General features: G+C 40.8%; 1 protein-coding gene across 8 annotated transcripts; it reads left to right on the top strand.

Moving 5' to 3' along the window:
- Window positions 1-6,956: 6,956 nt before the first annotated feature.
- PRRC2C (proline rich coiled-coil 2C) lies at window positions 6,957-123,033 on the top strand. Of its 8 annotated transcripts, none has more exons than XM_039349012.1 (35): window positions 6,957-7,081; window positions 16,744-16,895; window positions 17,771-17,948; window positions 21,600-21,709; window positions 24,008-24,145; window positions 28,193-28,434; window positions 32,589-32,668; window positions 33,220-33,353; window positions 33,429-33,516; window positions 34,095-34,209; window positions 34,931-35,011; window positions 35,822-36,368; window positions 38,273-38,433; window positions 38,883-39,129; window positions 39,766-39,979; window positions 40,798-43,164; window positions 46,250-46,455; window positions 46,917-47,071; window positions 63,203-63,563; window positions 64,070-64,155; window positions 66,445-66,630; window positions 67,032-67,283; window positions 70,391-70,480; window positions 76,210-76,311; window positions 81,610-81,835; window positions 84,249-84,452; window positions 84,702-84,814; window positions 85,910-86,046; window positions 87,793-88,027; window positions 101,866-101,928; window positions 107,663-107,875; window positions 111,349-111,449; window positions 118,545-118,665; window positions 119,621-119,857; window positions 121,350-123,033. In XM_039349012.1, the coding sequence occupies exons 2-35, from the start codon at window positions 16,781-16,783 to the stop codon at window positions 121,602-121,604; spliced, it is 8,160 nt and encodes a 2,719-aa protein (XP_039204946.1). In that variant the 5' UTR covers window positions 6,957-7,081; window positions 16,744-16,780; the 3' UTR covers window positions 121,605-123,033. The 8 variants fall into 8 exon arrangements, with proteins under 8 accessions (XP_039204946.1, XP_039204945.1, XP_039204944.1 ...); XM_039349011.1 differs by having other exon boundaries at window positions 101,866-101,943; XM_039349010.1 differs by having other exon boundaries at window positions 101,821-101,928.
- Window positions 123,034-123,967: the final 934 nt, after the last annotated feature.

Genomic DNA, 123,967 nt, shown 5'->3' with positions numbered 1-123,967 from the left:
TGCCACTGGGCTGCTCTGCTGCTGCCACCGCTGCCAGCTGATGTGAGCTGCAGCACCAAGCCGGTCTCCACGCCTCCTGGTTGCCCGGCCGTGCTCCACCCCTGGCCGCCCTCCACGCCACACGGGAGCCTCCCCGCACTGCCTGGCCAGCCTCCCTCACCGTTGGAGGCTGCCTTGGCCCTCTGGCGCCTGGTGCGGCCGTGGGGCTGCCAGGCAGGAGCAGCTCCTTCCCGGCTCGCTGGGCTCTGGGCCTCGGAAGTGGCCAGGGGGTGGAGAAGAGGGTGAGGCGGCAGTGATACCCACATGTGCATCGGAGGCCAGCCGGCTGGGCCGGGAGGGGAGAAGCGGCGCCTTCCAAGCAGGAGCTGGCGCTCCAGCTGCACCCCTCTCACGTGTGATGGGCTGCGCGGCATGAAAAGGGGCTCCCACGACCCCGCCGCTGCGATGGTGCTCAGGAGGCTGGAGGGGTGGGCAGGTTCCAGGGGGGTGGCTGGGAGAGGGCAAGAGGTGCCGGGATGAGGATGGGGGGCTCCAGGTTGGCGGGTGTGAGAGGGTAGCTGGCGGCTCCGAGGCACGCGGATCCTCCGCGCAGCTTCCGAGACCCCGGACGTGCCACCGCTTGGCTCTCCACCAGGCTCTCTGCCAGAGCCTCCCCCTCCCCGGGCAATTGTGCGGAGGTGCTTGTGCATCCTTGGCAGCATCTCCCCCCTTCAATCTCCTTCCTTCTCCATCTCCTTCCTTTTCCCTTCAATCTTCCTTCCTTTCTTCCATCTCCAACTCCATCCCTTCCCCTTCAATCTCCCTCTCCTTCCTTCCTTCCTTCCTTCCTTCCCCCTTCAATCTCCTTCCTTCTCCATCTCCTTCCTTTCCCCTTCAATCTTCCTTCCTTCTCCATCTCCTTCCTTTCTCCTTCAATCTTCCTTCCTTCCTTCCATCTCCATCTCCATCCCTTTGTGGGTGTGAGAGGGCGGCCGGCAGCTCCAAGGCGCATGGATCCTCCACGCAGCTTCTGAGGCCCCGGATGTGCCACCGCTTGGCTCTCCACCAGGCTCTCCGTCAGAGCCTCCCCCCCTTCCCGGGCAATTGTGCGGAGCTGCTTGTGCGTCCTTGGCAGCACCTCCCCCCTTCAATCTCTCTCTTCTTCCTTCCTTCCTTCCCCCTTCAATTTCCTTCCTTGTCTCTCTTCTTCCTTTCCCCTTCAATCTCCTTCCTTTCCCCTTCAAACTTCCTTCCTTCCATCTCCATCTCCATCCCTTCCCCTTCAATCTCTCTCCTTCCTTCCTTCCTTCCTTCCTTCCTTCCTTCCTTCCTTCCTTCCTTCCTTCCTTCCTTTCCCCTTCAATCTCCTTCCTTCTCCATCTCCTTCCTTTCCCCTTCAATCTTCCTTCCTTCCTTCCATCTCCATCCCTTTCCCTTCAATCTCTCTCTCCTTCCTTCTTTCCTTCCTTCCTTCCTTCCTTCCTTCCTTCCTTCCTTCCTTCCTTCCCCCTTCAATCTCCTTCCTTCTCCATCTCCTTCCTTTCCCCTTCAATTTTCCTTCCTTCTCCATCTCCTTCCTTTCCCCTTCAATCTTCCTTCCTTCCTTCCTTTCCCCTTCAATCTTCCTTCCTTTCCCCTTCAATCTCCTTCCGTTCCCCTTCAATCTTCCTTCCTTCCTTCCTTCTCCATCTCCATGCCTTCCCTTTCAATCTCTTTCTCCTTCCTTCCTTCCTTTCCCCTTCAATCTCCTTCCTTCCTTCCCCTTCCCTCCCTCCCAACATTTTTGAGCAAGGAAGAGTAAGCTTCTCCAGCGAGCACTGCTATATTGTTTTTGTGATTAATCACTATACTTTAATTATGTTCAATTCGTAACAATGAAAATACACCCTGCATATCAGATATTTACATTACGATTCATAACAGTAGCAAAATTACAGTTATGAAGTAGCAACAAAAATAATTTTATGGTTGGGGGTCACTACAACATGAGGAACTGTATTAAAGGGTCACGACATTAGGAAGGTTGAGAACCACTGCCCTAGACAGTTTTTGCTGTTGACATGCTCTAGGAAGTTAAATGAAGTGAATAGCAATGCAGCCAGGGACTGGTATTTGCAAACTATGACTAATCCCCTCAGGCTGCTTGTGAGTACACAGCTCTTCCCCCTAGTTGCTGGGACCCACTTCCTATGACCATTTTGGCTGGATACCTGCATTCTATGAAAGCATATACTAGGTAATGCCTGACTGGGGCTTTCAAATCACTTTTCAGGGCCTGCATGGATGCTTGATATGCACGGGTTTAGTACATTTTTCAAGAAAAACTTTTTTTCTTGTGTGGCAGAAAAGGTTGATTTCAATAAGGAAAGTGCTGGATTTTCCCAGCTTTATTTAAATGGTTTGATCACTCATAAGTATATTATACACTTTACATTGCTTCTGTTCACAAGGGTTTCTTATGGAAGTCTGCTTTGCTCTGGTGATTTTGCCTCCTCCATAGGCTACTTTTAGCTGCTGCCAGCAATGGCCTCTTGTTGAAAGTACTACCATTTCTTTGAAGCACAACTCAAAGAGTTTATCCATTATTGATTACTCTTTCCTGCTTCACCACATGCTCTGCCTCTATGCCTGTTCGCCCAAATAATAGATGAAGCATAAGGAGCATCCTCAAAGCATTTTGGAACCTCACCTCCAAACTTGTGATCTGATATCCAGATTATTTCTAAACACTTGTCTAGCAATTTCTTTAAAGTGTGGTAAGCCTGCATCCAAAATTAGCCCAGCTGAGAGGGCTGGAGGAAGGCAGTACCTCCATCTGCTAGCTGGGTAACTTAACATGCATCAAAGTCACAATTCAAAGCATCTTCCTACATGTGCTCCACCCTGCCACACCACGTTAATGACAATTTAAAGCTAGCTGTTGGAAGGTGACAAGCAAACCTCCTAAAACCATACTGGTAGATTATCAAAACAAGCTTCAAGCCCATGCCACTATGAAGGCAAAAGAAAAGAATGTTTTTTCCAAGGTGGGTAGTAATAAAAATCTCCCTTTTAATATTTTAGAGTAGAATATTGACCATTTATCTGGTATCAGTTAAACAGTTTAGTATTCTTGCAAAACTGCATCCTTATTTTGAACTCTCAGAATCTGTAATTGGGAATATGCATACTTAAATACATTAAACTTAAGTGGGTCCTGCTTAGTATGATACTCCTAAATTAAAATCTCAATTTTACAAATAATTGTTCGTGAAAATTTTATTCGATTCCGGAATTAAGTACCTGTTCACCAAAATCCTTTAATGAGTCAGATGATCATGTGTTAAAAGTTCTAGCAAATGCCAAATAAATGTGTCATAAAGTGAAATCAAGTATAACTAATTTCTCCATGTCTGTATTGATTAAAATGATTGCAGGTTTTAAATAATATACTAATATGTAGTTAGGGAATCATAGATCTATATTCCAAAATATTGTTAATTGATTGATCTCTATCATTTTTACCACTTTCTTTGCATGCAGTCATTTTTATTAAGCTGAGTGTAACAGTTTTTTATTCAATAAATGTCTTTAAGGAAAATGTACACTGATATTTTAATACATGTACAGTAAAACCTGATACAGAATCAAAGATGCTTGTGTGTGTCTAGACAAAATATTCCTTGTTTATGTTAAATGAAGCAAAATTTCAAGATAAGAAACCTTACTTTTGTACGAGCATACATTTCCCTAAGCAATAATTATTGTGATGAGCCGAGGTGGCGCAGCAGTTAGAGTGCAGTACTGCAGGCCACTTTAGCTGACTATGTTCAGCAGGTCAGCGGTTCAAATCTCACCGGCTCAAGGTTGACTCAGCCTTCCATCTTTCCGAGGTAGGTAAAATGAGGACCCAGATTGTTGGGGGCAATGTAAATATATATATATACACATTGCTTACTGGTGTACACCGCTTAGAGAGTGCTTGCACTTAAAGCGGTATATAAATCTCATAAATAAATAAATAAATAAATAAAAGAGAACAAGAATGTGTACATCTATTTCAGTATGATTAGGGCCTGCATTTGATACATAGCAGATGTCATGGTTCCGATAGATGAGACCAATCAAAGCAGAACGCCGAGGCTTGAGTTTTCCTCTAAGAACATGTTTATTGACTACAAAGTATCGGCATGGTCAAAAGTGAAACCATGACTAAAGTTCCCTCCAAAAAGTAACAGTATTACAAAGTTAAACTACCCACTCCATAGCCTATGCAATCAACTATGTTTCCCAATAAAATAGTTTGGCGGGCTTTCTAACATTAGGTTCAACCCCGCCCCCAGCTGAGGGAACAGAAATGACCTTGGTTCCCACGGACAGAGAATTGTTTAGGCTAGCATAAAACCTCCCATTCCTCCCCTCCCCAATCTTGTGGCAACCAAAAACAAGCAAGATGGCTTCAGCCAGGTTTGTTGCAGAGTTGACAGCAGTCACTAAAATTGTTTTAAAATGGCTTTGTTATCTTTTCTTCACTAAATCTACATATTAAAAGTTCTCTTGTCCTTGAATGTCTGTGTCAGAACCCATATTTTAAAGGACCCATTTTCCCTCTCTAACCCCGAACTTTGTTCTCTTCTCTTCCTGGGTTCTGCCATACTCCTGGAGGGGAGGGGGAAGTGTTTGCGGGTTATTGCTTTGTTCCCTCTATTGCTACAATGTAACACTTTGCTGTTTCTGCATATTTCCTCTGTGAATTTTCTCTCCCTTTGTTGTCAGCTAGTAAAAGGGGGGAGGAGAATGGAATGTACCTCTGGCAACTGGAATGTACCTCCGGCAACTGGTTTATCTTTGTGTTCGTAAGAGAAGGTGTGAAAGGCTGACCAAACATCACTGCAGCCCGGAGACAGGCTGACATTATCTCCCTTTTTCCCACAATTAACTTAACACCTTGGGATTGGCCTGTTTGAACTGACCGGATGAACTACAGGGTGGGGTTTTGCTTGGGATACTGGATACTTTTTACCTATTGATCTGGCGGGAAACCCTTAGATCCTGTCTATTATGTCTGCTATCAACTTCTCCTACTAAAAGCTCCTTTTGGAAGAAACTGCTTCCACGAGTTCTACTTTCTTAGGATGAGGGTTTGAAGTGGGCCCTAACAGTCTGCTTATTTATTTCTAGTCTGGCTTGCCAAGAGAAGCCTGACAAACATGATTGGTAGTATAGTACTTCCTAGGAATAGGTGATGCTACACCAAAGGGGAAATTAAGCTGGGGAAATCCCCCAATTTCCTTCATTTGTCCCATATTAAAACTGTCAAGATTGGAGGACACTACTATTTATTGAGGCAACATGAGGTTGAGAGTGGGATAGGACAATTTATATCAGCAGAGGTAATGGAGGCAAATTAAAAAAAATCTATTGTAAAATTACCCACACTAACCAGGTGCTCCACTACCGAAGTCACAAGCCAACCTTCCACAAGAGAAGCCGTGTAAAACAAGCACAAATACACTCCAACAACCCTGAACTTTAGGAAAATGAAAACAAATAGTCTATACAACATCTTCCAACACAACTTTATCAAACACACCTGATCACTCAATCCACTACAATATAACCAACACAAGCTATGAAAATAAGGTTGCAGTTTATTGAAGAGAGCCAGATAGAAAGATAGCTCTGGAAGAAAAAAGAGAAAAATCATGTAGGGAGTGGGTTTTTATACCCCCTGGGGCTCTTGAGGTTGTTTCTTGTTCCTGTTTGAGGCTTTGTATTTCCTGTGTCATGTATTTTGACCTGAGTCTGAGTGTGCCCCTTTGGCATCTGTGGGTTAATCTTATTATGTCCTGTCCTAGAGTTTGGGTGGGGTATGTAGATTTTAGGTGTCTTTGTCTTTCTAAGCTTCTAGGTGGAGGGCTACACCTTCCTGAATGGATTATTACATCTGCATTTTTACAGAGCTGGTTTCTGCTTGGGAGAGGGAGACTTGGGGCTATTAAGAAAAACTGGGCATGCTTTTCTGCCTCTTTAAGATTTTTTGAGGAACTATTATATTCTGCCCTTTTAATATTTCCTTCTTTTGGGGGGCTGACTTCCCACAATTTGAAGACACTGGATTACAGCCAATCCGGAAATTAAGCGCCAGTATTTAGCTTTAAGTAAGAGTTTACCACCCGCTTTTGGTTGCATTCCCAAGCAACCCAATTCTGGCAGACCTGGTCCTCCACCATAGGCCTCACACCGTTTTCAAGCATGAGCATTAGCACTGGCCTCTTAACCCAATATTTGGTTCACCCCACACTATAAATTTTGCCTACCGAAGGTGACCCTCTAGGTATCTTGCATTCCACACTGGTCTCCACACTAGCAAGCCAGGCTTCTTGCCCATTTCAGCCCCGACGTCTAGGAATAGGGAATAGGAAATAAAGAATGCCTGCCGCTGGATGGTCCATAGTATAGGAACGTTTAAATGACTAGTTGTGCAAACAGTTCAAAGAAACTGCAAGAGACTAAAAAAGACAGATAATATTTGCTTTTAAGGTTATGCCTACCAGACTGAGGACACAAGGACAAAAACCTGTCAGTTAACTATCTGTTAATCTATTGCACAAAAATCATAACAATAAAGAGCCCTGTGATACAGAGTTTTAATAAATTTATCTTTGCTTTGATTTTGTGGCTCATGACGACTATGAGATGAATGGAGCAAAGTACTGGTTGTATAGGAGCGTGATAAAAAAGCATCGGAAATAGGCCGGATTGTTAGCCCGTTTAGGAGATAAATAGCTAGATAATAATCACAAATAAACTGCAGAGAATTTTGAATTTTCTCGGTGGATACGCCTGTAAAATTGAGCGTGGAGGAAAATTTACTCCCTCTTTGTAGATTAATGTGCCTTCGGAGGCGCAACAGGTATTAGAAGCGGCTCCTCTAGGGGGCGCAAACGCTCGGCTCGGAAGGGACTGGCGCCACCACCGGCACAGTAGCTCGGTCACGTGGCTTCGCAAGCGCTACGTGCGTGCTGAAGTCAGACGCTGTTAGGCGCCGCCGGTTTGGCTATTCGCCCGCCATTTTGGCCCGCTCTGCGTGAAAGCTGCTCAGGCGGTCGCTTCGGCCTCGGTAAGTGGGATTCCCGGGGTGGCGTTACCTGGAAAATAGCAGAGGCCGAGGGACCGAAGGAGAAGGGGGAGGGAAGTATGGTGCCGGCGATCCTTAAAAGGCTTCGGGCAGGGGAGAATCGCCCGCCGGAGAGAGTCGGGTGGCTCGCGGCGAGCCCCGACTGGAGCCGGGCGCCAGTGCAGAGAGAGAGCATCGCCCTTTCCCTTGCGCCTTGGGGGTCTAAAGGATGAGTGGAAGACCCGCGCCTTGAGTTTCCTATTTTACTCCTAACTCAGGACAAAAGGAAATTTGGAGGGGGGAGGGGGGCAGAGAAGACCGCCGGAATCGGAGATTCCTTTTTTTTAACATCCGGTTTTTTGTCTTCAAGGTTCCGGCGTCGTTTCCTAACTAATTTTTCCCAACCCCAATTCTCTAAACAGCCTCGATTATTCTGTTTATTCTCACCTTTCATTCCTCTTCCGGCATTTCTCTCCTTTCAGATTTGTTCCTTCTGGGGAACATGACTAACATGTGACTAAGCCTGGCCTAAGATTGCTCAAGGCTGCTGTTCCTGTACTTGTGCTAAATTTGAAAGTAATTTCTTTATGGTGAGGCGGAGGATAAAAAATTTAAGGACTTGAGCTACTAATACAGGGTTGTTGAGGGGAAAAAGGAGGAAGGAATATTATATATGTTCGCTGCCTTGAGCTACTTAGAAAGTAATAAAGGCGGGATAAAAATCTAATAAAACAACCCATTCAGATCAGGCGAATTTGCTCCTCAATGAACTGGCAGGAAGGACAATTGTGTGTTGAAGAGGATTCTGACAGTAATAGGTCAGTTAGCAATTAGTGTAGTACCGGTATGTGATTGACTGAAAAATAAGACACTCCTTGCTGGTCATCTGGATGTGGAGGTCTTTATCAGAATCTTTTCTGGAAAAGTACAGAGATATTCCAGTTGAAATACTCCTTCCAATATATTTCAAGTTTTATTTTTCCTGTGGTTTTCCCCAGCCCTTTGGTAGTTTTATGATATGAATCCTTGGAGCTGACATACTTTTCCTAGAAGAAATTACAGGTGACTGCCACAGAATAGATGAATTTGTAAAATTGGTTGTCAGCCCTTTAAGGTAGCCCAGAGCATAAACCATGTGTTTTAACATTATCTTAGCATTTCTCCCCTCCTTTTCTTTCACTTTCCAGAAAACCAGGGAGAGTTCTTTCTAGATCAGTGTTTCTAAACCTTGACAATTTTAAGGCATGTGGACTTCAACTCCCAGAATTCCACAGCCAGCATTCTGGGAGTTGAAGTCCACATGCCTTAAAATTGTCAAGGTTGAGAAACACTGTTCTAGATGCTTCCCACATCCTTTTTCCTTTTGTGCTCTGAGATACCTTTTGCATAACAATTGTCTAATTTGCAACTCTTCCTCTTATCCTCCAAGGTCATTCTTGCATACCATTTGGAAATTTAGGTCTCACTTTGTGTGATACCCAAAAAATATAGGAGGCAAAATGTAACTAAGTAGACAGTTTTCTCAAAGATGCTTTTTTCCCCTCCAAAAACAACTGGACTTCTTGGTGTTTTTTTTTTCTTTGAAAACATTTCACTTCTCATTCAAGAAGCTTCTTCAGAGCTAACTTTGAAAAAAAGCACTTTTGGTTCCTGGATGATTGAGAATAACCATAAGCATTCAAATGTAGACAGTTGCTGTTAAGGAAATAAGATCCCAGCTTTTTAAAACTATTGTCCTAATCACAGTCCTACTGGGTAAACTAGTTGAATTTTTCACCCTTGCCTTATCATTTGACTGGTTTAATCATTGAGAGCTGTTATATGAGGTTTGAGCTAGACACCATGTTTTTTCTGTGTAACCTACACTTAATGGAACATTCTCCATCACATTATATCGCACAGTCACTTTTTAATTAACGTTCCATAAACAAGCTAAGACTATTGTTTCAGCAAATCTTGGGTCCCTGGGTACCAGGATCCCTGGTATTCATCTGCCATATTTAACTTTTGGTATTATGTATTTTTATTTTGTGTACTGTAATATGCTATCTAGAGATCTCCAGGATTATAAACATTGCAAATAAATCTTAAGGCTGTATTTTTGGAACAATGAAAGGTTCAAGACAATCTCTTTGTGGTGATTTGGGGGGGGGGATGGGACTCAGTGCAGCAACCCATACTCCTTTTCTAGTTCAAAGGTAAAGAAAACAATGAGGAATCTTCATTCTAATAATAAAAATGACAGTATTAGAAAAGTTGAGTAGAAGATTCTCAGTATTTTTTAGCAAGGTTATATATCCTTTTCTCATTTCCTTTAATTAGTGGCTTTGTTGTATGAGTATTTTTGAATATCAGTTGTCTGAATGCTCTATATATCATGTTTCCCCAAAAATAAGACAGGGTCTTTTTTTTTCCCCAAAAGAGGCACCAGCTCTTATTTTTTGGGGGGGGGGTGTCTTTTATACTCATCTCTGGCATCAACAGCCCCGCCCAGTCAGTCCACTTCTTCTGACCAATGAAGGAGCTCCATTCTTCAGCTGCATTCCAGCCTGCATTTTGCAGTCAGGTCTTTCCGGAAGGCTTCTGCAGCCGAGTACCAAGCAATGGATTCAATCCATAGCTTGGTCCTCGCCTGCAGAAGTCTTGCAGAACTGAACTATGGATTCAGTCCATAGCTTGGTTCTGGCTGCACAGGCCTTCCAGAAAGGCCTGTGACTGAAAAATGCAGGCCTGACTGCAGAAGACACCCTAGAAGAAGTCGGCCGGCAAGCAGAGGCCTTGGCTGCAAGGTAAGTGGGTGCGTGACGCGTGGGGCAGTTCCACTCCCCCATCCCTGCCCTAGCTTGATTTTTAGGTGTGTGCCTCGCCCCAAAACTAGGGCTTATTTTTGGGGTAGGGCTTATATTAGGCTCACCCCAAAAATTCAAGCTATGGCTTATTTTCTGGGTAGGCCTTACTTTTGGGAAAACACAGTATAAGTGATCTCTTTTCTATATAGTTTGCTGCTAAAACAGTTAATCAAGTCTGTATGTTGGTTGAAGTCATGACTATGAACTAAATTTTATACTATATTAACAGGTCTTGTATCTGGTTGTTCTTTTGTCCTGAATACTTAGGTACCGTAAATGCCGGTGTATAAGACGACTTCCGTGAGCGCTAAAATCGGCGCCAAAGACGGGGGTCGTCTTATACGCCGGAAATACTGGTAGTTTCCGGCGTATAAGACGACGTTCTAGGAATGCGGCCCGGCTATAAAGACGGGGGTCGTCTTATACGCCGGGTCGCCTAATACGCCGGCATATACGGTAGTTCCTCTTTATTGCTAAATCTGAATCAGCCAGGTAAGATTGCAAATCATATTCTGATCTAGATTGAAAAAATCACATTCAGTTTAGATAAAGTTGATCAAAGTGAAGTAGAATGATATAAGGAATATTCCAAATGAAAGGCTCATTTATATAACAGTAAATTGGCAATCTTAATGCTAATAGATGGATGATCCCTGAGTAAAAATGATATGAATAAAAGGTAATTGTTGTCTTGATTACAGAGATACATGTTATTATGTTAAGACAATGTTCTCACAACTCAGTTAACCATAATCCTAGATTATAAAATCTTGATTCAAGAATGCTAAGTTGGTAGCTGTTCAAGCCTACATACGTAATTGTAAACCTCAAAGAGTTGAAAAGTTAAAAGGTAAATGTTTCTCTGAACTGTTCCAACATGATATAAGCAGCGAGGTTTTTCTCCTTATATACTTAACTCCTCCCCCTTTATGCCACTTAACCTTGCAGCATTTAGATTACTCCTGATATTGAATTATAATGTATCATTTTAATATGTTGACTTTCATTTTTCTTATTTTGTTCATGAAAAAGTATAGTTATTTTTCTTTCCCCACACCTCAGCAATTAATTTTCTTTTAAAAACAATTCCTGGTACTTCATGTCCCTCTCTAAAAGTGCAATGTCAAGTTACATTATGTGCATTAAAGTACCTTTATATATAGACTTGAAATGATTTTGAAACCATGACACCAACATCTATCCCTTGTAGATTCTTTTACATTAAAGTAGTGATGCCTGCATCAAAAAAGCGTGCTGTTTTTCCAAATTAAATTAATTTTAATCAAATTTTTACTGTATTAGTCAATTCTATGCTTTGTTTTCAATGTAATATTTCAATTCCTTGAAGAGTTTAGATTTTCATTATTTGGAAGCACAATGAGAAGGTAGTAAAAGTGATATTTTAACAGTGCAAACACTTGAACAGAGGAAAATAACTAGTCTGTTAATGAATAATGAAGATCATAGAAGATCCATATTATTAGGACCAGAATTTAAGATAGATTAGCAGACATCACTCACATATTCAAATATTTATGCAAATATAAAAACTTTAAAACAATGGCATATATTAAGTTTAGAATCCACAATGCATACTGCAATAGTCTAGCTTTCCTGGACTGTGCAGTACACTTATTAAGGAAGACAGAAGCTCAACATAGAAGTATAGAGAAAACCTATACACAGCTATCAGTATTTACATTTTGATTCTTACTGCCCACTAGAGCACAAAGTTATCAGAACCCTATACCATCATCATCAATGATACAGTTGATGACTCAGTCAGGGGTTATGATCTAGCCCAGTGGTTCTTTACCTGGGCGATATCGCCCCCAGGGGGCAATTTTGTTTTTCAGGGGGGTGATGGAACAAAAAGGGGCGACGGGGCAAAGGAACAAAAAGGGGGCGAAATGGGGGCGATGGAGTGAGAAGTTTTGGGGACACTTGAGACTTTTTCGTACAGTGAATGGCTGTATATCTGTCATACAAAAACATCAGATCTCTCGCTATTAGTGGATTTAATTGTGTTTTCAAATGTTCCTCCAGCTAGCTTCAGTACAGAACGCCGTACATATGTGAATACGCATTGTTTATCTTCATGTGTGTTATGCAGCAGCCTCCACCCTTTTTATATTTTTGCATCTTAAATTTCACTTGTAATTCAATCATTAAATGTTACTGATTTTTCTTTTCGGGCCTTTCACTTTCTTGCAATTGAATTTTGTTTTCAGTGGTCATTACATTTAAGTGTCTTGAATAAATAAGGTAATAATGAAATATATGTATCACGAAGTTTGGGAATAAAGTGACGGGTGGCATCAAAATTTTTCACACAGTTGAGATATGGGAAAAAGAGTGGAAATAAATTATTTGCATCGATATGTCCTGATGACCATTTTAAAGAAAACAAAACAAGTGTTTGCATAAATTGAAGAATTATTTCCTATGTTGTGATTGAGAAGTTATGTTGGGGGAGGGGGGCGATGACAACTTCCTTATTGGCTCAAGGGGGCAATTCATTCAAAAGGGTTAAGAACCACTGATCTAGCCAACTTCTGGCCATTTTATGCTGCTGCAATCTTGCCCATTCTTTCTCAGTCACTGGTTACAGGCCTTGATGGCCATTTTGCCTTGAACTGTGAAAGAGGCTGGATACCCTGATTTTTGAAGAGCCACAAGAGGGATTGGCAGAGAAGGCAGTGCACATATGCTGACATACTTTCCTGCTGTCTCAGCCTGAAGCAAAGTATTTGAATGTGTCTGTTTGGTTGTGCCCTCTGTCAGGTACTATTTTATATGTAAAATTACACACTCTAAAACTATTTATGTACAGAGAAAGCTGACATTGGTGAAATAATGATATCCATTTAACTTACAGCTAAGTTACAGAATGGTCTTTGCTTAAAGTTATAAATACGTATTTCCGTTTGGAGACAGATTCTTCCAAGAGTCCAATTGACAATGCTGCTGTAATATAAAGAATTTGTTCCTCTTTGAGGCCATCCATGTTCAACAGATAATGACTAATACGTTAGACAGGCAGTCCATTTTTTATGGACTTTTGATTTTCGTAGAAGTATTTTTAAGGTTTTTATGGTTTCACAGTGAGCAAGATTTAATGTTTAATCACAGTGTATGTATTTGCCTTGAGATATTCTTCTAGTAAGTATTCTGCTAGTACTACCATTTGTTTTTCTTAAGACTTTTGACTTTAAAATAGATTTTATACTATGCAAATCACTCAGTAATTACAGATGTTTCTTACATGATTGAGCTATAATTTCGTTTCCTTTTTTTGAAGAAAAATAGAACAATTCAGTGCAGAGATTGGCATAAAACAATATTGTTATTAAAAAAACAAAGGGATTTCTTCAACTGCATCCCTGATTAGATAGTTCTGTAATAGAGTATTTGTTGTTAACACACTATATTCAAGTTCCTGTAATCTTAATACTACAGAGTGTATTCCCTAAAAATTCAATTTGCAGTTTAGCATGCTATTTATACCTTACGAAAGCAGAGTAGATTTTATATATGCTGTTTTCAGTTTGTCATCCTAAGTTATAAGACAGTGAAATTTAAAAAGGGTTGTAGTTTTATATTTTTATGTGTTTGCATTCTATTTTAGCTAGAATCTTATATTCACTGTACAGATACAGTAATCTTCTGAGATGTTTTGCTTGCTGTTGCAACTAAAGTTTAAAAAAAAACTTAAAATCTTTTTTAAAACATATTTTTAAGTTTAATTTTTTGGGAAGAGCTCTGAATAAGTGATTCTTTGCAGACTGGAAGTACTAGGGTCTTCTTCCTTGAATGTGTTTACATATTTAATAGCTTACTCTATGAAATGCTCTTCTAAATCTGGCAGTGTTATGCTATGTCCTGATGCTTGTTTACTTGGTGCAGTACCTTACAAATTACCCCATTGTACTTTAATGCAAATCCAATCTTTCTACGTTAAATTTCATTTCTGAATTAAATGTTTTAAATTCTGTTCAGCAATGAAGAATAGGAATGAGTGCAGAAAGTTTAAAGATTTGCTTGGGGCTAGATTAATTCTGTGAAAGGGCACTCTGTGAGGGTTGGGTCAGGGCGGTGGGAGCAGGACGCTCCATGTGAAGGTTGGGGCGGCGCGGTGGGAGAAGGGCGCTCTGCGAGGGTTGGGGCGGGGTGGCAGGAGCAGGACGCTCCGTGTGAGGGTTGGGGTGGCATGATGGGAGCAAGACACTCCGTGCGAGGGGTGGGTCGGAGCGTTGGCATATTCCATGGCTGAATGGAATACGATGGCCTCCTTGAATTTACCATCTTACTGCACGTTAGTAACAACCCCACAAAACCCCACCCCAGTGGTGGGATTCATTCCATAGAATCGGTACCTAATTTATTTTGAGTTCGGAGAACCGGCCCAGAAATGGACAGACTAGCATGCATTCACGTACGTGCCTCCAATCCCTTCCTTCCTTGCTGCAATCTGGCTTTGCAGCAACCAAAGCAGTTGGATGCACGTGAATGCACGCTAGTCTGGCGTCTCGAAAAAACTGGTGTTTTTTTTCCCTGCTCCTGACAGTGAAAATCCTCCACTTTACCTGAGACCGGGGTTTTTTTCTCCACTGGATGTTCGCTGCCAGACTGTTCTACTTAATGCAGAATGGGAAGGATCCGCATTCTGCAGCAAGTAAACTTTAAAGAAAGTTTAAAAAGTATGGCAGAGAAAATCCTTCACCTTACATGGGATCAGGTTTTTTTTTTCTCAGCTCCCTTTGGCTGTTCTTTGCCAGACTGTCTGGCAGCAAAAAGCCAAGCAGAGAGGAGAAAATCCTCCTTACGTGGGATGGGAGGGTTTTTCTCTGCTCTCCAAGGCTTTTCGCTGCCAGACTGTTTTACTTGATGCAGCAGAATGAGAAGGATCCACATTCTGGAGCAGGTAAATTTTTAAAAAAGTTTTAAAAGTATGGCAGAGAAAATCCTCCACCTTACATGGGATCAGGCTTTTTTTCTCCGCTTCCTTTGGCTGTTCGCTGCCACAGTGGCAGCAAAAAGCCAAGAGAGGAGAAAATCTTCCCCTTGCATGGGATGGGGGAGGGTTTCTCTGCTCTCCAAGGCTTTTTGATGCCAGCAAGTAAACTTTAAAAACTTGATGACCAAAAAAAAAAAAAAAAAACCCCCCGAAAAAAGTGATAAAGTACAGGTAGTCCTCACCCCCCTTTAATATCATTTCTTCTCTCAGCCCCCTTTAATATCCTCTCTTCGCTCACCCCCTTTAATATCATCTCTCCCGTTCAGCAGGACCCAGGCAATGCATCACGCAGCTCCAGCTGAATCTCCGCCTGAAGACTGCATGAGGCTGCCTGCCACCCCCAAGGCCGCCGCCAATCAGCTGGAGCTGCACGCTTTGATCCTGGGCTCTCAGGACCCAGGCAATGTGCAGTTCCAGCTGACTTTCCCACAAGCCTGTGCAGCGCTGCTGCCACTTCACCTCATCCACTTTTACACTTTTTTTTTTTTACATTTTACGGTGCTGTTCAACCTGTTGTATGTGTACCACCTGCCAGGTGCCAACGTACCACTAGTGGTACGCGTACCACTGGTTGAAAAGCCCTGCATTGGGCCACCGCTCAAAGCTGCATACCCGCCCAGCACGAGGTGAAGCGGTCAGCTAGGAAGCCCCGCTTAGAGGTGGTAGAGCACGCCCAGGGCCAACAGGCAAAAGGCCACCCTGAGCGGGGAAAGCCGGATCCCCATCGGCGTCATGGTCTCCCAGGCCCAGCAGAGATGGGGGGAGGCACATAAACCTAGCATGCTCTACCACCTCTACTTGAGCTTGCTAGCCATCCGTTTCACCTCCTTTTATTTTGTGTACCTCTTTTGTGCTGGGCAAGCCAGATGCTCCAGGCAGCGATGGACCTGCATGAGCTGTTGGCGCCGGCAGCCCAAGTCAGGGCTAAGGTGTGTCGGGGATGTGAGGGGAACAGGTTCCACATGCGGGCCAAGGGCAAGATCTGCTAGGGGGCCAAGGAGATGACCAGCAGCAACCTGCTCTCCAACTGCAAGCAAAAACAGATGGGACGGTGTAGGCGCATCTGGTGATCTGCATCACACGCTTCCCCCTCCCCTACTCTGCCTGCTGCTGGAGGGCTGGCCTGGTATTGGCAGTGGGCTGCGGAGCCCCAGAGTGCAGCGGTCGAGGGGCGGGCAATCATTGGCTGCTGACGGACACTGTTGGCCCCCATGCGCTCGCTGTGTGCGGGGGCCGATGGTGCCAGGTAGCAGCCGGCCCCTGCCTCGCCTTGCAGCAATGGCACCCCTGCCCTGCCCCTTGCCTCGCCTCACCCGCAGGACGAGCCTCCTGTCCACCATCCCACCCGCCAGAGACCCCCTGGATCTCCCCCAACCCTGCCCGGCCCCCACAGGCATCCCTCCCCACGAGCAACATCAAGGTGGCCACGCCCACCCAGTCTGCTATGACCACTGCAACCATCCCCATCCAGTGGCCACACCCACCCACACTGCCATGACCACCCTGGCCACACCCACCCACACTGCCACGCCCACCGTAGCTGTGCCCACCGAGTGGGCCATGCCCACCCGGCACCCAGCGATACAAAGTGGGTTTTGGGTTGCAGTTTGGGTACTCGGTCTCTAAAAGGTTCGCCATCCCTGTGCTATTTCATATATTGGAAAGAACAACAGTTTTTAATAGAGCAGCTGCACTACATTCTGGATATCCCAATTCTCATGGTAATTACATCTGTGCATGATGTAACAAGTCTTCTTTTTTAGGTTGTTTTGACTAGTCAGTTTATTGTTCCTTTTCAGGGGGTGAGCAAGGAGATTCCAGACTCGATGAACTGAAATGTCTGAAAAGTCAAGCCAGAGCACAAAAGCAAAAGACGGGAAAACAAAGTATGCAACACTTAGTTTATTCAATACATATAAAGGAAAGACTCTGGAAACACAGAAAACTACAGGTATGTTTGTTAAAATTGACCATTTCCTACCCATTTATTAGGTCTTACTCGGATATAATTTTGTTTTGTGCAGAAATATCAAAGCTTAAGGCATTTTAACTTCAGATTTTCAATTTTGTAACCTAGTTACCTTTATTAATTTATGTGTTTGACAGTGTTATAGTCAATATTCAAATATTTTTAAATAATGTTACTAAAAGGACTGTTGCTAAAAAGGCTTCTGGCAAGATTGTATGTAAGTACCAGTGTGCTAAGTCTTTTGTTAATCTGGCATTCAGTCCATGAACTTCATCTTCCAGCTCTTAAATATATTTGTTGATTTGTATAAATTTTATTACATTGTTCATTGTTACGTATATTTTAATGAAAAACAGTTTGCATCCATAATAAATAATATATGTGTATTTGAACAACAAATTCACAGTGTATACAAGTTCCATAAGCAAAGAAGGAAGGAGGAGAATTTCATAATTCCTTTTCTAGTTGCTGCACTTTAAAAGAGAGCAATAAACAAAAATAGAACTAATTTATGCTTGATTTAGGAAACAAAGTTCCCTCTATAAATCTTACAGCTTAACATTAGGCTTTAATGATGTTTTGTATTATTTACTATTTGTTTAAATAAGACTACAGAAGAATAACCAGATATTTAACATGCTATATTCACTTGTCCCTATATTAATTTGGAAACCAAGAGTTATATTTTGCTCCTTCACCATTTGCAAGTAAGCAGTAATTTGTTCCTAATTTTTCAATGGCCAGAAATATAACTTTTAATAGTATTTTGTCAGGAATTATTCTTTTTGTTTCCAAGAAAAAAGGACGTGTAGAAACATGAATATATATTAACAGTTCACACTCTTTTTCTTGCATAGTTACAACTCGTCATGGATTACAAAGTCTTGGGAAAGTTGCCATTTCACGGAGAATGCCCCCTCCAGCTAACCTCCCTAGTCTTAAAGCAGAAAACAAAGGCAATGATCCCAATATAAACATTGTGCCTAAGGATGGCACAGGTTGGGCTTCTAAACAAGAACAGCATGAGGAAGAAAAGTAAGTTGCAGTACAAATCATCCTTCCTTTTACTAATGTAATGTTTTAGCATATACTACAGGAGTGTTAACAGAAGACAACAGGTAGTCCTTGCTTAACAACCATTCGTTCAGTGACCACATGAAGTTACAATATCAATAAACCAATAGTAATTATGGCTGGTCCTTGAAGTTGTGGCATCCCTGCAATCACATTGTAAGAATTTGGATGCTTGGCAGCCTGCCTAAATTTACAACTGCAACGCAAACTCAACTCCTCCATCTGCCTGACTCCCTCCCATATCCCACCTTTTGGCTATCCTGCCTCCATTGCTGCTGCCTATCTCTACTGCCCACCCCTCATCCCCCCAGCTGACCTTCACCACCTTCTTCCTCCTGCTGAGGAAGGGCAGCTGATGGCCCTTCACAAGGTTCATTATTAATTATTAGTAATAACATTAATTATACATTTTATAAGAATTTCGTGCAAATACTAGCGCTTTAGTTTTCTGATAATTTATTACTCATATTTCCTCTAAGTAAAATATCAAATCTCTCAATTTCATTCTCATCCCCACTTGGGAGATAGATATGATTATAATGTCTGTATATAAAAGAGCGGAACTATGCAGCCTGCTAATACAGGGCATGATGAGTGAAAACAGAGAAGCCCTGTCATGTCAAATAAGTATTTTTTTTAAACAGATTTTATTGGTTTTTCCAGTTTTACATTTGAGTGCTTGGAAAACAGCGTGATGACTGGGCAGTCAATAGTTCAATAACAAAGTTTGTAGTACATATCTCATATTGCATTATCAAAAATTCCTTCTCTATTTCCCGTAACATTCAATGTATCCTACTTAAATCGTGGCAAACTCAATTAACACATTTATCAATATATTTTGTGTTTATACACATCCATATCCTGTTTTTAGCTATTTTTTCATTTTTAATTACAGTATTCCAATGTACCTTTAACATCCATTGTATTTAAAATCCTGGTAACCCAAATTTCTTTTATTTCACTACACAAAAGTTATAATATCTAAAATACACATATTACTTACTTAAATATATTCACATTCTATTTGATACAGATTTTCTATTTCTTGTTCTAGTACATCACTACTTACAAATAGAGTAACCTTTATTATCTCAAATCCATCATCTATATTTTCTGGGCTAAAGAATAGTTCAAGGCTGATTCCTAATAGTTGTTTTCAATTTCCCTTATAAATCTGAGTCCTAAATATTAAGTCAGTTAGTCCTTTATTTTTTACCATTTTCCAGAATATTTAAAGCTAATAATCATTTCCCTTCATCTCAAAATCTCTCTTTAGCCTATTAAGACTTTAAAATCCTCTCTAATAAATCAGAAGACTCCATTTTTTAAACCTAACTCTAGCTTTAATTTTGTGCCAGCCAGGCTTCCATGCCAATACCTTTAAATCAGTGGTTCTCAACCTTTTTAATGCCCCGACCCCCAACTGGTCGTAAGTCGAGGACTACTCAACTGGTGCAGCACCGCTTGCAGAATGGGACTTTTGGCGGGCTCAGCAGGGCAGAGACAGCCTGGACAATTCCTATTGGCTTTTGAAAGCCACTAGAATTAGACTCTATTCAAGAGGAAAGGAAGAAAGGGGAAAAAATGGCGGACTGCATTGTTTGGCGACCCCCATGAAATGGTCGTTCGACCCCAAATGGGGTCCCGACCCACAGGTTGAGAACCACTGCTTTAAATCATCAGATAGATCTCCCTTCATTCCTGCACGTGTTGCTTGAATCAAAGGAGACCATCTAGTCATCAATTTTCCAGAGGAGCTAGCCCCTTTATAACCATTAAATTGTTGTCCTGGTGGGTCAGCTGTCCATATTTGCTCTAATATCTTTATCTTCAATTTGGTCTGGTCTTCTTCCTCAGGTTTCTTCTGGTTTAAGTAAAAGGGGATGTCCAGTTTTGTAGTTGTTGTTTGGTTATTTAAGTTTTCAATATGCTGTCCTTGTTGATCTTTAACACGCTTGGTACTGCTTTCTTCCGCTTCCATTACTTTTGGGGTTGTAGGTTCTTTATTACAGTCAGGGTTTGGTTGTGAGCATTTTCAATATATTGTAGTTGCTGTTCTTCAAGATCCTCTGTCTTGGGATTAATTTCTTCCGCTTCTATTGTTTTCTGAGTTGTAAGTTCTTTAGTTGGACTCTGGGTTTCAATTTGTAGATTCAAGCAAGCGCCTTTGTCTTTCAGTCTGGATTTAATTATCTCAGTAGCTTCAAGAATTTTTTCAAATATAAGTTTATAGTTAATCGAGGTTTGTTGCTGGTCCTCCATTTCGGAAATAGTTATAGGTATTCCTTTAGTGGAGGCTGTTTTAATCAAGAATCAGTAAATATTCACCTCCACAGTTCTTAAAAGCCAATTTCAGCTCCCAGCTGTTCTTTCAGCCTTTTATCTTTTTTTTTTTCAGATAATACCAAGGACAGGTCTCTTGTCAGGGATATTTAGTTGCTATACGAAGTTTCGCCACAAGATGTCCCCAGTAGCATTTAGAATCCTTTTCAGAACCCAGATTTTTAGAAATAGTTAGATAACAGGTCCCTGTGAAAGTAGGAACTTTTTGGGTCGCCAAATATCAGAAAGATGCAAGTCTAGTTACTTAGTTGGTCTCTTCAGGGCTTTATTTTCCCTGCGTAATCAGACGCCGCCATTTTAGAAGGTGGGGGAAAAAAACGTTCCCTTCCTTCTCTCCTCTCAAGGGGAAGAAGTTTCAAGAAGCTTTTTACAGGAAAGTACTTGGGATACAAAGAAGGTAGAATCTCATCCAGGTCCTCCGCGGTGCTTTCAAAATGCTTGATAGTGATTTTGGCTTCGGTTGGAAACGGCATAAGTGATGTGCCACGTGAATGGCCAATCTTTTCCCCATCAGAAGAGCTTCCCCAGATCAAACGGGAAGACTACCGCCCTTCTGCGATCAGTCGGGGGTCCTCTTCATGCTCATCACCCCTCCAGGGCGACTTTCGACCCTTTTCAGGGTTCCCCGACGGGAAAAAAATGGACGCCATTTTTTCTGCATGTCCGCCAGCGCCGCGATCGCAAACCAGAAGCCTGTCAAATAAGTATTATGAATGATGGTTCATCAGTAATTTTTATAAATGAATACTAAATTGCGCAGATATGAGAAAGATTGTGTCTTTTGAAGCATTGATATGAGTCCATTCTGGAGTATTTCATCCTTGATTAAACTTACTAGATTTTGTGGCAGCATCAGATCATTTTTTGTTTGCTTTATAGATTTGTTCACTTCCACCATGAAAAAATAAATGAATGAAAATTGATGTTAGATGTTATCTCTCTTTATGCTAAGAACAGTTTGTATCATATAGTTAAAATTATATGATGCAAACTATTTCATGCAAATCCTGATAAGCTTTCTTGAAGTTCATCTCTTTTATTTTGTATTAAAACTTTAGAAATAAGAGTGTTGGTAGAAATTCTACTAAGAGAAGTATTGGGAGCTGCATTCATAAATGTGTCTATGTATTCATATACTGTTGTTCTGCTGTTACCATAGAAGCTTTCTTTAATGATTTGAAGATTTGAATTCTTCGTTAAAATATGGTTTGCAGTCATTATGTGAGCCATTTTCTCTCAGACATTTTCAAATTTTTCTTTCTTTAGACAAGCGGAAGTACCACAGGTGCAGCCAAAACCAGCAGTTCCTCCTCCTCCTGAAGCTCCTCCTGCTGTCAAATCATGGGCTAATACCAAACAAGGTGGACAGGGTGATGGTAAGTGGAAGAAAGATGGACCAATCTAGCTGAGCCACTGCACTCTAAGACTCATTTATTTATTTCATTTTCTTGTTTATTTGGGTAGTATTAGAGATGTAGTAGGATCATTATTCTTTGTTGAAAGATGGAGCATATCATTGAAAGTTTCAAGTGTGTAGCAGTTAACTTCTGAAGAAAGACCTAGGGGAGACTATTTGAAATCAAAGGGTGAGAAGGTAGTATTTATACAGCACAATTTTACTAAAGTGAAAATTGTTTTATGGGGGAGAAGTACACCAAAATGCTTGTATGCACACAGATTAGCTGGGTTTTGGGAGGTCTATGCTTGATCAAAATATGTTCCTGAGAAAAGTAGTTTGGAGGTAGAAGCCAGAAAAAAAAAGAACCAAGGTTATTGATGACAGTAGTTGAGAAGAAGGAAAACACTTAGAATATTGGGGGCCAATTTGGCTGGGGAGTATGTTGCATGGGGGGAGAGAGGAAAGAAGCTTGGAAGCTCAGACCAGTGAGTTATACTGTGGAGAAGGAGGGAATTAAAAGATAGCTTCAATTTGCTTTATACTTGCTTTGTCCAGACTTTGATTACTCTCAAATACCAAAGAGGTGATATTGCCAAAGTGATGATCTAAAACTATTTGGAATAACTTTTAGAAAGGATTTTGCTCCAGATATAAACCAAAACATTTTTTTTTCTATTCCGTGCACTCTCCCCGGGCCAGAGCTATAAGGGATTCAATCCTCTTGTGTGTGTGATCTATGTCTAAAGAGTTGATGCAAAAATTGAAGGATGCTAAGGGAAAACTATTTTGGGCATTATGTCCTGTATATGTATTGTTTGTTTATAAGTATGGCTGCTGCTGCTGCTTCTGTGGCTTTGAGGGAGAGTAGAGAGAGAACAGTTCCTCTAGCTTACAGGGGAAGTATGAAGCTGGGGAGGGATTTGTCAAATAAGGAAATGTCAAGTTACATATATGAAAGTTATTTTTTATTTTGAGTCTTCCATCTTGCAAAATTTTAGACTTACTGGCCAGTCTACATTTTGGTCTTACAATGCTGATTTTAAATTCCAAGTTGGATTTCTAATAGCATGGTTGTGAATGAGACAGCTAATCCAATGAATGGGCTTAGTGTAATTGATCTCATCACCAGACCAAATCTCCTTGTGGGTAATTGATCCAACACAAATTATAGTGGGTCTTCAACTTTTGAACCCTTTTGAATTTTCAGTATTTTGGCATAAATATGACCTAAACATGATCTCTTCTCTACATATCTCTTAAAACTAATTAGAGAACCCAATTAAATAAGTCAGAAACATTTAATTGTTCATTTCTTATTGAGAAAAATGATCCAACGCTACACATTAAAGGCATAAAACTATATTTACAAATAGTATAAGAGTCACCTCTAGGCAAGATGGTCAGCATGCATACATACATCATACATACATACATACATACATACATACTGCAAGCAATTCTGGTTGCCATGATACCAAAAAGATACTGAGACCCTAAAAAGAGTGCAGAGAAGAACAACAAAAATGATAAGGGGTTTGGAGGTTAAATCATACAATGAACAACTAAGGCAGTGGTGACGAACCTATGACACGGGTGCCAGAGGCGGCACTCAAAGCCCTCTCTATGGGCACATGCGCTGTTGCCCCAGTCCTAGGTTCCTTCAGCTGGGTTTTATAAAACCTTTTCGCTTTAGGCCTCCGCTGTCAGGTGCAAAAAAAAAAAAAGGTTCAATCAGTCAATTTCAATTTCTCGCAGGAAAAAAAGATCTTGCAAAGTTGGAATTGATTGATTGAACTTTTTAGTCCCACCCAGTCTGCCGTTACCACTGCAGCCACGCCCACCCAATGGACCACACCCCCCAAATTGGCCACACCAACCAATGGGCCACATCCACCCGGCACCCGATGATGTATAAGTGGGTTTTGGGTTGCAATTTGGGCACTCGGTCTCTAAAGGGTTTGCCATCATTGAGCTAAGGCAACTAGGAATGTTTAGCTTAACAAGAGAAGGATTGGGGTGACCTAGCTGTCAGCTTGCATGCTGCAGATTTTGAAAAAAAGATTGAATAACATTTTGTCTAGGAGGAAATAAGGATTCACACCTTGGGCAGGGGGTTGGACTAGAAGATTTCCAAAGTTCCTTCTAGCCCTATTATTCTGTGTTTCTACATCTTCTGAAGTAATTTGAATTATTATAGAATATATTTGTTGTTTAAATATAAGAATAAAAGAACATTATGTGCAGTACTGATTTGGGTTTTTAATATAACTTTCAGGTCCTGGAGTTCAAATAAATAGTTATTTCCAGCAAGAGTTTCCTAGTTTGCAGGCAGCTGGAGATCAAGAAAAGGAAAATAAAGAAAAGGATGCACCAGAAGAACCTTATGGTCCTGGGCCAAGTTTGCGTCCACAAAGTAGGTGTGCATAAAATAGCCTAAGATTGATGTGGTTGTGGAGCTCCTGATTAACTTTTTATCTTGGGGAGTGCAGTTTCTGTTCAGGGTTATGTGATTTTTAGTCTGTTTTTTTATCGATGTACTAGACTTACCAAGTTGTCTTAGACTTGAGCAGCCTTAACAAATCTAATAACTAAATTTAAAAGTTCTTCATAGAATTCAGTGTTCATTCACATTTGATTCATGTCAAAATTAATTTGCAAATAATATCCTGGGATGATGTATCTATCTAGGATAAAGGAAATTAATCCATTTGCTGTCATTAGTTGAAACCTCATCTACAAATTAACATTGCCTCTTTTATTTTCAGTTACTTACTAAATTATTAAGAGATACTCAGTTGATCACATTCCTTGTTCTGAGTAGTAGGTTTGATTATCATTTTGGTTGCAGTGGTTGATGGGTTTTTTTAATACAAAATAAGCCAAATTGGCAAAGATGAACAAGGACAACTTACTACTGTGTTTCCCCGAAAGTAAGCCTCAGCTGATTTTCTGGGGGTGGGCCTAATGTAAGCCCTCCCCCGAAAGTAAGCCCTACTTAAGAGCCTGCACAGCCTGCCTGCATGTGAAGAGGCAAAGCTGATGGGGGAGGGGGGATTCTGACCCATGGTACCTGTATACCTTACGGCCACCCTGCTTGTTCCGCAGCCTCATGGCAGTGGCATTGGACAGGAGGTGGCAAACAGCTGGTTTCGTTGCGACATGGCTATTTGATGCTGGCCGCGGCCGTTTGACACCTTGGGCATCACACCCAATGCCACTACTATGAGGCCTGGTGGATCCTCCCCCCTTTTGACCCATGTTCCATTATACCGGTTTCCTACCGCCGCCCGGCTTGTTCCGTGGCCTCATGGCAGCGGCATTGAGCAGGGGGCGGCAAACGGCTGGTTTCGGCACAATGCAGCCATTTGCCATGTCGTGCCCAATGCCGCTGACAGGCCTACCGTACATTACTCTAACCCCCACTGCCGCGCCAACCCAACTGGGAGTTGGGAAACCTTGGGGAAAAAACAGAAAAATGTTTCTCCTTCGTGATCCACCGCCACCACATGCAGGGAAACAAAGGACTTTTTTTGAGAGGGAAAAAAAGATCGATCAATCAATTCCAACTTCGCGAGAGATTTTTTTTGTGAGCAGTTGGATTTGTTTGATTGACCTTTTTTTTCCCTCCAAAAAAACTTCCTTTTCCCTGCACGCAACAACGGCGGTTTGCGAAGGAGAAACGGCAGGGGGCTGGGAGTCAGGTAAGCAAGGAAAGGCAATTCCTGGGGGGACCAAGGATTTCTTTCCTTATCTGCCCCACTTGTTCTGAGGTTGCTTTCAGCCAAGCCGCGTTGCGCTCACCAATGGCCCACCCACCCTTCCTCCCTGAGCCTCCAGCGCTCCGTCTGCCGCTTTGGTCAGTCTGGTAGTCCCCATTTCAGCACCCTGCCCAGGGCTGCAGGGGCTGGCCTGGCACGGGAAAGGCACGCACCCCATTCTCCTACCACCGCTCAGGATAAGGTTGTCGCGCCCACCCCAACCAGATGCCCTCACCTCCCCCAAGCGTTTTTTTACTAATCTGCCTTTCAGCTACATTGCGTTTCTCTATTTGCTTCTCAGCCATCACCATATGTTTGTGGGACTGCCGGTAAAAAAAAAAAAAAAATTCAATCAGACTTTCTAACTTCTCACGAGGTCTCAAGAAGTTAGAAAGTCTGATTGAACTTTTTTTTTTTTTACTGGTAGTCCCACAAACATGCGGCGAAGGCTGAGAAGCGAACAGAGAAATGCAATGCAGCTGAAAGGCAGGTTAGTAAAAAAAACGCTTCGGGGAGGTGAGGGCATCTGGGCAGGGGTGGTAACCTTACCCTGCGCAGCTTCGGCAGGTGTCTGGCAGGCGGAGGGAAGCAACTTCACCATCACCCCACGGCAACCTTATCCTGCGCAGCTTCGGCAGGTGTCTGGCAGGCGGAGGGAAGCAACTGGTCCATCACCCCACGGCAACCTTATCCTGCGTGGCTTCAGCAGGTGTCTGGCAGGCGGAGGGAAGCAACTGGTCCATCACCCCACGGCAACCTTATCCTGCGTGGCTTCAGCAGGTGTCTGGCAGGCGGAGGGAAGCAACTGGTCCATCACCATGCTCTCACCGCCACGTTGCTTCTCCACCCCATGCACAGGCCCTGCCCCACCCCCCACGCACTCACGGCCTACTGGTGCATGTACTGGCAAAAAGTAAGCCCTCCCCGAAAGTAAAACCTAGTGCTCACTTCAGAGCCCCAAAAAAGTAAGACAGGGTCTTATTTTCGGGAAAACATGGTAATTATCTGAACTTTTACAACCTAAATATTGTAACCTATCTATGGCACAATTTGTTCAGACTTCATATCAAACAATAGTTTGTGTTCTTGTCTTCTTTTGACTGAAAAGATTTAAAAATGTAAAATGTTGTCTGGAATACATCTGTTTTCAAATTTTCAAATATGCAGGCTTAAAGGCCTCCAGATGTGGAACAATGCCTATAATGCTTGTCAGATAAAAGGAGTGAACAAAAGATGGCTCTAGAAGTACTGATAGATAAGTAGGGGTTAGTACTACAGGTGGCCGTTGACTTAACAATGGCAACTGGGACCAGAATTTCCATTATTAACTAATGTGGTCATAAAGTATAACTGCATGGCTTAGTAATGGCAGTCCCTGCAGTCCTAGTTGCTGAAGTTGACTGAATCCAATAGTTGTTAGGCAAAGTAGCGTCCTACCCGCTTCCCACAACCAAAGTCAATGGGGAAGTCGGCAGCATGTTGCAAGACCCAGGCCAGCAGGTAGGTAGGTGGCTAGTGCTTGATTGGAGAGGGAGTGAGGGGTGTGCATGGATTTGGGGGAAACATAGCAAGTGTGCAAGTTGGGGAGTGCAGGGGTTTGTGGATCAGGGAGGGAGCCCAAGGGTCCAGCATAGGTCTCTGGGAGTGCTTGAAGGATGCACTTCGGGAGTATGTAAGTGGCCAGTGCTGCCCGGGTGGGAGAGAATTACTTCAGCAACTTGTGACTTTCCCTGCTGATTTCCCTATTCACTTTCTGGACAAGCTGGCGGGGAAGGTTGCAAAGAGCAATCATGATCACAGGAGGCTGGAACTGGTCATTAATAAGCTGCAGATAACAGGCAAATCAGTTTAGTCTACTTGTTAAGGCACCGGGACACCGTGAGTTCTAGTCATGCTTTACAAATGAAAACCAGCCGGGTGACTTAGCCCAACTCACAGGGTTGTTGTTGTGGGAAAAATAGGAAGGAATATTAGGTATGTTCACTGTGTTGAATAAATTATAAAAATAATAAAGATGGGATATAAATAAATAATTGCAAACTGGTTGCCAAGCACCCACATTGCAGTCATGCGATCATGGAGATGCTGAGAAAGCTGGAACTCTGAGGACAGGTCATAATCATTGTAATTTTGAACAGTTACTGAACAAGTGGTCATAGATTGAGGACTACTATACATTAGCAAAGATTTCTGGTTTTCGGCTTTCTGAGGACTGACAATTTTTTTCTGCTGACGCAGAGTCATATTGGGAAAGTGCACTGCATAATACTAGGGATTTCCAAAACGGAGATGCTCCAAAAAATACCGATAGATGCCTAGTATGATGAGGCAACCCCTTTTTGTAAAGTCTGATCCTACCCTTTATAGTGGTCAAGCAGAACAAACAGTCACACAGATTCTTTCAGTTTTTCATTGAGCGATTGTCTAGGTCAGAAGTGTCAAACTCACAACGTCATGTGACGTGTTGTGACTTGTATCGCGATTTTTTTGCCGTCGCCGGCAAAGGGGTGGGTGCGATTTCGCTATGATGCATCTGGCCCGTGGGCCGCAGTTTGACACCCCTGGTCTAGGTTATATGGCTTCAGTTTGAGCTGCTTCAACTTTTCAGGCAGGCAGAAGGGTGGCTTGGAGAAGAGAAAAATAAAACTGGTTACTTTATTAGTACAGCACTTCAGATTTTGATGTTCCCTTTTCCAATGCAGATGTTGCTAGCTGGAGAGAAGGTGGAGGCAGAAGTTTAAACTCCCCAAACTCTCCAACTGATCAAGAAGCAAAACCTCTTATTCAGGAAGATGGTAATATGCCTGGACCAACAGAACAAAGAGATGTCCTTAAGGTACCAGAGAAGAAAGAGATACGGATAGCACCACCTCCCCCACCTAAGGTGAATGGCCAGCAACAGCCAGGGATCCTTCCTCAGTATAGAGGGATGGTACCACCACATGTAAGTCCAATGGATCAAATTCTTTCAAAATTTCTTTCCCTCTCAAGGGGTCATGTCATAAAGAGAGTGGAATGAATGTGAGGGACAAATTATTCCTACGCAGCAGGTAGCAGTATGGCCTGTTTGCTAGTAAGTCTCTTCCATTTCTGGTGTGGATTTAGATTACACTTAAGCAGTAGACAAGGTGAAACAATAATAATCCTCTTTAAGAATCTTAACAAAACATGAAATTTTGAGAAAGAGTTTTCATAGCCTGAGAATTCAAAAAGTATCTTTTGGTTTGTGACCAGATCAATTAAAGCAGGAGCACCACTTGGGGCATGCGTGAAACAAAGCACTACTCTCCCCCCCCCTCCCCCAGAACAGAGCATCTCCCTTTCCCCTGAATTTTCCAAACTAGCTCATTCCAAAGGGGGAAAAAACTCAAACAAAACTCAAATCTTTTCAAATTTCTGGTCATCAGAAATAATGGGAAATCAGAACAAGTTCCTTGCTCCCTATTTTTTACCCAAGACCACTAGTACAGATAGACGCTGATTTTTGCTACAATTTAACCAAGTAGAAGGGGAAAAAAGTAAAATAAACAAACAAAAAATATATATACCTTAAAGTCCCAAACAGCTTTGATAGAAGAGAAAACTCAACATTCTTACTGCAGATTAATTAATCTTCAGTTAGCAGTTATTCAGCTTCTAATAACAAATAACATTTAGCAGCTCCAAGACTGGACCCCCAACTAACGAAGCAAAACCGTAGCACTTCCATTGCTATGATACTACAGGATTTCTTTAAATGTTTATGAACATTTCATTGCAGGATGGGAAGAACTTGTGCTGGTTTCAAAACTGGACTGTTCCTGCTTAATTGCGTGGATAGTGTGGATTACCATTACACAACAAATAAAAAAGTGCCAGCACACTCCACTCCTACTGTTTTACGAGGCTCTGTTTTCAATAGTATCATTTATACCAGCGGTCCCAACCCTTTCTGGCACCAGGGACCAGTTTCAAAAGAAAAATTGTCTTCCACGGACTGGGGCGGGGGGATGGTTTTGCTCACAATCTAGATCAGGGGTTCTCAACCTTGGCAACTTTAAGACTTGTGGACTTCAACTCCCAGAATTCCTCAGCCAGCAAAGTTGAAGTCCACAAGTCTTAAAGTTGCCAAGGTTGAGAACCCCTGATCTAGATCCCACACATGTGCAGATGAAGCTTCACTCACATGCCCGTCACTTACCAGGCCAGTTCCTAACATACCGCACCGCAGTCTGGGGGATTGGGGAGCTCTGATTTGTACTATATGAGCAGAAAGTATTAATTCTATCCTTACAATCAGTAATCAAGCCAATGCATTTTTTTCATCTTTTCTAAAAGCTCCTTGAGGCTGACAACAGTATGATGTAAGAGGCATACACCAACAGACTTGGAACACAGAAGCTTGTCCCACTCGCCCCTCTAGACACTACACATTAAAAACTGAAGATTTTTTAACTCAGTATTAGAATTAAAAATCATTGAATCATTGGGGAGGAATAAGTTTTTCAGGGGGGGTGGGGCTGAAATTTTGGAAAAATTGAAATAAATACATAAATCTGCGAACTGCCTTCAAAATGACCATTGTTTTGAGACTTAGTATAGGACAGAATGGATTGTCCAGCTACTAGATCAGAAGCAAGCCAGTCCCATTTTTTTCCACATCTTTATATTTCTACTCAAGAACAAAGTCCTTTTATCTTTAAATTTTGTTTTTGTCTTAATTGCCATAGTTTGCTTTAAAAGTTTGTTAAGAAAATAGAGCATGCTGTTTTGGATAGATTGATTGCTTATTATGATTGTCTACATGAGATGTCAGAAATGTTCTTCAGGTGTATTAGTTGGAAGTTACAGAAACTAGCAAATTCAGACTACTGTACCTTAGCTTTATATTCTAATATGTGAATAATTATTTTGCTTATGCAGGCATTCTCCGTGTTCCTTTCCTGGTTGATTGAGCATTTATAGAAAGATTTCAATTAATCATACTTTTGCAAAGTACTTTACTGGACAAAACAAGTCAGGAAACTAATCCAACTTCAGAGCTGACAAAAATACAAAATCAGATTCATAGTGTGGTTTAATATTCTGACATCTTAAACCATTGATTTCATTCACATTGGGAACCTATGATATATCAATGTCTTCTGATTTAACTGGAAATGTGAAGGCTGACCAAAGGGACTGTATGTGCTAACAAATTGTTAATATTATCCCCTCTTACTGAGCTAATTTGCGGTTGTTTAAATATAGCCATACATTTTATGAAATATAAATAGATCTGAGTGAAATGTAAAATGCATGTTTATAAGAGCCATTAAATTTTAAGATCATATACTTCTGCATAATTTTGCTATGTAAATTAGTAAATTTACATTAAATTCCTTTTTAGTTTTTAAAAACTTACAGTAAGGGAAAAAAATTATTTGATCCCCTACTGATTTTGTACGTTTGCCCATTGACGAAAAAATGATCAGTCTATAATTTCAATGGTAGGTTTATTTTAACAGTGAGAGACAGAATAACAACAAAGACATACAGAAAAATGGATTTCAAAAAAGTTATAAATTGATTTGTATTTTAATGAGTTAAATAAGTATTTGCAAAACATGACTTACTACTTGGTGGCAAAACGCTTGTTGGCAATCACAGAGGCCAGGCATTTCTTGTAGTTGGCCACACATCTCAGGAGGGATTTTGTCCCACTCCTTTTTGCAGATCCTCTCCAAGTCATTAAGGTTTCGAGGCTGACGCTTGGCAGCTCAAACCTTTAGCTCCTTCCACAGATTTTCCATGGGATTAAAGTCTGGAGACTGGCTAGGCCACTCCAGGACCTTAATGTGCTTCTTCTTGACCCACTGTTGCCTTGACTGTGTGCTTTGGGTCATTGCCATGCTGGAATACCCATCCATGACCCATTTTCAATGCCCTGGCCAAGGGAAGGAGATTCTCGCCCAAGATTTGACGGTACATGGCCCCGTCCATCGTCCTTTTGAGGCGGTGAAGTTGTCCTGTCCCCTTAGAAGAAAAACACCCCCAAAGCATAATGTTTCCACCTCCATATTTGACGGTGGGGATGGTGTTCTTGGGGTCATAGGCAGCATTCCTCCTCCAAAGACAGCAAGAGTTCGATTTTGGTCTCATCGGACCACAACACTTTCACCCAGTTCTCCTCTGAATCATTCAGATGCTCATTGGCAATCTTCAGACGGGTCTGTACATGTGCTTTCTTGAGCAGGGGGACCTTGCAGGCACTGCAGGATTTCAGTCCTTCACTGCATAGTGTGTTACCAATTGTTTTCTTGGTGACTATGGTCTCAGCTGCCTTGAAATCATTGACAAGATCCTCCCGTGTAGTTCTGGGTTGATTCCTCACCTGTTCTCGTGATCATTGAAACTCCACGAGATGAGATCTTGCATGGAGCCCCAGACAGAGGGAGATTGACAGTTATTTTGTTTCTTCCATTTGCGAATAATTGCACCCACTGTTGTCACCTTCTCACCAAGCTGCTTGGTGATAGTCTTGTAGCCCATTCCAGCCTTGTGTAGGACTACAATCTTGTCCCTGATATCCTTGGACAGCTCTTTGGTCTCAGCCATGGCGGAGGGTTTGGAATCTGATTGATTGCTTTCTTCTGTGGACAGGTGTCTTTTATACAGGTAACAAGCTGAGATTAGGAGCACTCTCCTTAAGAGAGAGTTCCTAATTTCAGCTCGTTACTTGTATAAAAGACACCTGGAAGCCAGAAATCTTGCTGATTGATAGGGGATCAAATACTTATTTCACTCATTAAAATGCAAATCAATTTATAACTTTTTTGAAATGTGTTTTTCTAGATTTTTTGTTGTTATTCTGTCTCACTGTTAAAATAAACTTACCATTAAAGTTATAGACTGATCGTTTCTTTGTCAGTGGGCAAACGTACAAAATCAGTAGGAGATCAAATAATTTTTTCCTGCACTGTAAATAGTTCTTAGTTTAAATTTTCATACGGGAACCTATTTATCATTGCTTTGGTTACAGTTTGGCATTGTGCCTAGCATTTATGTATTCATATAACATATCTTTATGTATACCTCCATTAAATTTAGTTATTACAGATCTAGTCTTTTTTTCTTTAGATGCTTAATCAGTACCCTAAACTAGCATATCCACCAATGGCAGGTCCCAGCAGATTTCCTTCCCCATCTGAGAGCAGCAGGTGAGAAAGCCAATTGCTTTGCTTGCTTTTTTCCAAAATCAGTTTGCATTTGATACTAGAACTAGATTTGCTTAATAACTGTATAGTCATGTATCCACAAAGTTAGATATTGTGCATTTACAGTACATTATGTGACTGAAATTTGTAATCTCTTAGCAAACTACGAGAACATACTGGTATCGAGAATTTTAACTTATTCCTCGACCTGATTCCTAAACTTTGATTTTAGCTTCTAGTTAAAAATGTACTCCAGTATTTTTTCAGTATTGTGTTAAACCAATCATTTAATCATTAAGTTGGAAGAATCCATTTAGCTATTGAATATCTGATCCCCTGCTCCATGCAAGAATTCAGATTAAAACATTCCGTGGTAAATTGCTTTAGAGCTATATAAGATCTAAATCCATCTATTTAGATAGATCTAGTCTTTGCTTAAATGGGCTGTATGAAAATAATCCTGCCTAATATGATAATTTTCTCTCATTTGTTATAACTAAGTTGAGTACCATTTTCTGAGATTTAAATTGAAATGTTTGCTCTTTTTTTTCTAGAACCCCAAGAGGAAGGGGGGCTTCTTCATGGAACTCAGAAACTGTAGAACGTCCATCAATCCTAACTGCTAATGAACTCAAAGAACTTGATAAGTTTGATAATTTAGATGCTGAAGCCGATGAGGGCTGGGCTGGTAAGCAATGTAGATCTTGAACTAAAATTGCATGCAGAAAAAAGTATTCATGCTAATCTCCAATTTGTTATTTAGGAGCTCAAAGTGAAGTAGATTATACTGAACAGTTGAACTTCAGTGATGATGATGAGCAGGGAAGTAATCAGAAAGAACAGGAAAGCAGGTAACAAACATATTGGTACAGGAAATATAAAAATCATCTGCTAGTCTTTTATGTTCTGTGTATAATGTTTACAGTTGTTTTCCATTGTGTTATAGTGCACAGTTATCTAACAGGTATTAATATTTGCTTAACTATAGAACTTACATTTGCTTAATAATGTTGAGCATGTCATTGTTATCTAGCCTGTTTCACAATATTTGAGAACTAGCATTGTGTAGCGATTAAGAATTGTACTAGGAGCAGAGAGACCCCAGATTCTAGTTCCATCAGTCACCCATGCTCTTTTAGTTACTTTGGGAGAATCATTTCTCAGATGTTGTGGCGGAGAGAGCAATAGATATGCTATCTTAAGCTTCTGAATAAAAGCAGGATATGTATATTTGTAATCTCTGCATGTTTCTCATTATGTTAATTTTGTTTTTCTATAGTTGGTTGTTTCATGGTTCCATTTTCAGCTACCTTAAAAACTTGATAGGGTTGCACTAGTAATGCAATACTTACGAAATTAGTACAAAGATTTTAAAACTTTGTTTGGCATAAAAATTGCATGCAAAAAATGTTTCCATTTTTTTATGCAGTAATGAATCTACTACAGATTTGGACAAGAAGGATGTAGAAGAGCCTAAATCATCTGCTCCTTTGCCATCATTTGGATCGAAAGGAGCATATAACAAAAGCAGTCAGTTCGATCAGGTATGTGTTGTTACTGTCTCTTTAGAATCATATTGTTCCTGAAGAACATTTTTTTTCCCATATGCCAGATGTCTGAATGTGCAAATTCTTTTCATGCTACAAGTGGCATTTACTGTTCCAAACATAATTTCATTTATTAGTTTGAGAAAATTTGCAGTAAAAATATTTCTTCCTCTCTCTCCCAAGAGCAATTAAATCTGACCTTTTCTCATCGATCATTAAAGTTATCAGGCTCTTATGATTAGGGTTATGTGTAATATATATGTAATATAAATATGAGTTAAGTTTCATTGCTTTGGCAAAGAGTTGTCTTCCATAGATTTGAAATATATTTCCATTGCGCATTTTAGGCACAAGCAGAAGATGTTACATTTTGACATGATTTTTGATTAATGTTTGCTTGTTCTTGGTTTCTTTATTTAAAATCAGTTAGGTTTTATTGGTGTGTTAAATTCTGTTTGAAATGTATACTTTTATCATGTCCTGTATACCAGAATATCAGGTTGAAAGTGATAAATAATTTCATATGTTTAAAAACAAATAGTTTTACATGTTTAAATAGATAAATTGATATGTGTTGGGGGAAAGATTTCAGTTTTGCTGCTTTTACGCTCTTCCTCATAAGTAAAATTTAATTTGCCCCATTTGAAATGGTTAACTTTGTTCAGCATTTTAATTTCATACAAATATCCACAAAGGTTTCTAAATTAAAATCTAACAGGGACGTGGACTGTTACCAACACATTCTTCAGTACTTGAAAGAAGTAGTAGTTCTGGACTTCATGCAAAATCAAATCTTCAGGTATCATCAACATGTTTGTTTAACAGAAATCATGTCTGATTGACATACACATATTCCTTTACCTGTCCTTTTTTATATAAAATGCTGATAGTTTCTGTTGGAATAATTGTAAGAAGTTGAATTTGAACATTTTTCCTTTAAATGCTTTTGCTGAATTCATAGGCTGAACTCCAAAATGAATGTGTGGGATGTGTCCCTTTTTTTTCTAATTTCAGTCATTCTATATTAGATGCAGCAAGTAAGGCCGCAGATCTTAAGCAACTCTTGGAGGCAGGGTATTAATGGTTTTCCAGAAAAGTAGAATGGGGTCCTATTGCATTGCTGGCAGGAGAAGTTCCACAAGAAGGGACAGCCACAGAAAAGCATGCTTGTGAGGTCCCACTAGGTGGCAAGATTTCAGGGAGGGAGATTAAAATTTAAAATACAAGGTTGCTATTCCTTAAATTTTAGATTTCAGCAAGCCTAAGGAATTAAAAGTTAAAATTCAAAATAATAAAAGTCTTCCAAACAAATAATCTTTTAGAAGAGAGATTATTTTAAACATCTCTTAACACTGAAAATGTTAAATGTGTATACATGTTGATAATTCTTTGATGAAAATAAATCAAATTCCAGGATCTCCAACAATGTTTTTTCATTTATAATTGGCACTAATTTTTTATTAAACCTGGCCTGAGATATATGACAAATTATTTGGAGAACTCTCTTCCAGAGAGAATTGAATAACCATTTTTCTCGTGTATTTAGGCAAGGACATTTAATCGTTCATCTTTGGTTTAGATGTTTACCTTTTTAAAAAAATTATTTTAGCATCCACTTCCAGATCGCATGGCAGGACCAGGAAGGCAAGGTTCCTTTCCTCCTAGGCCAGTACCAGATGACGATGAAATTTGGAAGCAGAGGCGAAGGCAGCAAACAGAAATATCTGCATCAGTAGAACGAGCCCGTAAAAGGAGAGAAGAAGAGGAGCGAAGAATGGAGGAACAAAGAAAAGCTGCATGTGCTGAGAAATTAAAACGCTTAAATGAGAAATTTGGGTGTGTACCAAAGCCAACTCGAGAAGACCCATTGAAAGAAAAAGAAAAGATTGGGGAAAAAGACATTGATAAGGAAAAGGAAAAAACTATTGAAAAGGAGAAAGAAAAATTGATAGATGTGGAAATAAAAGAAAAAGAAAATCAAGAAAAGGGCAAAGAAATAGAAAAGGAGAAAGAAAGAGAGGAGAAAGAAGAAATGGAAGAAAAACCTAAAGTAGATGAGAAACCTAAAACTGAAATTTCTGAGCCTCAGGAGTCTGTCATTGCCCCAGTGATATTAGAGAAACAAGAAAAAGAAACCACCAGTGAGGAAGAGAGAGGTTTGTATCAATTCTTTTGTTAATGTAAAGCATAATTGTCATCCACATATTGTTGGGCTGCAGTTTTTAGCATTCCTTGTTTTTACTCGAGTTGACTAGAGCTTTGGCAGTATTTCAGGGGGTGGGCACAAGATCTACACCTCAGATTGGAAGCAAGCAGTATTTTATAAACATTAGAATCTCAGCCAGCTCTAGTCTTAAAAAATTTGGACATCCTGAAATAGGCATTGAGCTTATTCGTAAGGAGGAGCACATTTGTAAATATGTTTAAAATAGAAGTCTTGCCAAATAATGCCAGGAAAGTCAACTACAGTATAATTGTGTGTGTGTGTGTGTGTGTGTGTATACACGTACACACACACACACACACATACATATGCATATAATAATAACATCAACGTATAACATGTTTTTAATCAGCTTGTTTCCATTGTATTTATAAAAGTCATCTTATTAAATCATTATATGTCCTGTTTTCAAGATTCTTATTGAAGTTTAGTTTCCCCTCTGTATTCAGACCACTCTTTTCAGTCATAATTTTCTCAAAATTCATTACCTTTAAATATCCAAACTTTTCATTTAAATAGACCCTCTCAATGTTTTAACATTTCATATATTCTAAAAGTATTATACTACTTATATATCTTATTCCTCTTACTATAGGACCTTTTTTGTCTTTATTATAGTGAGGTTTTGCAGATTTTTTTTGTATTAACTTGTAGTTTTTTTCATGTGTAGCTTTTCTATTTAAGTCACTTTCATTTAATTTATATTCTGTTATCTGATTTGTTTGTTCATTCTTTGTTGTCATTTTTTCAGTTTTATTTAATTGTAGGTTTAAGTTAGAGATATGTTTGTTTATATTGTCAAACTTATTTCTAATGTCATCATGGTTTGAAACAATTATCATTTGAATCTGTTGCAGCATTATGTATATTTTCTCCTGGAATGTATTTGTTTTGTCTTGAGTCATTGTTTTTGCAGATCTTTGAAGCTCCAAACTGGGGTCTTCAGGAAAAGGTGCTGAGTATGGTTTTCTATCACTTTTAGATAGGTATATAATATCCGTTTTATCTCTCCCCTCTAAGTAGTTTTTCATCGGTGTCATAATCTTTTTAATTAGCTTTATCAAGCCAACCCATCTTAAAATCTAAACAGCCAAATCTTTTATAATTCAATACATTTCCAATTGTCAAGGCACCACTGAAAACAATATTTTGTGACAGTTCTTCTTTTCAAGGATCTTATAATTATCAACCAGTCAGGATTCAGTCCAAAGTATTTGACCATCTAAAAGTTTTCCAGTAATTTCTCCTTTAGAAGATTAGCCAGAGGCCAAGATTTTTCTTTTTCTGCAAACAGTTCTTAGGTTTAAGAATGCAGCTCAGTGTGTTTATAAGCCCAGAAGGTCAGCAGTTTCTATACATATGTAGTTTCACTCAGTAGTAGATAACTCAATGCTTTGTGCCCAGCTGTTTTTTGCTATTTCTAGGCATCTTGCCAAATTCTGGGTCAATGCTGCTATAGTTTTCTCTAATCCTCCACTAGATGTCAGTTCATTTTTCAACTTTTCAAAACAGAGTTATTTTTGTTCTTCTTTTTATATATATATAGTATGACCAGCCTTTCTCTGTAGAGTTAGAAGGCTTTCCCCAAATCGAGCGAAACAACTGCCGTCATTCCAGAATTGTTGGGGTACCCTTCTTTTCTTTGCCACCTCTCCAGGGCAATTTAGGCCGTGGGGTGCAGAGATCTGTGATCCCGCGACCGGGCACTACAGTGCAAAATCGGAAGTCCTGGTGAAACATCTTAAAAAACACTGAACTATATGTTTCGTTTTATTCACCATTTTATCAGTTAAATTATTTGTGGCACTAATCTTTTTTGTCTTTCCCCTTGGACAGACTGTCAACTTGTTTCCACCATACAAGAATCCAATCATAACGAAAAAGACAATTCACATGAAAATGAGCCTGATTCTGGTGCTCAGCCTCGTCCTGCTGTTTCTTCTGGCTATTCAAAGCAGTTTCAGAAATCGTTGCCACCACGATTTCAAAGGCAACAGGTAATGGATGTATCTTAAGCTTTATAGTACATATTTTATTCAATTTCATCTATGGAGACACATAAGTAACTAAAGATTACTTATAACTGTAGATTCCATGGAATAAGTAATAGCTTCCATGATCCAAAGTTAATCTAGCAATTTTATGTTAATTGCTCTTTCTACATCTGTAGAATATTTGTACACCTGTACCATTTTAGCCTAGAATTTACATATTTTATATGTAAATGTAGAAATTAACTATGTTATTTATCCATCCATTCATACATTGTCATAGTTAATGCTACCAAAGTTCCCATAGTGAGAGTTGGGAGTTTGGACATCAAGAACATTAAATATATACTATTCCAGAACACTTGTAGCTGAAAAGAATATAAATTAAATATATAACATGTTTCTAAGAAAGAAATTATATAGAGAAAAAGTTGATCCAATTTGTTTTTTTGTAGGAGCAAATGAAGCAGCAACAATGGCAACAGCAGCAGCAAGGAATTTTACCACAGTCTACAGCATCACAACCTTCTAGCAGTCCTGTTCCCCCTCCACCACATAGATCATTGTACCAACCTATGCAACCGCACCCCCCACATTTGGCTTCTATGGGCTTTGATCCAAGGTGGCTCATGATGCAGTCTTACGTGGATCCAAGAATGATGTCAGGAAGACCTACTATGGATATGCCACCTATGCATCCTGGTATAACTCTTATTATATGCTGTAGGCAGAACTTCATTTTCTCGTTTTTCCTAGATGTGCCTTTTCCTTTGTGCCTCAGATCATCATCAGATATTCTGAGATTAGGTATTTCAAAGGGATATTTATTTCAAAGCAAGTATGTTGAAAGCTACAGTACTACCCTTATTAGAAACATTCCTCTAATGACAATATTTGAGGATAAATGAATAGCTACCAGGAATATGATCTCTTCTGTGTTGTGCCCTAACTGCAAAAATATGTTCCTACAGCAAAATATATTTATAGGATGTGTTTGTTATACATTTTAAACAGTCTTTCAGTGTATGTAATGGGCTGTAATAGTAACCTTTAGGAATAGGAGGCAACCCAGTCAACAGTTGGACAATTTTAAGAAAGCCTTTCAGGCTTGTCCCTCCTTTGTGTCTTATAGATAAAAGAAGGGAGAAAGGAGGTGCATTCAGACTTGCAAGTTTCTGTTACTGTGATTTTATAATAAAAGTAGTGTTAACATTCATAACTCTGGGTTTTTTAGTCTGTTTGAAGGGCTAACAGTTTTACCCCTCTATGTTAAAAGTCAGAAGAATTGGATGCCAATCCTAGCACTTATTCTTCTTAATTTGAATATCTCCATTTCAGGAATTATACCTCCTAAACCACTTCTGAGGAGAGATCAAATAGAGGGGACAGGAGCTGGTTCAGATTCTTTTGATCATGTTACGCGATCAGCAAGGGAACACGCTATACCACTGACAGAATCACGTATGATATGGGGGTCAGAACCATATACTCACACAGATCCTCAACAGAGTAATACCTCCCCCAAAATCCTTGAAGAAACTATTGATATAAGGTAATCTTTGGGTTTTTGTGTATATTGTGGCTTTATTCCCTACAATGCTTACATTCAGACATACCTCTAACTTTCAAGAATATAAAAGGATCAACATATTTTTTTCTAATTAATGTTTTTTCTTATAAAATAACCATATTCTTCAATACTTGTCTCTCTTGAACAAGTAACAGAAAAATGTAAATGTAATTAACAGATGGATATTTGGCAATGAAAAAACAGAGAAATTGTCCATTTTTATTATGAACTATTTGACTGTTGTCCACTTTAAAAAAAAAAGATTGTCCACATATCTCCCTCATCATTAACTACTTTGACCCTGAATGTCAGCTATAAGATATAAAATATATCTATAAATAGCTATTAATATTGCTAAAATAATTCATAGTGAATTAAATTTGAAGCTTTTATCATATACAAGCGGCTCTCATTTAGTGACCACATTTGGTATTGGCAACTCAGTTATTAAGTGAATCTGCAACTATGCATATGATCTTCACCTTTCCTTTGCTTTACAGACCTGCAAATGTCATCAACGTGAGGATTGGTTGTAATGTTATTTTTAGCACTGTTGTAACTGAATAGTCACTAAATGAGGACTGTCTGTAAACATATTTAGATATATGTTTAGATATAACCATATTCTAAATGTTGAAAAGCCGTTCCAACCCCAGATAATATCTCCAGAACTAATTGAGTTACCAATAGATATCTTCCAGGATACAAGAAATAACTCATATTTTAAAAATGCTTCTATGTTTAATATTGTTTAGGAGATTGATAAGACTTCAGCTGAAAATGTGACTTGTTTCCTCTAGGTCTGAAGAACTTTTGGATCAAGATCAAATAACAATTCAAGCAGTATACTCAGGAGAAGAGGTTCTATTAGATCCCCATATAAAGACAGATTTCAAAGAATCTGAGGATGTGAACATACAGCAAACTTCAAGCAGGTCTTTAGAAAATGCACAGTCTCATCAATCTGATACATGTCCATCAGCAGTAAGTTTTGAAGTAACTGCAGGAAATATTTCAGAAAGCTCCAAAGAACAACAGATGCCTACAGAAGAGAGTAATTCGTCTCTGAAGAGGAGCATTTCTCATGGATCAACTCATTCTTTGAAATCAGAAGAACCAATGAGTGATACACAAGCAACTGTTCCCAAAATAAACAACAGACACGCTGAAACAAAAGAACCACTGCTGGAAAGACTAGACAGCAAGCAAAAAAAGGAGGGGTTTACAACTAGTAGGTTGTTAGAGGGATCAAAACCTGAAAAACCCTTTAAACCTAAATCTGAAACTAGATGGGGTCCAAGGCCAGCATATGGTAGAAGAGAGGAAGGTAGTGACAGGCCGATGAGAAGATCTGGTCCCATTAAAAAGCCTATTCTTCGTGATATGAAAGAAGAGCGTGAACAAAGAGAGGAACGAGAACAGAAGAAAGAACGGGACGGAGAAAGATTGACAAATGAGAGAGTCAACAAAATTGAGAAAAGGGATCAGCCTCAGGTGCCAGTCTCCAGGTTAGAACCGGAGAAAGCCACTACAGATGATAAGAAAACATTGCAAAACACATCACAAACTGCAGAGTGTACAGACAACCCCACAGAATCTATAATTACACCTACTGTTCAGCAGCCTCTCATTGTACAGCAGGCAGCAGTAGTACTTCCTGTATCTCATCAGCCAACTACAATCCAAACACTTCCACCTTCAGTTCCACAGCCAAATAATCCACAAACTACAATTGAGGCTCCACCACTTAGTGTACAAGAGTTATCAGTTCAACAACCTGCAAATGTGAAGGAAGAAAAACAGCCAGAAAAAATAATTAACAAAGAACGAACTGTAGAAAGACATGGTATTGAAACTAGACCAGTAAAAAGGGAGCCTGGAGTACCTCCCAGAACATACTGGAAAGAAACTAGGGACTGGTTTCCGGACCAAGGATACAGAGGAAGAGGACGTGGAGAATATTACTCTAGAGGACGCAGCTATAGAGGTTCTTATGGAGGCAGGGGTCGAGGTGGAAGAGGTCACAGTAGAGATTATCCACATTACCGAGATACTAAACCTAGATTAGAACATGTTGCTTCTGGTCCTCTTAGGCAGAGAGAGGAGAGTGAAACCCGTAGTGAGAGCTCTGATTTTGAAGTTGTTCCAAAACGGCGAAGACAAAGAGGCTCAGAAACTGACTCTGACAGTGAAGTACATGAAAGTGCAAGTGATACTCTTCTGTCAGACAAGGACAGCTTATGCAAAGGCAAACACCCAAAGAAAGAAGAAAGGGCAGATGTTAAAAAACCTTCAAAAGCCCCGCTGTCTTTCAAACCTGAAAATAACATTCGAGGGGACCATAGAATTGTTGATAAAACATATATAAGAGAAGATGAAAATAAGACCAAACCAGGTTTCCTTCCTAAAGGAGAACCTTCTAGACGTGGCAGAGGGGGGATGTTTAGACGTGGTGGAAGGGATCCAGTTGGTCGCCCACCTCGACCATCTATTCTTAGGAGACCAGGATACAGAGAGAATCAGTGGAATCCAAGACAAACAGAAATCTCCAAGGCTGAAGATGGAGAACCACAACGAAGGCATGAGCATTATGGCCCTATACAGTTGGAAAAAAGACCCCCTGCAAAGTTTGAGAGGAAATTTGATCCTGTAAGGGAGCGACCACGAAGGCAAAGGCCTGCACGACCTCCCAGACAAGACAAGCCACCACGCTTTAGGCGATTAAAAGAAAGAGAGGCGGCATCAAAAATAATTGAAGTTACAACTAGTTCATCATCAAGTGTGGCAGTGAGTAATGCTGTTAATGAGCAGCCAAGCACTACTTTGGAGATTTCAGGAAATAAGACACCTGACTTGTCCAATCAGAACTCTTCAGACCAGGCAAATGAAGAGTGGGAAACTGCTTCAGAAAGTAGTGATTTCAACGAGAGACGCGAGAGGGATGAAAAAAAATTAGCGGACCTCACAGCACAGGGAGCTGTTAAAACAGGAGAAAACACACTAATTCCTAAAAGAGAAATAGCTAAGAGAAGTTTTTCCAGTCAGAGACCTGGGATTGATCGGCAAAATCGCCGTGGCAATAATGGCCCATCCAAATCCGGACGAAACTTTTCAGGGCCACGAAATGAAAGGCGAAGTGGCCCTCCAATAAGATCTGGGAAAAGGGGGTAAGTATGAAAAACCTAATGTAGAAAGCTTCAAATAAAAGCCAATATCGTTATTTTGTTTTGCTGGAATTTTAAATTATTTTAATTTTAAATTATTTTTAAAAATAATGTGTTGATGCTTCAGATTTTGATTCACATGTTTCAGAGCATGTAGGAGCATGGATGCAACACTTGAGTGTAACTCATTTTGCAGCCACATCTGTTTTCCCAGGTTGTGCAGTTGCAAAGGAATTCTCAACACAGCAGCTGCACAATCTTGAGAACAGATATTGCTGGGTCTATTTAATGAGTTGTAGACATGCTGTGTTCACATTCCAAGGCTTTTAGCTCTCTCTTAAAACAACAACAACAACAAAAAAAAAACATGAATCCAAACTTGTGCAGCTCTGAAAGTTACTTCCATTTAAAAGATAGGAATAGGGAAACTGTTGTTATGGAGCATATTTCTAGGAGGGAATTGATGAGAGAAGAGATACATTTACATCAAAAGTGGTCAGAATAATTCCTTCTCTCTCAGTTTCTTTTCTTATGGTTTCTTGGAAGTTAACAACTGAGAATGCCTGATAATATTTGATCACTTGCATAGTTAGTCCTTAACTGATGACCATAATGGAGCCTGACTATTACAGTCAGATGTCATAATGGCCATTAAGTGAAGCAACCATGTGATCATCTCACTTAATGACCTTCCTTTCTGTTCTTCCTGCTATGATAGTTAAACAGAGCACAGGGTGCAAGGGCCCTGCCCTTGGCCTCCCAAGGCCTCCCTTGCTCCACTTTCTGCCACTTGGCCGGTTTCCATCCCACCAACAACTTCCTCTTCACCCCATGTCACTTATCTCATACTTCCCTTTCCAAGATCTCCAGAGCTCACGTTAAGGAAGCAGAAGAGACCACACAATTCCTGGGCCACATAGCATGATCTCAGAAGTGACTGCTATTTTCAGAGTACCCATAATTCAGTGCAGCTCTCCAGACAATGGTGGCTTCTTCCAGGATCCCACCAGGCAGCTCAGGAATAAAGAGGCCTGCTCTGTTTCGTTAACATGAGCTCTGGAAAGCTCTTGCTGACAAGATTCCTCTTTGGAACAGGTAGTGTTTAAATTTCATGCTATCGTCACTTGAATTGCAGCCATAAGAAAACCTTGACTCAGGATAAAAGAGGCAACCTGATATTTTAAATCAGACTGATTAAGTCTTCTCAGAATCATTAGACCAGGCATGTCAAACTGCCGGCCCATGGGCCGGATGCGTCATGCCAAAACCTCACCCACCCCGTTGCCGGCAATGGGGAAAAAGTCCTGAGACATCGCGTGACATCACAAGTTTGACATGTCTGCCTTAGACTTTCAGGCTGAGTAAAACCCTCATTTTTTTAAAAAAGAGAGTTCTATCTATGCACTTTTTGTGCACCTTCATTTAGTCACACTTGGAGGTAACTATCAAATAATGGAACCAAAGAATCCCTTGGCTAACTTTACCATACTTTCCACTTCAATAAGGACACAAAGAAATTACTTTTTCAAAATTAACAGTTTTAGAAAAAACCAAGATATTTTGATCTTGGAGACCCATTTCACCTAGAAGTATGTTGGAATAAATTAATAGAAATCTGCTTGGTTTTTGGTTTGTTTGTTTGTTTTTAAAAAAAGCACTGCCATTTATTTAATTTCTGCCATATATAATGTTAACAATTTTTTTCAATTTTGTGTAAAACTGGTTACATAAATTTTTTCTGCATTTTTATCAAAAGATAAATTTCCTATATGAAACTGCATTATTATTTCTATGAGGTAAATGTAATGATTTGTCATAAAGCACTGGCTTGAAATTTTTTTTTAAGTGAAAGATTGTGCTAACCAAATAAAGTATTTAATAATTGTTTTGTATATTTTAAGCTACAATCAGAAATAAGTTATGGGAAAAAAATAATTTAGTGGCTACAGCATATTTTAATGATGGTTATGTGTTGTAAACATGTATGAGTTTATACTATAGCTATAATTCTAAACAGAACTAATTCAATCCAAACCATATCAGACAGGAAAATAGATGTTTTCATCTACATGCTTTTTCCCCCTTTTTTATGTTGTTGCTACTCCTGTTTGGATTAATTGTACATAAAACATTTTTAATTCAAACAAATTGCACAGATCTTAATTTAAAAAAGTAAAATTCCTTGTCAAATGAGGACAGATATTCCTCTATAGTTGGAAGTCATTCCCATTTTCTTATCTCTCCACTCCAAAATCTTGGGCATGCTTTGAGAGAAACTTTCTGTATTTGTTAAGAAAGGACAAAATAGCTCTGCTGTAGTACAGGTAATTCACCACTTACAATGCAGTTGGACTTGGAATCTTGATCATTGAGCAAAGCAGTCATTAAGTGAGAGTCCATGTGACCACTTCATTGCAATCCCAGCTCTCCCATTGGTGGTCTTCAACTATAGTGTGGGTTGTTATTCAGAGCATTGGGTAGAGAGCCTTGACCTCCTGGACTTGGTGAGGTAGGGAGGAAAATCCCTCAGTATGCTGGAGGAACAGACCTCAAATATATTGAAAATGCTAGCGAATGCCATTGTTCTTGGAGGCTCAAAATCCTGGTGTTCGCTGGCATTTTCACCAGATTTGAAGCCTGTTCCTCCAGTGTTCAATAAGCTTTCTCATCCCTGTATGGAGGGGAGGGGCATGATGGGGAACATACCTCAAATCCAGCGTCTCCTGTGCTTACAACCTTCCCTGCCATCTTTCCATTGACTTTCTGGGAAAGTTGGCAGAAACGATTGCAAATGGCGGTCACGTGATCATAGGGCACTTGACAACTGGTCATAAATGTGAACAGATTACTAAGTGTCCAAAATGTGGTCATGGAACAGAGCAGGTGCAACATTTTACAGTGGCCCAAAGCACCCGTTGTGCTGCATTAAACAACCATAAGTTGAGGATTACCTGTATGTAAAATGAGGCATGTGGAATTAAAATATGGACAATGTTCCATAATGTGCTAAATATCACTATTTCTTCCATTGTTGTACTTTTACTAATTATTTATTATTACCAATTAATTGGTCCTGTTTCTTGTACAGACCATTTGAAGAACAGTTACCTGTTGTGATTAGCACTGAATCAGTAAGCAGCAGTTTGCATCAGGAGGAAAATGGTAACAGTGCTGCTGTGCCAAAAGGTTCCAAAGATAGCAACAACAAGAAGCGGGAAGAAACCAAGTCTGGCCCAAAGAAACCCAAAGAGAAAGTGGATGCAATCTCTCAGTTTGATCTTAATAACTATGCAAGTATGTACTTGGAGAATCTCTTTAAGACACTTAAGATTCATAAATGCTCCATTCCTGCAGATTTTCAGGAAAAGATTGGATATTTATTTATTTATGAGACTTATATACCGCTTTAAGTGCAAGCACTCTCTAAGCGGTGTACACCAGTAAGCAATGTATATATATATTTACATTGCCCCCAACAATCTGGGTCCTCATTTTACCTACCCCGGAAGGATGGAAGATAGCCATTTATCCACAATCGTATGAGGATTCTTGCACTGAGCAGGGGGTTGGGCTAGGAGACTTCCAAGGTACCTTCCAGCCCTATGATTGTATGTAATGGTTTCTTCATGAAACATTGATTGGAATAATGGGGGGGGGAATCCTTTCCCCTGAATAAACTAAACCCATAATAATGACCATTGCTTTTAACTGGTGTCTAGGTATAGGTCTAATTAAAATTTGGACTTTCTTTATAGGCGTTGTCATTATTGATGACCATCCTGAAGTGACAGTAGTTGAAGATTCCCAGTCCAACTTGAACAATGATGGTTTTACTGAAGTAGTGTCAAAAAAACAGCAAAAACGTTTGCAAGATGAAGAACGTAGAAAGAAAGAAGAACAAACAGTGCAGGTTTGAGATCGTGCATAGCATTACTTTTTTTTTTGTAGAAAGAAGTATTGATTTGAATTATATCTAGTTCCTCAGATAATTTCAATTACACTTTCTGCACATTCTTTAGTCCCTACAAAAAAGAATTCTGATTTACTCTATTTTGTGATGTCCTTTTCTGTTTGGAATCTTACACGATAAGTTGATCTCATGCTATAAGCTATTTACATAATTAATACATTTTATCACTTACTATCCCTCACCACATATTGAATATTCTGCGGCTCTTCAGATGTTGCTAAACTACAACTGCTTGCATATACCTTGCTATTATTCATATTCCTTGGATTGACCAGGAGTTGAAATTGAGAAACATCTGGAGTAAATGGTGTTCAGGCATCCTGATTCACCGAACATTCTACTTTAAATTAATGCCATCATTTCCCAGAACATTTTTCCTTGCAAGCAAGCAATAATGATGATGATGTTGGAAGGGATCTTCTCCAGTACAGGAGATGGAGAATCCACCAATGGGTTTTCTCTGTCTGCCTGCTCTTGAGACCAAGTAGCCAAACCTTGACATGCCCCCTCTTGCTAGGGGACCCATTCTTAACTTGGTCTCAGCTCTTGAAGACATCGTTTTGGCTTGGCTCTCAGCTATTTCAGGTTAGACAAAGCAATTCATTGGTGGATTCTCTCTAAATTATTGGCTATCTTAAAATTAGTTACTCTCCCTTACCAAATTCCCCACAGATACTGAGATCATTTATGATCTCAAATTAATTAAAAGGTGGGGTGTGGGGGGGGAATCCCTTCCAGCTTCCCATCCCATTCTCAGGGCTCTGGGTGGGGAGGGGGGAAGAAGGCACCAGCAGAGACTGCTTGCTGTGCCTTTCTCCCCAGCCTTCCCAGCTTTTCACCCCAATTTGGGGGAAAATAGCAAGCTCCAGACTTGGATTCAAAACTTGAATCGGGATCGTCGGAGCTTGTTCAAGCAGCCCAGGGCAACCGCGGGCGCCATTTTAGTTGCCGTTTAGACAGCGAATGCCCTTTTACTTTAATTGGGAACTCCGGACAGCAAAATAGAGCATTTCTGCAAAGAAACACTCCTTTCTCCAGTACAGGAGATGGATAATCCACGGATGGGTTTTCTCTGTCTGCCTGCTCTTGAGACCAAGTAGCCAAAGCTTGACACGCCCCCACTTCCTGTGGAGTCCATTCTTAACTTGGTCTCTGCTCGAGAAGACTCGTTTTGGCGTGGCTCTCAGCTTATCAGGTTAGACAAGAAATCCATTGATTGATTATCCCTTGATAATTGGCTTCCCCTTCCCCAAAAAAAAAAAAAAATTGCCACCTATAGGAATTTAACTACAAAATTTTCTGGGGATCAGTCCTGATCTCAAACCTAAAATTAAAAAGGGGATTGGTGGGGAGGGAAACTTCCCCACAGATACCAGCCAGCCCCAGGGCTCTGGTGGGTGGAAAGGGGGGGAAGAAGGCATCAGCAGAGACTACTTGCTGAACCTTTTCCCCAACCACTAAGTTTTCCTTGGGATCATCCCTGATCCTATATTAAAACTGAAAAAGGGGGTGTGTGGGGGGGGAAACTCCCCACGGATCCCAGCCAGCCCCAGGGCTCTGGAGGTGGAAAAGGGGGGGGGGAAGGCATCAGCAGAGACCACTTGCTGAGCTTTTCTCCCCAACCTTCCAAGGGATTTTTTCCTCAAATTGGGGGAAAAAATAACAATCTCCAGGTCCGGATTCAAACTTGAATTCGGATCATCAGAGATTCCCTAGCAGCCCAGGGCAACCGCGGGCGCCATTTTAGTTGCCGTTTTCAGGCAACAAAGGCAATCCCTGACTGGGATTCCCTTAAAACGTCACCAGCGCGCCAAATTTAAATCCCCGGGCACAAGCAGCTTCTGGGAGGCTGCGGAGCTTATTTTCAAAGGGAAACGAGCCGCGGCCACCCTCCTTTTTAAAAAGCTGAAGCACAGAAGGGAGTAAGCCCCAACCAAGAAACGGAGGCTAGAGAACCCTCCTGGGATCCGCAAAGCCCGTTTTCAGGGAGAAATGAGCTGCGGCTGCCATCTCTTGCCAGAGGAAGGCAAACCGAGCTTAAGGAAGCTCCACATCATATCTGGAAGCACTGATAGAGGCGGAATAGGAGCGCACAGCCAGCGCTCCACCCCCAATACACACATATAATAATAGGACAAAATATAATAATAATAAAAATAAATAAATAAATTTTAAAAATAATAATAATAATAATTTAAAAAAAATTTTTTTTAAAGCTAAAAATTAAGCGACTGCAGGGCCAACAGGCCTAAAGGCAGAACACACAATATTATCATCATCACCATTATTGTTGTTGTTGTTGTTGTTGTTGTTGTTGTTATTTTATTATTATTGTTGTTCCTATTATTAGTATAATAGTAATAATATTAATAAGAATAAATTCCGCTCTAGGTGACCGCCATTTGATACCTTGTTGTGTATTAAGTCAGGCCTACAGACCCTTTTGAGGTCGCCACTGATATTTTTTGCCTCCCTTTTCCTTTTTCTACTGGTGCACGTTGCCTGGTCACCTAAGGCCTCCGGGCGGAACCCAAAGAGTGGTTCCAAACGTGCCTTCGGTACCTCCCTCAGCTACCGTGACCTTAGCCCAGAGAGAATATTTTTGTTGTGGTCGGGTGATCAGGGGAACAGTCCTGGTACTTGTTCCAATTTCGCTCCCGCCAATACTTGCCTGCCTGAGCGTCTTCTCAGTTTTTCTGGGACTGCTCAAGCGGAATGGAGGGACCCTCGTTGCCTCAATCCATGAGCACGACCCCTCCATCTCCCAATTACGGCTGCAACACACCTTCTGACCAGAAGGCGGCAGGCAAGTGCAAAGCAAAGACAAAACACTCGCTCAAGAGGCCCTCCAAGTTGGCGGAAAAGCAAGCCAGCCGTAGGCACCAGGCCCTGGAGAAGGAGTTCTCCAGAGCGCAGAGGCAGGCCCAATTGGAATTGGTTCAAATAGCGGCCACCGAGATGGAATTACCATTGGGTCCATCCACATCAACCCAGAGCACGTGGTCCATTCCAGGAACACCTCAACCACTGGATCCGCCATCTACATCAGCCCAACAAACAACCACGGCGGCAGGCACAACCACTGAGTCCACCTCTCCACCTGCGGTCACCACACCCAAAGGTAATGACATAGGGGACATCTCGGCAGATGGACGGCTAGAAGCCCTATTAACCAAAGTGGTGGACCGAGCCCTAGCACAGCGCTCCGCCCACCACGACCAGGGGCCCTCCACCTCAGCCATGCCACACTCGGAACTCCCCTCAGAGTCCTCAGGCATTCAGGAACCCGTCTCCCCGGCCCAGTCCTCCATGAGTGGTTATTCTTCACCACAAGAGGAGGATCAACCTGGGATCTCACCTTGCCCTGCCATTTTCCTGAAAGGGATCAAGAAGCCATGGGACTCTCCCGCTTCCTTCCCATCAGTGAGTGGTACGGACAAAAAATTATACAGCACTGCCACAGACCTCAATGAGGCCTCAGAAATACCTAAAGTAGATGAAGCCTGGACCCCCTTGGTCTCCCAGACAGCCATGGCTGGGGACCTAGTGGAGGCCCTTAAGGCAGATGACAAAAAGTGGGAACAAGCCCTTCGCAAAACCCACCAGACAGCGGCATGGGCCATCAAAGCAGCCACCTCGGTCTCCTTTTTTGTCCGGGCCACCCTCATCTGGTTGCAACAACTACAAACCATAGTTCCTATGGAGGACATGCGAACACACCAGGACCTGGCTAAGATGGTAGCAGCCACGGAATATGCTGCAGACGTAACGCTCCAATCGGCCATTTTTTCATCCAGATCCATAGCATCCAACATAATTGCCAGGAGAATGCTATGGCTAAAACACTGGCAAGCTGACACCAAGGCTAAGTGGTGGCTAGCGACCGCCCCTTACTCAAGCAACGGTCTGTTTGGGGAGGCCTTGGACCCCTATCTTGTAGAGAACAAAGACAAGCGGAAGGTCATGGCACACTTGAACAAAAGGTCAGACAAACGTACCACACCTTACTTTCGTAGGCAGTCCTTTCGCCAACCGACAACCACGCCTATCAGTCAGGCACCCAAGCCATTCACTCCCAGGCAGAACAAACCGTACGGCCGCCCCTACGACAGACCGGGGTTCCAGCCCAGACAACAAAACCAGTCGAGACGACCCTTTCGTGGAACGGGTCGTCCGTACCGGAAGACAAAATGACTCCTACATAGACCTACCCATTGGAGGAAGACTAGCTCACTTCTTCCACCAGTGGGAGCAGACCTCCACGGACAACTGGGTACTACAAACCATCCAGTCCGGGCTGTCCCTGGAGTTCCTGGTCACACCCCCAGACCGACTCATCAACTGCTCGGTCTCCAGGAACCCCACCAAACGCAAACTCATGCAGGAGGCCATCCAACACCTGTTGGACATTCAAGCCATAGAACCGGTCCCAGCGGAATACAGAGGCAGAGGATTTTACTCCATCCTCTTCGTGGTTCCAAAGACTTCAGGAGGATGGAGGGCAATCCTGGACCTAAAAAACCTCAACCGCTACATCACATACAAAAAATTCAAGATGCAATCCCTTCAGTCCATCCTGGGAAGCATCAGAGAAGGAGACTTCCTGGCATCGATAGACCTCACGGAAGCCTACCTTCACATCCCCATCCACCCAAACCACCGCCGGTTCCTACGTTTCTGTTACGGGGGAAAACACTTCCAATACAGAGCTCTCCCCTTCGGTCTATCTTCGGCACCCAGGGTATTTACCAAGATACTAGCAGTGGTAGCCGCCAAACTGAGAAAAATCCCAATACGCGTCCAATGTTACCTAGACGACATACTAATCCAAGCAACATCCCTACAGACAGCTCAGGCGGACGTAAGGACCGTCATTCGCGTCCTCCAATTACACGGATTCTCAGTAAACTTTCAGAAGAGCCAGACAGTTCCCTCGTCCAGGCTGCTGCATCTGGGGGCCACGATAGACACAACCAACTGTATGGTCTATCTCTCCCAAGACCGGGTGGCCGGCATCAGGGAACTGGCTCGCTGGGTTCACAGGCAACGTTCAGTTCCGATACTAACACTTTCCCAATTATTGGGCAAGATGGTATCGGCCATAGCCATTGTACCCTGGGCCAGGCTCCACCTACGGGAACTACAGTGGTTTCTGCTCCTTTACCAACGGCAGAACACCAGCGCGTCCAACCACCTAGTCAGGGTCACGACACAAATCCACAGGGCGCTACGCTGATGGTGCTCTCGGGCCGTGACCAAGGGGTCACCCTTCAAGGAACCAGTCAGAGTTACCATCACTACAGACGCCAGTCTGTATGGTTGGGGAGCCCATCTGGACTCCCAGTTTGTACAGGGACGTTGGTCCGCCACGGATCTGAGAAACAACATCAACTGGCTAGAACTCAGGGCTATCCACCTAGCCTTGCAACAATTCAAAGACAGAATCAGAGGCCACCACGTTCTAGTCCTAACAGACAACGTAGCAGCCAAGGCGCACATCAATCGGCAGGGGGGGACCAGATCAAAAACCCTGATGACAGAGTCACGACTCCTATTCAGCTGGGTAGAGCCCAATCTGAAGTCACTAAAAGCGGAACACATATCGGGGGTCAACAACCAGCAAGCGGACTTCCTAAGCCGCACCACAGTGGACCCTTCGGAGTGGGGGCTACACCCGAACTTGTTCCTAGACATCTCCCGCAAGTTCGGGTACCCGATCCTCGATCTGTTCGCATCATCAGACAATGCCCAGCTCCCCAGATTTTACTCTCGTTACTTCAACCCGCGAGCAGAGGGGACGGACGCTCTGAGAACTCAGTGGCCTCAGGGTCTGCTTTATGCCTTTCCCCCACTACCACTCATACCGGCGGTCATCCGCAAGCTGATTCAGGAGCGGGCAGAAGTGATCCTAGTAGCACCATATTGGCCACAGAGACCGTGGTTCGCCGACCTGATGAACCTGTCTCAGTCGCCCCCATGGAATATTCCCCCTCATCAAGTGTCCGTACACCAGGGAACCATCAGTCACCCGGAACCCCAATGGTTACAACTGACCGCCTGGCATTTGAGCGCCAGATAATGGCACAGGAACTATTCTCTCCCGGGGCCATTACCATAATTCAAGCTTCACGCCGTCCGGCAACAAACCGCATTTATGACTCCACTTGGAAAAATTTTTGCCTTTGGTGCAGGGAACGGCAGTTTGACTTACACAAACTCTACATCCCTCAGATAGTAGATTACCTCTTGGAGGGACTAGACAGAGGCCTCGCCCCCGCGACCATCCGCAGGCAAGTGGCGGCCTTGTCCACCCTCCTCACCTGCACGGATTCGGTTCCCTTAGCTCACCACCCCAGGATCCGCGCCTTTATCAAGGGCGCCTATAACACCAGACCTCCAGTAATTCACAGGTACCCGTCCTGGGAACTACCGCGAGTCCTTCACGCACTCACTCGGTCACCATTTGAACCATTGGCGACCGTTTCCTTGCGACACCTGTCGCTAAAGGTGGCGTTCCTGATTGCCATCACATCGGCCAGACGAATTTCGGAACTGGCCGCACTGTCAGTCAGAAACGACCTATGCATTTTCCACAAGGACAGGGTGGTCCTTAGGTTAGATCCTGCCTTCATACCGAAGGTGAATTCACTCTTTCACAGGACACAGGAAGTAATTCTCCCAAACTTCTGTCCAAATCCAACACATGACCGGGAGCGGCAGTGGCATACATTGGACGTCCGCAGAGCCTTGCGGCGTTATATAAAGCGTACAGAACCCTTCCGCAAATCGGAGGCCCTATTTGTGTCCTTCCAAGCGGGCACCTTGGGGCGGAAAGTTTCCGCGGGCACCATTGGAAGGTGGATCCGAAGCTGTATCGCAGAAGCTTACAATGTATCATCCCTGCCGCCCCCAAGTCATCTCACAGCCCATTCCACCCGAAGCGCTGCAACTTCGGCGGCATGGGCTACCCAGGCGTCAATCGAGGAAGTTTGCAGGGCCGCGACATGGTCCTCGCCTTCCCCGTTTATACGACACTACAAGATAGACCGCTTTGCATCGGCGGACGCCTCCTTTGGTAGGAGGGTCCTCCAGCAAGTTGTCTCAGAGATCAATCTACCGGCCTTATCTGTTTCCCACCCCTTGGGACAGTGAGGCTTTGGTACGTCCCATCCGTGGATTATCCATCTCCTGTACTGGAGAAGGGGCGTTGGTCTTACCTGAACGCCTTTTCTCAGTACGGAGATGGATAATCCACACCCACCCCAAGGCCAGCAGGCCACTAGTAGGGAGCTGAGAGCCAATACCTCGTCAATCATCAGCCAATTCGCCCTCGTTAAGAATGGACTCCACAGGAAGTGGGGGCGTGTCAAGCTTTGGCTACTTGGTCTCAAGAGCAGGCAGACAGAGAAAACCCATCTGTGGATTATCCATCTCCGTACTGAGAAAAGGCGTTCAGGTAAGACCAACGCCCCTTTTTTCTCAAATTTCCTACCGAATAAAGCTCTTTAAACAGCACTGCCCACACAATTCCCCTGGGCATCGGATTGCTGCGGAGCCCGTTTTCGGAGGAAAAACGGGCCACAGCCACCATTTTAAGACTGCGACGATCACCGGGGCAGCATAAATCAAGTCCCTTGTCCCTGCCGGCAGTCGGGAAAACAATTTCTCAAGTTCTGCAGATTGGGGGGGGTAGCCTCCTGAGGGTAGCTGACCCCAATCTCGCACGGTCTGGCACAGCCGTTTTCGGCGACAGAGACTAGCGCCCAGATACCTTGTGAGGCCCTCTAGGCCTAATGAGGCCTGTTTTGCCTAACGAGGCCTGTTTGCAGGAGCCGCGACCACTAGAAGGCCACGTGGGCCCAGGGAGGCCCAGCAAGGCCCATTACAGGATTATTGCAGCAGAGCAGACAAGGAAACAAGGAGAGGGGAACCCTGGACATTCATTCTGCTTGGTAGCCGCCATTTTGAATTATTTTGTTGATCTCTTCAGGCCTCCAGTCCTCACTAAGGTAGCCTTAATTTTTTGGTCTTTTCCCTTACTGGTGCACACTGCCTGGTCATCTAAGGCCTCTGGGAGGAGCCCAGAGAGTGGTTCCAAACGTGCCTTCGGTATCTGTCTCAATTACCGTGACCGTAACCCAGAGAGAATTTTTTATTGGTCGGGTGATCAGGGGAGCAGTCTTGGTATTTGCTCCAATCTCGCTTCTGGCAACTACTTGCCTGCCAGAGCTTTTTCTCAGCCAGTTTTCCTGGGATTGCTCTAATGGGATGGAGGGATCCTCGTTGCCTCAATCCATGGGCACGACCTCTCCACCTCCCAATTACGGCTGCAACGCTCCTTCTGGCCAGAAGGTGGCAGGCAAGTGCAAAACTTAAGACCAAGCATATGCTCAAGAAGCCCTCCAAGTTGACGGAAAAGCAAGCCAGCCGTAGGCACCAGGCCCTGGAGAAGGAGTTCTCCAGAGCGCAGAGGCAGGCCCAATTGGATTTGGATCAAATGGCGGCCACCGAGATGGAATTACCATTGGGCCCATCGACATCAACACAGGGCATATGGTCCATTCCGGGAACACCGCCACCACTAGGCTCGCCCCACACATCGGCCCAACAAACAGCCACTGTTGCGGGTACTACCACTGAGTCCATTTTGTCACCCTCGACCACTGCACTCAGGGGTCAGGACATAGGGGACATTTTCTCAGACGGACGTCTGGAGGCTTTATTAACCAAAGTGGTGGATCGTGCTCTAGCGCAGCGCCCTGTCCAACACGATCAGGGGGCCTATACCTCGGCCACACCATCCCTTGAACTCCCCACAGAGATCCAGGTTATTCAGGAGCCCACATCTCCAGCCCAGTCCTCCATGAGCGGTTACTCCTCTCCTCAAGAGGAGGAGCCACCGGAAATTACCTTGTCAGAGGATGAGGAACTTCCCCCTGAGCCATCCCCCTCAGGGGGTCTATTTAACCCCAACCTATTCCTCACGATCCTCCGCAAGGCCACGTCCACTGCGAACATAGGGTCAGAACAGTTCCCTCAACCGCAGATGGCACCGGGCACCATGCCCAGGCCGATATTTTTTGAGAAAGTGACAACTGAACACCACGTGCCTTGTCCCTCCATTTTTCTGAAAGGGATCAAGAAACAATGGGTTTCCCCTTCTTCCCTCCCTTCAGTGAGTGGCACAGACAAGAGGATGTACAGTACATCCACAGATCTCAACGAGGCACTAGAGATTCCCAAGGTGGATGAGGCCTGGACCCCCTTGGTTTCCCAGACAGCCGTTGCGGGGGACCTATTAGAGGTTCTCAAAGCTGATGACAAAAGGTGGGAGCAAAGCTTCCGCAAAACTCATCAGTCAGCGGCATGGGCCATCAAAACGGCCACCTCGGCCTCCTTCTTCGTTCGGACTACCCTTCTGTGGTTACAACAACTACAGGCCAGAGTCCCGGCTGAGGACTTGCGGACTCACCAGGACCTGGCCAAGATGGTGGCAGCCACGGAATATGCTGCGGATGCAACACTCCAATCGGCCATCTTCTCTTCTAGATCCATAGCATCCAATATAATCGCCAGAAGGATGCTATGGCTAAAACACTGGCAGGCCGACAACCAGGTTAAGTGGCGCCTAGCGACAGCCTCTTATTTAGGCAGCAATTTGTTTGGGGAGGCCCTGGCCCCTTATCTCGTCGAGAATAAGGACAAACGTAAGGTCATGGCTCACTTAAACAAAAAATCTGACAGATGTCCTGCGCCTTATTTTCGAAGGCAGCCCTTTTGGCAAATGACAGCCGCGTCTCTCAATCAGAACGCCAAACCATATATTCCCAGACAGGACAGACCGTACGACCGTCCCTATGACAGACCAGGTTTCAGGTCCAGGCAACAGAATCAGACTAAGCGGCCATTTCATGGAACGGGCCGTCCCTACCAGAAGAAATAATGACCCTTATCCCGACCTGCCCATTGGAGGAAGACCAGCCCACTTTTTCCATCAGTAGGAACAAACCTCCACGGACAACTGGGTACTGCATACCATCCAGTCCGGATTGTCCCTGGAGTTTCTAGTCACACCTCCAGACCGACTCACCGTCTGCTCAGTCTCCAGGGACCCCATAAAACGCAGACTGATGCAGGAGGCCATCCAACACCTGTTGGATATTCAGGCCATAGAACCGGTTCAACCAGAATACAGAGGCAGGGGTTTTTACTCCATCCTCTTCGTAGTTCCCAAGACCTCAGGAGGATGGAGGGCAATCCTGGACCTCAAAAATCTCAACCAAAACATAACATACAAAAAATTCAAGATGCAATCCCTCCAATCCATTCTGGGAGGCATCAGACAGGGCAACTTCCTGGCATCGATAGATCTCACGGAAGCTACCTTCACATCCCCATTCATCCAACCCACCGTCGATTCCTACGCTTCTGTTATGGAGGCAAACACTTCCAGTACAGGGCCCTCCCTTTTGGTCTCTCCTCTGCACCCAGAGTGTTTACAAAAATACTGGCAGTAGTAGCCACCAAACTCAGAAAAATCCCAATACGCGTCCAATGCTATCTGGACGACATTTTGATCCAAGCAACATCCCTCCAGGTGACTCAGGCAGACGTAAGGACCGTCATTCATGCCCTTCAGCAACATGGGTTCTCAGTAAACTTCCAGAAGAGCCAGACAGTTCCTTCCTCCAGACTACTGCATCTGGGAGCCATCATCGATACATTCAACTGCATGGTCTATCTCTCCCAGGAGCGAGTGGTCAGCATCAAGGAAGTGGCTCGCCAGGTATACAAACAACACACAGTACCCCTGGTAACACTCTCCCAATTACTAGGCAAGATGGTCTCCTGCATAGCCATAGTCCCCTGGGCCAGGCTTCATCTGTGGGACCTACAGTGGTTTCTTCTTCCATTCCAACGTCAGAATACCAGCGCATCCAACCACCTAGTCAGGGTTCCGGCGCACATTCGCAGGGCGCTCCATTGGTGGTGTTCTCGGGCGGTGACCAAGGGGTCACCCTTCAAGGAACCAGACAGGGTTACCATCACGACAGACGCCAGTCTGTAAGGTTGGGGAGCCCAGCTATACTCTCATTTTGCGCAGGGACGATGGTCCACCGCGGAACTGAGAAACAACATCAACTGGCTAGAGCTCAGGGCGATCCATCTAGCCCTACAACATTTCAGACACAGAATCAAGGGCCGTCATGTTCTAGTCCTTACGGACAACGTGGCAGCCAAGGCACACATCAACCGTCGGGGGCACCAGGTTCATAGCCCTCATGACAGGCACGGCTCCTGTTCGCCTGGGTAGAGTCCAGCCTGGAGTCGCTAAAGGCGGAACGCATATCGGGGGTCAACAACCAACAAGCAGACTTCCTGAGCCGCACCACAGTGGACCCTTCGGAGTGGGGGCTACACCCAGACCTTTTCTTAAACATCTCCCGCAGGTTCGGTCAGCCGATCCTCGACCTTTTCGCATCGTCAGACAATGCTCAGCTCCCCAGATTTTACTCCCGCTATTTCAATCCAGGGGCGGAGGGGACGGACGCATTAAGAGTTCAGTGGCCACAAGGCCTACTTTACGCCTTTCCCCCACTTCCGCTCATACCGGCGGCCATCCGCAAGTTGATACACGAGCGGGCGGAGGTGATTTTCGTGGCACCATACTGGCCACAGAGACCGTGGTTCACAGACCTGATGAACCTGTCTCAATCACCCCCGTGGAAAATTCCCCCTCACCGAGTGTCCCTACACCAGGGAACCATTTGTCATCTGGAGCCCCAATGGTTGCAATTGACCGTCTGGCACTTAAGCGCCACATAATGGCGCAGGAATTATTCTCCCCTCGTGCCATTACCATGATTCAGGCTGCACGCCGTCCAGCGACCAATCGCATATATGATTCCACTTGGAAAAATTTTTGCCTTTGGTGTAGGAGGTGACAGTTTGACATTTCCAAACTGACCATTCCTCAAATAGTAGATTATCTTTTGGATGGACTGGACAGAGGCCTCGCCCCGGCGACCATTCGCAGGCAAGTGGCGGCTCTGTCCACTCTTCTCACTTGTGTGGATTTGGTTCCCTTAGCTCACCATCCAGGGTTTGCGCCTTTATCAAGGGTGCATGTAACACCAGACCCCCTGTGGTACACAGGTATCCATCTTGGGAATTGCCGCGAGTACTTCGCGCTCTCATACGATCGCCCTTTGAACCACTGGCGACCGTTTCCTTACGACACCTGTCACTAAAGGTGGCGTTCCTGATCGCCATCACATCGGCTAGGCGAATTTCTGAACTGGCTGCACTTTCGGTCAGGAATGACCTCTACATTTTCCACAGTGATAGGGTTGTCCTTAGGCTAGATCCTTCCTTCATCCCGAAGGTGAATTCTCTGTTTCACAGGACACAAGAAATTATTCTCCCAAACTTTTGTCCAAATCCGACACATGACTGGGAGCGGCAGTGACATACATTGGACGTCCGCAGGGCATTGTGGCGTTACATAAAACGCACGGAGCCTTTCCGCAAGTCAGAGGCCCTCTTTGTGTCCTTCCTACCGGACACTCTGTGGCAGAAAGTTTCCGCCGGTACCATTGGAAGGTGGATCCGGAACTGTATCGCCGAAGCGTACCAGGCCTCGTCTCTGCCGCCTCCAAGTCATCTCACTGCCCATTCCACTCGAAGTGCTGCAACCTCAGCGGCATGGGCCACTCAGGCGTCCATCGAGGAAATTTGTAGGGCTGCGACATGTTCCTCGCCTTCCCCGTTTGTACACCACTACAAGATCGACTGTTTTGCTTCAGCGGACGCTTCCTTTGGTAGGAGGGTCCTCCAGCAAGTGGTCTCCAAGGACACCTTTCCGGCCTTATCTGTCTCCCACCCATCGGGACAGTGAGGCTTTGGTATGTCCCATTGGTGGATTCTCCATCTCCTGTACTGGAGAAGGGGCGTTGGTCTTACCTGAACGCCTTTTCTCAGTACGGAGATGGAGAATCCATACCCACCCTAAGGTCCGTTAGGCCGTTATTAGGGAACTGAGAGCCAATACCTCGTCAACCTTCAGCCACTTCACCCTTGTTAAGAATGGATCCCCTGGCAAGAGGGGGCGTGTCAAGTTTTGGCTACTTGGTCTCAAGAGCAGGCAGACAGAGAAAACCCATTGGTGGATTCTCCATCTCCGTACTGAGAAAAGGCATTCAGGTAAGACCAACGTCCCTTCTAGTTTAACCCCCTGCTCAGGCAGGAAACTGTATACCAGTGGTGGCGAACCTATGGCAGGCGTGCCAGAGGTGGCACACAGAGCCCTCTCTGTGGGCACGCACCGTTGCCCCAGCACAGGTGGTCTCTAAAAGTTAGCCATCTCTGGCCTAAGGCCAGCCAGCCTGGAGCCGCCATTGGGGAGCCCACCATCCCACCCGTCAGAGACCTCCCAGGATCTCCCCCAACCCTGCCCGGCTGCCACAGGTGTCCCTCCCCATAAGAAACATCAAGATGGCCACGCCCACCCCGGCCATGTCCACCCAATCTGCCATGACTATTGCAGCCACAGATCCAGTGGCCACGCCCACCCAATCTGCCAAGTCCACTGTAGCTGCACCCGAGTGGGCTATACCCACTTGGCACCTGGCGATACATAAGTGGGTTTTGGGTTGCAGTTTGGGCACTCGGTCTCTAAAAAGTTTGCCATCACTGTCCTATACCATTTCAGACAAATGATTGTCCAGTCTCCTCTTAAAAACCTCCAGTGTTGGAGCATTCACAGTTTCTGGAAGCAGGTTGTTCCACTGATTAATTGTTCTATCTGTCAGGAAATTTCTCCTTAATTCTAGGTTGCTTCTCTCTTTGATTAGTTTCCATCTGTTGCTTTTGTCCTGCCTTCAGCTGCTTTGGAGAATAGCTTGATTCCCTCTTCTTTGTGGCAACCCCTTAGATATTGGAACACTGCTATCATGTCACCCCCTAGTCCTTCTCTTCATTAAACTTGACATACCCAATTCCAGCAACCATTCTTTATATGTTTTAGCCTCCAGTCTTTGTTGCTCTTCTCTGTATTCTTTCTAGAGTCTCAACATCTTTTTTAGATCATGGTGACCAAAACTGGATGCAGTATTCCAAGTATGGCCTTACCAAGGCATTATAAAGTAGTATTAACCCCTCATGTGGTCTTGATTCTATCCCTCTGTTAATGCAGCCTAGAACTGTGTTGGCTTTTTTGGCAGCTGCAGGATGCTGCTGGCTCATACTTAAGTGATTGTCCACTAGGACTCCAAGATCCCTCTCACAGTTACTACTATTGAGCGAGGTACCACTTACACCGTACCTGTGCATTTGGTTTTTCTTGCCTAAATATAGAACTTTATTTTTTTCACCATTATATTTCATTTTGTTAGATAGCACCCAATGTTCAGGTCTGTCAAGATCCTTCTGTATCTTCAGCTATCTTCTGGAGTGTTGGCAATTCCTGCCAGCTTGGTGTCATCTGCAAATTTGATGAGTTCCCTATCTATCCCCTCATCGAAATCATTGATGAAGATATTGAAGAGTATTGGACCTAAAACAGAGCCTTGGGTATCCCACTGCATATTTCCTCCATGTAGATGCCGTTCCATTGAGGACTACACGTTGAGTGCAGTTGGTCAGCCAGTTATGAATCCATCTGGTGATGCTGCTGTCTAACCCATATTTTTCTATCTTATCTAGTAGTAGATTGTGGTCTACTTTATCAAATGGTAGATACTTTATCTACTTACTGAAGTTCAAGTAAATTATATCCACAGCATTCCTCTGGTCCATTAATTTTGTCACCTTGTCAAAGAATGCAATAAGATTTGTCTGGCATGATCTCTTTTTGACAAACTCACGTTGGCTTTTGGTTATGACTTTGTTTGCCTCTAGGTATTCGCTGATTCGTTGCTTGATTATCTTTTCCAGAATCTTCCCAGGTATTGAGATCAGACTGATAGGTCTGTAGTTTCCTGGATCTATTTTTTTTTTTCCTTTTTTGAGGATGGGAACTACATCAGCTCTTTTCTAGTTCTCTGATAGTTCCCCAGTGCTCCAGGATCTTTGAAAGATATAGTTCAGTGGTTCTGAGATCACGTCTGCCAATTCCTTCGGAACCTTGGGGTGTAATCCATCTGGTCCTGGTGATTTGAACACCTCTATGGTGGACAGGTGCTTACTTATCATCTTCTTGCCTATCTTAACTTGTGTTTCTAGGCTGTTTTTTACAGTACTGTTTTTGATAGATTGGACTGTTTTTTCCCTTTGTGTAAAGACGGAAGCAAAAAATGAGTTAAATAGTTCTGCTTTCTCCCTGTTACCTGTCACCTTCTTGCCACTTTCTCCCACTAATGGACCAATCGTTTCCTTGACTTTTTTTTTGTTTTTTACATGTTGAAAGAAACTTCTTGGGGGTTTTTTTTGTTTTTGTTTTTTACTTTTGTTGCAAGCCTTAGTTCATTTGAGCCTTAGCTTTCCTCACTTCATCTTTGCTGGCTTGGGTTACTTGCTGATATTTTGCCTTAGTTATGTGCCTCTATTTCCACTTTTTATAGTTGTCCTTTTTGTCTTTCAACTATCAGAGAGTTCTTTATGCAGCCATGCTGGTTTCTTTTGAGAGCTGTTATTTTTCTTCTTCGTTGGTATTGTGCTAGACTGAGCTTTTATAATCTCACTTTTCAAAATTTCCCAAATTTCTTGAGTTGTTTTCCCCTTGAGGATTCTCTTCCATGGAATCGTTCCCAAGCTCTCTCTAAGTTTATTGAAATTAGCTTTCTTAAAGTCCAAGACTCTATTTTGACTATGTTTATTTATTTTGCATGCAGTTCCTCAGTCCAGATTATTTATCATTATCTGATTGGTAGTTGATAAAATGGTCATGGAAATATATCTTATAATTGTAGGAAGGAATATGTAATCAGTCTGGTTATGCTGTATAAATTCATCTAATTATTTTTTTAACCAGCAGTTAATTGGATATTTGGAAAAAGTACAGTGTTTTGCCATTTAAGCATTTCAGTTTCATCTTTCCCTAGTGAATCATCTCAACAATATTTTCTTTCTCAGGTCTGGACCAAAAAGAATTCAAATGAAAAAGGAAGATGTGCAAATTCTAAGCTACCGCCCAGGTTTGCCAAAAAGCAACAACAGGCAACTGCTGCTGCTGCTGCTGCTGCGGCTGCTGCTGCTGCTGCTCAACAAAGTCAGGCTCAACCACAAGTCCCATTGCAATGTGTGTCTCAGATTCCAAGTCCACAAACTTCAGTTCAGCCACAGACACCAACAACTTGTGCAGTGAACATCTGTACAGACTATGCAGGAACAAGCAAAACTCTGCAGAATTCACCTGCCCATAATGCTGTAGGAACTGAATTTTGGGATAATAAAGTACCCCCTACCACCGTCCTCAGTGACATCTCTAAAAAATGTAAGCAGAGACCTTTTTTACATCTAGTTACATACGCAAGAAAAGAAAAATTTATACTTTAAAATGTTGAATTAAATTCTCCCTCTGAACTTTTCAGTTTCTCTTGACATGAAATGTTCAGCCCTTCATATGATATTGTTATGTGTAAAAATTAAATCTTAAAGCTACAGAGTTCAGCCACACACACTTAAAATCTGTATCATTGTCGTTCCTTTTTTTCTCTGACTCTTCCAAAGATTGTAAGTTTCCCACCCACTACTTGAACTTTGAATATGTGAATATTGCCCAAAATATAATAGGAACTGCTTTAGAACTTTCACATGCTATGTTCCTCCACTTTTTTCTGGATCAATTCCAGAAATTTTTCTTCTTTAGTTATACATTGTAATAAGAAAATTGTTGTTTTCCAAATGTCCTGAGCTTAACTGTATGGGAAGTATCTTTAAACCACTTTCCAGAACTTTCCTTTCAAAAAGTCTGATTCACTTTATTTTTTGAACTTTTAGTGGGGCCTATTAGTCCTCCACAGCCACCTTCTGTCAGTGCATGGAATAAGCCTTTGACATCATTTGGATCAGCTACTTCACCAGAGGTATAATAATGAATAGCATGAATTTTGATTTAAAACTTGCCATGCGTAGATATTTAAATAGAAAAAAAGCCATATATTAGGAGCTGCATTGTTGGGCATGTTTCAGCTTTAAAAAGCATTGTGTTGGAGCCACTTTGTAATAGAATGGTTTGTTACAAATTTGCTATAATGGAGATATCTCCAGTTACAACAAATTGGACACCTACAGTTTTACTTTTTCTCTCTCTCTTAGATACAGCAAATCATTTGGAGAGAGATAGGCACAGACAGATCCAGGCAGATATAGCCATAAAGAAAGGGATAGATACACAAAGTAGAAAACAGAAGGCAGTGTTTTACCTCCTTTAAAAGCGACTAGCGAGCATAGTTCTGTAACATCCCCTTGCTGAAAAACAGCTGGAAGTGTGTGAAACCCCCCCCCCCAGGTCTTTAAAAACAATCTCGAGCAAAGGATCTTGCATTCAAATCAAAGGAATTGATACACTGAAAGAGTAAAAGCTTTCTCCCTGACAAAGAATCTGCAATCTCTGCTGAGAATGAGATGTCATTTCCCTCTTGCTTTTTTCATTAATTATGAAGAACAAAAGCATCCTAGAAAAAAAAAGCAAGAGGGAAATGACATCTCATTTACAGCAGAGAACTTCAAAATTTGGATGCTTGGCAGCTGGCATATATTTATGATGGTTGCAGTATCCCAAAGTCATGTGATCACCTTTTGCTACCTTCTGACAAGCAAAGTCAATGCTTGTCAGAAGTCAGATTCATTTAACAATTGTTAGTAACTTAACTGCAGGGATTCACTTAACTGTTGAAAGAAAGGTTGTACAATAAGACAAAATTCACTGACTTGCTTAGCAACAGAGATTTTGGGCTCAATAGTAGTTGTAAGTAGAATATTACCTGTAATTGATAGTGTCAACTAATATTATGCTCAGTGTTTCTTTTTAAATTGATAAAATATCCAGCAATAATTTATTGTATGTGTTGGGATTATATAAATTGGTAGCATCTTCCACAACAGGTAGTCCTTATAACCACAGTTGAGCCCGAAATTACGCTTGTAAGTTATTGTGAGGTGAGGAGCCTACATGACTGCCATGCTGAACAACTGTCATCCCAGCTCTCCCTGTTGCAGATATTAAGATATTAAGTGAATCCAGTATTTAAATGTACTTATTTTTATTTATTAAATTTATAGGTCTATTCTCTAACCTATTTTTAAATCTAGAATGCCCACAGATTCTTTAAGCATAATTTGATTAAATGCAGGTAGTCCTCGACTTATGACCACAATTGAGCCCTAACCCTAAGCAAGCAGTTGTTAAATAAGTTGTGTCCATTTTATGACCTTTTTGCTATGGTTGCTAAGTGAATCATACAGTTGTTAATTGAATCATGCAGTCATTAAACAAATCTGGCTTCTCCCATTGACTTTGCTTGTCAGAAGCTCCCTAGAATGGTTGCAAATGACAATCCCAGGACTGCAACCGTTGTAAATACATGCCAGTTGCAAGCACCCAAAGTTTGTGTGTGTGATTGTGGGCATGCTGCAACAGTCATAAGTGTAAGAACTGGTCATAAGTCATTTTTTTTTAGTACTGTTGTAACTTAGAGTAGTCATTAAATGAATAGTTGTAAGTTAAGGACTACCTGTATTAAAAACTCTATCCCCCATTTAATGCTTTTTTTTTTTTTTAAGAAGTGCTTCAAACCTACTGTTTACATCCTTGCTTTGGACAGATGACATTGCTGTAAAAATATGATATAATTGCATTCAAGAGAGTAAACACTGGCTTATTATTGGTTTTACCTATTCTTTTCCAGAATTATTTTACCTAACTTTTTGAATGAACAACTAGAAAACTAGATCTATTTTTAAACCTTAATTTCAAATTTAAGCCAATTTGAAAACTGTTCAAGGTTATATTAACAAACATATACTCAATAGTATTACACTGTAATAGCATTTGTAAATTTGGAATTCTTATTTCTTCCTTCTCTGAATTGCTATAAACAGGTTTAGTCCTAACCTATGTCATGATAGAACTGTTCAGTAATTCTACCATTCCTGCATAATTATTCAGAATGATACAGTGGGTTTGAAGTATTAAAGTAGTAAAATAGATATTTTAATTGTTGTTATTTTTCCCAACCAGGATATTTTTATTGATTTTCCCCCCATGATTTAACTTGCTTAAAAATGAATATGGTTTTCCAAATATTTAAATGCTGCAATACAGCACAAAAGTCTGCTTGGGTTATAAATAAAAATGTTGGTGCCTTTGCTAGGGAACACCTGCTGGACAGGAAAGTGGAATGGATTTGGGAATAGAAACTATTCAGTTTGGAGCTCCTGCCTCTAGTGGGAGTGATAGTGAAGTTGGGCCAGTTTCAGATAAGGCCTCAGAGAAGCTTCTTGAACCAAAAGAACAAAGGCAAAAACAACCACGTGCAGGACCTATAAAAACACAAAAGGTAAGTGAAATTTTCCAATTCTTATCAATTAGAGAGGCACACTAAAATCAAAAATCCGATGATTTTTTTCTACATATGATCTCTTCCTCCCCACCATCCCTGATATAATATAGGTAAAAGATAATTTCTCCCTTGAATGATGTTCAACTCCTCGTGACTACATAATTATTTTCAGGATTTTTTCTGCCCTTCTCAATATAGTCTGAAGCCTTCAAGTTTTCTGATATGTCAGATATTGAATCTAATCCTGTTTAATGTTTTGGAATCAATCAAGGTAGCTAGGTATTACACAAATACAAAATTTGATGAGCCATAAAAACTCAGTGGTTACTGGATTGATTACTTCTTTGGGGATTCAGCAAATACATATATTTACATTAAATATTGTTAATTCTTTTTAGCTTCCAGATATGAGTCCGGTAGAAAGCAAAGAATACAAGCCTGGCCCAATTGGGAAAGAGCGATCACTAAAGAACAAAAAAGTAAAGGAGGCTCAACAGGGTGATTCTGAGATGCAAGAAAAGTCCAGTGCTAATACAGTCAGAAGCTCAGATCCTATTACTTCTAAAGAAAACAAATCAACTAATGAACTTAGTACAGAAATAGGAACAATGATATCAGTGTCGGCTGCAGAATTTGGGACAACTCAGAAAGTAAGAAAATAGCAGTGCTTATTTCTTCCTGCCCACATTTTATCAGATACATTCCTTTATGGTGCTTTCTGAAGTGAGAGCATAAAAGAAGTGTAACAGTTTGCTGTGAGGACAGTCTTGATGTTAGTTGGCTTCTCCTCATTTCAAAAAATAGTATAAGTAATTCTCAAGTTACTATCATAATTGAGCCTGGCAATTACAGTCATAAGTTGTGACAGTCATAAAGCAGGTCACTATGTGAGCGACGACTGACTTTTTTTTTTTTTTTTTTTTGATGGTTGTTAAACTTCTGCAGCAGTTGTTAAGTGAACTTATGGTTCTCTTTGGATTAGTTTTTACCAGAAATCAGAATTAAACATCAGTTTCTGACAAAATTGTCATACGAGGGCAATTCGGAAATAAACCTCCATTTGGTTATCAATGACAGATACTCGCAGATACAGAACTTTTATTATACACATTAGAAAACTATATTACATTACTTTTTGACATAATCGCCATTCAAATTGAGGCACTTGTCATAACGTCTTACAAGGTTTGAAATTCCTTCTGCAAAAAAATCTCCTGCCTGAGAATGAAGCCACCCTATAGCAGCATTGTGAAGCGCATTGTCATCATTGAAGCGATGTGACACAAGGCACTATTTCGTGTGCCTGAAGTCACTCGGCACCAAATCTGGGATATTGAGAGGGCGGGTGATCAAAAACATCCTAATGGAACTGCTTCAAAAGTTCTTGGGTTTGTCTAGCAGTATGCAGGCAAGCATTATTGTGAACTTACACCACACCAGAAGTCAGCATGCCCCAACGCTTGTTATGGATGGCTCGTCTGAATTTTCATAACGTTTCACAGTAGACTTCTGAATTATTGGTCGAACCACGCTCCATGAACTTCATTAGCATTACTCCTTTGGCATCCCAGAATACTGTTGCCATAACCTTTCTGTCAGATGATGTATGCCAAGGTTTTTTGGGCTTTGGTGAGTGCATATGACACCACATCATCGATTGCTGTGTGCTTTCAGGGTTCACATATGACACCTAGGTCTCATCGCCGGTCACAATTCTGTTAAGGAATTGCTCTCCTTCCTCGGCATAACACGTGAGAAAGTCCAAAGCAGAACCCATTTGGTGTGTTTTGCGCTCCTCAGAAAGGAGTTTTGGTACCCAACGAGCACAGAACTTGCAATATCCCAAATTTTCTGTCATTACCTCATACAAAACAGTCCAAGAAATTTGGGGAAAGTGTAAGAAAGTGCAGATATTGTAAACTGATGGACTTCATGGACCTTTTTGTCAATTTCCTGCACGAGTTTATTGCTGACTACAGATGGACAGCCACTTCTATCCTCATTGTGCATGTCAGTTCGTCCATCTTTAACATGCAACACCATTGATGTACGACATCTCACTCATCGTGCTTGCAGTTTCCAATGAATCACAGCTGCCAAAAGTTTTTTCGCACACAGGAATCGTATTACTGCATTCACTTCACATTTGGCGGGATTTTCTATGGCAGGGTTCATTTTCAATTGATCTAGCGGACGAATCAACTGCAACACAACCTTCTTCCATTCCTCACCGCCTACTGAATTACTGCGCATGGCACCATAGGACAGGCGTCGCTATCCCTGCCTATTTCTTGCACATGCTCAAACGGAAGTATATTTCTGAATTACCCTTGTAAATCCTGTTCACATGACCACAGCTAGTTGCAAATGGCCATAAATGCAAAATGGTTGCTAAATGCCCAAACTATGGTCATATGATTGGGGGGGGTGATGTCAGAACTTTTAAACTAGGTTGTAAGTAGCTTTTAGGGGTTCTGTCAAAATTTCAAACTTTTGCCAAGAAACTGGTCATAAATTGAGGACGTGCTGTAGTAAGGTTTATTACTCTTATTTTCTACTGTTCTACTATTTCTATAGTAGAAATATCTACGTAGAAGAATGTGATATTAGAGAATGATGCGAGGATTGTGATTCAGTGAAATTGTAGAATTGCTAGAGCCTAATAATATAGATCAGACATTTCAAATTCGCAAGTCACATGACGTGCAACGTATCGGGAGAGTTTTGCCATTGCCGGCAATGGGGTGGGTGCGGCTTCCGCATGACGCGTTCAGCCCGCAGGCCGGCAGTTTGACACCCCTGCCATAGGTGCTTATCCTTTCAGTTAATTGGATGTCCCATTTTTTTCAAAAGGCTCTTAATCATTTTTTATATTAGTAGTTAATAACATATGAAGATTATTATTAGAGTTATAACAAACACATAGAGTCCATTATGAGACAATTCATCTAGACTCATGTTTTGGGATTAACATACAGTATTTGAGAATTATTTTTTATTTTGTTAAATAATGCAAATAATTTATGTATGAGAAGAGTCTTTAAATCCACAGCTTTCCTGACATGACATAGGGTAGCAGTCCCCAACCTTTTTGACATCTGGGACTGGTTTCGTGGAAGACCATTTTTCCATGGACCAGAGTGGGGGAGGAGGAGTGCACAACCTAGATCCCTCTCAGGCACAGTTTATGGTAGGATTCATGCTCCTTTGAGAATCTAATGCCTGATGATCTGAGGTAGAGCTGAGGTGATGATGCTTGCACTGGGGAGTGGCTGCAAATACAGATGAAACTTTGCTCACTCGCCCGCCACTCATCTGCAGCTGTGTGGTCCAGTTCCTAACAGGCCATGGACCTGTACTGGTCCATGGCCTGGGAGTTCCGACTGCTGACATAGGATATTTGGATATCAAATGTGTTGCTAATGTTTTCTATATTTTAAATGAGTGGGAATGTTATGTTTCTTGCTCAGTGGTTATACGAAACTTAAAATCATGTTTCAGATTTCTTTTATTATTGACAGGCCATAGCTTTTTATATTTACTCTGGTAACCAACAAAGGTTTACTTTTTAAAAATACTGAATATGTAAAGTTAACAGTTAACATAATAAGAACAATTTTAAGTTATTCTAATAGAGAAATTCAATTTGTGAAGTTGAAAATGACAAATGTTTCTTTTCTGCTCAAAGTTCAAATCATAGTTTTGAGGAAAGTTACATAATATGATTTAGATAAACTGCTTGAACTTTTTTTTACAGGAGTCTGTAACAGATTATACAACACCGTCTTCTCATTCGAGTACAGTGGCAACAAGCAGTGCAAAGATGGAGGAGGCTTTAGTTACAAATGTAGGTATATTTATTATGTCATAGTATAATTTGTCTATTTAATTTTATTTTAAATTGTTTTAGATTTCAGTTATACCTGTAGAAAAATATTATTGTAAGCTACATTTTTCTTATCGAGAATAAAATCAAGGATTTTAGATAATGTTAACATATATACTCCCAATTAAAATATAATGGAAAATTTGTAAGAAGTGAAAGAGATTAGACATTGAAACAATATCTACAAGATAGATCATGTGCTCTTCGCATATTAAAGTAATATGTGTAGTACCATGCGGTAAGGAAGTGTACACTTTTACTGGATTATTAAAGGAATAATTAAGAAATTATACTCATTCAGTGTAATTATATAGTACACTTTTAAATCTGGCACTTCCAAAAACAGTGATTTGTGTAAATAGCTTATAGATAGATAGATAGATAGATAGATAGATAGATAGATAGATACATACATACATACATACATACATACATACATACATATTCAGTTGAACACACAGTTATGCTTATCCTAGGGCATGTGTGTACACATCACTTTCTGTATCCTACTGTTTCTCAAATCATTTTTTTTCCCATGAGGTTGGCATCAGTTGCAATAAGACCAATGCCTAGTTTCACATCTTTGCTCCCACTGATCTGACATCCTTGGATTTCATTATTTCAACTCTGCACATTCAGATATAAATGTACATTAGTATTGTTGGGGCAGGAGATTAAGGACTGATACTTAGATCTGGTATCTTTTTCCAACAATATATTGCTGGCCTACTCCTGTTCATTATCCTCCTCAGATTTGTTAAACCCCTATGTCAAATTACACTCCCTAAATATAGGAGGACATTCTCCTTGATTCAATTTGACGCCCTTCCAACTGACGTCTTAGAAGGAAGATGCAGATATTTAGGCTAAGGTTTTACCTTTGTAGTAAAGAACAAAGGCCATGGAAACTGTTAAATACATGTTGTTATATTGCATATTTTATACTGTCATGTGGACAGGTTAATAATTTCACACTTAAGCAAATTCCCTGGTCATTCCAAATATTTTTACTTTCATATAGTATATCCACACTATACTATGCTGTGCAGAATCCGCACTCGACAGATTGATAAGGCCAAGTTAATTTTATGATCTTTTATTTTTACATGTAATCCATTTTTTACTAATGAGTTTTATTTTGCATTCATCTTTGACCACAATAAAGAACTAGAGTTGATGTCATGTTCTACTCTAAAAAATAGCTAACTTGTTCAGGGAATAATCTGACCTACTCTATTCAGTACGTAGACACATTTTAGAATGGGAAGAATAGAGTTATGCAATTCTCTTGTCATATAGCAGAAATGTATATTTCCTTTCACTGTACTGTTCAGTTCTCATTCCATTTTACCAAAATCTAGTACTATGTCAAATTGTAAACTCTGGTTATAAGTAAACAATTACTTACCTTAAAACAGGGGTGTCAAACTCAATTTCATTGAGAGCCACATCAGCGTTATGTTTGCCTTCAAAGGGCCAGATGGGCGTGGCTCGGTTGCTGCAACTAGTTAGGTGTGGTCGGGTAGGCGTGGCTAGCTCAACGCCACCTGGTCGGCATGGCCAGGTAGGTGCAGCCAGCCCAGCTCCACTGACTTGGGATAGCTGGGTTGGCACGGAACAAGTACCAGCTAACACGATGTGGGGACAACTTGGTGCCCAACAAGCTCCTTGACTCCCCAAACTGCTGGCAGCCAAGCCCGTGCACGTGCATGCACACACCACACACACACACAGCATTCCAGGTTTGGGGACTTTTATCCACAGAGGAAGGAGAGATCCTTTTTCCCAAGTGCAGGCATGATTGGCAGCTTGCCAGCTCAGATATGGATAAACGTCTCCAAACTTGGAATGGTGTGTACACGCACACAGCACACCAAAGGAGACATTCTTCTCCCAATCCCAGACATCTGAGCATTGGCGTTTCCCTGTCTGGTGCTCCCCTCCCAGCAAAGCAGGAGGTGGAGGGCGACGTTGCTATGTGTGGAAGCGCACAGTCAAACTTCTGTCTTGACAGATTTCTCGAGAACAAGAAGAGGAGGCAAGGCAGTAGCACTCCTGGTCCAGCATGAGGGAGGCTGGCCCTTCTCGAATGGGAATCTTTTTGAGAAGTATGCTGGCATGTTGGGGCAGCCTTCCTTCATGTAGCTTCTCGACACCCCTCCTCTCCAGAGATCTTTGTAATTCAACCGAGAACTTTGGCGTGCTGCGGAGTTTGGGGAGGCAAGGACCTTGTGGGGCACCAAATTGTCCCCATGTCAAGTTAGCCGCTGCAACTGGTTCCATACCGACCCAGCCATCCCAAGTCAGTGGGTCTGGCCTGGCTGCATCTACATGGCCACGCCTATCCAGCCATGTCCACCTGGCCGCTGTGAGTCATCATAGACTCATGCCTACCTGCCCCTGTGGTTACCGCTTCTGCACAGCTCCACGCATTGGGGAGGCTGCTTCTGCCCATCCTCTGCTAACACTACTTCGACTGACAAGACACCTGCCGTGTTTCCCTGAAAGTAAGACCTACCCAAAAATAAGCCCTAAAAATCAAGCTAGGGTGGGGGATAGAGCTTACCTTTGCAGCCAGGCCTCCCATGGATCGACGCTTGCCTCGCCGGCCCAGTTCTTCTGCGGCTGAAAGAGCAGTTTCATTCTGCAGCTGAGAATGGAGCTTGGGCCTGCATTTCACAGTCAGAGACCTTTCCGGAAGGCCTGTGCAGCCGAGAACCAAGTTATAGATTCAATCCATATCTCGTTTCTTGGCTACACAGGCCTTCTGGAAAAGCCTCTGACAGCAAAATACAGGCCCGAGCTCCATTCTCAGGTGCAGAATGAAGCTGCTCCTTCAGCCGCAGAAGAAGTGGGCCAGTTTGGCAGGGCTGTCATTGCTGCCACTCTGAGGTGAATGGAAAAGACACTCCCCCCCCCCAAAAAAAAACTGGTACCTCTTTTGGAGACAAAAAAAAAAAAAAAAAAGGCCGGGTCTTATTTTTAGGGAAACATGGTAGTTTGCTTGCGGGCCAGATCTAAACACATCATGGGCCAGATCTAGTCCACGGGCCTTGAGTTTAATGTTTGTCTTAAAAGATCAAGGTAGCTATATCCCTCTTTAAAAGAATGTTCCTTATATGAACCATTTTATGATTATGATTATTATATTTTTATTTTGCCTTATTAAATATATAACTCAAGTTGACAAACAAAGCTTATGCTCCTGCCTCCTATTTTTGCCACAACATCCCTATAAGGTTGGTTGGGCTGAGAGAGAGTGCCTGTCCCAAAGTCACCCCAGCTGGCTGTTGTACGTAAGGGAGGCTTAGAACTCACAATCTCTTTGTTTTTAGGCCAAATACTACTAGTAGTAGTACTACCACTACTCCAAATCGAGACTCTTTATAATACTAAGATGTATGTATGAAATAATGTATTCTTCACACCCCTATCCCACTGTAATACCAGAGCAATCTACATCCCACCTTTACTGTGAGCTCACCGCACCCCATCCCAATTTGTATCTATGTTGGGCCTAGACAAAATCTGGAGAAAGCTGAAATAGAGAATCTTTAATTTTGATATACAAAGAAACAGAACTAGTATTTCATATCTCTACTGCATTGAACATTTACCACCTCTAAATATTTTTATTGTCTACTTGTCTCACCATGTAAGAGGACTTTCACACAGTCACATTTCGATTGTCTTTTAACAGCGATACTGTTGGAAAGGTTTAATGGCATTTTTTACCAAGGGCATTTTGTTTCTTTATTAAACGTGTGTGCATGCATACGTATGTATGTATAGTTGCCCATCTCACACAAAGTGACTATGAGTAGCATACAGCAATTGATAAATCTGTTCAAATTCTGAACTTGAGATAAAAGCACACATTCTGAAATGCTCTATTTCCAATCCTTGGAGGGTAGAGTTAATCTCTCAACATCAATTTAATGTGGCAATAGTGGGATATCTTTTAAATTATCAGGATTGAGAAGTTTCCAGAATGGTTGCCAAATTTTAATCATATAGCAATGACAAGTAGAGGTTACTGGACCTAAGTATGCTTACTCTCAGGTCGAGTAAGTTTTTATTGGGTATTTATATTCTTTTCTCAGTTGTCTTTTTTTTTTTTTTTTTGGTCTAGGATTGTATGCTTTTTTTAGTAGTTTTAAACTTTAACATTCTGATTTGGATAAATTGTTTAGTCAAAGCTCATTATGAAATTAATTTTCTAAAACTCTGGGCAAAAGTAAAAAATAATGTTTAGGAGAGAGATACATGAAACTGAAAATGATTCTAATCAAACTGTAGTTCTGCAATATCTATTACCAGTACTACTGCTGTATTAGCAGATGGAGCAGGGATTTTATTTACTTGTCTAAATGACTCCTTTCTACTCTTCAACCCTTACTGTTGTAAGGAAAAGATTTGTAAAACGTGCATGTTCTTTTTCTGGGGACTTTAAAAATAGGAATAGCACAAAAAAAATAATTTAGGGAAATGAGTGCAGTGAACTCTAAACTAATCAAGATTTATGACTATTATGAATATGGATTCCATTCTGAACCATTCTGAAAGCAAATAATTAAGTTTCATAAACAGATCCTCTATTAATGCCACCTGGTGTCTAATTATTTACTCCAATATGTAAACTAGTAAATATTGACTGAATATATTTATGAAATAATTATTAATGCAAAATACTGCTAAGCTTGGAGAGAAAAGGGTGCTAATTAAAAGGGTGATTAAATTAAAATACTCTGCATGTCCTCTTTGTTCAAGCTCTACACCGATTTTGATCATTCCTGCTGTAATTAATGATGCAAAGTGTCAAATGGTATCTGGCAGTTGAAAGTACCTTTTAACATGGAAGCCTGCTTTGCAATTCCACCTCTAATCATTGTATTTGTGTGTCTGGGGGAGGGAGGGAGGGGAAACAGCATTACAGTATTTCTTCAAGAATTTCTTGTGGATAAATTATTTCTTATTAAATGTATCTCATGATATTCAGTTTACTGTGTTCTGGTTTGTAATAGTGTTTGTTGTTTTCCTTCTCTTCATAAGAATGTAAAGCTTTTAGTTGAATGACATCCAATCAGAACACCTTATAATTCTTAAATGCTGGTGACCTTGGATTTCCTGATAGTTGTATGACTTTAAAAATCCATATACTTCTATTGATTAAACTAGCTTCATTCCATTCTTTGGCAGTATCATGTAAGGTGATGATTTTAGTGCACTGGAAATGATGAGGAATAAGTTCTGTTTGACTTTCATTGTTTGGGAAATCTTTAAGGTGTCTAGTCAAGTTCAAATTCTTCCTCTTAAGTTTTCAGTCCAACTGGAAAATTTTCAAGTAAAATCATACTATATTTGTAACAGTTAGTTCTATGCTTTTGTTGCATTATAGAAGGAAAGGTACATTTATATCACTTCCATAAGAATCTTTTGAGGCTCAATCTAAAGGAAATTTATTTTCCTGATTTTTTTTAATTTCAAAAAGAAATGAATAATATTCCAAGATCATAAATAATCAGATAATTTTTCCCATGTGTCAGATTCCCCCCCCCCTTCTGAATGCTTCCCTGTCAAGTACTTAAATAGAAGACTACCTAGTTCAGTTGCACTGCTTGAGCTCTTGCTTTTGATGGGCTTTTGTCATAGACCCAGCTAGAATGTGATCTCTGTTGCCTACCTTTCAGGTGCCCCTGCCCCACACCCTTCCCCTCCCTAGGAGGGAGACTCTACAACAGAGCTCCAGCCTAACTCCAGTTTCTCCCGCTACCGTCGACCTCACCCTCAAGGTATGTACCATGCCCCTCTAAGGGTAATTTTCTTGCATGCCGGGGAAAGATTTAACCAATCTTTTGGTGTAGATTAGGGAAAGGCACATTTTTTCTTTTGTTAAATAACTAAAAAAAAGTATTCATTGCATTATTTTAATCCCTTTAGAAACTGCTATCTGCCATATATAATTGGATATAGATCAGGATATATAGTGAGATTTATCTGTGATTTCCCTTTTCACAGAGAACATATAGAAAAGAAGGTGCTTATAGCTAGTATTGCAGAGCTTTTTCTTTGAAATTATTTTTTCTGATTTGTATTAACATTGTTAAACAGCAATCTGATGAATATTGGTTTGCTAATCTAGGACACATCAAATTGAGAAATGGACTGATTAATATTTGCTAACTTCTTAACAGTTACTGTTTTGGTAATTAATAGTATTCTTTAGGTGATGATATGAGAGGTAGGAAAAAATTCAAATTGACAAGATATATTTTGGGTTGGATACCATTTCAACTTGCTATGAAGTAAGTAATAAGAATTATTTGGAGACTGACATCAATTCTATTCAGAACAATAAGAATGCTAGAGCTCTCCTCTCTCTCTCTCTCTCTCTCTCTCTCTCTCTCTCTCTCTCTCTCTCTCTCTCTCTCTCTCTCTCTTCCGCCTCTTCCTCTCCTCCTTTCCAATTAGAATCCAGTAAGGATTCTAATTCAGGGGTCCCCAACCCCTGGTCTGTGGACCGGCACCAGTCTGTGCCAGCAACCAGTCTCCAGAAACAAGTGAAGCCCTATCCATGGGATGCAGACAGCATGTGAAACCATGCTCCCTCTGGTCTGCAGAAAAACCTCTCTCCACGGAACCAGTCGTTGGTGCCCAAAAGGCTGGGGGCTGCTGTTCTAATTAATATGGCTTCAAATTTTAATTTCAGAGGAGCAAAATTGTATTAATAGGAACAGGTTCAATGAATTAAATATAGTCTTAAAGAGGAGTCAGAAAAAAAATCTTAGCAATCTTGATTAATATAGTTTTATATCAAAGAACCACTTTTTACAAATATTGTTTTCATCTTAAGCATATCTGGAGAGTTCTAGTATTAAAACCAGAATTTCTGATTATTTATTAAAACACAGGAGCTTTTTAATATTAATAAATTGATAGATAAATTGATTGCTTTTAATATGAGAAGTCTTAGTTTTAGCTCTTATATAAGTAATCTCTGACCCCTTCTATCTTACCTTTTTATCTATTCATCTGTCCATTCATCAATGCATACATAAGTCCAGATATATCTGTGCTTTTGCATAACTCATGTCAGTGAAATTTCTCTAAATTTAATAAAAATATTCCTTCTGGAATTTTATTATTTCTTGACCATATAATTTTCTGTTGGCATACATCAGACATGTCAAACACAAGGCCCGGGGGCCAAATGCGGCCCGTGAAGTGGTTTTATGTGGCCCACGAAGCCATCCTGGAAACAGTGAGGGAACGGCCCCCACTGCCTTGGCCCTGGCCCAGGCCGCCCAGGAGCCAATGTACAATTTTGTGGTGACCATCTATGCTGAAACACATTCAGTCTTAGCTCCACAAGGCCGTCTAGAAACAGCGAGGAACCAGACTCTGCCGCGTTGGCCCTGCCCCCTGGGTGCATGCTGGGGAGGTGTCACCCTTTGTGAGGAATGAAGAAATGGACCATACCTTGGCGCTTGCCCCGGTCCCACCTCCTTCTGCCAGAGACCCTAAGATCTGTCCCACTCCTGCCCAGGCCCCCACAGGCACCCTTGACATGAACAATGTAGAGCTGACCATGTCCACCCAGTAGGCCACACCCACTCCATCTACGCCCACCCAGTAGGCTGCACCCACCCTGGCCACACACCCCGCCCCCCCGAGGGCAACCGCAATGCTGATGCGGCCTTCAATGAAATTGAGTTTGACACCCCTGGCATACATGAATATAACTTACTTTATATATATGCATAGAGAAGTCAACCATAACCAAAAAAGGAAACTTTGAGGCGCAATGCTTCCTAAAAAAATTGTAAAAGTTATGTGTCAGACTGTACTGAGCATAAGAGCTATTTTTAGAATATACTGTATATATACAGTTTCACAAAAATATCTCTCTGCTTAATCCTCTCTCTAAAAAAATTAAGCATCTCTTTCTTATCTTTTCAAATATGATCTGTTCAAAGTGTTGTGACAAAAATAGAGTGCCTTTTTTCTACTAAGCATGTAGTGATTTAATGTAACAATTTTCAAATTGTATTCTGTGGAATGATTATCATCCACGACAAAAAAAAAATTCAGTCAAATACAACCAATTTCCTTCCTGTAGGACAGGGTGTCAAACTCACAATGTCACGTGACTTTTCGCAATGTATCGCAACTTTTTTTCCATTGCAATGGGGTGGGCGCGGTTTCAACATGATGCATCCGGCCCGTGGGTCAGCAGTTTGACACCCTTGCTGTAGGAAGATGCTAGGTACACAGACACACACCATTGGTCATCCTATAAGAGTTGAATTATTATCAATATTAGATTCCTGGTTAATATCCTTATTCCATGTATCTCTGTTAAAAGAGTTTATATAAGAATCTACCTACTCCATCAAAGTAACCTTTTCTGTGCTTGGATAGTTTATACAAGGTAGTTCTCCACTTACAACCATTCATTTACAGAGTTACAACGGCACTGAAAAAGTGACTTGTGACCATTTTTCACACTTAGACACTGGTGGCAGCTTTCCCAAGGTCATGTGATCATCTTTTGCAAATCTCAGACAAAGTTAATAGGGAAGTCAGATTCACTTAACAATTGTAGAACTAATTTAACAAATGCAGTGGTTCACTTAACAACTGTGACAAGAAAGTCATAATGGGTAAAATCACTTAGCAACTGCCTTGTTTAGCAACAGAAATTTTGCACTCAATTGGGGCTGTAAGTTGAGGGCTATCTATATTCCAGAAAAAGTAATTTAATAAGTATTCATGAAGTCAGTAAACGTCTACATAAAATAAACTATTTTGAAAAACTACAATTTTGCTTATACAGTATGTTATCTTACACAGTGCAGTTGGGAACAGTATCATTAGTATATTCTTGATACGAGGGCAATTCGGAAATAAATCTCCATTTGGTTATCAATGATAGACACTCGCAGATACAGAACTCTTATTATACACATTAGAAAACTATAACATTACATTAACTTTTTGACATAATCGCCATTCAATCTGAGGCACGTCATAACATCTTACAAGGTTTGAAATTTCTTGATAGTAGTCGCTCAGCTCCAAATCTGGGCTATAGAGGGGGTGATCAAAAACATCCCAACAGATCTGCTTTAGAAGTTCTTGGGTGCATCAAGTGGTGTGCGGGTGAGCATTATCGTGAACCAACACCACACCAGAAATGGTGCCATAGAAAATCCCGCCAAATGTGAAGATGCCAAGGAGTACTGCTAGTGAAGTTCATGCAGCTTGGTTTGACCATCAGTTCAGAAATTTACTGTGAAATGTTAGGAAAACCCAGAAGAGGCATCCTTAACAAGCGTCAGGGCATGCTGACTTCCGGTGTGGTATTGGTTCACAATAATGCTCACCAGCACACCACTAGACGCACCCAAGAATTTTTGAAGCAGTTCCGTTGGGATATTTTTGATCCCCCCCAACCCATAGCCCAGATTAGGCACCAAGTTTAATTACTACTAAGGAATTTCAAACCTTGTAAGACATTATGACAAATGCCTCAGTTTGAATGGCGATTATGTTGAAAAGTAATGTTGTAATTTTCTAATGTGTATAATAAAAGTTCTGTATCTGCGAGTGTCTGTCATTGATAACCAAATGGAGGTTTATTTCGAATTGCCCTCATTAGACTGATTGTCAGGTCTGCCATATTTGACTTGGCGCCTTGCTAGCTCCTGCCATCAAAGGCCAGGGGAAAGGAGACATGGAGGAACAAATGGACAATAAACATGTATGGGAACGCAATGGGAAACAGGAAGTGGGGGTGACAGATTGACAAAGACCAAAGATACAAGGAACCAGTTTGTGCCAGCACTCAAGGCCATGCACCTTGAGAATGGAATGTAGATTACCCCAAACATCAGAACGTTTCTCAATACACCTATGCAGCTCTTCATTGGCTGAAGACGAACTGGTCTTGGGGGGGGAGGGCTAGGATGAGGGGAACAATTTGTAATGTTTCATGCGGGAAAACTCATTTCTAGCCTGGCCTTACTGCAGCTAGCAGGCTTTAGTAAAAGAATCTATCACTTCATCCAAATGAAGTCAAGGGTCTTTCTCTCCTAAGGGATCTGACTGGGGCAGGTCTGACACTGATATTGCTGAAATTTGAATATCTATAAATTTATTGTGGTATCATAGTGATTGGCATTTGATATAATTTATCTGAAAGCTATAGCATTATGTTTTGACAATGAAAAATGATGATATACTCTGTATTCTTAATTTATGAAAGTCAAGCATAATTTGAGATGCAGAGCTTAGATCCACATCATATTTTCATTGATTTGATTATTGCAGAATCTATATTGCATTTCCAGAGAAGTAACAAGATAGGAATGAATGATGTTAATATGGTGAGCTTTTCAATAAGCATTACTGAACTGTCAATCAGATCTATAGGAGTTGATTCATTTTAGAAAGAAAGACGGTTGAGATGCGTTATTTGCAATACAGTACAACTAACAAATGTTCTTGACAAACTGTTCGTACAATTTTGTATGCCATATTCAGACGTACAATTAATTCTAATCTGAAATGCATTCTTTTATTCTGTCACATGAACATTTATATATTGAATATTTTAAAGAAATTTGCTTTTCCCTGATGATTTACTTAAAATAGTAGGGAATGATCTAGGACAGTGGTTCCCAACCTTTTTAATGCCGCGACCCCCGGTCATAAGTCGAGGACTACTCAACTGGTGCAGCACCGTTTGCAGAATGGGACTTTTGGCGGGCTCAGCAGGGCAGAGACAGCCTGGACAATTCCTATTGGCTTTTGAAAGCCAATAGAATTAGACTCTATTCAAGAGAGTCTATTCTATTGGCTTTCAAAAGCCAATAGAATAAAAGGGAGTAGCACAGCTAAGGAAAAGGGGAAAAAATGGCGGACTGCATTGTTTGGCGACCCCCGTGAAATGGTCGTTCGACCCCAAATGGGGTGCCGACCCACAGGTTGAGAACCACTGCTCTAGGATAAACTGATACAAAAATATAATATAGAAATGAAAAAGTAGTACCTGTGTTAAAATAAAGCCATTATTTTTTTCGTAATAGATGGAATCTGCTCGCAAAGCGTGGGAGAATTCACCAAATGTGGGAGAAAAGAGTTCACCTGTTACATCAGCAGCATCTCCTGTTACCGGTGGTAATAGTAGTGGCAGTGGAGGTGGGAACAGCAGCAGTAGCAGTGGACCAACCAGTGGTACATACAGCTCTTTTTCAAGTGCATCCATGCCTCCCATTCCTGTAGCTTCTGTTACCCCTACAACTTCATTATCAGGTATTAATCTTTAGAAAATATAACTGAGAAATGTGACTGAGTACCTTGCTATCTTTTTTTAAAATAAAGCTCCCTTTGTTTCTTTACTCTGTTTATTATTTGATTCAATCCTGTCTAATTTTATATCCTTTTTAATTTGTTTATCTAAATTATTAGAACTAAAAACTTTGAATCATTCTTCTTTTACCAAGGTTCTGGTGCATTTTTATATTGTCAGTGAAAAATCTATTAACTATCATTAATTTTCAGGAGTTATATAAAAGTTTTATACAATCAACTGTTGGAAAGAAAATTCTACTTAAATTAGACAAGAATAAAATAGCATTTAAAATCCAATATATTCTGTACAGAGGTTTTGATGTTGAACTGTATAATTTTAATTAGGTGTGTATCCAAACAAAAATGCTTTGCAAGCACATTGTTACATATTATGTATTTTGAGTCCTTTAAATTTTAAGACCCTTTCCACAATAACCATCTCTAAACAATTTTAATCTATATTTTTAAACACAGAATATCAGTTTATAGTTCAGTTCTCTTCATCACTTAATAAACTGCCAAATAGTGTTTAAATCATTCCTCTAAAATAATTATTACTTGATGTTTCTGAAAGAAAAAAAATGCTCCCAGTCTAGTCTAACATCAGATGCTTATAGCCGTTGCCAGTGGTTCTATTAAAGTTCTATAAAGTTTCTGCCTGGAATGAATAGATCAGTGATGGCGAACCTTTTAGAAACTGAGTGCCCAAACTGCAACCCGAAACCCACTTATGCATCGTCGGGTGCCGGGTGGGTGTGGCCCATTGGGTGGGCGTGGCTGCGGTGGTAACAGCAGATTGGATGGGACTAAAAAGTTCAATCAATCAATTCCAACTTTGCAAGATCTTTTTTTATCCCCGCAAGAAGTTGAAATTGACTGATTGAATCTTTTTTTTTTTATACACGGCGGCAGAGGCCTAAAGCAAAAAGGTTTTATAAAACCCAGCTGAAGGCCTAGGACTGGGGCGACGGTGCGTGTGCCCACAGAGAGGGCTCTGAGTGCCGCCTCTGGCACATGTGCCATAGGTTCGCCACCACTGGAATAGATGATGCAGACCATCGGGGTAGTTCTTAACCAAATTACAATAGTATATCGGGTTTCTTTTGGTAGTAGAAATATATGGATGTGATAAAACACAATACAAGAGTACAGGAAGACTTATAATTATGTCAAAATATTAATATTTTCTAAATGTTACATTCTGATTATAATAATGAATTATAGTAACTGCTCTGCTATTATTTCCACATGGTGCCAGGTACAGACGTTTATCTAAAACAGGTGACCTGGTGCCTTTCTGTAACATTACCATTTGTAATATTTATGGGAATTCATCTTACTTGGAGATTCTTCACTAATTCTAATCCTTTCCTTATCCCATCTTGGTTGTTAAAATTTTTAAGAGTTATGAGCCAATTTTTTTAGCCATTTCTATAAAAAACATTCTGATTTGCTGCTTTTTATGGAGGAATGAGTACTTCAGGCATATAAAGTAATGCACAAATTTATTGATTTTGAATAATCTTAAAACTTTAATTCTAAATTCATTTCATAGGGCAGTGGTGGCGAACCTATGGCACGGGTGCCAGAAGCAGCACTCAGAACCCTTTCTGTGGGCATGGGCGCTGTCGTCCCAGTCCTAGGCCTTCAGCTGGATTTTTCGCTTTAGGCCTCTGCCGCCGTGTGCAAAAAAAAAAAAAAAAGGTTAAAACAATCAGTCAATTTCAACTTCTCCCGGGGGAAAAAAAGATGTTGCAAAGTTGGAATTGATTGATTGACCTTTTTAGCCCCACCCAGTCTGCCATTACCACCGCAGCCACGCCCAGCCAATGGGCCACACCCAGCCAATGGGCCACACCCACTCGGCACTTGATGATGCATAAGTGGGTTTTAGGTTGCAGTTTGGGCACTTGGTCTCTAAAAGGTTCGCCATCACTGTATAGGATATTGTATATTGCTAGTACATTGCCTGTTTCTAGGAAAATAATCTAAAATGTCTCAAAAAGTTGAGATCAGTTGCTATCATTTGAAATAAACAACCTTGATTTAGCAAACATTATACCAAGTAAAACATATTGTTCTTCAAGGAAATTATCATTGTTGAAGAATAGCTGCTATGTACAGTATGTCTCTGTCAGATATATTTTATGCATATCATTAAGGTTTCACCATGCTATTTTATGTAGACAGCAGTATCCTTGTATAGTAATGTTTTGAAATTGAGAGAATATTTAATATGATATTGCTTAATGCAATTTGCATTAAGGTTCATCAAACTAGGTGCAACAAGCTATGGCAGATCAAACTTTTGTTTATTATGCTTATTATTTTGTCAGTAACTCTTGAATCTTGCTTTGCTGATTTCTGATCTTAGGAGCTGGAACATACACTACTTCTTCACTGAGTACAAAAACCACTACAACCTCCGACCCACCCAACATCTGTAAAGTGAAGCCACAGCAATTACAAACAAGCAATTTAGCATCTGCTGGTCATTTTTCCCAATTAAGCTGTATGCCATCTCTGATTGCCCAACAACAGCAAAGTCCACAGGTCTATGTGTCTCAGTCAACAGCAGGTAATGTGATAAAGTTATTGTGTGTTATTTAGAAACATTTTTCTCTAAAAATTAGAAGTCATCGAATTTAAGTTCAGCTCTTTTGGTGGCTTATTTTCTGCTAGGCATCCTTATAAACTATTGTTTTCTTCCAGTCATATAAACTTAATTTAGTATTCAAGAGAATATTGGAATTCCTCTGAAAATTGGATATTTGTTTATTTTTTCTTCTTCATATTTTAATTTTTATATTTTCTTGTGTTCCTGTAGCTCAAATTCCTGCTTTCTATATGGATACAACTCATTTATTCAATACCCAACATGCCCGTTTGGCTCCTCCTTCACTTGCCCAACAGCAAGGATTTCAACCAGGACTCTCCCAGGTACATTTGGTGGGATTGGAAAACAAGCAGTTTACAGTTATATGCAGGTTAAATTAAATTAATCTAGCTTGATATTTATCCAGCCTTGCTTTTTGTCATCACTCTCACAATAAAAAGTTAAGCTAGCATTGATGCTAGTTGGTTTTAATTACTCTAGTAAGGAAATTATATCATTCTGGGTAAAAATGTATGGGGTGATGATATTCACCAACAAAAAATATTCTCTCAGATACTGTGGGGAAAAGAGCAGGAATTATTTTAGAAGCAGCTTGAGAATTGTGTTTACTACTAACTAGCATGGAGATGGAGGAAAATTTGCATCTGATTTAAGAATTACGAGGAGGACTGGTTATTGGTATTTAAATAAAAAAATCTGCCCGATAAACCTAATAGCTGCATATAGTAAAATCTTGATTTTATCAACCAGTGATACAAACACAATAAGAACTTGGATGGTGCACATGCTAAAGTAAGCCTTCGCTATACTGAAATATTTTATGTTATATTCAGAGATAACAGGTATCTCAACATGCAAGATTATTTTTGTGAATTGAACACTGGGATGTTTGGAACAGTTCAGAATTCTTTTAAACCAAATCTAGCGGTAGTATTCTCAGTCCTGAAATAAGATATCTGTACAATTATTAGTTGAGATGCCACAAGTTAATACTATTGGGGCATATTAAAATGTACAGTTCACTGTTCAGTGTTTCATATATCATTTTATTGTAAACTACTCAGATTATGTTTAAGATGGAAGGCAATATATAAATGTTATAGATAATTAAATTTATAGTTAAGGCAGGAGTCTTCAAACTTGACCCTTTTATGACTTGTGGACTTCAACTCCCAGAATTCCTCAGCCAGCGTGCCTGGCTGAGGAATTCTGGGAGTTGAAGTCCACAAGTCATAAAAGGGCCAGGTTTGAAGACCCCTGAGTTAAGGGATGTTAAACCATAAAACTAGAGTAGACCTCTCTGCTGAGGTACTGGAGAAACACCACAAGAATGAGTACTAGCTGGATAGATTCAGCTCAGGAGAGTTTCCTACGTTGGTGGGTTTCGTAGATATTTAAATTATTTCTCTTCCTTCCAGCCTACTTCAGTTCAGCAGATACCAATTCCAATATATGCCCCTCTTCAAGGACAGCATCAAGCTCAATTGAGTTTAGGAGCAGCACCTGCTGTCTCCCAGGCCCAGGAGTTGTTTAATTCTTCTCTGCAGCCCTATAGGTAAGTCTTTGAAATATTAAAAAAAAATAGAATCAGGAAACAGAAAATGCTGGTTTCTGTCTTTTTCTCCTAAATAGCACTTATATACCATTTCATAGTGCTTTACAGCCCTCTCTAAGTGGTTTACAAAGTCAGCATATTGCTACCAACAATTTACCAACCTTGGAAGGATGGAAAGTTGAGTTAACCTTGAGTGAGAATCTAACTCCTGGCAGTCAGCAGAATCAGCCTGCAATACTGCATTCTAACCACTGTGCCACCACAGCTGTAAATTTTTGAATTATTAGTTTATTCATACCATTAATAAAAGATAATTTTGCACTATATTTTTTAAATTGCATTAAGTTAGCAAAATCAATTAAGTAAGTTTAACTGAGATGGTAGTGGTGGTTGATGTTGCTACAAATTAGTATTCAGATTTCCTTACAGTGAAAGAAGATTTGGAACTTTTGAGAATGTTAGTACATACATTTTATGAAATACTTTCTTCAGAATGTTACTCGCTATTTGTAATTGCACCTTTTTATAATGCTGAAAGAAGCATTGAAGCATTGTAAGTTGTGAGGAGGAGGAAACTTATGAATTACATGCTGCATTTTTGTAACCTCTTCAAACAAGTGGTGAGGTTTGGCTTAAAATAGTTCTTAATCTGGCGTGTGGTTTAAACAAATGCAGTTGCTAATTAATTGTCTACAAATACTTGAAGATTTACAAATAAGATGAAAAAAATTAAAATAAAAAAATACTTATATAGTTTTATCTGGCTCTGCCTCTTCAGTAATGTCACAACTCTACAAATACTCTAATTAGAAAGTGAAAATATCCTTAATGATTACATTGGCTAAAACGATGATTTGTTTTACAAATTCTACATTTAACAGTGGCTTGTTATTTTTAGAATACAGAATCATAGTTTTGAGCTCTGCTCAAATGCTTATTGATTCATAGTAATGCAAGATAAATTAATGCTATAAAAAGGTACTGCTGCTCAGGCTTTCTCTGATTTCTTGCTTTTTCTAAATTCCTCCTCCTCTGTTATGACAAACTTTGTACCATACCCAATTCCTAACTGAGGATAGAGAAAAGCAATCTCACCACCACATACCAAGCTTTATATTTCTTCCCACAAAGTACAACACACAACTGTTTTACAGGAGAGTAAGTACAGTAGTTTAGAAAAATGAATACTGGTAAAGCATATATTGTATAAAAAAAATAGTTGTCGCTCAAAAATTTTCCTCTGTGTGCACCACATACTCTGTGCTCTGTTGGTGCATATCTGATGGTAAATGTTTTGATAGTTTACTTTTTTGTTACCAGTTTCCCTTCCATTTAGAGATCAGATTTATACTTAAGCCCTGTGTTTTAAGCAGTATGGAACTATACAGTAGTTTAACCTGCTTTTTTAATTTCTTTTCTCTTAAACCTCACCAGATGGGCAGAGCATCAAAGAAATCAAGATTCCAGATTCAGCCATAAATTATATTAAAAGAAACCAGAATTTATAAGCCTAACTTTCAGTCATGCTTTATAATGGAATTCTTTACCTTGTATATGTTTAGATAGTGAAACAAACTACAATTATGTTGATTAAATACAGGCATAGTACTGTATGAAAACTATCCATTGTATTTGCTTGAATATTTGCCCAATTTTTTCAGTGCAGCTTTAAACTTTTCTTCTGTGGCAGCTTTTTAATAAATTAACAATATTTAAATGATTAATTTAGTCTATTTTTTAAAATAGATCTCAGCAGGCATTTATGCAAAGTGGCTTGTCTCAACCATCTCCAGTGGTACTTTCGAGCACAGCTTTACACAACTTCCCAGCAGTGCAACATCAGGAACTGGCCAAAGCACAGTCAAGTCTTGCATTTCAACAAACATCCAACACTCAGCCTATTCCTATCTTGTACGAGCACCAGTTAGGTCAAGCTTCAGGATTAGGAGGTTCCCAACTAATTGATACACATCTGCTCCAGGTAAGAAAAAAAATGGTTCCTAATATGGCTTCTGAAGCTTTGGAATTAATTGCCTTTTTTTTATCTTGGAGGTTGAATGAAAATTTATTTAGGTATGAGGTGAATGTACTAAAACTTAGAGAATATCTAAAGGAATTTTTTATTTTAAATATGTCTAAGGGAACTTCAATGGCAATGGTGTGGGATGCCAGTAAGGCTTATATGCGGGGATTTTGATTCAAATGAATAATGTTTATAGGCAAAAACAAATGCAAAAACGTAAAGAATTGGAGGATGAGATTAAAATAAAAGAAAAAGCATTAATTATGAATCCTTTGGATAAGAATGTAAAGGCTTCCATAAATTTGCTTAAAACACAATTTAATATGTTAATGGCTGATCAGGTTGCAACTAATTTACGTTATATGAAATAAAATACATTTTGTAATGCAAATAAACCGGACAGGTGGTTGGCTTATCAATTAAAGAAGAAACAGAGGTTGAGAATTATAGATAAAATAAATTATAATGGTAAAGTGGTTTTTCAGAAAGAATTGATAAAAAAATCTTTTTTAGATTTTTATACAAAATTATATATGGGTCAGAAGGTACAGAGTTTGGATATAGATAAATATTTACAAGATGTTCATTTTCCTAGATTAACAAATGATCAAAGAGATAAGATTAACTGGTTGATTACTTCACATGAAATTATTAAGGCAATTAAACAATTAAAAGTTGGTAAAGCACCTGGTACTGATAGATTGACATCAATCTATTATAAAACTTTAAGTGAGGAGATGATAGAGCCTTTAAAGGAACTTTTTAATAGTATTTTATTGGGTTTAGAGATACCTCCATCTTGGAGAAGGGTTTTTATATCTTTGATTCCAAAAGAGGATCAAGATCTTACTTTACTTAAAAATTATAGACCTATATCTCTTTTGAATATAGATTATAAATTTTTTTCAAAAATTATAGCGAATAGACTTATGATTGTATTGAATCAAGTGATACATACTGATCAAACCGGTTTTATAACCGGGAGATATATGAAGAATAATGTTAGACAAATTATTAACTTAATAGAATATTTAGATAAAAATAATCAGATTCCTGCAGGTTCGATTTTTTTAGATGCTGAGAAAGCCTTTGATCAGTTAAACTGGCAATTTATGTTAAGGTTGGTTGAAGAGATGAATTTTGGGGATAAAATTTTGCAAGCTCTTAGAGGTATTTATCAAAAACAATCAGCACAACTTATAATTAATGGAGGTTTATCTCAGGTTTTTCAAATTGGAAAGGGTACAAGACAGGGATGTCCATTGTCCCTTTTGTTGTTTGTTTTAACATTAGAAATTTTGTTGATTAAAATTCGTGAATCACCTAAAACAGTGGTTCTCAACCTGTGGGTCGGGACCCCATTTGGGGTCGAACAACCATTTCACGGGGGTCGCCAAACAACGCAGTCCGCCATTTTTTTCCCCTTTTCCTTAGCTGTGCTACTCCCTTTTATTCTATTGGCTTTTGAAAGCCAATAGAATAGACTCTCTTGAATAGAGTCTAATTCTATTGGCTTTCAAAAGCCAATAGGAATTGTCCAGGCTGTCTCTGCCCTGCTGAGCCTGCCAAAAGTCCCATTCTGCAAACGGTGCTGCACCAGTTGAGTAGTCCTCAACTTACGACCGGTTGAGTAGTCCTCGACTTATGACCGGTTGGGGGTCGTGGCATTAAAAAGGTTGAGAACCACTGACCTAAAATAAAGGGAATAATGATTAATAAGAAAGATTACAAATTAAGAGCCTTTGCTGATGATTTGGTTGTTACTTTGTCTCAACCAACCTATTCAGTAGTAGAGCTGTTACAGATTATAAATCAGTATGGGCAAGTTTCTGGTTTTAAAGTTAATAATAATAAGACTAAAATATTATCTAAAAATATGTCTAATTTGGATAAGGAGATTTTAGTTAATTTAACAGGTTTTGAAATTGTAAAAAAGGTAAAATACTTGGGGGTTTATATAACTGCTTCTAATGTAAAACTTTATAAAAATAATTATGAAATGTTATGGCTTAAAATGCAGAAGGATCTGAATGATTGGAAAAAATTGCAATTATCTTTGTTAGGGAGAATTGCTGCAGTTAAAATGAATGTTCTGCCAAAATTTCTTTTTTTGTTTCAAATGATACCTATCTTAAAGAAAGAGGTAAATTTAGAAGAATGGCAGAAGGGTATTAATAGATTCATTTGGGCTGGGAAAAAACCAAGAGTTAAGCTTAAAATTATTCAAGATGTTCGAGAGAGAGGAGGACTCAAGGTGCCGAATTTGAAACTGTATTATGATGCGGTGGTCTTAACGTTAATTAGTGATTGGGTTAACTTAACAAATTCAAATATACTTTTTTGGGAAGGATGGGATTTATTATTTGGATGGCATGCGTATTTAATTTATAATAAAAAGGTGGATAGGGTTTTTAAGTCCCATGTTTTAAGAATTGCTTTATTGCGTGTCTGGAAGAAATATTATAGATTAAATTCTAGAATACCGTTGTGGGGAATTCCTGGGCATGCTATAGAGGGGATAAGGAAAGGAGTGAAAATGGATAGGATCTCTTATAAACAATTGCTTAAGTGGGAAGGGAATAATTGGCAACTAAAATCTATGGAGGAATTAACTCAAGAAAATATTATTTATTCTTGGTTTCAGTATAGGCAATTATTAGAAAGATGGAGTATAGATCAAAAAGTGGGTTTTATTACAGAAGATGTGAATTTGATGAAACAAATTAAAGATCAAAGTCGAGCTCATATAAAAAGAGTTTATAATGTTTTAGTGGAATTGGATTCAGAAACAGAATTAGTTAAGGATTGTATGCTTAAGTGGGCTCAAAATTTTGAAGAGCCGATTTTATTAGATACATGGGAGATGATTTGGGTGAGGAATGTTAAGTTTACCCAAGCTCAAAATTTACGAGAAAATTTTTATAAAATGTTTTATAGATGGCACCTTGATCCACAAAAGATGTCTCGTATGTATCTGAATCTACAGCCCAAATGCTGGAGATGTGGTTGTTTGGATGCAACGTACTATCATATTTGGTGGTCATGTAGAAATATAAAGGCTTTTTGGATTAAAATTTGGTGGAACATTCAGAAAATTTTTAATAGAAGGATAAAATTTACACCACAATTATTTTTGTTAGGTATTATTGAAGATTGTGATGGTAAAGAGATTATCTTAATGTTGAATTTTATTACGGCGGCAAGGTTATTGATTGGGCAATATTGGAAGAAAGATTCCTTGCCTACTTTATAGGAATGGTTTCTTAAAGTTTCTTATTTATCAGAAATGGCTAAAATTTCGGCTTATCTGAAAGACCATTCACAAGAGAGATATAATTCTGTGTGGAAAAGATGAGTAAATTTTGTACAGAATAAATATGGGATTAGAAAATATTATTTAGCCTTTGAATAATTTATAGTTTAAAGTAGTTATGGTTAGATTTGTTGTTTTTAATGTATTGGAGTTAAAGCATTTTTAATCTTTTTGGATGTATGTATAGTTGATTGATGTTTATTTAATTTGTATGTTTTTTTCTTATTTTTTTTAACCCTGTATTCAACTCTGGGAAGGAGGGGGGAGGGTTATGGGGGGAGGGAGGGGGGGAGGTATTTTACTGTAAAAAGTTTATAAAAATTTCAATTAAAAAAAAGGAAACTGAGATATATAAACATAGTTTATATGTTAAGTTTATGTTTAGTGTCCACAGTACAGAGATAAGGTTTAGTTTTTAGAATTGAGTAATCCTGCAGTACTGTGACTTGCATTGTGAACAGAGGCCCATTAATACTTAAAGAGATCGTTACTGATTGGTTGGTTTGAAGTGAGGCATCATTATGTGCTGATCATATCCAGTGACACATTTCCATCCTGGATTAGGCTGAAAATGCCATGAAAATTGTGGGCTGGGGGCCTGGATGTGACAAAAAAGACTGAAGTTAAGTTTGAATTGTTTAGCAGATGAAAGCTCTATCAACCATATAACACCTAAGTTGCAAACACTGCATTGGCTATCAATTGATTTCTAAAATGCCGGTTTTAACAAATCTAGGTATTTTCAGGGCCTTCTTCAGGTAGAACTCTCCTATCCTATACACTTGCCTATACATGCTTTATATTCCCCAGATGTAGGGGGTGAAAGGATTGGGGTCCCAGAAACAGATCTACACAGGAAGCGCAACTATTTCTGGCATGAGATGATTTCCACACCCATAGCTACTTTATCATCCATGGTCAAATCCTAAACCTGTTCATCCATCCCAGAACCAGACATAATCTAGGCAGAGAGATACAACCTTGACCACATTTCCTACTTGGGTTGGAATTGAGATGCTCACCTGAATATTGTTAGTGTATTTCCCTAGTGTCTTTATGCAGATATTTAAAAATGGACAAAAACTTCTAAACTGGTATCAACCTTCAACAAAGATTGTAGTGCTTGATGTCTCCCTTCAGCACTATCTGAAATTTCTCAGTTAGGAAGGAGGAGACCGACTGCAGATAGTGCCCTCCCAATCTCAGTCTCATAAACAGTCCAGAAGGGATTAAAGGTATGAAAATATTGTAAACTGCCCAGAATCATATATGTGTGAGTGGGCAGCTATATAAATTTGTTTAATAAATAAATAAAAGCTGCTGAGAAAAGATTCATACTTTTCCTTTCTGTAGTTCACTTCTCAACATCCATAAATCAATCAGCATAGACTCAGTTCCATACCTGGCTTGAGCTCAGACTGAAAAGGTCCATATAATCCATTTCTTCCAGTTGTAAAAACCAGTCTGATATTTTGTGATTACATTGTAAATTATTGTGGCTTGTTTTATACCTCCAGCAAATGAATCAAAAGAAAGTCCTCCATGTTAGGCTGATATGCCAGTGGTGTCAGCAGTGATTCATGAACTACATGATTAGATTATAGTCCTTGTGGACAGTCGTTGAAACTAGTCTGGAAGCTATAGCTAACATGGAATGCAAAAGCTAGGCTTTTGACTAGAATATGACTCAGTGTTCACTTTATACCTGAAAGATTTGCATTGACTTCTGGTCTATTACCAGCCAGGTTCAGGGTGTTGCTTTTACAAAATCCTATACAACCTGAGAACAGCTTGTCTAAAATAGTGTCTTTAGTTACATCCACTTTCTGTAAGCACATAATATATTTAGCATTGATCTTCTTGTCTTTGCATTTGCTGCCTGGCAGATATAAAGAAATTGGCCTTCTCCAAAATAATAGTGTTTATTTGGAATAACCGTCTCTTTGTGGTGTGCCAGATTCAATACTGATGTATTTTGCACACATTTTAGTTTTTCTTTTTGCACATATTCTATATCTCATATTAAGTTAATATGCCCTTTAAATATCTACTTTTACCTATGCTTTTTCCACCCATAGTCTTTTGTTTGTGATAGTCAACAGCAACCTATAAGCAAAATATTATAGATTTTAGCAAAATATTTTTCTAAAATCTATGGTTGCAAATAAATGTTTTAGTAGTAGTGAGCTTTTAATGAGAAGGTCAGAATCAGGCATCTGGCATTCTCATGTAACTTAAGTAAAGTGGTACCTGGAAAAATACTGGTCCGACAAAGGATATGTATAAAAAGCAGATGGCCCAACAAAAATGTGGGTAAAAGAGAGGTTTGTTTTGCTTACAAGACAACTCTTAAATTTAGGATGGCCAGATATCCTGTTCCCAGCTCTGCACATGATATATTACTAACTGCCTGTCACATGGTATATCTAAATTGCTTAACACTTGATATATTGCTGATTGCTAAAAACATTCCAATGTAAACGAGGAGCTATCGATTATAGATCTGTCTAGTAGTTTTCCTATGTTAGAATAAGAACCTATAGAATGTAATGTGACCTAAAAATAACCCCCGCCAGAAAGGGTTATAAAAATGGTCTTCAATGTACAATCTGGGTTCAGACTGTTTAAGCCAGGATGGCTCTCTGAACCTGCGCGCGCAATAAACTTCCCTTTCCTGAAAGAGCTGATTCAAGTCTTTGATTTCTACTACATTTTCTGGTGCATTGGCCGGGAAAAGCTTGAGTGAGGCGATATTTCGCTGAGGACGGCTGGACCCTTCGGACCTGCTGGTAAGCCATCTCTGAACAATTCTCCAGGCGCCATGGGGGTGTGTTTCCTCCAGGAGACAGCTGTGGCTTCGCAGCAGAGCCGACAGTACTGAAGGCCAGTCCAAGAACCCTTTGGGAAAGGAAAGGAAGTCTGAACCAACTCCTGGCCAGGATGGGTGTAACTACAAGGCAGGCGAGTATGTGTTTAAAGTAATGGTACCTATCTCATTTGAAGATAGAAGAGGGGGCCTGATCACTCCCCTGGACTCGGGACGGCGATCCTAAAGAAGTCCGTGTTAGGTTGTGTGGGTGGTTAAGCCAGTGCATTCCCTACTAGTGACCGTTGGAACGTCCGGCGCTGTAGGTCATTGGCAGTGTGTTAGGATGGGGGGGCGTAGTAGCGTTCCCAGCACCCCGCTGGAATGCATGGTAAAAGGATTTGATAATTATTTTTTTTTTTTTTTTTTTTTTTGAAACTGCCAAAGGGTCTACGTCTCTTTATTTACAGTCGAAAACTCTCCCATGTACACGTCTGCCAATATTAAAAAGAAAAAGGGGGGGGAGGATTTGATAATTATTTTAATCGTACCCAGTATAGGGTCCCTTACCCTAAAGTAACTAAGGATAGACTGAGGTATCTGTGTGAATATCAATGGCCCTTCATGGAGGTGGGGTGGCCCCCAGAGGGAACTTTTAACCTTCAAATCATTGATAACCTAACCTCCCTGATAGCAGCAAATGAAGAAAACTATCCTAACCAATTTCAGTATATAGATCAGTGGGGGGATGCTGTTGCAGGACAGGCAGAGGATTTGTTGCAATGTCAGGCTGAAATGGTTCGTTTGTGTGTGGCTAGATCTAAGGGAAAAAAGCTTCAAGTACAAACTAAAAGAGTGAAAGATATGAAGATTTCAGAAACTAAGGTGTCAGATGCTAAGAAGGAGATAAGGATGGAGGTAGAAGAGTTGATTCTCAGACCTCCTCCCTACGTTCCACCTTTCTCCCCCTCCCCCCCCCCCAGTGCCGGAGGAAGGGCTGATTGCCCCTGCTGTGTCTGAAGAAAGGCAGCCAGCTGTGAGACGGAAAACAGAAAGGGGGAGGCTGTCAGCCCCCAAGGAGGAAGGGGATTTGGAAGGTCTCTCTGTAAATGTGAGGGGAGAAGTGGAGGTATTGTTGAATATTTTGTTGACTCCCGAGGAAAGGGAGAAGGGGAAGGCTGCTGTTAGGCAGTGTTTGAAGGATAGGTTGCCGGCTGTATGAGATACACAGCCAGAGATGGAAGCCAGGGCACCAGAAAAGGACCCTGAATGGAATACACAAAACCCAGCACACATGACTTTGTTAAAGGAATATCAGAATTTAGTAGTAGAGGCTCTTTGCAAGGCTGGAAAGCCTTCAGTGAATGTGTTAAAGCCGTCTTTTGTGATGCAAGAGGCAGATGAAAGTCCGGAAAGTTTTTTTTTTTTTGCAAAGGCTGATTGAGGCTTATGAGCTTTATACACAGGTTGATCCAAGGAGTGCAGACAAGGTGCGAATGTTGAATGAGAGGTTCATAGCACAGAGTTATGAAGATATAAGAAAGAAGTTGTAGAGGTTAGAAAGAGCATTAGGAAAGAACACTACAGAATTGTTGGAGGTGGCTAGGAAAGTGTTTGTTAATAGGGATAAGGTGGAAAAACAGGAAAGAAATGCTAGAATGCATAAGAAAACTGAGTTGTTGGCTGTGGCATTGCAAGGAGGGATCATGCTGAGACCTAATCAGTGTGCTAATTGTAAGGAGGAAGGGCATTGGCAAAGGGAATGTCCAAGAAGGCAGATGCGAGGTAGAGGTTGGAGAGGAAGAGGAGGAAGAGGCCGTGGAGGTGTTGGCAATGGGCCCCCCATGCGCTCCCCCTTCATGGGTAGAGGGCAGAGAGGGGCTCCAGGGATTGTAAGAGATGGTCTGAGGAATGTAGGAGATGGTCTGAGGAATGGGACAAATTGGAATAGAGACAGGGAGATTGAAGGAATTGGATTGGCAGGAACTAACTGGTCGGATTGACGGGGACCTGGCTTGGAGGAAGCCCCCCCTGAGCCATTGGTTACTTTAAATATAGGGGGCAAACAGACAACGTTTTTGGTGGATACTGGAGCAGGCAGATCAGTTGTGAATAATCAAGTTGCTGAAATAGGACCCCATAAAATTCAGATTCAAGGAGTGTCAGGGGAGATTCTAGGGCGTTCGGTCTTACAGCCTGTCACGTGTGTGTTTGAGGGCTCAAAGATTCAACACGAGTTCTTATTTGTCCCCGAATGTCCGGTTTCCCTGCTAGGTAGGGACCTACTTAGCAAGCTAGGGGCCACTATTTCTTTTGATGAGGGACAACAAACACTTCAGATTAAACACCAGCCAGAGGCAATGTGGAGATTGATGGTTAACAGGACTGTGGAAGAGGAGGTTGTGGATGAGACATGGAGGGAGTTTGGAATGCCGGGGCTGTGGGCTGAGGATAATCCCCCTGGTTTCGCAGCTCACCATCCCCCTGTGATTGTGGAAATGAAACCTTTAGCAACGCCTGTGCGTATCAGACAGAGATCTTGCTCCAAGGAGGCTATAACTGCTATATATGAGAGCATCCAAAACTATTTAAAAGCAGGCATTTTGGTGCCCATCCAATCACCTTGGAACACCCCTATCCTGCCTATTAAAAAGCCCGATGGTTCCTTTCGGCCAGCACAGGACCTAAGACTCATAAACTCCATAACTGTCACGATCCATCCTGTTGTGCCCAACCCCTACACGTTGTTGAGCTTAATTCCTCCAACTGCAAAGTGGTTTTCAGTTGTGGATTTGAAAGATGCTTTTTTCACGATTCCTATTCACAAGGCTAGCCAGCCGTTGTTTGCTTTTGAGTGGGAAAATCCAAATACTGGGCAAAAAGCACAGTATACCTGGACCAGGCTGCCACAGGGCTTTAAAAATTCACCTACCCTGTTTGGAACAGCCTTAGCAGAAGATTTACAGCATTTTGTGCCCCGACAGAGGGGTGACACGCTTCTGCAATATGTAGATGATGTGCTGATGACAGGCAGAACTGAAGAGACGTGCTGGGAGAACACGAAATATCTTTTACACTTACTGTTGAAGTGCGGCTATAGAGTCTCCAAAAAGAAGGCACAATTAGTCAGACGGAAGGTGAAATATTTGGGATATGAGATTGAGGAGGGGCATAGGGCTTTAGGCTGGGAGAGGAAACAAGCTGTGCTAGCTATTGCTGAACCCCTTAATAGGCGGCAGCTGAGGGGCTTTTTAGGTCTGGCAGGGTTTTGCAGGATATGGATACCAAATTTTGCTCTATTAGCTGCACCTCTTTATTCAGCTACAAAAGGAGCTGATAAAGACCCTTTTGAATGGGAGGGAGAACAAAAGAATGCCTTTAGGGAAGTGAACCGAGCTCTCACATCAGCTCCAGCTTTAGCCTTGCCTAACTTAGAGAAGCCTTTCAATTTGTATGTTGATACCAGGAAGAATGTTGCCTTGGGGGTGTTAACTCAACAATTAGGACAGTGGCAACGCCCCCGGTGGCTTACTTATCTAAGCAATTAGATGGGGTTGCCCAAGGCTGGCCACATTGTCTGAAGGTTCTTGCTGCTATAGCAGTCCTTTTACAGGACTGTAATAAATTGACCTTCTCATGTCCCATAAGTGTCCACACCCCTCATGCAGTTCATTCTATCTTGGATAATAAAGGGCATTTGTGGATCAGCAGTCAAAGGCTTTTTAAGTATCAGGCGATGATGATTGAAAATCCTCAAGTGAAATTAGTGGTGTCTAACCGGCTAAACCCTGCCACCCTATTGCCCACAGAAGTGGATTCAGAACACAACTGCTTGCAAGTTTTGGAAACTGTATATTCAAGCCGTCCGGATTTGTCTGATATTCCTCTTCAGGATGCTGCCCTAAATTGGTATACAGACGGCTCGAGTTACATGCAGGATGGGAGGAGGGTTTCTGGATATGCGATTGTGAATGATGAGGAAGTGGTGGAAAGTAGTCCGCTAGGAGCAAACTGCAGTGCTCAAGTGGCAGAATTGTGGGCATTAATTAGAGCATTGGAAAGAGCTGAAGGGGAAACTTTAAATGTCTGGACAGATAGTAAATATGCTTTTTTGACTCTGCATGCTCATGGGGCTCTGTATAAGGAAAGGGGATTCAGGGATTCTGCGGGCAAACATGTGTTGCATGGACATTTGATAAAGCATCTTCTCGATGCAGTACAAAAGCCAGCAAAGGTTTCAGTTATGCATTGTAAAGGGCCATCAGGGGGGAGTATGGGCTCTGAAAATGGTGCAGGAACTGAATAAGCAAGTGGAAAAACTTAGGAATTATGTTGTTGAACAAACACCTCCTAAACTAATAACAAGATGTCATCCCTTTAAACCAGGGGATAGGGTGTGGGTGAAACATTGGAAACATGAACAACTGGAGGGGAGATGGAAAGGACCTTATGAAGTAATAATGGCCTCCCCTTTAGCAATAAAGATTGCAGAATCTAAATCTTGGATCCACTGGACCAGAGTTAAAGCAGCTGCAGAACCTCTGTGGACAGTGAACAGGGATCCCAAGGTTCCCACCAAACTCACTCTTAAACGTGTTTAGTATGTGTAATGAATATTTTATTGTTGTAAACCAGATATTGTATTAGCACAAGTGTATCCTGCACATATATCTACGGCTGTCTGGCTGAAATTCAACCCCCTGCTAAGCCACACCCGGAAGCTGGCTTTCTATGCACGGGAGAAGATCTACGGCTGTCTGGCTGAAATTCAACCCCCTGCTAAGCCACACCCGGAAGCTGGCTTTCTACCCACGGGAGAAGAAAGGATGAAGGGCTTCCTTCTGCTTTTATATAGTACTATTGTTGCATGTAATAATGTTTGTCTTTCTAATTTAGGCCAATGGAGCAAGCCAGAAGAAGCTCCACGCATTATTCAATCTTATGCTATAGGCACGGGCACTTGTGAAGGTCACCCCCCTATTGGATTTTCCCCAGAATGCTGGAATGGTAGCTGGCCTCATCCTTGTCAATTTCCCCAAGCATTTGACAGAATAGTTAAAGAAGCCTGTATTACAAGACCACCTGTCAATCCCGAAGCCTGTCAGTATGTTGGATATATTCTTAGGAAAGGCATATGTGTAAAGGCCCCATATAAGAAGCCTCCTCCTCCTGTTACTCTGGAGTGTGGGCCTCCCTTATTCTGGGGATGGGAGCGGGTCACCCTAGTCTCGCAGTTGAAGACGGGATGGAAGGGGACTTGCATCGTACATGTTATCCCGGTGGAATTTGGAGTAACTATCCAAAGACCCCCGAGGAAGCGCCCAGAGAGAAAGCGAAGTAAAAGGTCCCAGCAGAATAAGGATATGCCCCATCCATTGGAGTCAAGGATGCAATATAATTTGTGGGTCCAATTGGCTAAACTAGCCAACACAACTGATTTTTGCCTTTCTGAAGCATATGACATGGAGAATCTGCTGTCCACATGTTTAATACCCGTATGTGTTCCTGTCACAGCAGCCAAGGAGTTCAGTCACCACGAGTTTAAAGAACATATAGGCTATGAAACAATGTACAGCTGGGGTCACATTTCCAAGTTTCTACCCACTGATGCTTTAGCTTTACATACTCCTAATGTAGCCATTCCAGAAGACTTACAATGTGCACATATCACGGGGTGTGAGCAGAATACACCTTCACCTCATTGCCTGAAAGTGAGCCAAGAAAGGCTAAATTGCACATCTTTCCAAACAATGTCTTTTGGGTATGCAAACATATGGTTACCTAAAGGGTGGTTCTTCACTTGTGGGAAAGACACTTTCAATTATATTCCTGCCAACATAAGCATATCATATTGTTGTCTAAGCAGACTGACTACCTTTCTACCAGATAGATCTCTTTTCACCTCCCCTAACACCACACGATACAAAAGAGCCGAGGTACTAACAGAGAATTGTGAGTCTTCCCGCACTCTTCTAAATGCAGCAGAATACAATGCTTTGGCTGTCTCATTAGTGGGAGTTCCTGCACTTGCTCTGAGGGCCCATGTCAATATAAATTCTGTGGCCTGCAACTTGGCTAAAACTATAAATGCCACTTCAATAGCCTTGTCTGCCATCAATCAGGAGATGATAGAATTACGCAAGGCTATTTTTGCAAAATAGGGCAGCCATCGACTATCTTTTACTTCGCCAACATATGGGATGTGAGGCCTTTGAGGGGATGTGTAGTTTTAACCTCTCAGATCAATCCCCCGTCATAAATAAACAAATCAAAGTACTCCATAAAATGGCCTCAGAACTGCAAATAGATTCCCTGGGAAATTGGTGGAGTAGCTTATGGTCTTGGCTCCCAATAGGCCTTATTGGAAACATCATAAGAGCAGTACTCATTCTTATGGCTATTCTGATCAGCAGCTGTTGTCTCCTGCAATGTACCTTTTCAATGATGCACAACATAACACTACCTAAACGAGTGTCCCTGCTTGCAGAGAGAAAAGCTACAGCTCAGGTTATGGCTATGTGGGAATTCCAGAGACAAGAGTATAACAACATACATACATCAGACCCAAGTGTTATGGAATGAAACTTATCTGCATAGATGAGATAAGTCTCATCAGGGGGGAATAAAGTGGTACCTGGAAAAATACTGGTCCGACAAAGGATATGTATAAAAAGCAGATGGCCCAACAAAAATGTGGGTAAAAGAGAGGTTTGTTTTGCTTACAAGACAACTCTTAAATTTAGGATGGCCAGATATCCTGTTCCCAGCTCTGCACATGATATATTACTAACTGCCTGTCACATGGTATATCTAAATTGCTTAACACTTGATATATTGCTGATTGCTAAAAACATTCCAATGTAAACGAGGAGCTATCGATTATAGATCTGTCTAGTAGTTTTCCTATGTTAGAATAAGGACCTATAGAATGTAATGTGACCTAAAAATAACCCCCGCCAGAAAGGGTTATAAAAATGGTCTTCAATGTACAATCTGGGTTCAGACTGTTTAAGCCAGGATGGCTCTCTGAACCTGCGCGCGCAATAAACTTCCCTTTCCTGAAAGAGCTGATTCAAGTCTTTGATTTCTACTACATAAGGACTTGCTCATTATTTTGATTACCTGCCTGTGATCTGTTAGAGAGGTCTACAGATTTTTGGACTAGAATTTGTTGGGATCATTGTAAGTAATTATACTTAGAATGAGCTGACAGCCTCTCTCTCTCTCTCTCTCTCTCTCCCTCTCCCTCTCCCTCTCCCTCTCCCTCTCTCCCTCCCTCCCAATAGCTGTTAAGGGAACTTTCAAAGCAATTCTTCACTGTAATCCTATTAGTTTAGAATTCTAGCTAGTTTGGTTGATATGCAGTTTTGAGATTTCAACCACATCTTACAGTGTTTAGCTTTATAGCAAAAAATTAAAATAATATATCAGGATATCTTAAGCTTAGTTATAAGGCAAGTTTTAGGAGCACATATATGAAAATTGATATGTTTAATGCTTTTTTCTGATTCAGTTGTCAGCTTATATATAAAAGGGATATTTGCTTTATAATAACTACTTTATATATATTCTGCTCTTTCAAGTTAAAATAACTTTACTTAGTCACTCAAAAAATGTTGATCTCTTTCTTAGGCAAGAGCTACTCTTACCCAGGCCTCAAATTTGTATTCTGGACAGGTTCAACAACCAGGGCAGACAAGCTTCTATAATACTGCTCAGTCTCCCAGTACCCTCCAGCAGGTAAACTATGGCATGGTAAATTGCTTTCAATTTTTTAACTATCCATACATGTGTGCTATGTGTAATACTGTAATTCACTGACAAGAGAATATTCTATTTTGTGCAAAGTAGATAGTGCTCTATATAGCAGAAATCTAAAACAATTCTTTAACATGGAAAATTACAGGTAATTCCCAAGTTACAAGTGTTCACTTAACGCTTGTTTGAAATTACGCAATCAGCCATCCCTTAGTGTTTACGAGCATGTCCCAAAATTACAAATATTGCAGCACCATGGCAGTCATTTGCCCTTACAAACGACCACAGAGGCTCTGCAACATTCACTCTATTCCCCCCCCCCCACTGCTCCCCACAACTGCTTCCCCCTTCCTTCCTGCCACACCGGACTCACCTTGCAAAACCTGTCTCTCTGCTGCGGTTTCTTTCCCTTTGAGAAAGAGGAGAGTCAGCTTGGAAATGCTTTTCGCACTGACAATGGAAGCTCTGAGCAGGGAGGCATCACGGGACGAGTCCCCTTGCATCTGCGTCCAACCTGCTGGCGGCGGCAACAGCCATCTGAGCAGCCACGATCTTCCCAGCCAGCTATCCACTCCACCCAACCTACTTCTTGCCTAACCAGCCAGTGGCACAAATCCTGATTGCTCTTCTCCTTGTCATCCTCCCCACTCAAGTGGCAGTCGCTTGAGTTCCTCCGCTCTGTCCCAAAAGAAGAAAGTGGAGGTGCAGAGCAGGATTGCTCTCAATAAGGCCAGCACACGGAAACAAGCAACACACCCGCGTCTTCTTGACAGCAAGAGACCAAGGCCCCCTTTGTCCCATGCCTTTGGCCGCACAGGACAGATAGCCGCCAGCCAATAGGGTGGCATGGAGAAGCCATGGTGCTGCAGGGGGGCAGCGTGCGATGGGCAATTGCAGGGGCTGTGTTGTGGGGCAGCAGGGCCAGCATGGCTTTTGGGAGGGGGGGCAGGCAAATGGCAGAGCAGGTGCAGCTTCCCCGATTGCAGGGGGCGGGTGGGTGTGCAGGCGAATGTTTCTGGAGAGCCGGGCTGGGGAAGCCACAAACCCCAAATCCTCTTCTGTCTTTCTTGACTGTGCTGCCAAATTTCAGTCACCAGATTGCAATAAATGAACCCAGGCCAGGTGACTGCCCCCTCGCCTCCCAAGGATCACCTTGCTAAACAATTTCTAGCCTTGTGTCTCATTCCTTCACTCTGCCTTCTTTCCCCCCCCCCCCGCAATTGGAGAAGCCAAGCCTGCCCTACCGGTCGCCTGCGCACACACACCCACTCCTCCCCACACAATCGGAGAAGCCACCTGCACACCCACCTGCCCCCACGCAATCAGAGAAGCCCCGCCAGCCCTGCCATTTGCCTGCTGCCCCACAACACAGCCTCTATGATCGCCCATTGCATACTGTCCCTCTGCATCACCATGGCTTCTCACTGCCACCTGATTGGCTGACAGCTATCTGTTCCATGCAACCAAAGGCCCGGGACAAAGGGGGCATTGGTGAAAGGGCCAGGCCAACGGACCCGGAGCGGAGGGCAAGGAGCCCATTGGCCAGGGAAAATGGGCACGAGAGGGCCAGCCGAGGAGGAACGCTGAAGGTAAATCGGTGGAGGTGTAAGGCAAGAGATGAAGGAGGCGTGGCCAAGGGTGGGAGCCTTATGGTCCTAGATCCTTTCAGCCTCTTATTTATTTATTTATGAGACTTATATACCGCTTTAAGTGCAAGCACTCTCTAAGCGGTGTACACCAGTAAGCGATGTATATATATATTTACATTGCCCCCAACAATCTGGGTCCTCATTTTACCTACATTGGAAGGATGGAAGGCTGAGTCAACCTTGAGCCGGTGAGATTTGAACCACTGACCTGCTGAACACAGTCAGCTAAAGTGGCCTGCAGTACTGCACTCTAACTGCTGCACCTCGGCTCTTGAGATAATTGTGCTCAGAGTCTCAGATGAAAAGATTTCTATTAGTCCTTGGAGTTTTATTATCACTGCTGTAGCATTTGGTTGTTTCATGAAAGATGGACAAGGGTACCACTGTATCTTCTGCTAAAAGCAGCTCTCATGAGCTAGACATTTGTTACCAACAGAAAGTAGTTACTTGTAAGGTTCTGCCTCAGCGATCTCCCTAGGAAAGCATGACTCTTGAAACATTGTTATTTCAAAAGCATCTTTTACTGAGAGAAAGTGATTGCAGAGAGGTCGGGCGCAATCTTAAGTTCTTGCACGCTAACATTAGGTTAATTTCCCATTGTCCAACCCCACCCCATGGCCCCAGTTCATCTGGAGCCAATCCGCTAGCATGAAGTTGTGATAATTCCAAGCCAAAAAGGTGATAACAAGTTGGTCTCTGGCGCCATGACCTTGGTTACAGGCAGGAGCTGGCTGGAAAGGAGTCAAGTCAGATGGCCCTGAGGGCTCATTTCCCCCCTCTCCAATTCCCATGCAGATACATCAAAGCAAAAGCAGAAACAAGATAAAAACATCTTCAATTCCCAAGCAGCACTTCCCCCTCCCCTCAGAATGGCAATGTTCCGGTAGGAACCTGACAGTTACTGAGAATGTATTAGTAATGCTAGCACAATACAAGTGAAATTATGCAGAAGAAAAATGCTTTGCTGCTCTTGTGTTGCTATAGTGCTTTCCAATTTCCAAATTGTTCAGATTTAAAATGATTTAGAGCAGAGGTACCCAACCTTTTGGGCACCAGGGACCGGTTTTTCTGCAGACCGGAGGGGGCGTGATTTTGTGTGTTGCCTGCATCCCACGGATGGGGCTTTGCTCATTTGTGCAAACCGGTTGCTGGCATGCTGCTGCCCGGTACTGGTACATGGACCAGGGGTTGGGAACCCCTGATTTAGAGACCATATTCAGTTTGATAATATTTAAGATAATTCAGAGAAAAACTTTTTTTTATATGTTTGAATGATTAAAATCCAAATAATGAATGAGAACCAGTGTCAGAATGTAAGATGCTAAGAAAAAGATGCAGGCATGTCTTGAGCAGAGGTTTGAAGCTGCAGGATACAGCTTGACAAACTCTTTGAGTTTATTGCTTCTTATATACTTGTTACATACATAGGCTTTATCGTTAAATGCTGACAAAGGTTTTTTCATTGGAAAATGTCTTCATGTAAGCAACTATTTTCTAGTAACACATTACATGGTCAAAGATCAGGTAAGAACAAATACAGGTAGATGAAAACAGAAGGAACTAACAAAGACAGGAAGAGATAGGAGAAGAAACTAAGCATATTATCTATTTAGGTGAGGCATTAAGTCAAAAGGGTATGACCTTCTGGCTGCTTCACTGGGACAAAGGATATCAAAAGGTTATGAGGTTTGGGGGGGGGAAGCATGGCAGTATGCTGCGCGTGCATTTTCCCCACATCAATCCAATTATATTTCATCTCTAGTTATCGACTATGGAAAACCCCATTTCTGCCCTCTCTGGATTCTGTCATACGATGAAGGGGAAGGGGGATGAACAAAGGGAATTTATGGCCCTCACTTCCTTCGGTACAACTTCAAAGGGATTGAATGTGGATACCACCAAAAGGACTAAAGCATAACAATGGGGCCATCAGCTTTCATCTACTCCTCTCTGAAGTCTCCCTTCCACCGGCATTGAGGAAAAAGGGGGTGGAAATGTAACGCCTGGGATTGTCGCTGGAAAGATGGTGGGGTGGGGTGGGGCTACTGGGGACCCCTTAAAACCTTGAACCGTAGGGCTTGGGCCCCAGGTCCTATCTAGAATGCCTGCAACCATTTTTCTCTTAACAAAGGATGCCTGTTGGAAGAAATATTCCAAGAGTTCTGTCTTCTTAAGATGCAAAGTGGGGTGGGTCCTTACAACCAGTTTGATTAAGCTTCTGGCCTAGAAAAGGCCTCCCTTAGGCATGACAGCAACTTTTTAGGGTAGCCACTCTCAACCTTAGAAATAACGTATTGAGAAACCACTTCTAAAAATATTACTGAGAAAACTGCATGGACTTGCCTTATGTAGTCTCCAGGAGCCAAGATGGATCTGAAGGCAAATAACAAGAACAATATGAATAGATTAAAACCTGGCAATACAAAGGAATGTTCTTCAGTACTTTAAAGGAGGTATTTGCCCAGCCATCCACTGAATCCAGTTGTTTCTTCAATAGTTGGCCAGTTGCCAATTAATTACCTTCTTTTGAGGCAGAATTGTGGAGCATATAATCGCTACTTCATTCTAGAGAGATATTTATGAAAGAGAATAGGAATTCTGAAAATTCTCCTGGTCATCTCCTGGTATCAAACAATCATAGTGTCTGCCTGGAGCAATAGTCAAAAATTAGTATTTGCTTCTTAATAATTCCAATCATACTAGAATGGGTTAGATGGAAATACTGTTGGTATACGGTAAGGCATGGGACTCAATTTTTTCTCCTATGCTATTTAACACAAACAAGAATTGAGAGTAACATGACACATATTTTTTCCATTTTCATTTAATTCAAACAAAATAATGGAAATGCTGAACCAGTTTCTAATACAAGCCTGAAGTAAAGAAGCTTCCTCTTGGAAAGGGTCTACCTCCCCATCAGAATTAAGTTTACAGTATGAAATTAAGCCCAATCTAGTTTCTAGCATATACAATTTCAGTGACACGTTATTAACTCAAGCTGGTATGCCAATAGTAAGTCCTCCTCAACAGAAAAAGCACTTATTATGGAGTCAGAGGCTCTTTAATGCAATAAACATAGCATCCTTTTTATATTAAATATGGAGCAACCTTGTAAATTTCCATTATTCAAAATATTGCAACTAGAATATAACCTGGAATTGATGTAAATGACTTCTGAGCACAATGCTGGCTCAAGCTCAAGGATTGAAGAATCCTTTCTCTCACCTGAGCATGCAGGCACAATTCTTTTTCAGGTGCCTTTCACTGGATACCTTTGACTTGAAGTGATCGATGGCCATTGATGTAGTATCATCCAATTGCTGTATTTATTTAATGTCTTAGCTTTGTGTATGTATAATTTTTGTTAATGACATCACTTTTTCATTTTTTAATATTTTAATTGATTAGAATAGATTCTAATTGGTTATTTATTACTAGCCTTTTAAATATATATATAAATAAATACAATTGAGGGATCCTTCGTGATCTTTTGAGTTTGGTTGTTTTCTTGCAGACATTTCATTACCCAACCTAGGTAATATTTTCAGTGCTAGTGACTAGTTTGGGTAATGAAACTTTTGCAAGAAAACAACCAAGCTCAGAAAGCACCAAGGAACTCTCATTTCAGCCCTCAGCTACAAATATTCTCCTTTATCGGTAGTAAGTAAGATTGCCCTGATTTTGCAAGTTCAGACTTTCCTAAGCACATTTGCAACTAATAAACTGACATCCTATTTCCAAAATATGTATGTTTACAGGAATCACAAACATAGAAGGGATTAAGTATAATATGGGGGAGTAATGGAACAATTTCATTTGTAATGAGCATGATCCACCTTGTCTGAAAAATTGTTAATGTCTATTTAATTTCAAAGTTTTCTCTGCAACCTTAAAGAATAGAAATACAAATATTTTTTTCTTCTGTGATTCATAAAAAATAGTTTCAGGATATATTAGCAGTATTATGTACGTATGGATATTTTCTTGTCATGTTCAAAAATGACAGTTTTGTTTTAATGCAGTTAATAAGCTTTCTGCTTGTCTAACATACTGTCATTTTATTCCAGGTGACAGTACCTATACCAGGATCACAACTTTCTTTGCCCAACTTTGGATCAGCAGGCCAGCCTTTAATTGCGCTTCCACAATCCCTTCAACCTCCGTTACAGCACACTCCACCACAACCTCAGGCTCAAAGCCTGAGTCGGCCAACACAAGTAGGTCAGCCTTTCAGAGGACTAATTCCAGCTGGAACTCAACACAGCATTATAACTGGGAAGGTAAAGATGTTCATGTTAATCTTGCCATATGATAGCACAGAGGTTCCCAAACTTTTATTGGTTCACAGCACTCTAGCAGTTCCCAAACTCTGCATTAGGGTGCTGCAACAAACTCACAGTTCCATTATATAGTAAAATATCCCTGCAGCTTGCTACAACATCCAGGGAACTGCAGCACGTAGTATGGGAACTACACTGATAGTGGATAATGAACACTAACAATGATTGAATTGATTTAGAATTAATAATCAGATAATGTATCATATTTTAATTCCCAGTGTTCTGTCCCAGCCTATAGCCGTCCTTGTTAAATGCACAAGGACAAAACCGCTTTTGAGAAATAGGCTGGAGATTCAGAAAAAAAACAAAACCTCTTTTAATATTGGTAACAAACCTGCCAAATGGCCCAAAAACAAAAGCAACAAAACACAATCCAAATGGAGGAAATTGTCCACACAAAACACAATGCAAAACAAGGAATTAGTCACTGGCAATACCAACAGAATATGATCCCATGAAGTACTTTGCCTTCAGCAACCAGCACCGCTCACACCTTCCCTTTTTATTAAGCAGCCCCAAGGCATGGCTTCTCAATGCCTTCTCCTTTCTTGGAGTTGCCGTATTGACTCGCTCTGACATGTTCTAGTTAACTGCCTTTGTTTACTAGCGTCTCTAATGACTTCCAGCTGTGAGTCCTCAGAGTCTGACTCATGTTCCCCACACAGCTGTGTCTCATACTGACCATGATTGGAGGGGCCAGGCTCTTCATCAGATTGTGAGTCTTGTAACTCATCAAAGCTTCCCTCCGACTCTGATGGCTCTCCAAACCCCTCTTCCTCCTCCTCCTCCTCCTCTGATTCCCCGGACTCCGCTGCTGGGTCCACTGGCTGGCACGGACTCACAACACCCAGTGACTGTTTCAATATTGACTATTCCCACCCCCTGCTCCTTCCTAAAAATGTAACTCTGGTTGTCTAAAATATGGAAGGAAGACTTTAGAAAAGGGAGATTGTGGCAGGGTGGATTTGATTTAAATTAAATTGATTTAAATTATAATTTTTAAAGAGCAACTGTCATCTCTGTTTCGCAGCGGCTCCTCCTCTGACCTGCTGTTGACTCACCAACTGTCCCATTCATTTTAATGGAACAGCTGGTGATGCAGCAGTGACACAGCAAGGTGAGGGACGTGGCAGGCAGCACCCACTTACTTCAGGGCCCCCCCAGCCAGGCCATTCCTTGCTTGATGACCTTCCCTTTCACTCCCCTCCCAAGCCGGACTACCATGCTACGGAGGATGGGTGGAATAGGCCCGGTCCCCCTCCACCGTTTCAGAGCCAGGGGAGGAGTGACGGCGAAAGTGACAAGAGTTTATGGGACTAAAAAAACTTCAATCAGACCTTCCAACTTCTTGCGGGGAAAAAAACAAAGATATCGCGAGAAATTGGAAGGTCTGACTGAACTTTTTTTAGTCCCATAAACTCCATTTCCCTGCAGCAGGAGAGAAACATGCCAGAGCTGGAAAACAGGTTAGTGAAGAAATGCTTTCAGGAAGAAAGAGGAGCTGGGTGGTGGTGCGCCAAACTACAGCAGCGCCGGGAGGAGAAGCAGCAGGAAATGGGGCTGCCATTTCCAGAATGGAGAAGGGAGACACGGGGCGATGCAGGGAGGCAAGCAAGTGCTCTTCTCTGCTCTGCATCGCTACGCAGAGCCGCTCCCCTCCCCATTCTCCGTTCTCTCCAGGGCTGGCGGAAGGAGGCGGCAGGGGAGGCTTGCACTGCCTGGTCACTGCGCGACCACGGGAGAGTTGGTGGAGGAGGAGAAGGCAGCTGCCGCCAGGCGGATAATCTGTGAGCGAAGCACGAAGAAAGCCCCTCCAGCGGCGCACAGTGGCAGTGGAGCATTTCATCATCACTCCCCTCTGGCTCCGAAATGGTGGAGGGGGACTGGGCCTACCCCACCTATCCTCTGTAGCATGGCAGTCTGGCTCGGGAGGGGAGTGAAAGGGAAGGTCACTGAGCAAGGAATGGCCTGGCTGGTGGGGCCCTGAAGTAAGCGGGGGCGTGGGGCAGCTCCACTCCCTCCCCCATCTGCCTCGTTGCAGCAGCGGCACAATGTACTGCGCGGCCTCCTGCTGCAAGCAGCGCAGCAGAAATGGGCTGGCAGCCTGCTGGATGGGGCTGTTGGTGCCGCCACCGCAAGGCCATGCGGGTGTCACAAAAATATAAAACATCCCCCCAAAATAAGACCTAATGCCTCTTTTGGAGGCAAAAATAATATAAGACCAGGGAAACACAACAGTTGGAGAACTACTCAATTTTTTTATTTAATTAAAACACTTAGAGCCTAGTACAGATGCATTTTTCTTCAAAAAAAATCATATAGTTTGTAGTGTACATAGATTTGCAAAACAATGGGATAAAAGAATATTCCTGAACTTTGTTTTATGATTTATCTCATGGTTACTGTGAAATTGTGTGAATGCATCAGTGCAGTGCATGTTATCTCATTGCAAAGCTTGGATTCATTGAATGAGTTTACCAAAAATATAAAAAAAAAAACTTGACTTTTTTAATTTTATTTTTTAAAAATCAATTATTATCCACCCTGAATTATGGCACGTAGCCCCTGGTGTGTCTAATGAATTCCATAGTAGCCTATTACAGATACTACATAGCCAAAATTGAGCTGTTCTAAATTGATAGATTATAGTGAAGAGAATGAAACATTCTAAATTCTTTTCAAGAGTAAGAGTTAAAACAGTTCACTTTTGAGTGGGTTATGTCAGGAATGTATAAGTACTGATATTCTTTGTATGGTTAAATAGGGTGAATACAAGGAAATTTACTATATGCAAAAGATATTTTATAATTATTTCTGTTTGTCTTAATGTTATTCCCAGAAAAGGAACTTTGCATGTATATTTACTCTTTTTTTTTCTTGTTTCCAGCCCATGTATTTGAAGATATAGATGGAAATATGCGTTTGATTCTTACTTTTTTAGGAAGGCGCAGGGGTGGGAATAACCAACGTTGAAACAGTCACTGGGAATTAAAGTATAATACATTAACTGCTTATTAAGTCTAAACTAATTTGATCATTGTTATTATTCATTATCTATCATTGTTGTATTCCAAGTCCATTCTAGTTGGCTTGCACACATAGTAAAATTTGCTGTTGCTTATTTTCTCTCAAACTGCATTCCTGCAAAATCATTTTTGAATGGATAACTTAAGAGTGATCTCTTGTTTGGTTTACCCCACTTTTTCATTTGAGCTGTGTGCATAACAACTTGATGTATCTAAATAAAATGATCTACTACTTTGTTAAGAAATGCTTAAGTAAGGACGTACATCAATTTTTATTGCCATTTTAGTGAAGGACTCAGTAAACTTCCTCTAGTTAAATGAGCATGACCTGATAAACCTATTAGTATTTTATTTTGTACTGTAAATAACCTTCCTGTTTTTCTTCAGATGTCGGAAATGGATTTGAAGGCTTTTGGAAGTGGCATTGATAAGCCAGGCACACCTCCAGTTTCTGGACGAAGCACCACCCCAACTGCTAGCCCCTTCCGGTAAACAAGTATTTTCAAACAAGTCAACTGTATAGACTGTGATTAAGAGAAAAGGGGGGAAATTTAGTACTGAATTAAACTTTAATATAGCAGTGCCATTTTGATAACAGAAATGGAAATACAAGAATTCTGAGTGAATAAGGGTAATAATTCAGAGAAATATTTGACTTTATTTGTTGATAAGATTATAGTTAATGCAAATTACTTTTAAAATAATTTTCCCCATGTCCTCCAGGGATAAAAGGAACTCCCTGAAATCCTAACTAGCATAGGGCCAAAAAAGGATTTCAGAAGCAGAAGGCAAAAACTTCTTTAATCATATTCAAAGCATAGAACTGGGCAGGAAAGCAAGTGGACTGATAGAGGAATAAAAATAACATATAGAGTGCAAAGAAATTGAATTAGGTTTTTTTTTAACGTACTGTCTTTATTATTAAAATGGTAAGTGAGCTATTTGAGCTTAGATTAACTCTTTCAGGGAGGCAAATTGAGATAATAAAGGTATTTTAGGGCATCTTGAGAGATTATGTAACCACACATCATAGGGTTCTGAGGGCATCAACCCAGGAATACTTAAGGAACTCAAATGAGAGAATGCTGAACTTGTAGCAAAACTATGTAATTTGTCTTTCATATTGACTTCAGTACTCAAAACTAGAAGATAGTCAATATGATGTCATTTTTTAAAGAGTCACAGGAAAGTATAGGCCAGTCATCCTAACATCTAACATAGATATAAGTGGTAATGAAAAAAAAGGACATAAAGGAATACGCCCTTTTTCAGCAAAAATCACAATGGCAAATTTTGCCTCACCAACTTTCTGGCCATTTTAGGAATGTAAATAGGCACATCGATCAAAATTATCCTGTCAGGTTTGTATATTTGATCATTTTTAAAAATCTGACATTTTTCTTCAAAAGCTGCTGAATATACTTAGTAGGCATGGGAGAAGATGATCTGTTATTTTGTGGGTTGCAAACTGATTTCAAAAAAAGTAAATACAGGTACTCCTCGACTTATAACTTCATTTAGTGACTGTTAGAACTTACAACAACACTGAAAAAAGTGACTTATGACCCTTTTTCACACAATTGCAGCATCCCCATGGTTAAGTGATTTGCATTTGGATGCTTGACAAGTGACTCACTTTTATGACAGTTGCAATGTCCTGAGATCATGGGATCCCCTTTCGCGAACTTCTGACAAGCCAAGTCAATGAGGAAACCAGATTCACTTACTAACCGTGTTACTAATTTAACAACTGCAGTGATTCACTTAACAAGTGTGGCAAGAAAAGTTTTAAAATGGGGCAAAACTCACTTAACAAATGTCTCATTTAGCAACATAAATTTTGGGCTCAATTGTGGTCATACGTTGAGGACAACCTATAGTTGGAATAAGTGAGCAACGCTCTTAGTGGAGAGAAATGAGTGGAATCTCTGAAGGATTTGTATTGGTACTTGTGCTTTTTACATTGTTCAGAAATTTTCTTGACTTAATGTGGTAGAAAACAAAAGTGAAAATGAAGAGGTCCAAAACAATCTCTTTGGTCAGCCAAATGGCAAGTTCAGTTCCACCTGCACTGGTAGAATCTGACATTCATGGGAAAACTCGGTGAAGATGTCAACTCAAGTGTACAGTAGTTGCAAAAAATACCACACTAGAGATCATTAGGAGGGGTATTGAAAATAAAGCTGTCAACATTCTAATGCCATTACACAAAGGTGTGGTAAATTTCAGTTAAGTACAATGAATTTCTAATTGCCACATTTGAAGAAAAATACAATAGAACTGAAAAGGGCAACCAAAATTATTGGGGCCCTGTATTATGAGAAAAGAACAGGACTTTTGGGATTCCAACTTTAAAAAGGCATCTGGATGTAGAACATAAATATGATCAAGGTGTATAAAATTACATGGTGTTAGGATCACAAGTCATTCAATAAAATGGAAGGTTGCAGTGTCCCAGGGTCATGTGATCACCTTTTGTAACCTTCTAATACAGTGGTTCTCAACCTGTGGGTCGGGACCCCATTTGGGGTCGAACGACCATTTCACGGGGGTCGCCAAACAACGCAGTCCGCCATTTTTTCCCCCTTTTCTTTGGCCACGCCCCTGGCACCTGGTGATATATAAGTGGTTGGGGGTCACCACAACATGGGGAACTGTATTATGAAGTCGCAGCATTAGAAAGGTTGAGAACCACTGTTCTAATAAACAAAGTCAGTGGAAAAGTCATACTCATAACTCGTGTTACTAACTTAATAACTCCAGTGATTCACTTAACAACCATGACAAGAAAGATCATAAAATGGGGCAAAATTCATTTAACACATATTTGACTTAGCAACAGAAATTCTGGGCTCAGTTGTGGTCGTAAGTTAAAGACTACCTGTAGTATTATAAGAGATTGTGCTTGAACTTCAAATATTATATAGATCAGTGGTTCTCAACCTTTTTAATGCCGCGACCCCAACCGGTCGTAAGTCAAGGACTTTCCCTGCCCGGGAGCACCGCACATGCGTGGTGCCGCCCCCTGCGCCGGCCGAGGCGTAGCTGGCAAGGGGCAGCGACGGCGCAGGGCAACCACCGGCTGGGCCACCAGCTGGCCCAGCCCCAGGGAGGTAAGGCACCTGCCAGGCCCCACGCGCGCCAGCAACCCTCCCTGCGCCCGCCAGCCTCCCATCCCTGGCCCTCTCTTACATTTTTAGTAGTTGCTCAGCAGGGAGGGGTGGAAGCTTCCAGACAGCTTGCCTTCGCTGCAGACAACTTGCAGCACCGTTTGCAGACTGGGGCTTTTGGCGGGCTCAGCAGGGCAGAGACAGGCTGGACAATTCCTATTGACTTTTGAAAGCCAATAGAATAGACTATTCAAGAGAGTCTATTCTATTGGCTTTCAAAAGTCAATAGAATAAAAGGGAGTAGCACAGCTAAGGAAAAGGGGAAAAAATGGTGAACTGCGTTGTTTGGCGACCCCCGTGAAATGGTCGTTCGACCCCAAATGGGGTCCCGACCCACAGGTTGAGAACCACTGATATAGATGAAACAATTATTGAGCATCTCTTATATAGGGCTTTTTATTGACTATGCTTAAGGAATGATACGGACAATTTGTTATGCTAAGCTCTAAGGATTTTTTTTAAAATATGTTTTATTGATTTTTAACATACACCTTAATATTTGGTAAACATCGTGTTATCTGGGTTAGTATTTAAAAAACAATAACAATTTCTGTAATATTATAGTCCATATAATAACTTTATTTGATTTCCTCTTCTTCCAATAATATTCTCTTTAGCCAACCTTAAATTAATACAGTTCTTATTTAAATAAATGACAATTAATATAAACATTTTTCTCATGTTTCTGCAAATAATAACCACATCAATATAAAGCTTCTTTTCATTGATCATCTTGATTGCCTCATCATACATCCTGTTTACTCCCCACTATTCAAAACATTCTTACTGATTAAGATTTTCTCAAAATTAGTTACAGTTAAGTATTTAAATCTTTTTTTCTCATACAAGCCATCACATATTTACATGTCTCATATCTTAAAGGAAAATAAGAGCAAAAAGAAAAAAAGACAAAACAAAGAAAACATTTTTATATTTCTCATGCCAAAAAAAAAAAAACCCCATGAAAGAAGGCATACTATATTACTTTTGGGGCTTGTCCCTCTTAAACTAATCTTCATTTATATTCAAAATCTTTATCAAGACCCACTTCAACTAATCACCCAAGAAAGCAGAACTCTTGAAACAGGCATTGTCTCAAAAGGAAACTTTTATTTGGAACTAGTGATAGCAGGGAATTCAAGGAGAGATCTGAAGAAAAGCCCATGTGAATGATATAATTAAGTAAGCAATATGCCCCCTCCCACCAAAGTCATAATGTCCATTTGAAATCCAGCCAACCCACAGGTGGCCTGGTATGCAGTTAACTGGCACAGTAGGCCACATCTCAAAGTCTTCTCCAGCTTTCTTTTTCTTGTAACTATCTCACACATAAAGAGACACATTCCATTCTCAAAAGAAGGAGGCCAGACAAAGAAAGGAGAAAGTTAAAGTTAACACTATGAATCCCCCATGCACCCCCTCCCCCAACAAGAATGGCAGGCCCAAAAGGATAGAAGAAAGGAGAGAGCAGATGAGGAGTTTTGGGTCTGACAATCTTTCTATTTCTTTAACCATATTCAAAAAAATGTTTAATTTTTAAATACTCCATCTGGTAATTCCCATCATTTAATTTCTTGATTCTCACTTTAGCCTCTTTTTTTTTTTTTTGCCCAACATCTTTTCTGTTCAATATGCTTCGCTGAGTCAAAGAGTCTTCCAATAATCTTATAAATGTTGTTGTGGGCACAAAAGGCAAAACAGGTAAGAAGTTTTTATAGGAAGGTTTCGCCCCTTCATATTCATTGAAAATCTTTTCCTTTTAATCTTTTTTTATTTTATTTATTATTTTTTCTCCCAAAATCTCGTAATTCTCCTGGCAAAATCCATTTTACCAAATCTTTGTTCTTGTCCTCAAACTTATTTTGTAATCTTAAAATGTAGTTTGTCTTTTCCATGTCCAGAATTCCCTGTAATTTTTTTTCCATCTGGGTTAAGTCATATTTTCTAGTATTGTTAAATTCCATCTTGAAATCTCTCTCCTCTGTCTCATAATATGTTGTCTGTTTGCTCACTCTCTATTTTTATTTTCTGAGAATTTTTATGTTGTAAAGTTAAATTGGGGATGTGTTCATTATGTTTTCAAGGTTATGTTTAATTTCCTCGTGGTTTGAGATTATTGTTGTTTGGATTAGTTGCAACATAGCATAGATCTCCTTCTGGAAAGTATTTGTTTTTTCTTGGTATATTCTTTCTGCAGATCTCTGGTTTTCTATAATAGCCAAAAATCAGGGTTTTCCTTTCTCTGCTGGTGGCTTAAGAGTCATAGTTGAGTTAGTATTTGTAATCCAGAAAGGTCAATTCTTTTTTTTTCCTTTCTTTTTTGTCACAGCTGTTCTTTGTTATTAAGACATTGAAGGTCACCAAGATCAAATTTATCTTTTCCTGGGCCTTGCCAGTCTCTGTAGTAGAGCAGCTGTTGTAATATTTTCATCCACCACTAGATGTCAGCACCAGTTCTTTCAGTAATAAACACTTATTTACTTCGGTTTTGATGATATAAAAGGAAAATCTTAACAGACTCCACCAATTTCAAATTTATCCAAATTAAGTCTTATATTCTTTTTATTTCAATATGTTTCTATTCCCCCTGAAAGGTTTAATTCGCCACTTCCGTCTGCAGGAGGGTGGAGCAAAAGTCCCCCTCCTTTTCACTTTCAGAGGCTTTTGCTTCTTGGGGGTTAAATTTTCCCCAGGAAATCAGTTTCCAAATAGAAGAGAAAAAATCGCTGTTCTTACCCAGGTTCAAACACATTGTTTACTGTCAGCTTAAAGGAGTATTTTTGGATTTCGGTTGCTTGTAGCTTGGGCTAGACTCGGAAGTTGAGCTAGCCTCTTCTCCTGCCAATTTCTGGAGGGCTTTTCCCAAACTGATCGGATCGACCACTGTCTCTCTGCAATCGGCGAGACTTCTGTGTTGCCTCTACGAGGCAACTTCAGGCCCATTTAGGGTCCCCTGGCAGATAGAAATCAGCTGTAGGGAGTGGAGCCCCAGGATCCCTCAGCTGCTGTGCTACTGCACAAAACTGGAAGTCCCTCTAAATTTTACAGAAGCCTATGAACAAGTGAAAATGGAAAAGCCACTCTTTTTGAAAACCAAAAAAGACAAGTGTCTTGCCAACATTTTTGGAACATATTGCTTCCTTGAAAGACAGAAAGCAGACAAAGGAAGTGCAAGAAGTAGGAAACTGGCTTCCCAAGATCTTCTTACATCCCTGTGACAGAAGTCCCCAATCTTTTGAGCACCAGGGACCGGTTAGGTGGAGGGCGGTTTTTCCACAGACCAGAGGGAGTGTGGTTTTATGTGTTGCCTGCATCCTGTGGACGGGGCTTTCCTTGTTGTGAGACCAGTTGCTGGCATGCCGCGGCCCGGTACTGATCCACAGACCGGGGGATGGGGACCCCTGCCCTATGAGGAGGAGAAGATTGATCTTGTAGAATAAGTCTTCTTTCAACTATTGACCATCATGCCATATTGCAAACTACTTTTTGATATAAATTACGAAAACAGCTGTCTGGTAGGGCTATCAGGAAAATTTTTGTTGGATTTACAATGCATTAGATTCTGGCCATTGTTACCTGAAGAATTGTATTTTAAAAGGATGCTGAGTTAAATAATGAAAGCATTTGGATAGGATCAGGGTGATACACAGTGCAGAGATTACTAGATTTTATATATTGGTTAGAATAAAACCCATTGTCAAATATATGTACTGGCTGGATTAAGAGTTCTTAATATTTTAATATAACAGTATTTAGGGTTAGTCATTAATGTTCTAAGCAGTTGTGGAATTTTATGAAGTTAAGTTAGCAGTATCATACAGAAAGTTGTTTTCTAGAAGAGATCACACTGCCAAGAGAAAATTAGAAATGTATAGTAATACGCTCTCAAGGCCTTTTGTTGTATTGAGAATTTTTCAAAGATACGGTTTGATTTCAGGATACATTCCCTTAACTTAAGTCTAGATTGTCTTCCTTTATAGAAATCCAGAAACTAAGATTTTATGGATTTAAAGCTTTAGTCAATAACTTAATTGTTCAAAAGCCCAATTGTATCATTTAGAAATACAATGAACATCAAGTACTCTGCTTCTATTGAGCATCAGTAGACTAACATAAAGAAAGAAAACTTTCATTAGTTGGAAGATATACAAGAGTTCAGCATTTATATTCATTGTACTCCAAAAGAATTACCAACGCTTTATTATTCTCATTATGTGGCTAAAAGTATTAAATGTGATTTTATATGAATCTCATGGTGATGCAGACTATACTGTTAATGCACATTTCATTCCATAATCTGAAACTATCATTTACTTAATGCATATTTTTCCTCTGGATAAGTTAGAAATATGAACATTACAAGAATTGGTGTCATTTATAATGTATTAACTAACAATGTATTTTTTCTTCAAGGGCTGTCTCTACAAGTCCGAATAGTCAGACCAATAAAATGAACACCATTATTTACCAGAAGCAATTTCAATCAGCAGCTGTGAGAATGACTCAACCATTTCCTCCTCAGTTTGCACCACAGGTGGGCAGCAGCTGGTTTTCTGCAGTGGAATGGGATATTCAGCAGCTTGATTTTGTTTTGAATTAAGAGTTCCTGGATCCTGAAATAAGTCAGATACTTTATTCAGTATGCTTTCCATAATTACAATTAATATGAGTGTTTTAGTATCTGGAGGAAAGTATTTTGTTTCAGCTGTATCTATGCTCAGTGAAGTTGAGAAATTGGACAGCAAATGGATGACCACAGACTTCCCCACATGGCTCTCATTATAATCCAAGGTTAATCGTTTGAAGAGAGAAAGACAAAATAGCCTGCCAGAGAAGGGCTTCATATCTCCAGCAACTGTTTACTGTGTAATATACTTAGAATGTCTCCTGTGCAGAAAGAATGGAAATTATCAGAGGGCAAAGGTCTCTTTGCATAACCTCCACCATTTCACTCAGATTGTACAGAAACTCATAGTGATTGTTTTGCCCTTAGTCACTTACATGAAATGCAGCTGTAAAATAGATTTCTAAAATAGCTATAGTTGGTAGGGGAAAAACCCACACCAATCCCTCTTTAAAAGAATGCAAATGCTGTAAAGCTTCTGATAGGGAGAGATGAGGTGTATACTTTTGACTTGAGACTGCCTTGGATATTGCATATAAAATTTGCAGCTGCTGGATATTGCCTAGAGGCATAAATCTATGTTCTAACAGTTCCTGCATCTTTGATATATTTGAGGAGGCCCTTCTGTTTTCCCCTCTTGGTCCTTGATGTGCTACTACAGTTTTTAAGCACAGTATCCTTAAGATTTTCCCACGTTGAATTTTCCAAACACAGCCAATCTCAACAGAAAAAGTGAACCCACTACTTGGCACTGTTAAATAACAGAGGCATGCTCCCTGCAGAAAAGCCACCATATGATCAGGTTGGCAGTTTGCTAACACCTAAATGTCTCTCTTTGTTGTTGTTGTTTTTTTCCCCCACTTAGATCCTCTCTCAGCCTAACCTGGTCCCTCCATTGGTAAGAGCCCCACATACTAACACCTTCCCAGCACCTGTTCAGAGGCCGCCAGTGGCACTGGCTAGTCAGATGCCACCTCAGATGACCACAGGTCTTTTGAGCCACCCTCGATTGCCACATGTGGCGAGGGTTCCTTGTGGATCATTCTCTGGAGTCAGAGGCAATCAGGCCCAGGCTGCGATGAAGGCTGAACAAGACATAAAGGTTAGTATTTTTGGATGGCCATGCTGTGTTAACCACAGTAACAGTCTTAACAATTTACAAGGCGAGATACTATTCTTTGTTTAAGATGCAGATTTCCCTCTCTGAAGTGGCCAAATAGAAACAGCAGAACCCATCACTAAGCTTCCAGCAATAGCTTTAGTTCACCTACTTATTTGTAATGCAGTCTAAGACCTGGTCAATTGTATTCATTCTCTGTGTTTTTCTCTTTTTTTCAAGTCTAAAACCAAGCAAACCCACCCATAGCTGCATTTCACTCCATAAAATTGGTAGAAAAGCACTTGGAGACTCTTTTCAATGAAACTTTTTTCCCTTAATTTGAGGTGTCTTGTAAAGTCCATGTGGGGATGTCATAAAAGCAGAAACAATCTAAAATCAGTGAACCTATGTGGTTGCAAGTGATGGTATCGCTTGCTTAATCTTTTCCATTATTTTCATTCATGAAAGAAAGTGTTAATCTGAAAAAAGTGACTTTGATTTATCCACACATTGATAAAATCTTCATGTTACTCTGTTTTGTTCAAGCCCTAGCTGGTGGGTATATAAATTAATCTTAAGTAACTTTTAATTAACTTATGTATGTGCTATTCTGTTTTCAAAACACATTGGTTCCCAGGGAAAAGCATAGAATTGCGTATTAAATTAGTAAAAAGAACAAATGAATATTAGATTAATAAAACTAGAATAAATACAGTTATTTAGAACTAGTATCATAAATGTGCTAGTTGGCTAAACAAGAAAAAGGATATACATTTTGTACCAGGCAAGTTTCTCAAGGGCCCATTTTGGGAGGGGTTTCAGGTATAAAAAGTTAGAGGCATATTATGGCCCTATTGTGCCTCTTAACACTCTACACACACAAGCTGTAAGCTAATTTTCTTTACCCCACCTATTCTGAGACCACAAAAGAGCTCTTAAATATATTTTCTGCACATATTGTGTTAGATAATTTCAGACAAAACTTCAAACACTTATTTCAGAGCGTGGCTTATAAATAGATGTCTCTTTGAGTAGTCTTGCTGTCCTAAGTTTACAGTATCCAAGGAGGGAAACATTTGAAGAAAGTATGAACTTACTGTCTGTGATAAATATCTAGTCACTGCAATAAAATTGCTATTTTCAAACTGTATGAAAATGCTTAATATTATATATCTTGTCTGGTAATTTAAATTGCTATTTGTGATAACAGTATTCGAAATCATGACTGACTCGCTTAATTCTTATAGTGCTTATAGTAGAATTTAGATATAAGGGAAATATCAATCAGAGTTGAAGTCCATAGAATGAAAGGCAACTATCATAAGCATATAAAAGAAATTCCCAAGATTGGTCCATTATTATAGCAGGTGATACTAGATTCCATTTTTGAAAAGTATTACTGGGATTTTTTTAAAAAAAAAACTTAATGAGCAGAATAAGTACCTATGGTTGTTTTGAATTACTTTGTTTAATGTCACAATCCTTTTTTATTAAGGCCAAGCAGAGAGCAGAAGTCATTCAGTCAACGCAGAGATTTTTCTCTGAGCAGCAGCAGAGCAAGCCACCTGGAGGCAAAATACAGAAAGTGGGTGACAATGGGAATAAAGCTCCAGAGGCAGTAACAGATTCCACCTCTGGAATCTGTCAAGACAAAGTAGAAGAGAAACAGAATGCTACAACAGCACCCAAACCTATTAGAACTGGTCCAATCAAACCTCAAGCCATCAAGGCAGAAGAAACAAAATCATAAGTGATGTGTCTACATACCAATATGAAGAGCGAAATGACAGCTGAACAAAGGGCAAGACATACCTGTTCAAAGCTATGAGTAGCAAAAACAGAGACAGATGTGATCAGCTATGAGTGCTAATGATCTGGATTCATGGGACTTTTCTATGGGACATTTTGTATGCCATTGCATGAATGAATGTGATCAATCAGAATTGAAGCACCTGTCTGCTTTTTCAGTGGTGCAAAACTAAATAATGCTCCTGAGGCATTTTATTAGCCAAAGGTAAACATTCTCCTTTTTGCTGCTGATTTATTTAGAGAAGATGGGCAGATCGGAGAAGACCACACTGGATGGAACACTGGGTTTGGTTTTGTGCTTTTCATGTCCAAATGAGATGTTCTTTCAGAATGGAGCAGGAGAATTTATGACCATGAATAAAGTCATGAAGAGCAGCTTAATCACCCCCCACTTTCTCCCTACTTCCCATTACACACCATTTCTTTTTGTAAATGTTTGATGTCAGATTTCCAAGAAAGGCAGGAGGTGGCTGCTACTATAGTTTGATTATGGTGCTGAATTTAACTGAAAAAATTGTTAATTGCTTCTCCATGTTAATATCAGAAGGGCAGATTTGGGAGGCTCCCTTTTATATTGCCAGTTACATTGAGCTAGAACTAGATAGTGCTTGAGAAGAAAGCATTTGGCCTTAAAATGCTTCAATTCATAATGCATAAAGCAACAAGCATTTGATTTTGGGCCACAAAAACCAGATATTTATATCAAAACTGCATCACTCTTTCTTTCTGCTCATTGTGCTGGAAAATAGAATCAAGTCTAATAATGCCTTCTTAATTGTATCCTTTAGTAGTATAGCTGTAGGAAAAGTACTGTACGATAACTTCTGTGAATGTAAAATATCTCATTCCTGCTTACAATATGTAGTTGTGACTGTGCTATAGCAGAGCTGTATAATGAAGTTATTCAGACTTTTCAAGACAATTGGAGGACCCCCACATGGCACATCATACCGAACTATTTTCCCTGACAATTTTCCCAACACCTTTCTGGAACAAAGAACGAATCAAAAAAAAAAAGTGTAATGTGTATAATTTTGTTCAGATGATGGCAAAATCTGGAAAAGTCTGTTGCTGCTATTGATGCCTAGTGAAATGCTGTTGGTTATCTTTTTTATATAAATATTATAATTTGCATTTTTTTTTTTTTTTTTTTTTTTTTTTTTTTTGAAATTTAACTGTGATGTCAGCCTTGGAGAAAGATATCCACTTGTGCTGTGAGTTGGCATTGTACAGAAATTAACAGCCATATTGGTCTAGAAAAGTTTAAACTTTTTTTCATTTGTACAGGGGTAACGCACTGTATTAAATATGTACGGTCTTATTTACATGGGTTTGATTACAGAAACTAATAAAATATTCTCTACATAAAATATTGGGTCGTGTTTTGTACTTAAGTTGGTTCCTAGGAGTTATAGACTTAATCCTTATTTTGGGAAACCATCTATTTTATCAGTTCTGTTCTTACAAGCCTAATTCCAAAGAGGAGAAACTCACAAAACTCTTTTGTGTGATAAGTGAGAAAATTATGCTGCATTCCAAAGGGATCTTAAAAGTGGGCACATGAGCATACTGTAAGAGCACTTTTGTATAGAAAACATCCCATTCATTTAATCCTTATCCTTAAATAGAAGGATTTCTGCACGGCATGCACCCAACCATTCTTATGTAAGATAGCTTCATAGGGCGGCAATATTTTTTTTACTTCATTTGACATACCTGAATTGAATTAAGCAATTACTTATTTAAAAAATCTATATTCTAACTTTCAACCAGTTCCCAGGACTGAGTACCAGTAATAACTAAAATTGGGAAAAAATTAAGCACGATAAATCAGCATAGTAGCAGTCAAAAAAAAATCAAAGCACAAAAATACTTACTGGACAATATAGGTCAAAAAGTGTTTCATTTGGTAGTAAAATGTAACCCACTTAAGCAGCAGTTGCACAATTAGGATTTCAGTCGGTGCTACCACCAAGGCCTTCCTCATAAAGGCTCTATTTGAAAAGAGCACTTATTGAATACTTTAAATTCATTGGAGGCATATATGTAAACATTTTTTTTAGGTATTCCGGTCCTTAGTTATAGGGCATATGAAGAAGTACTACTTTGGAGCTCATGACCAAACTTGTACTAATGCACAGAGAAAAAAAGTAAAAATAGCATCCAGAACCAACACATGAGTTCACGGAGGTTGACCTTGATGCACTTGGATATGGATAGATAGCACTTCTGAGCGTGTATTGAAAATTCCTGGCACTAACAGACTTAATTGATCTCTTTTTTCTTTCCATTCTTTCGTGTCTG

Source organism: Crotalus tigris, unplaced genomic scaffold (genome assembly GCF_016545835.1).
Source record: "Crotalus tigris isolate CLP2741 ecotype Arizona unplaced genomic scaffold, ASM1654583v1 scf7180000018217.1405312, whole genome shotgun sequence".
Taxonomy (NCBI): domain Eukaryota; kingdom Metazoa; phylum Chordata; class Lepidosauria; order Squamata; family Viperidae; genus Crotalus; species Crotalus tigris.
The sequence above is the reverse complement of the archived record's forward strand: the minus strand, read 5'-3'. Positions and strand labels throughout refer to the sequence as shown.

Excerpts from the sequence above, each read along its gene's own strand:
- PRRC2C (XM_039349009.1), top strand. The coding sequence starts at position 16,781 with ATGTCTGAAAAGTCAAGCCAGAGCACAAAAGCAAAAGACGGGAAAACA. Across the intron at positions 35,012-35,821 it reads ATGCAAAATCAAATCTTCAG|CATCCACTTCCAGATCGCAT; the intron begins GTATCATCAACA and ends AAATTATTTTAG. Across the intron at positions 67,284-70,390 it reads AATTTGGGACAACTCAGAAA|GAGTCTGTAACAGATTATAC; the intron begins GTAAGAAAATAG and ends TTTTTTTTACAG.